General features: G+C 43.2%; 8 protein-coding genes and 1 long non-coding RNA gene across 22 annotated transcripts; 3 read left to right on the top strand and 6 right to left on the bottom strand.

Annotated features, from left to right (window-relative positions):
* Positions 1-1,440: 1,440 nt before the first annotated feature.
* NEU4 (neuraminidase 4) lies at positions 1,441-9,132 on the bottom strand. Of its 3 annotated transcripts, XM_083615172.1 has the most exons (4): positions 8,919-9,132; positions 6,058-6,284; positions 4,293-4,548; positions 1,441-2,797 (listed from the first exon to the last, which is right to left on the bottom strand). In XM_083615172.1, exons 2-4 carry the CDS (start codon positions 6,256-6,258, stop codon positions 1,746-1,748), a joined length of 1,509 nt encoding a protein of 502 aa, XP_083471298.1. In that variant the 5' UTR covers positions 6,259-6,284; positions 8,919-9,132; the 3' UTR covers positions 1,441-1,745. The 3 variants fall into 3 exon arrangements, with proteins under 3 accessions (XP_083471298.1, XP_083471299.1, XP_083471300.1); XM_083615173.1 differs by lacking the exon at positions 6,058-6,284; XM_083615174.1 differs by lacking the exon at positions 8,919-9,132 and having other exon boundaries at positions 5,973-6,069.
* A 4,019-nt stretch (positions 9,133-13,151) lies between these two features.
* GAL3ST2 (galactose-3-O-sulfotransferase 2) lies at positions 13,152-19,917 on the bottom strand. The gene is made up of 4 exons (XM_083613886.1): positions 19,496-19,917; positions 16,555-16,641; positions 14,700-14,958; positions 13,152-13,985 (listed from the first exon to the last, which is right to left on the bottom strand). Exons 1-4 carry the CDS (start codon positions 19,510-19,512, stop codon positions 13,167-13,169), a joined length of 1,182 nt encoding a protein of 393 aa, XP_083470012.1. The 5' UTR covers positions 19,513-19,917; the 3' UTR covers positions 13,152-13,166.
* Positions 19,918-22,911: 2,994 nt separating this feature from the next.
* On the bottom strand, positions 22,912-36,412 carry D2HGDH (D-2-hydroxyglutarate dehydrogenase). 6 transcript variants are annotated; one of them, XM_083613878.1, is made up of 10 exons: positions 36,318-36,412; positions 34,452-34,864; positions 33,969-34,026; positions 31,949-32,088; positions 31,145-31,338; positions 29,885-30,053; positions 28,366-28,509; positions 26,561-26,703; positions 25,471-25,636; positions 22,912-23,667 (listed from the first exon to the last, which is right to left on the bottom strand). In XM_083613878.1, the coding sequence occupies exons 2-10, from the start codon at positions 34,855-34,857 to the stop codon at positions 23,405-23,407; spliced, it is 1,683 nt and encodes a 560-aa protein (XP_083470004.1). In that variant the 5' UTR covers positions 34,858-34,864; positions 36,318-36,412; the 3' UTR covers positions 22,912-23,404. The 6 variants fall into 6 exon arrangements, with proteins under 6 accessions (XP_083470004.1, XP_083470007.1, XP_083470005.1 ...); XM_083613881.1 differs by having other exon boundaries at positions 31,145-31,321; positions 36,318-36,386; XM_083613879.1 differs by lacking the exon at positions 34,452-34,864 and having other exon boundaries at positions 36,318-36,336.
* A 1,554-nt stretch (positions 36,413-37,966) lies between these two features.
* ING5 (inhibitor of growth family member 5) lies at positions 37,967-51,811 on the bottom strand. 2 transcript variants are annotated; one of them, XM_083613968.1, is made up of 9 exons: positions 51,517-51,811; positions 49,265-49,336; positions 48,170-48,336; positions 46,906-47,017; positions 45,133-45,226; positions 43,016-43,151; positions 42,304-42,365; positions 41,233-41,916; positions 37,967-41,068 (listed from the first exon to the last, which is right to left on the bottom strand). In XM_083613968.1, the coding sequence occupies exons 1-8, from the start codon at positions 51,554-51,556 to the stop codon at positions 41,877-41,879; spliced, it is 723 nt and encodes a 240-aa protein (XP_083470094.1). In that variant the 5' UTR covers positions 51,557-51,811; the 3' UTR covers positions 37,967-41,068; positions 41,233-41,876. The 2 variants fall into 2 exon arrangements, with proteins under 2 accessions (XP_083470094.1, XP_083470095.1); XM_083613969.1 differs by having other exon boundaries at positions 51,513-51,661.
* On the top strand, positions 50,606-58,651 carry DTYMK (deoxythymidylate kinase; the record flags this gene model as incomplete). 2 transcript variants are annotated; one of them, XM_083613971.1, is made up of 6 exons in its annotated part: positions 50,606-50,766; positions 53,113-53,417; positions 55,017-55,125; positions 57,374-57,464; positions 57,737-57,934; positions 58,184-58,651. In XM_083613971.1, the coding sequence occupies 5 exons, from the start codon at positions 53,288-53,290 to the stop codon at positions 58,292-58,294; spliced, it is 639 nt and encodes a 212-aa protein (XP_083470097.1). In that variant the 3' UTR covers positions 58,295-58,651. The 2 variants fall into 2 exon arrangements, with proteins under 2 accessions (XP_083470097.1, XP_083470096.1); XM_083613970.1 differs by lacking the exons at positions 50,606-50,766; positions 53,113-53,417 and adding an exon at positions 51,636-51,849.
* A 3,059-nt stretch (positions 58,652-61,710) lies between these two features.
* On the bottom strand, positions 61,711-86,368 carry ATG4B (autophagy related 4B cysteine peptidase). Its single transcript, XM_083613885.1, has 13 exons — positions 86,214-86,368; positions 80,141-80,239; positions 79,556-79,627; positions 72,045-72,143; positions 71,369-71,470; positions 69,066-69,138; positions 68,421-68,500; positions 67,751-67,947; positions 67,390-67,468; positions 66,702-66,847; positions 66,356-66,412; positions 65,453-65,546; positions 61,711-63,526 (listed from the first exon to the last, which is right to left on the bottom strand). Exons 1-13 carry the CDS (start codon positions 86,221-86,223, stop codon positions 63,453-63,455), a joined length of 1,182 nt encoding a protein of 393 aa, XP_083470011.1. The 5' UTR covers positions 86,224-86,368; the 3' UTR covers positions 61,711-63,452.
* A 567-nt stretch (positions 86,369-86,935) lies between these two features.
* On the top strand, positions 86,936-107,685 carry THAP4 (THAP domain containing 4). Of its 5 annotated transcripts, none has more exons than XM_083613809.1 (6): positions 86,936-87,101; positions 90,722-91,875; positions 98,520-98,679; positions 101,244-101,353; positions 101,544-101,647; positions 106,463-107,685. In XM_083613809.1, exons 1-6 carry the CDS (start codon positions 87,019-87,021, stop codon positions 106,580-106,582), a joined length of 1,731 nt encoding a protein of 576 aa, XP_083469935.1. In that variant the 5' UTR covers positions 86,936-87,018; the 3' UTR covers positions 106,583-107,685. The 5 variants fall into 5 exon arrangements, 4 of the variants coding, with proteins under 4 accessions (XP_083469935.1, XP_083469937.1, XP_083469936.1 ...); XM_083613811.1 differs by having other exon boundaries at positions 86,966-87,101; positions 91,694-91,875; XM_083613810.1 differs by lacking the exon at positions 86,936-87,101 and adding an exon at positions 89,719-89,971.
* A 3,516-nt stretch (positions 107,686-111,201) lies between these two features.
* Positions 111,202-134,972, bottom strand: BOK (BCL2 family apoptosis regulator BOK). Its single transcript, XM_083613974.1, has 5 exons — positions 134,697-134,972; positions 132,689-133,061; positions 123,288-123,416; positions 114,091-114,254; positions 111,202-112,156 (listed from the first exon to the last, which is right to left on the bottom strand). The coding sequence occupies exons 2-5, from the start codon at positions 132,915-132,917 to the stop codon at positions 112,031-112,033; spliced, it is 648 nt and encodes a 215-aa protein (XP_083470100.1). The 5' UTR covers positions 132,918-133,061; positions 134,697-134,972; the 3' UTR covers positions 111,202-112,030.
* Positions 134,973-135,644: 672 nt separating this feature from the next.
* LOC310762662 lies at positions 135,645-138,901 on the top strand. Its single transcript, XR_014548119.1, has 3 exons — positions 135,645-135,715; positions 138,391-138,540; positions 138,632-138,901. It is a non-coding gene; the product is annotated as an uncharacterized lncRNA (long non-coding RNA).
* Positions 138,902-141,104: the final 2,203 nt, after the last annotated feature.

The following is a 141,104-nucleotide window of genomic DNA, read 5'->3' as shown; positions in this document are numbered from 1 at the left end:
TATTGCCTCACCTCAAGTTGGGGACGTTGTTAATTATTCTCACATAAAAAGTGGTGAAACTAACAAAGGAGTTTTCAGATGATGGCTTAATACAGTACAGTGGTACCTCAGGTTATATACGCTTCAGGTTACATGTGCTTCAGGTTACAGACTCCACTAACCCAGAAATACTACCTCGGGTTAAGAACTTTGCTTCAGGATGAGAACAGAAATTGTGCTCCAGCGGCGCGGCGGCAGCAGGAGGCCCCATTAGCTAAAGTGGTGCTTCAGATTAAGAACAGTTTCAGGTTAAGAATGGACCTCCGGAACGAATTAAGTACTTAACCCGAGGTACCACTGTAAACAGATTTTTGAGATATCACGAACTGGTAATTGGTAACAGCCCCTCCCCCAAAGGCAGAAGAAAACAACAAAGCAGAAGAAATCCACCACTAATGCCCTAATATTGGGTCAAAGGGCCTCTCCAGACATCCTTTTTATTGCACATTAATGATGATTTGTGCTCATTATGCTATCAGGCCGTCACATTTGTACCTGCAAATGCTTTGGGGTGGTCGCGCTGCTTCATTCCATTCAGTGCATATCCTGTAACTTCCTGCTGAAATCCTGTAACTTTTTATACCACAAATGTTCTGGCTTATTTTTGTTCTGCTTTGGTTATGCTATAGCCCCTCAATTCAATTTATTTATTTACGGCTATTAGCCCATAAATATAGCCCCTCCAAGGCAGCAATAACCTGGAAGCTTTGGGGAAGCATTCATTGCACAACAAACTAAAGCAGAAACACCCCCCCCGCCGCCACTAATGCACTGTTAAGAGTTTGTTGCAGAATACACCTGCAATAAAGCAGCAATCTGGAGGCGCTCTAGAGCCTGACTTGGAAACCCATCCCAGGGGAGAATTTTCTTCTAGACACAATGGTCAAGCATTGGCCAGCAGGTGGCAGGCCCAAGCTAGCCAGCTTCCTGATTGCTCAGGAAGACCTTTAAGAAAATTGACAGGTTTCACTCTCTTACTACAGGGCTAAAGTAGATGTGACATTTATGTGTCTTTGCATCTAATGTGCAGGAGTTTTTTATGCATAAAGTGCTAGTGCCAGGGAGGGGGTATACAGCTAATACCACAGTCCTGAACGAAATCTCGTTAGCTAATATCAGCATCCATTGGCACATAGGGGGTTTCCCTCTCCCTGCCCCCCCCCGCCCCGCCCCCTGCAAAAAGCCAATACAGAAGGCTGGTCTAAGTGAATAGGTCACTTTCTCTGCTTTGTGTGTTCCATTGTTTGAAAGCAAAGTAGCGGTGATAGCATAAGAACTGGAGACTGAATGGATATCTGAGATAATTCTTTTGGAAAGAATCCCATGGGCTTTTGCATTATGCTTTCCTACTTGTAGGGGTTTTGTATTATTCCTTCAACCAGAAGAAAGATATTCTAATGATTTTCAAAGAGAGCTTTATTGATAACCTCCAGCCACATTCTCAATCATATTATTAACTCCCTCTCTCTTCTCCCTCCTTCCACCTCCTTCCTCAGCTACTGGGTGCTCCTAGGGGCAAAATTCTCAAAACACAAACTCAGTTAGCAGAATACAACAGGAGGGAAAGATTAAACCTCTACTCCTTCTTGCTTGCTGCATTCTCTATGAAAATCTGCCTTTGCGCTTGATATTAGCAATATAAAAATTGACATGGTTTCTAGTGACATCTTTAGCATGACATTAAGTTTGGCCCTCTGCCATGATCTTTAAGAAATAACACAACTCTTCCCCTTTCTCTTTCTACCGCCTGACGGCTGCTTCAAACCTGGGGCAGAAGTTGTGAGAGGAATGTTCTGAAGAACTTCATGCAACGTGAACATACTGAAGGAGATTTGCTCATACGGAGACCGCACCCCGTTCTCATACAGGCAGGCAAAAGCTATGGCTGGGATCCCAGTTATTGACAAATCTGGATAAGGCAGCTCAATGTAGGCCAGATCCGAGTAGGCGCTGGGGCCTTCGTAAATAACCCAGGGCTCAGTCCAGCTGTCAGCATCCCTAGGAAAAGTGCTGAGGTAAATCCCCAGGTTGACTCGGGATCTGGAGCTCGTTGGGTGGCAATATAGCACCCATGTTGGCATTTGGAAAGAAAAGCCCAATTGCGAAATACTTCCAGCTTTAGCATTTTCTAGATCAGCATGTCCTTTACCTGATGAGATGTGACCAGAAGAGGCACCAGAAGTTCTTGTTTCCTGAGGCTGCCGGTGGCTCAGAGGCTGGCTGCAGAAAAAAGGGGTAGGTGAGGCAAGGCTAGGTGGGTGTTTCGTATCAGACCAACCCTGAGGTAGGAAGCCCACATCTTTATCAGACCAGGTGTCTCTCTGGAATTCGCAAGTGTTGTGCTGCAAATAGTAAAGTGGAGCTTGGAACCCGATGATGCTGCCATGGCAACCGTGTGGGGTCTCCACAAGCCGCTGCACCAGCTGGCCTGAGTGAAATACGGCCCCATCATCCGTGCTGAGGGCCTGCACCCGGAAGCCCAGAGGACTCCTGGCGTTGCAATAGAGCACGTTGCTGCCGTCCTCCTCATCCACCGACACCATCTGGCACTCGACGGTCTGCAGGTTTGGGATGAACTCACCAAATTGCCAGCTCTGCCCGTGGTCATCGCTGTAGAAGGTGAAAGCGTGAGGGGTGGTTTTGCAGAGCTTCCCAAAGCACTCTTTGCAGTCAATGTGGTAAGCATAGGCTGGCAATAGCAGGCGGCCTGACTTCAGTTGGATGCCGTGCCCGGGGCCTAGCGCAAAAGTGGCCCAGTCTGAAGCAAAAGGAAAAAGACAGGGTCAGGAACAATGACAACAAAGAGTCATGAATATAAACGGCTTTATACGGAGACAGACCCATTGGTCCATCTAGCTCAGGACTGCCTGTGCTGACTGACAGCAGGTCTCCAGGCTTTCAGAGAGGGAGTCTCTCCCAGTCCTACCTAGAGATGCTGGGGATTGAACCCGTGACCCTCTGCATGAAAGGTAGACGCTCTACTGCTGAGCTATGGCCCTTCCACGAAGTGGCAATGAAGTTCACATTTATTATGGCGGGAGCTTTTGTATAACAGAGTCCACTTCATCAGATGCATGAAGTGTTGTTCTCATTTGACAAGTGAGGAGGACATGTCAAGAAATAAAGTTGCAAACGGTGGGGTCAAATGACAATGATGTTCCAAATACGTAGTCTGTGACAATTCAATTAAAGCTTAATGGTATGCAAAATGAACACAAAGCGGAGAGCACACTCATCCAAACTTTGCTCTGTCAGTGAACACCTCTAGTGGGACAAGAAACCATTGTTCTGATTTAATGCCACATGGAAACAATCAAACTTCTGGATAAGTTATAGTAAATTGATAAATGTGTTACTCTTTAAGGTGCCACAAAACTCTTTGGGCATTCCCAAATTGCCACTGTTTTGGAGAGGGATTCAGTCACAAATCAACAAATTCGGGTAGCATAATTATAGTTGGTTGGGAGCTCTTGTGCAACAAACCTACTTCCCCCAAAGATCAAAGCTTTTACAATGAAAAAAGTGTCAGGCAAGTTGCTTGCTTTGATGCAACATCATCCAACCTTCCCACAAACGAATCAGAATGAATGCTCATTAAATGTATCCCTTCTCCTTTATTAACATAAAAGATTATCTCACCACTTATATATCTAGTTGATCACTGTGCTCTGCAGGTGAGAGCTTCCTATAGATACCACCTTATCAGGAGGTCTATTCCAGACAATGTAGGAATTGGGCCTCTCGTATTCTGACACCAACCCTCTAAATTTGCTCCCCATGAATAATAGACAGGCACTGTCTCTGTTGCATACCCTCCAGCACAATGCGGCCCAAATCCAGGACACAATTTTCCTGGTCCAAAATCCTGTGCAAGATTGCGGGCCCAGAAAATGTGCTGGGGGGGCAAGTTCTTGGCCCGAAATTGCACGAGACCAAGGTGCTCCAAATGGCTGCTGTATTGTCACGGTGGGAAATGGGGTGTCCTTGTTTTCTGGGTCAGTTGGTAAGTATGCTGTCATCCTTTCAGTGCCTGCTGAAGACCATATTCTCTTTCAATAGATCTTTTAAGTTGAGATCTTTCCCAGCCTGGATCTGTATTTAAATTATTTTTAAGATTCTTTAAAGATTTATTATTGTTGTTGTTTTGTTGCTTGCTGTTTGCCACTGTGGATTCCTCTGGGAGCAAGAGTGGGATATACATTTCATAATTACCGTAATTAAGTAAGTAAGTAAACTGCTCCTGTGTCTCGTACCTTCAATGGACACGCCAATAACTTGCTGGGTGAGGTCAGTCACATGGCTCCAGCTGATGCCCTGGTCAGAACTAGTCACATAGCAGAGGCGGGCAGCATTTTGGCCTGTGATGATCTGAAAGGCTTCAGGGGTTCTGCCCAGCACAGCAATGAAAAACAGGAAAACCATGCCGGTAAGCTCATCATAGATAGGGCAAGGGTTCATGGACCGATGATGTGCCAGAGTTGCTGTTTCAAGGGCTCGCATATCTTCCCACTGGCAAAGAAAAACGGTAAAAGAGTTAGGAAGCCAATTCATCCCCCCCCCCCCGGCATCTTCCCCTGAAAAAAACTAATCACTTCATTTGAAATAGGAATCCATTATTGCATAAGGTTTGCTCATCTGGTCAAGAGATTAATTCATAGCTGGTCAGTAAAAACAAGGAAAAGAGACTCCTCAAAGATAAATAAGGAATTGTGTGAAGGTGTTGATTTAGCAATCTTGTGTTTGTCTGATCATACAGAAATATTCTATTCATTGAGATAATTTATTCTCAGTTATTGTGGTGGGCTTTAATCAGGAGACCATCTTTGAGGTTGGAGGCTTCTCTCTCTGGGACCCTCCTCATTCCAAAGGAAAGATCACATTGTGTTAGGTAGTATTTGAAAGAGAAGAAAGCTTAAAAGTGCTTGACGTTAAGCCAATCAGTTACACCAGTGTTACTGGCACCAATCAATCCCTTGAGTGATTAAGAATACCCAAAAGCAGATGGGTAACATGATTACGGTTATACAGAACTGTTTATACAAAACTGTTAAGTATTCAAAGCATTTTATCGGCATTAGTTCAGTAACCCTTGCAACAACCACCCTGTAGGACATATCCATATTATCCCTGTATTACAAATGAAAAGACTGAGACCAAGAAATGGAAATGAGGTTTATCAGTGGGCAGTGCAGTGGATGGTAGAGTTCAATTTAATATCCAATTTTAATGTCTTGCTTATTGGTTTCCCTTAGACACCTGGTTGGACACTGTGAGGACAGAATGTTGGACTAGGCAGGTCTTTGGTCTGGTCTTCTTATGTTTTTGTTGCAGTAGTGAGAGCAACTTCTATCTTTAAAGGTATCCATAAACCATTAGGGCTGATTCCACATATAACTTGAACTTTGGTCCTTTCAGTATTAATCATTCAATGATAAGGAGCTGAATATGTACACTGCCTCTGTTGACAAGCATTGGGCCTGGTGGGGTGTAAAGAAAGCTTTGCCCATCATCTGTAACAGCAATTTTATGCCTAAGTTATCATCTGAAGAGCACCGTGTCAACCATCACCTGTGAACAAACTCTACTCTACTGCAGGCCACATGAAGCATAAGAAAAATGACCATTCAGTGCAGCCAAGATGAGCTGGTTGCAGCAGGATCTAAATATGGTGAGTGAAAAAACCTGTTATTTATCATTTAATTTGCTCTGGTCCATTCCTGGCAATTATGGTTGCTATATGCCTGGCTGAACAAGGTGGGAGTTTCAGAGCATCAAGAGGCACCAGTTATATTATTCCTAACAACAAAAGAAGTGACAAAGAAACAGCAACGCAGAGACTGATATAAGAAGAGTCCACTAGATCAGGCCAATGGCCCATCTAGCCCAGCATCCTCTTCTCAAAGTGGCCAACCAGATGCCTGTGGGAAACTCACAAGGATGTCACAGATAATTTCCTCTATGCCTTAAGTTTCAGTCCTGTCATACGGTGTCAGCAAAACTAGCTTCATTTTGTCTTACGTCCACAAAGTTCTTGTAGAAAGTGCCCCTTCTCAGCACCAGTAAGTTGGCATGAGCATCATCAACGCTGAGCCGCTCTTCGGCAAAAGCCAGCAGCTTTGCAACGCAAGGGATGTGGAGTAGCGCTGGCACTCGGTATGTCACTCCGCTCGTCTCCCTTTCAAACAAGACTGTCCGGGCAGGGAAATGGCGAGAGCCCATTGCACTTGCAGCAAGGAGAGAAAGCCCTAAAATACCAAAGAGAGAGCAGACTTAAAACTTAAAAACCACACAGTAGACATTCTTTGTAAGCAAAGAACCTGTGAACTCAGTGAAGGGTGTGTGTTGTCTTCAAGGACAGCAAATCAATGTGCACCCAAGTCTCCAGACGCCTAATTCCATCTCTTCCTTTAGCTGAGGACAAGGATGGGGAACTTGTGGCTCTTAACATGTTGTTGCACTACAACTCCCATAATCTCCGATAGCCAGCCATGTTGGAATGGGGATGATGGGAGTTGGAGTCCAACAACTTCTGGGAGGCTACAGGTTCCCCACCCCTGACCTTGGAGAGAGCTTGCTGCAGGCCTGTTTTAGAGCGCTACCAATAAGCTCTGTGTCAAATTCTTTTAATAAACCGTCTTTGTGGAATAGTGAGGTCTGTCTTGCGCCTTCACTGACATTTTTTCAGTGCCAGGAAAACACGTACATTTTCCCCAGACTTTGGATGAATTATGATGGTGTTGTTTGCTGTTAGTGTACTGCCAAAGCTTTCTGCTGCTGTTATGGGGGGTGTTGCTTTTTGTATTTTTTATTACTTGTATGTGTCTTCGTTCGAATATGTTCGTATTATAATGTATTTTTACTTATGTCTATTTTTTTAATATGTTATCAATTGCTCAGAGACTTTTTTGTGTAACTAGGGATGGGTGAATCTGTCAATCTACAGCAGGCATGTCCAAAGTCTGTTTCAGGGGCCTAATCCAACCCGCCAGTTGGTTTAATCTGGCCCCTGTGGCTGTTTATTTCCTGTGGTAAAATCCTAAAAAAACCTCAAGAACTTCAACCCTAAAAAAGCTCAAGAACTTTGGGGTAAAATCATAAGAAAGGTCAACAACCTCAATCCTAGAAAAAGGTCAACAACTTAGTTTGGACACCCTGATCTACAGTGTGGATGTGACTGTGATCTTCTGGTCTTGCTATGCCAGCCACCACAACATAGTTGTTGTAATCCTATGCTTTCCCATCTCCCAAAACAGAATGTTAGTAAAATCTAAAGCAGACTCACCAGCAGCCGCTCCCACCTCATCCTTGACCATTCTACCCCATCACCCACAATTCTTGATGATGCTTAGCTCCACATTAGTCATGCCTGGCAATCACTAACTGACAAGCAGTGATGGCCGGTATGCTGGGATGATGTCCCAGGATCCCAACCCACATCGCCTCCCATGCACAATACAAAAACAGGCAACTTAACCAAGAGAGTTAAATTGGCAAGAGGCATGTAGGACCCATCACTATAGATAAACACAATAGAAACAATAACACGAGAGGAATAGACACAGCACCTCTCCAGACATCCTTTTTGTTGCACCTTGATGATGATTTGTGCTCATGATGCTTTCTGGGTGGTTAGACACAATCCTGATTTTAACACTCTTTGCCCCTCCAAATGTTTTGGGATGGTCACCCTGCTTTATTTCCAGTCAGCGCATATCCCATAACTTCCTGCTGCAAAATGTTCTGGTTTATTTTTCTTCTACTGTACATTTGTTCTGCAACAGCCCCACCAGACGGCAATAATGTTTAACTAAACTAGACTAAAGCGGAATAAACCCACCAGTAATGCACTACTCTGGGACGCGGGTGGCGCTGTGGTCTAAACCTCAGAGCCTAGGGCTTGCCAATGAGAAGGTCGGCGGTTCAAATCCTCACGACGGGGTGAGCTCCTGTTGCTCGGTCCCAGCTCCTGCCAACCTCGCAGTTTGAAAGCATGTCAAGTGCAAGTAGATAAATAGGTACTGCTCCGGCGGGAAGGTAAACGGCGTTTCCGTGCGCTGCTCTGGTTCGCCAGAAGTGGCTTAGTCATGCTGGCCACATGCCCCGGAAGTTGTCTGCAGACAAACGCTGGCTCCCTAGGCCAGTAAAGCGAGATGAGCGCGCAACCCCAGAGTTGTCCGCGACTGGATTTAACGGTCAGGGGTCCCTTTATCTTTACCTAATGCACTATTGTGTCAAGGAGATGTTGCAGGATATGCCCACATTAGCAGGCAAGTCTGCAGGGGCTCATAACACAACAAAGGTGACAAGAAATTAATAAGTGAAAAACAACTTCATTTAAAAATGGTAACCAGACACATAATTATTGTAGGATCCATAAATTTCAGGAGAAAGGTTTAGGTCCCACTATAGTACCAAAGAGTCCACACAGATAGCTTTTTGAACACTGTAGACAAAACATTTGTATCGCTCTTTGTGTGATTTTTCTTTTTTTCAAAGGAGCTGAATGGAGGCCACCAAGAGCAGTATGCCAGATGGTGGTTTGGTAGGAAAGAGCAAAGTATCGGAAAAAACAGGAATGGCCCAGGTAAGCACTGGACTCTGCACTATTTTATGATTTCTCAGAGGAAGTAGGGTGAGTGTCACACGATACACTATCTGGGGAGGGGATGGTAGCAGCTGAAAGGCAGGGGGAAGACGGGAGAGGTGCCCACACTACACTGCAGAATCTCCTCTTAATCCCTTCTTGGAAGAAGAGATATTACAAGTTTAAGGAATGGAGGGAGAAAATCCTAGTCCATCTAGGCATGCCCCAAATAAGGAAGGAGACATCTAGAAACTTACGGAGACTACAGAAGAAAAACAAGCACGAAACCACAAACCTTGCCCCCTTTCTGCTTGGTAGGTTGTCTTTTGTCCCCAAAGCCACTGATAAGTTATTTATGTTGATCTGTCTTCATATGAGCCCTTTACAAATTCCGCTTTGCTGACCGATGCAATTTCAGCAGCTTCCTTCACTGCTTATGTGATGCCTTATTTCATTCGTCACGTTCTGACTCTCAAGCACCCCCGCTTCCCTCTACCTCTGACCCAGTGGGCTTGCTACTTGTTCCATGGTTGGGGGAAAAGCACTGAGCCAGCAGCCAGCAGCTTAATCAGCAAATGGAGGACAAAGACTTCATTGTCAAGAGCACAGTGAGGACACAGTCAGCAATGTCCATGTGCAGATACCTGTGACCATCACTTTCCCTTTTATTTTAATTTTTTTAACTAACTGGGAAACTCTCGCGGGGCATACCTACCTGTCTGTATATGTGGACTTCATCTGCCGCACATCTCCATAATCAGAATCATATGTCCAGTGTAATGGCAGTGAAGGGAGAATGTCATGTTCACCACTCTAATATTTATGCTGCTCGAGTAAGCCCATTGGCTTATGTGGCTTTACTCTGCTTTTATCTGTGCAAATGGAAAGAAACCAGACTAGCAGCCTTAAAGTCTGGTAAGAGCGACATTATTATCGGAATTCCACCCCTTCCTTCCTCAAAGGAAAGCCTGGGAACGGAATTCTGGGGAAACTGTCTTATCCTTTGTAACATCTGTGTAGATTACAAAGCCATACTTTGTACAGATAACAAATAACATCTACCTACCTACCTACCTACCTACCTACCTATAATTCTCTGTTTGGCTGATGGGCAGTTTCAAGACTTGCCTGCTGTTCCTTCTTTAGAGATGAAGAACTGTAAGAGAGATACGGTACTTGAACTAGACAACCCCAGAGGTCCGTAAAGTAGGATGGGTGACCTGGATAGGGTACCAGATGGCAACTGATATTTATGTTTGGAGGATGCTTCGATGAGAGGGTGTAAGCACCAGAATTTATTGACTTAGACCGTGTACACATTAATTACCATTTACTCTGACTCCAATGCAGTGCCACCAGTGTACACATTATGAGTACACAAAATGTCAGCTGCAGTCCATATGCCTCTGATAGTTTATTGATATACGGAATGCATTACTTCCTAATGAAAAGCTGCTCATGTCATTAAACTGTTCTCATCAGACAATTATCTAGAAACATTGCAGGGAGCTTGTACTCTATACTGTATTTTTCGCTCTATAAGCTCTTGCTGTTCTGGCTTCTGGGATAGCTGCACAACCTGCATTTGCTCCATAAGACGCACACACATTTCCCCTTACTTTTTAGAAGGGAAAAAGTGTGTCTTATAGAGCGAAAAATACGGTATTTCCAGGCTTCTGATAAAGGTGTTAGAACCTCAGAAACAGGAATTAGCATTATCCTCATGTCCTTCATGCTAGCAAACAATTTTTGGTCAGATGTTTTGCAGTGCCCTTCACCTTTGCCATCACCCTGACCCTCACCTTCTGCATTTTGTCAAGCTTTCCCCAGCCTTTACAAAAATTGCTTTAGGCTGCAATCCTAAACATGCTTACTAGAGAGCAAGTCTCGCTGAACACAGTGGGACTTACTTCCAAGTAAACATGCATAAGCTAGCATTGTTCAGCTAACAACTAATATATGCATTTTATGCAACTTTACCCTATTACCGGAATATTCTTGTACTTGCCTGGAAAACTGCATTGAGAAATTTGGAGAAGTGCAGATTTTGAAGGATGGCTGTGATTTGGTTCTTGCATTGTTTCAGGAAGTGTGAAGTCGGCGGGCATGCCTTTGAGTGGGAACTGATTCTAATTTATTCCTCATTCCTAACCACCATGCATTTGGGGACTTAAACTGCTGTTTTTCTTGAACTGGAGCAGTTGGTAACATAGGCTAGACTTTCTTGCATTTTGATTTCAGTCGCAAATCAATTGACATGTTGTGCGACTAGGATTCATGCTGACAGAGTTACTTCCAGTTCACTGAGCTGAGTCCAAATGTTCCCATTAAGAAAAGCGGGGAGGCGGAGACTAAACAAAGCAAGGAGAAGAAACCTGAGGACAAAGGGGGCTGTGACAACTGAAGGCCTAGAAGATGGAATGAAACCAAACAAAATGAGCTTTCAATACATTGCCGGAAATTGATTTCAGAGGACCTCATGGTTCAGAGCCATAATGGTTATCTAGTAACTCTCCAGCATAAGAGCAAAACTGACTAAAGGATGATGAAACCATGAACAAGGCTGTGGGAACTTGAACCTTCTATAAAAATAGTCATTCAGTGAGTTGTAATGTGTGTTCCCACCCCATATTTAGAAGATCACAGCATCACATTGAGTAACTGAGTAAAATGACTTGGTTCATCTATTGATATGTACTAAAAAGAAGAGTAGAAGGGACGCGGGTGGCGCTGTGGGTTAAACCACAGAGCCTAGGACTTGCCGATCAGAAGGTCGGCAGTTCGAATCCCCACGACAGGGTGAGCTCCCGTTGCTCGGTCCCTGCTCTTGCCAACCTAGAAATTTGAAAACACGTCAAAGTGCAAGTAGATAAATAGGTACCACTCCTGCGGGAAGGTAAGCGGTGTTTCTGTGCGCTGCTCTGGTTCGCCAGAAGTGGCTTAGTCATGCTGGCCACATGACCCAGAAGCTGTACGCTGGCTCCCTCAGCCAATAAAGCGAGATGAGCGCCGCAACCCCAGAGTCAGCCACGACTGGACTTAATGGTCAGGGGTCCCTTTACCTTTACCTAAAAAGAGGAGTGGCTGCAAGCTACTGGGGACCAGAGCACTGCAAAGTGATGACAACCAATTTAGATGGCTTTAAAAGAGGATTAGACCAAAGATGCCGAATTAGGCAAACACTGGAATAAAATCTCCACCACCCACATGTGATGAGTCAGAGTCTTTACCACTGAGACTTGAGACTATACAGTGGTGGCTTGAACCACTGTGACGGGGGGGTGGGGTGGGAGGGGCAGGGGAGACCAACAGTAGGTGGAGCTGGGGCAATGGCTAGCAGAACCAACCAGTTCTGGCTCCTCCCTGTGGAGTACTGCAAGGACGAATTAATACAATAGCCAGTTCCACCCCCTGGACTGGTTGCAAATAGGAATGTAGACAAGTGAGGGCATCCTGAGGTTGGTGGGCCAGTGCCCCATTTGCCCTCCAATGGGACTACTTTCCCCTATACTGGCAGCACAATTGTACATCTTTATCCTGATGACACCCAGCTCTACCTCTCCTTTAAATCAGAACCAGTGAAGGCGGTGAAGGTCCTGTGTGAGTGCCTGGAGGCAGTTGGAGGATGGATGGCGGCTAACAGATTGAGGTTGAATCCTGACAAGACAGAAGTACTATTTTGGGGGGACAGGGGGCGGGTGGGTGTGGTGGATTCCCTGGTCCTGAATGGGGCAACTGTGCCCCTGAAGGACCAGGTGCGCAGCCTGGGAGTCATTTTGGACTCACAGCTGTCCATGGAGGTGCAGGTTAATTCTGTGTCCAGGGCAGCTGTCTACCAGCTCCACCTGGTACGCAAGCTAAGACCCTACCTGCCCGCAGACTGTCTCACCAGAGTGGTGCATGCTCTAGTTATCTCCCGCTTGGACTACTGCAACGCGCTCTACATGGGGCTACCTTTGAAGGTGACCCGGAAACTGCAATTAATCCAGAATGCGGCAGCTAGACTGGTGACTGGGAGTGGCCGTTGGGACCACATAACACCGCTTCTGAGAGATCTGCATTGGCTCCCAGTACGTTTCCGAGCACAATCCAAAGTGTTGGTGCTGACCTTTAAAGCTCTAAACGGCCTCGGTGCTGTATACCTGAAGGAGCGTCTCCACCCCCATCGTTCAGCCCAGACACTGAGATCCAGCGCTGAGGGCCTTCTGGCGGTTCCCTCATTGCGAGAAGTGAGGTTACAGGGAACCAGACAGAGGGCCTTCTCTGTAGTGGTGCCCACCCTGTGGAACACCCTCCCTTCAGATGTGAAGGAAATAAGCAGCTTTCCTATCTTTAAAAGACATCTGAAGGCAGCCCTGTTCAGGGAAGTTTTTAATATTTAACGCTGTACTGTTTTTAACACTTGATTGGGAGCCGCCCAGAGTGGCTGGGGAGACTCAGCCAGATGGGCAGGGTATAAATAAATTATTATTATTATTTATTATTATTATTATTATTATTATTATTATTATTATTATTATTATTATCATAAGCAAATCTTGTTTCATCGAGTGGGGAAGTCTATGGGTTTTCTCGTCTTGTTTGGGAACTGGTGACTGTACAGATATGCTGTATGCTGGAGCTCAGGCATGATCATCTTTTGGCAGATCGTCTGGGTCTTATTGTCTAAATCCTGCTTGAGGTTATAGCCCAAGATTTTCGCAAGCCCCAGCTGCAAGGGCTTCAGTTTATTGTCTATGATTTTGCTTCCATCAACTGCTGTTTCCTCCAAGAGGCACATCTCCATCAGTTCCTTCTGTCTCTTCTGCAGAAGTGCAACCTCCTTGTACAAAGTCTTTAGGTCCATCCTCTCTTGGATCTTAATCCAGAAGGTGCTATTGAAATGTGTGTAAAGTTTCCAGTCCAGAGCACACCAATCTCTCGCCTTTTCCTTGTATTCTGGATTCAGAGTCTGAACACTGTCTAGGCTCCTGGTGTTCAGTTTGAAATAAACCACATCATCCAGGTCCCAGCATAACATATTCTTCAGAAGGATCATGGACTCATCAAAGTATTCAGCAATCAGCATCAGCTGGAAATTCTGCTCAATATCCTGTATTACAGACTGGATGTAGAAGTCGTCATATTCTGCATTGTTGTCATAGCCCAAGTCAAACCACATGAAGTTCCTGGCATAAAAGTTCCAAGGCTTTTTGCTTATATTGTAGTACGTCCAAGGAGATGCCAGAAACTCACTCAGTGTCTTGGTTTTCTGAAATGCTGGTGAATATGTTTTGTAATAAGCATAGGAGGATTCCAGCAATGAAGGAGGATCCCGCAGGATAGAAAAATAGAAAGTATCACGTGGCATTACTCTTCTTACCTTTGTAATAAAAAGCTTGTCCGACTTCGGGAAGGAGACGGGAGAGCTCTGACAGGGTCTTAGAGTCCTCCTGCCACCTTCCCAGAGCTGGGCAAGCACTCATCATGTTTTGGGAAGGAGGTAGGAGGGCTCCTTCCCAAAGAGAGCCAGTGTGTTGTAGTGGTTAAGAGCGGTAGACTTGTAATCTGGGGAACTGGGTTCGCGTCTCCGCTCCTCCACATGCAGCTGCTGGGTGACCTTGGGCCAGTCACACTTCTTTGAAGTCTTTCAGCCCCACTCACCTCACAGAGTGTTTGTTGTGGGGGAGGAAGGGAAAGGAGAATGTTAGCCGCTTTGAGACTCCTTCAGGTAGTGATAAAGCGGGATATCAAATCCAAACTCCTCTTCTTCTTCTTCTTCTTCTTCTTCTTCTTCTTCTTCTTCTTCTTCTTCTCTAGGAACCTGCCAGAGCATCGTGCCTCCTTCCCAAAGCCCGGCTTAAGCTGGCATTACATGGGCTGTGGGGAGAGCATCAAATGGCCTTGCGCAGGGCAGCATATTACCAAAGTCTGCCCCAGTATAGTTTATGTGCAATCAGATATGCTGAATGACCTTATTCCCCCTGAAATCACTGTGGAAATGCATCCTCAATGTTGCCATCACTCAGTTTTGCAGATTGTGGGGGGAGGACAACTTCACTGTAATCAGCAATAGCAGTCCTTTCTGTTTTCTTACCTCTGGCAAATTAAACCTCAAGTGGTTGCACATGATGTTGAAGTGTCGACCAATGGTTCTGAACTCCTCAACAAATGTTGCTCTGAAGTGCACAGGGTATCCCAGGTGGAAGCCCAAGTGATATGGCAGGGCCACAGTGAGGTTGTGTTTCTCTGAGAAGCGGAAGAGGACGTTGAGGACTGTGCTGCTGGCCGTTTTGTGTGTCTTGAGGAACATGACATTTGTGGTAGGTTGGCAGCGTTTGGAAACAGGCCCCAGCCTACATGAATATAAAATGAATAAAGGGGTAGAATCTTTTTAAACTCCGGATGCCACCCTTCCCACTTGATGATAATACTGTTGAACAGAAAGGTTTGGAAAAGACCCATCCTCTCTCATAGCAGAGTTAGCACAATGGTGATTGCTCCAAGCACATAAAAACATTAGATTTGCATCTGCCCGCATCCACATTTAAACATATATTCCCCATGAAAATACCTAGGCTAGAATAAATCTCAGAGACGTAGCTCTGCAAATAAGTGAAGATTTTACTCACAACAAACAAGTCTCCATCCATTGGCAGTGAAATAAAGAAGAAAAATGTTCCAAATGACTTAAAAAGAAAGAACTTGTGTTCCTTACAAAAAAAAAAAAAAACCCATGCAGTTTTTGCATTAGCAAAGAGGCATGCAGTAAAAACCTCCTTTTGGAAAGTTTCGTTCACGTGAGCTGGAAGCCATGCTTGGCTGCAGCTTTTTTTTAAACCCAGGAAGCAGAGAGAGGCAAAGGCTGCTGAGATCCTGTTTAGCCCCTCCCATGGTAACTTGAGCTCAGGGCTCAGGTTAACCATTCATACATCCAAGTGTGAGTCGGTAACTGTATATTATAACTGCCTACTGCTCATTTGTCCTTATTTGATCTCCTTTTGCCCTTTGCTGTGGAGATAATGAAAACCCTTTTAACCAGAGCTGCCTTTTGCTTATCCGATCTCAGAGAATTCTACCTCCAGCTGATGCAACTCAATAGAGTGCCATTAGAACCATCCCATGCAACTCTTAGGCTGCAACCTTGCATGCACTTTCTTGGAGCCTAGGCCCACTGAATTCTTAACTTCCAAGTAAGTGTGCAAAGGATTGCATTGTAAATTAGGTGCAGCCTTCTGTGTCAGGAGATGATATGCAGGCTGGTGCAACCTTGCGCCAGGTGTGCCAGTCCCTGCAGTGTCTCCTAACAATCTGCGGGCTGGTGCAGCCTTCTGCTAGCTGTGGGAAGGCCCAGTGGGACCCACCACAACTGCAGGTAGACCCAGCAGAGCTCAACGGAGCCCAGCAGGCTGCAGAATATTGAGGGGGCCCAACCTCTCCCTTGAAAAGTTTGGGAGAGGCTTGCCCCCCAGCCCGATGGCACTTCTGATCTATGTGTGCTTGCAACAGTCTACTGTCTAGCCAGATTCACAAGCAAAACTCTGCACTCTCTGCATACCAAGGCTCTCAATATTTTGGCTCTTTTCCTTTGCCAACTGAATAGCCAGAACACTGTCCTTGTTAGAGAATACCGTCCTTGAGAAATGAAAGTCAAGTGAACAGGAATTAATCAGAATAAATAGATGTGTTGCAGATTTCATTCGCTGGACTATTTTATCCACGACGAGAAAATACCGAATTATTTTTTTAAGGGAAGGGCCTTGTCTTCATGATAGTGTGTCTGCTTTGCATGGAGAAGAGATTTGGCCCAAAGGTCAGGTCACTATCACCATCAAAGATCACCGCTATGCCTATGAGAAATATATAGGGTTTCTGGTGGTTGGTTTTAACAGGCTGAGTTCTCTGGTAACAGTTGTCCTGTCTGGTTTAGCCATATTAGAAAATCAACTTACGTGCCAAGCTTTACATTGCGCTGAAAGAATCCTATCAAGGCTATCACTCCCAGGCAAAGAGTGAGACATGTAAAGTGTCGAAAACACCTGAAAAAGAATAGGTACATGGTCTGCATTTTCTAATACAACAGCACTGCTGTAACTCTTAAGACTCAGGGATATTATATTGGCTTTCCTCAAAAAATTCTGAAAGTTGAGCCCATTCACCTGATAACATTGGCTTTCAATACCAGCATCACCTTCAAAATGAATGTGTCATAACTTGGTTTTTTTAAAAACAAAACAGATTATCTTTCTCTTCTCCTGGAAGTGTGCATATATTGCTGATATAAAATTGTCCATTTTGCTCAGCTTTGTGATAGCAAAGAATTATTCCATGATTTTTTAAAAAAAAAATAATGTGTATCTCTGATCAGTTTACAAATTGCATTTGCTACTTTGGAAAAATACCTTGTGCAGCATGAGACCTAAGCACAATGAAGTCATTTTGCTCTACAGAGACAGAGAGAGGTCTGATTTATTTATTGCGGCCATTGGCCCATATCGAAAACAATACATCAAAATTTATCCATAAACAATACAATTTAAACGCTTCCAAATTAAAACACCCATATAAAACCAATTTTACTTCAGTTAAGTAAACACTATACACAATAAGCTCCCTCTATGTAAACTGCAATTCAAATCCATCAGATTTTGGGGGGTATGCGTCTTAGTTCTGGCACTTATTGATGGTACTTAAGTTTAGCTAGGCTGTCAGAGTCATACAGTGATCCATTTCTCCTCTTTTGAAATAAAACATTAATCAGGTATCTAGCGACTGCAAGGGATCTACTTGTATCTTCGTCATTTAATAAGTATATTATTTGGGCTTCCTGAGGTCTATCAGCAATTCTCGATAAATATGGGGCCAGAAACTTGGACCGTGAAGCCGAATATAATGGACAACAGAAGATTATATGGTATAACGATTCTATAGATCCACTTTTACAGTCACAGAGGAGTGAGATCTGTCCTTTGGAGAGTCTGTTACTCAACACGTTTGATGGGAAAACATTGAATCTAGACTTTATAAAGGCATACCTGTGCGTCACCACAGATAAGGTAGTTAAATAAGATGGAAGTTTCGTTGGTGGTGTTAAGCCAAGGTTTATCGGTGAACAGGTGCCACCACCTGTCGCAATGTTAAATTGTAAATCCATCTCCTCTAATTTGTGGGTTATAATTCTCTTGGCAGAAATTAAATCCAATTTTAATAGTTCAGATGGAGATAGTCCGAGAGAGGTCTGTATTCATTGTATCTTAAGAACAACAGGAAATAAAGCCAGAGATTAAGCAGGCTCCAAGGAGTTTACTTTCAGGATAAAACGAAACCAAAGCAGTGCCAGTTTAGAGTGTATGGCAAGGGTCAGATTTTTGAACAGTTGTAGTATTTCACCAGGTGTGGTGGGAAGACTTTTCTGTGTCTGAATTTGCATTCCTTATATTTTTCTGCTCCTTAGTGCAATCCACGTGCACAAAAAGTGTGTGTGCGTGTGCGCTTATTTAGGCTGTGTATACACACTAACCCATTTGTAGCACAAAAATGTAGTTTTTCTCAATCTGGGTTCATTCACACTTGTCATCAACATGCTGCTTTCAATCTAGATCGATTCTAATCTAGACCTTGCCGTCCACTTGCTTGCATGCTCACTACTGGATTGGTTTAACGCCAAGATGGATTAGTTAAATTTCCCCTATGCAATTATATTGTAATTGAACATAACAGTTTTTTGGTTCCAGGGCCTCTGTTAGGCCTGGGAGGAACAGTCACTGACCCTCTTCTCCAGCCACATCTGGAGGCTTTCCTTCCATCCCTCGCAGAGCTGCCCATTAAGAGTGAGCTCCACACTTCTACCAGGAGCTGAAAAGCTATAATCCAGAAAGCCACAAATGCTGAAAGTTTATTTTCCAGAGCCTCAGGCATGGTTTGTACATCCACAAACACACACACACACACACACAAAGACCCACAAAATTTCTCAAGGGACCTACTGACTTTGTCATCTATACTTAGAGTAGGTGCTCTCCCCCACAATACATTTTATACACACACACACACACACACCCCAGTTAGAAGATCGGCTAGATATTTGTGTGGCATTTATTAGCTGGGAGAGGCTACAAGTGAATCATGCTGTAAACAGGATTTGACCTGCCAGCACCATCTTTTCTACAGTTTGACGTTTTTAAAGAAGTAGAATCTGATATGGGAAGAAACAGGTCTGAATAACCCTGGACTAAGTTGCAATGGTATAATATGAAATTAGAGGGGTGGGGAAATACATAACCTACAACTGTCAATTTCTCCTAAAGTCGCATATGACATTACTGGAGTTCTGAAAAACACACAGCCCACCTAGCTTCCAAATGCTTCCTTTTAGCCAAAAGCCTAAGAAACAGCCAGGGAAACCAACCTTAAACACATATCTCCAGATTAAATTGCAGGTAGATAGACTGATGACAGATGATAGATAGATAAATAAATAAATAAATAGATGATAGACAGATGATAGATATAGATAGATGATAGATAGATAGATTAGATAGATAGATAGATGATAGATATAGATGATAGATAGATAGATAGATAGATAGATAGATAGATAGATAGATGATAGATAGATAGATAGATAGATGATAGATAGATAGATAGATAGATAGATAGATGATAGATAGATATCTGATGTAGTTAACCGAATACATTCATCAAAATTCCCTGCAAAATAAGTTATTACTACTAAGATAGCTCAGTTGGTTAGAGTGCGGTGCTCATAATACCAAGGTTGTAGGTTTGATCCCTGTAAGAGACAGCTGTGTACTCCTGCATTTTCAGGGCGCTGGACTAGATGATCCTCAAGATCCCTTCCAACTCTACGATTCTTTACTCCTTATTCCTTACCTGCAAATGCCTTTCATTGTGCTGCTGATCCTATCACAGTGACACGTGAGTTTCTTGTTAGCCAGCTGGACATGCCACTGCTTCTCTGTGGAGCCTTTTAACAATCTAGGCAGGCAAAGCAAGGGGTGTGCAGATATGATACAGAAATATGGGTGGCACAGATGGGATGCTCCTGTTTATACAAGCAAATTAAGCAGAGAGATGGAAGACGAATGGAGGTAAGTTTGCATGAGGGGATAGAGTTGCAAAAGTATTTTGTTTGCTTGTAAGAAGCCCCACCCACCCCAAGCCACCTTGTCATAAAAGCCTCATGACCTCAGGGGAGAAGCAGTTCTCGCAGAGTTTAGTTTGGCTCCTGATACTTTGATGGCTGGGATGTCAAGCTGGACACAGTGTCCCATTTTATAGCAGGCACTTCAGATTTACTGGGATGGGAAACACAGCTTCTTTGTTCTGTGACTCTGGGTGGGGAAGAGAATTGTTTCTGGAGAGTGGGGTGCGATTGGGGGAAAAGGTTAAAGACCTTTAGCCTCCATGCCAGGTTCTCAATCCACATTGGAGTCCCTGTACTGGGTATTTTTGGAAGAAAACCCTGCATTCAAGGACAACCCCTGTGATTTACATCATGCATTGCATGTGCCAGTGCTGGCTCACAGCTCTGGCTGAGGATTTGAGCCAATGAGCTCTAGATATCTCAGTGGCAGAAAACTTGCATTACATGCAGATGTCAATGGCTGTGCACACATGGTGTTTTTATTCTAGACTCAATTCCCAAAATTAAAGCTCATTGCAGATGGATTCTGCATTGCTCAGCAGTGCATCGACCATTTGACAACAGATGTAGATGGTTCTGGCAATGGGAGATGCATCCACATCTTCCCAATGACATCATGAGTAGGTGTATACGGAGATTACAGTTGCAACTTCCTTCTTCTTCTACTGGGATATGTGCAGAGAGGAAAGGGCATGAATAAGCTATGTGTTTTTCAAATACATATCAAGTATCCACACCCACCCTTGGGGACAGTAGAATCTAGAAGCAACCTACATTTAAAGCAGCATGTTGAGAATGAGCACGAACAATTCTGCATTGAGAAAGCTACATTATTTGTGCTACATATGGGTGAGTGTGCAGCAGCACCGGCACATCAATCTCTGGCCTCTCCAGGTACATCTGGGAAAGCTCTGGACAATGCCAGCTTTCTGTGTTGCTGATATGATATGGTCTCCCATAGCTTTGGAATTTTCTTTCCCTGTACAGTCATCAGTAATGATGCATTTCTTATGCAGTTACGTAGTTATTCCCGGTCTAAAAGGGACTGCAAACAGTGGCACAAAGAATATACTGTAATACAACAACATACTGCACAACACTTAAGATTCCTATGGCATTGGGAAGGATGTACTTCCATTCTCACTAGCCACTCTCATCAGCAACATTAGTTCCAAATCATTTCCTCAAAAGATGGAATTTCACACAAGCCTACCATGTGTTGATTTGAAAGCCCAGTGTGGCTTTCTCCCGAGGGTGGCAGCTGTCACAGTACCCCCAGGTGGCAGAAGTCAGGACTTGCTGCTCTGAGCATTACACATTAATCCTCCTCTCTTTACACCATGGGTAGGCAAACTAAGGCCCATGGGCCGGATGTGGCCCAATCGCCTTCTCAATCCGGCCTGCGGACAGTCCATGATTCAGCGTGTTTTTACATGAGTAGAATGTATCCTTTTATTTAAAATGCATCTCTGGGTTATTTGTGAGGCCTGCCTGGCGTTTTTACATGAGTAGAATGTGTGCTTTTATTTAAAATGCACCTCAGGGTTATTTGTGGGGCATAGGAGTTCATTCCCCCTCTCACATAGTCCGGCCCCCCACAAGGTCTGAGGGACAGTGGACCGGCCCCCTGCTGAAAAAGTTTGCTGACCCCTGCTTTACACATTAAAAGGTCACTTGCTTTTTATTTGTTTATTTACCACCCACCTTTGATGGATGCTCTGTGAATGAAACAACAAGATTATTGTGAGTAAAAGGACTACACTTAACACTTGGGAAAGTACAATAGTTTCTACAGTTTACAGAATTCATTTGTAACTATGAGTGCCAGAGGCACTTGTTAACTATAGTATGATGACCAAATGGTAACTCCTACAGTTCTGAACATGCAAACCTTTATTATTATTCCATCCCAACCAGAGTATGGAGATACGCCAAAAGCCAACCTGAGGCTTGAATGGGGAGCCGGGCCAATGACATGAGCACAACAGCTTTGCCACAGGCTGATGGAAGTCAATGTAGGGGGTTATTTGTCCTCTATGGCCATGCTGAAGTCATTATTATTATATATTAAATTTGTATGCCGGCCTACACCAGTAGATCCCAGGCGGTTCACAACATAATATTGAAATATTAAAAATATAAAATACATAATAAAATCAAGAACAAAAACAAACCAATAATCCCCCCTCCCATATTTAAAAGGGCACTGGGTGTCAATCAAGTGGTTGCATGAGAGCGTTAGAACACAAGGAGCTGCCTTATGCTAAGTCGGGACTACTAGCCCATCTAGCTCAGAACTGTCAACTCTGGCAGGCAGTGGCTCTGCTTGGCCTCAGGGCCTTTACCATCAATTGCCGTCTGATCTTTTTAACTGGAGATGCAGGTGATTGAACCCAAGACCTTCTGCATGCCAAGAGTGTGCTCTAACCACTGAACTATAGCCCCACCCACCCAAGAAACCCCACTGTCTAACAAAGATTCTTACATTCCACCAAGTATCCAATACAGTGTAACCTCCTGTTATGTACCATCCTCCTTATGAAGACGAGCTCCGCTAACATGGAAGTAGATGCTCCTGGTTGCAAACTTTGCCCTGGAGTGCAAGCAGATATCATGCGGTGGCAGCGGGAGGCCCCATTAGCAAAAGCATGCCTCGTGTTAAGAACGGACCACCAGAACGAATTATGTTCGTAACTGAGGCACCAGTGTACACGGATAGCATGTTCACCATCTAAGTATGGACATTATGCAGCTAAATTATAATGTACCATCCACACACAAATGGGAGGCAGCAGCAGGCTTCAGGCAACACCAACATTCGGTGAAGTAGATATTCTTATGGGGGGGAACCCAAACAGGCCAATGAAGGCAGGACACATGTTCAGCAGTCACAAAACAGTGACCGGCTGTTAGGTGGCATTGATGAGCGTTGTAGCCTGAAACCTCTAAAAGGCACCAAGTTGAGGAAGACAACCCTCTGGATGTTTTGGATTCCCAACTCCCATCAACCCCAGGGAAACATGGCCAATGGTCAGTAATGATGGGTGATGCAAGGGCCACAGTTTTCCAATCTCCGACTTAAGTTTTTGTAGAGTAAGAATGGGGAAGCTATAAAGAAGGGCTGCTTTGAAACGTAGAGAAATTGAGGTAATGTTTTCATTTCAGGTTTTATTTTTCCATGAAGAAAGGTAAAATGTTTCCCACACTTGGTTCAAAGCACAGAATACCCTCTTATCTTCTTCAGTGTCCTTGCAAATCCTGCAGCTGTCAATTTGTGTTTTGAATGTATGCAGTTGCAACAAGAAGGAAAGAGAAGCTATCCCATGAATTTCCTCCTGAAAATTGTTCTCTTATCCCAAGTTCCACTCCTACACATTGTATTCAGATAAAAACAAAGCCCTAAAAATGGGGAGCAACCGGAAGCTTTGAAAGAAAGAGCCTTAGAAAACAAATGTTGTCTTCTCTGCCTCTTGGATAATTCAGAGCTTGGTAGATAGATAATACTGGGAGGACAAGTCAACTCCTTTACTATCTCTTTTGTTGGGGGTGGGTTGCAGTTTCACAATTTGCTTACAGCTCCCGTGCTAGACAACCTCCATGCAAAGGTCTCCTGATCCTGTTCTTCATAGTCACCATCATGCCCCCTTAACTGGCAATGTCTTGTAAGGGTTTAGAATGCCTTTGGGGTCCAACATGGCCTTGAATTGCTGCATGAGAAGGACTGCCTCCCGGGGTTTACTGTAGTGGATATAATGCTTCTTCTTGAAGCCTAGACCGTGCTCTGCGCTGATACTCCCACGGTACTGGGAAGTCCACTCATACACAAATGGCTCAATAGCCTCCAGCAGGGAATGGCTGTAGGAATCTGCTGTGATGTTCAGGTGCAAGTTTCCATCTCCTGCCAAAGCAAAGTCCCAAATTGGTGGGTTTCAAAAGAGAAAGCAGAAAACACATTCAATTACTGGGCATGCAGTGCAGTGGCTCCCCCTAATTCCTCTCTTCATTCTAGAAAAGAGGGTCATTTTAAAATATAATGAAGATTATTCATTAATATTATTTGTCTACAAGCAAGGTAGACAATGTGGCGTTCTCTAGATGTTGCTGGAATACAATTCCCATTATCCCACTGACCATGTTGGCTAGGGCTGGTGGGAGTTGTAGTCTAACAGCATCTGGGGGGCAACACATTGGGTATTCATGGTCCAAGGGATTTCTAGAGGCCATGCTTCAGTAAGCTACCAGTGCAATAAAAAAGAATAAAACAAAAAAGAGGTAAAAACCACAGCTGAAAGCAAGATGCAGAACAAATCATAACAGATTTGTTCTGTTATCGACAGAGCAGATAAAAAATAACTCACACTAGGTGCTGGAATGCCCACGGGGAATAAAACTGTATTTCCCAGTTGTCATAATGACATCACAGTTGGCACCAACTGAACTACCCTGGGGAGGCCATTCTGTAAGTTAGGTACCATGGCTAAAAACAACAACCCCTTTCCCCTTTATCATCAGCAACCTCCTTTCAGATGGCAAGCAGATCATTTCATTTTCTTTTGGTGAAGTTATTTCATCACTCTTTATGAGTCAAGGACCTGACACCCGCCTAGAGATAAATAAGACACAGGGACACATGAATTTAAGGTTAATGGGCTAAAGAAGGCCACAACCTTATTGGTTATAGCATGTGAGTGGTATTGGCTTTAGGCATTGGATAAAACAGTCTATACATGACTCCACCCCACTCAGCGGACAGTCATCCGAAGGTTAACAACCAGCGGGAGGAGTTTGTTGATGCAAATACAACTGAAGCTTCCCCTGATGTCACCAGGGGTCGTGCCATGGCCCTAGCCACCAGCAGGGCATCGGACAGGATCCACGACCGCCGGATTCCTTTAACGGACTACCCAACAAGGGGAGGGGTAGGTGATGGCCACACCTGCCCTCCAACACACGACACATATTCCAGTGCCTAACCGCCAATACCCAAAAAGTTGTGGCGGTTTGCTATGAGGTAGGCGAAAAACCAAGAGGCTGGTTCCAATTTGCCAAATGGATAAAAATTCCTACCAGGCCCCCTGGGCAACCAGGGCAACTAACCAGAGTCCATAGCAAGGTCAGATGCATAAATATGACCTAAAGGGAGGGTGGGCGGGTGATCCGACGACAAAGGGGCGCAGAATGAGAAGATGGAGCTGCCGCGGCCGCTTGAATGCGGCTAAACCCCACCCACAAGCCAGCCCTATTGGCTGGCCTATGGGCGCAGCACGGCAGCCAGGTAAGCTGACGCAGGGGGCCGAATATGCCCCCCTGCCGATGCGGGAATCGGTTCCCGCTCACAACTCCTCCCCTCTGTTAGGAGGAGAGGCTTTTCCTTTTGGTTAAGGCTGAGAGACAGAAGCTGGCCGAAAACCATCCAGCAGCTCATAGAATCCTAGAACTGTACAGTTGGAAGGGACCCCTCTAGTACAACCCCCTAGAGCAGGTGAGAGCTGAAGCAAGGACTTCCTTATACATCACTTTGCTATAAGAACCCCAAGTCCTCTCAACAAATGAAACTGACCTATGGAAAAATGTAACTTGAAAAAAAGAGACATTGCACATACCTTCGTAAACCAAGAAAACTTCAATAATATATTTTTTTTAAAGAACCCTAAATCCAAATCAGTAAAGGCCATTTGTTTCCAAACACATTCCAGCTTACCTAGGTGGCCATAGCCCACCACATTCTTGGCACTGCCACCCAGCCGTGTCCGCATGTCCGTCACCAGATCATAGAGTTTCTCCACAGGCAGCGAAATGTCGTATTTGTAAACGGATCCGTCGCAAGTCAAGGCCTCTGTGATCCGTTCCCGCAAAGCCCACAGCGCCTGCAACGGACCCAAGCGGTGACTTGGATGGAAAACGAAATGCTTTCGTTTTCATTCCACATGGATGGCTTTACAAAAGTGACCTGCTATCTAAACACTGCTGGCTAAGTCATCTCGGATACTTAGGTGTTTATGTTAAAAGAACCAATTAATCTTCAAAGAATAATGAGTTTAGGCTAGCTTCAACAAATCACCAAAAGCTTATTTAGTGCTGGGCTGACATTATTTTGTCATTCCAATGAGCGATTCCACAGCAGCTTAAGTCTTCCTTTTGCAGTTGGACCAGCCACACACAAGTCTCAAAGGACATTTGTCCTGATTTGTTTTTCACGGAGATTAGACTGCCAATTAGCTACCAGGTTAAGTTCAAGGTGCTGGTTTTGGTTTATCAAGTCATAGAGAGCTTGGGACCTGGAGACCTGAATGATCATTTCACCTCTTATATACCCAACTGATCACTGCACTCCTGCAGGGACCATCTTATCAGGAAGTCCATTCTGAACAATATAAGAACACGGTAATCCCTCTTGCGGCAGCTACTCTTTGGAATCCCCTTTTTTAATATCAGGCAGTGCCAGTTCTACTGCCTTTTTGGTGCCTACTGAATACCTTCCTCTTTCAAGCTTTTTAAGCTGAAATCTTTCCCAGCCTGCACCTGCCTTGGAATTGTTTTAAATATGTTTGTATTATTTTGTCTCTCAATGTTTGCTTCCCCGGGCTCCTTTGAGAAGAAGGGAGGGACATAAATTTAGTAAAAGCAAAACATTAATTAATTAGACAGTGTTGACTATTTGATAAATGCCTAGCAATTTGGGATCATTGGTGTATGCCACATACACCAATAGTTGCACATCCATTGGTACGCAGTTCAGACTCAAATCAGAGCCCCAATTCAAGCACAGTTAGGGAGAAATGGGAAATTACCTTTATTTTTTTATCTTCTGAAGCCAGAGTTCCCTCTACTACCAAACCAGAGGCCATGACATGTTCCAGGAAGTGGCTCAGCTTTTCCTCATCATGGGCAGGATTGGAACCTGAAGTCTCAATCAGCACATAGAAAGGACTTTCTGGAGTTGGAAAAGCAGAATCAGAAAGGAGACTGTCACTATCAGTTGCAACAGCTAAAAACCACACTATATTCACTGGAGTGACTCCTGCTGCACCACGCAGAAGTTAAGAAAACGGTGTTTCTCTGAAATTTTGGATCTTTTAAAAGACACTTTCAGTGAATCCTGCCAACCTGCCCAAAATGGTTCAACCAAAGGACAGGAGGAAAAGGCCTTTTCCTGAAGTCACATTAGCAGCCATCTTGTTTTTTTTATCAAAAATTTGTTTCTCTAGTATTTCTAACCTAAAAGAAATCCCCAAAGAAAAATGAATCTGCGGAATGCCTCACATGACACAGTTTCCTGGCCTATATCCTGTTTTTACTAGACTAGTTGCCAAAATTCAGAAAAAGTGGAATTTGGTTTAAACATTTTGTTTCCAGATTCTCCTGCCCACACCTTCCTTAGATGGCTCTGTGAATTTGTGAAAATGATAGAGAAATTTCAACTACATATGGTGTAAAAAATGCATAGGCTGGGGTATTGGCAGGGGTGAGGGTTCTTGCTGTTTTTGATATTAATTTTTGGTATCTTTATTTTATATATTATTATGATTTATATGGAAATGGATTCAATTTGGTTGTGTACTTTTTGATGTCATTTATTGTTTCTAACTACTTTTGTTATGTTACAGTGGTACCTCAGATTAAGTACTTAATTCGTTCCGGAGGTCCGTTCTTAACCTGAAACTGTTCTTAACCTGAAGCATCACTTTAGCTAATGGGGCCTCCTGCTGCCGCCGCGCCACCAGAGCATGATTTCTGTTCTCATCCTGAAGCAAAGTTCTTAACCCGAGGTAGTATTTCTGGGTTAGCGGAGTCTGTTACTTGAAGCGTATGTAACCTGAAGCGCATGTAACCTGAGGTACCAATGTATGTATTTTAAGCCGCCTTGAGCATGGCTTCAACTATGGAAAGGTGCATACAGATAACATTATGTATGTGTGTAATGCTTGTTAACAATGTGTAAACACTGAATAAGAAGTTTAACAAAACAATAAAAATATTGATGCATGGCAACATCAGGTATAATATGTGTGCACAGGTCCGAGCACAATTCAAAGTGTTGGTGCTGACCTTTAAAGCCCTAAACGGCCTCGGTTCAGTATACCTGAAGGAGTGTCTCCACCCCATTGGCGGTTCCCTCACTGCGAGAAGCCAAGTTACAGGGAACCAGGCAGAGGGCCTTCTCAGTAGTGGCGCCTGCCCTGTGGAACGTCCTCCCACCAGATGTCAAAGAGAAGAACAACTACCAGACTTTTAGAAGACATCTGAAGGCAGCCCTCTTTAGGTAAGCTTTTAATGTTTAACAGACCACTGTATTTTAATACTCTGTTGGAAGCCGCCCAGAGTGGCTGGGGAAACCCAGCCAGATGGGCGGGGTATAAATAATAAATTCTATTCTATTCTATTTAAGACTACAAAATCCATGATGTAGCGTGAATGTGAGCAATGAATGCATTCAAGATTACAGCGGACAACTGAGTTGCAGCAAGCACAGAAAGCTCCTAGGGAACCTGTACATTTCAATTCAACCATTTGATTCTATTCCCCGCCCCCCACATCCCCAACAGAATCGGTGAAGGAATCCCTCCTGTGAATTTTGCATATGGCTAGCTGGTACCTGAAACTGGGTTGGTTAATTTGAGGTGTTGCTCAACCAGCTTCATGCACTCGTTGTCCATGAACTCATAGGCAGACAGGATTTCTCCCAGCATGCCCTTGCAGAGAGTGAAAGTTTTCAGGACCTGAGAGAAACCTGGACAACCTTTACACAAAGGAAAACATAAAACAATGAAAAGAAAGTTGCATTAAAAAAACAAAAAAACTACTAGGAGGAAACATGACATCACACCTATACACATCAATAAGCCTTCTAGAAAGGAGCCACATGTGTGCAAAACTGTGAAAGATGAAAAGGACAACTTACCGTATATACTCGAGTATAAGCCAAGCCGAATATAAGCCCAGGCACCTAATTTTAGCACAAAAAACTGCGAAAATCTTATTGACTCGAGTATAAGCTGGTTCACCACACCACAAACCTGGTGGTGGCGGGAGTGGAGAAGGAAGACAGCGGCAAAGGCCTTTCAGGCCGCTTGTCTCTCTGCCATTGCCTCTGCCGCTTGCAAGAGCAGGCATAGGAGCCGCGGTTGGGAGAAGCACAACGCAGCACCTCTCCCAACCATGGCTCCTGTGCCTGGCCTTGCAAGAGGCGGGCAGCGGGACCAGCGGCGAGAAAGGGCTCCTTTTGGGCCGCTCGTCCCTCCGCCGACGCTGCCCGCCTCACTCGAGTATAAGCCAAGGGGGCTTTTTCAGCATAAAAAATGTGCTGAAAAAGTCGGCTTATACTAAAGTATATACGGTATTTGATAAACACAGAACTCCCCCCCCCCAAAAAAAAACATTCTTCAGGCTGGAGACTTCCATGCTGCAAAACAACATTAACAGCAACTTTAGGAATGACACCCATAAAATAGCCTAAGGCTGCAATCCTAACCCCACTTACCTGAATAAGACCCATTGAATGGAATAGGAATAACTTCTGAGTAGAGCAGGTTAGGATTCGGCTATAACTTATTGACAGTTCCTTGGCTCAGTGAATTTATTAAGAAAGTATGGCGAGCCTGCTGAATCAGGCATCCTACCTAGCCGCCTAAATTTTGCTTCCAGGACCTCATGTTTACATTTCCCCATGTGATTGCTGCCAACACGCCCCACGACCACTGACTCCACCCCAGCATTGTCCACCAGACTATCTGGGCGACAGGCAATATCTGCAACCTTTGGGCCAGGCAGGCAATTCACCCTGCTGCCTGTAGGACCATCACACACCCTGATTTTGAAGCTCAGCCCAGAACTATTCCAGACATATGTGAAGAGTGATCTGCTGGTTACGTTAACTGCATTTTCTGCCCTTACCCTGCTGATTGTGCCAATTGCTTTCTCTCTTCTTATCCCAACCTTTCCTCATAAGTCAGTCATCATATTCAGTGGAAACAAAATATAAATATAACCAATTTGTCTTCGAGGGCTGTAACAGTTTCACCAAAAGCGGAGTTGTGTCCAAGTCTAGTCTTGCTAAAATACCACTAGTAGTTACAAATAACACTTCTGAAAATAGAGAGGAGAATAGCTCTTACCAAGAAATGCCAAATTCACAGCCTTGGGTTTTCGTGGGCAGAGAATGGAAACTGCCGTAATGACGCCCAAGGTCCCCTCAGACCCAATGAACAACTGCTTCAAGTCATAGCCAGTATTGTCCTTCCGCAAAGATGCCAAGCAGTTCAACAAAGAGCCATCAGCCAGCACCTGGAAGAGGACATCCTTAGATAATTCCTTGATATATTTGAGAGGGTGTGTGTTTTTGTTTTTTAAAAAGGCTACAATAAGATTAAACATAACATTTTCAATTAGATTAATTAGTTGCCATCACACAGAATATTTCAGGGGGGAACTTTTTAATAAGACAATACAGTAGCAGAGTTGGATCTGAAATGGAATGAAGAGATTACAATTCAGTAATTAACAGTATGTGCATCTGAAGTGGGAGTGAAATTACTACTACTACTAATAATAATAATAATGTATACCCCACCCATCTGACTGGGTTTCTCCAGCCACTCTGGGCAGCTCCCAAAAAATATTAAAAACACGATAAAACCTCAAACATTAAAAACTTCTCTAAACAGGGCTGCCTTTAGATGTCTTCTAAAAGTCAAATAGTTGTCCATCTGATGGGATGGCGTTCCACAGGGTGGGCGCCACTACCGAGAAGGCCCTCTGCCTGGTTCTCTGTAACCTCACTTCTCACAGTGAGGGAACCGCCAGAAAGCCTTTGGACTGGACCTCAGTGTCCAGGCTGAATGATGGGGCTGGCTAACATTTTGGGGTCCAAGAACCAAGTCACCACCTTCCCACATCTCCAGGGGACCATGTCCCAGTGGGGCTATGAAGTGGGCATGGCCACCCACAGCTAGCATACACACACCACAGCATGCGCACACATACACACCAGTGTGTGGATACACACATGATATCCACATTGGGGAAGATATGCAAGCAGGCAGACAGGTTCATGCACAGGACACAGATACAATTTCTCCCTTCGCAACAGCTCATGCAAACAATCACCTGGTGAGTGAGGAGGAGGAAATAACCTGTATCCCAATGGTGGTGTTCAGTAGGCAGAGAGGTTGAAACCTCCCCACCCAGCTCAGCGGCATGATGAGGATGAACATCTGCTGATGTCCTGGACTTCCCACCCATGTCTGTAGCGTATCAGGTCAAGGGGGCTGATGGGACACCAGCTAGGGCTTTGTGGGCCTCTAGTTCATCCCTCCAATGGTCAAGGACAAGAAGATGATAAAATATGGGAAGCAGCTTTCAAAGTTTCATGTTACCACTTCTAGTCCTAGGACTGTCCCTCGCAGAGAGCCGTAGCGCAGGAGACGCAAACCACCGGCATTTGTAGCTACGTTCCCTCCAATGTGGCAACTGCCCTTTGCTCCGAGGTCAAGCGGCATGATGAAATCCAACTGCTCCAGGTATTGGTTGAGGTTTTCTAAAATGCAGCCAGCCTGGCAAACAAGGATTCCTGAAAAATCAGTATCCAGTTACAGTCTGAGAAACGGATGCAAACTTCCTTTTTTGTTGGCGTAATTTAAACCCAAAGAGATCTACTGTCTGTCAGAGGGGGATCAGAGGCTTGGCAAGGAAGTAACATTCTCCACCCCCCAAACAGCCTCAGCATCAAGGATCTATGAGGTGGGTTTTCTTGTTTGTTTACTGGCACCATTGTCTAGTTTTCATTTAATGCCAGAATTACACTTCTTGCTGTCCAGATGTTATTTCTAGCTTGTGCTACTAGGTAATGACCTCCCAACACTTCTGAATAGAAAACCACCTCCGCCTCGCCTTTACTTGAGCTTACATCCCATTGCTATCGGCAGAGGGAGGAATCAGCTCTGCCATTCAGGGTTCAATAACCTCCCATATTGTCCGCCCTGATGGAATCTCTTAAGACAGGGTTGAGGAACCTGTTTGCCCTCCATATGTTTTTGGAGAGCCAATGGCCAGGGATGGTTGGAAGTTGCAGACCAGCAACATCTGCAGGGCCACACTCCCTACTCCGTAATTTAAGAGAATGGCAATCTTTAGAGGATGATAGTGTAGCCATTTCCCCTGCCCTGGGAAGATATACTTACCAGAAACATCGTCAAAGCTGCTGATCTGGTTCATAAGAGCTGTGGAGAGAATGATCTCATCAAAGACAGGGACGCTGCCCCCAACGAGGCCAGTGTTACCCCCCTGAGGGTTCACAGCCAAGTTCCTCTCATGGCAGTACCTGAAAGGGAACACATTTTGCCCATGGGGTCTTGTTCCTAAGGGCATATTATAATGCCTTTGAAAAGGCGATCCTAGTGAAACGAAAAAGTCTTTTTTTAAGATCAAAGTTCTAGACTGACTTAAGAGTAAACCTGGCTGCTACTACTCAATAGTTTTAAAATGCACACTAATCCCATTACTGCAGTAAGACTTCAAATAGTGGGTTCAGATCCAAAATCCTAAAGAATATGAAGGTGGCACACAAGTGTAAATTAAGTGGTACACACAAAGATAGCCGGTGTGATGTGCTTGCAGTTGTGGCGGTAGTAGTGATTGGGTGGGGGGGAGTCTGGCAAGGATCTTGCAAATGGATGCAAGCTGTCTTGCATGTGCTCTCAGTTCACGCTTTTTGCCACATGATTGTACACCTATCTACCTGCTTGTGTGAATGAGCCCTGAGATGCATGCATCCCTTTAACTCAGGGGTGGGCAACTAGCTCACCCTTAGTTTAATTTCATGGAGTTTTCACTTAAGCACCATACAGATGGCAAGGAGGGGAAAAACAAGTGGAGAGGGAGAAAAGTGCATGGGAAAAGAGACTAAGAAAAAACTCCTATAGTTTTTAGATTCACAGTACATACACGTTAGGAACCATATTCTATTTGAAATCATCTCATCTATCATCAATTAACTTATTTAGTAATAAAAACAAAAACAGAATACCATATTTATGGAGGCATTTTTTTTCAGTTTAGCTAACACACTAAAGGCTAAGATTTGCTCTTTGTTACTCTAGAGGACAAGACTAATGGGATAGGAGGAAACTGTAGGGAAGCAGATTCCCACTAACAGCTGAATAAAAACTTCCTAATAGTAAAAGCTGCCAGACAGGAGAACAGACCACCTTCGAATGTGATGGACTCTCTATATCAGTGATGGCCAAACTTGGCTCTCCAGCAGTTTTGGGACTACAACTCCCATCATCCCTGGCTAACAGGACCAGTGGTCAGGGATGATGGGAATTGTAGTCCCAAAACAGCTGGAGGGCCAAGTTTGGCCATCACTGCTCTGTATGATTCAGCTGCTGCTCACAGAGAGAAAAGGAAGGAAAGAAGGTGAGTACAGTCATACCTTGAGTTAAATGTGCTTCGGGTTGAGCGCATTCAAGTTGCGCTCCGCGGCAACCCGGAAGTAACGGAGCGTGTTACTTCCAGGTTTCGCCGCTCGCGCATGCACACTCAAAATGACGTCATGCGCATGCGCGGAAGCGGCGAAACCCGACCCGCGCACGCACAGACCCACCGTCACGTCTTGCGTTCCGTTCGGGATGTGAACGGGGTTCCGGAACGGATCCCGTTCACATCCCGAGGTATCACTGTACAGACTTCTCTTTAAAGAGTACTGACCTAACGCTTGTACTGTGTGTTCATGTACCTCTGTCTATCAGAGTGGATACAGAGAGAGACACATAAGAAAGGACTCTGAGATACCATCATATGATTCCTGAATATGACTCATAGTGATGAAAAACAAGATAATATACAGTCATACCTCATGTTACGTTTGCTTCCTGATACATTTTTTCAGGTTGCGTCCCGCGGCAACCCGGAAGTACTGGAAAGGGTTACTTCCGGGTTTCGCTGCTCGCGCATACGCGCAAAATGATGTCACACGCATGCGCAGAAGCGGCAAATTGCAACCTGTGCATGCGCAGACGCGCCGCTGCGGGTTACGTTCTATTCATGTTGCAAATGGGCCTCTGGAACGGATCCCGCTCGCAACCAGAGGTACCACTGTACATATCTTAAAACATGGGTGAGCAAGACAGAAGTAAGGCAGTCTGCTAAATACAGACATCTCTGTTTATTGAGTTCACGGAAACACAATTTTTATGTTACCTGAGAATCTCAGATACTTCTGCTGTTGTCCGTGGCTTCAACAGTATTTTACTGCAGCCTGTAATATAAACAAGATGTCAGAACATTCATTTGAAACTTGAATATAAGCTCGCCTACACTACGCTTTCCCCTACCACCCCCCCAAATAAAAAAACACCTGTGCTGGTTAATATGGCTAAAACTTCATGTGCATGTAGTAAAACGTACATTGCAGATTTATAGCCTTAAGGGGAAGGGCTGGAGCTCGGTGGCAGAGCATGTGGTCCAGGGTTCAGTCCCCAGGTGATGCTGAGAAACACTCCTGCCTCAAACTCTGGAGAACGGCTTCCAGTAAGTACAGCTCAGCTTTCCCCAACCTGATTCTTGCCAGGTGTTTTGGCTACAACTCCCATCAGCCTCAGATAGCAGAGCCATGAAATTTGTAGTCCAACCCAATTGGGCTGGTGTAGAAAATACTTAAAGCAGTTTGCCAAAATAACATACCTCTTACAGACTTCAGCCAGTCCACATTGAAGAGTTTTAATTCATCTAAATCTGTGATGACTCTGCCAGGCATAAGGTTTTCAAAGAAAGACACATCAGTGCTGGAAACATGGGCAAAAGGAAGCCTCTGCACCCCATATCGCTCACTGGTGAGCATCACTTCCTGGAGGTGAAGCTGGGTAGCATGCAGACATCTCTTGGGCAAGTGACTGATGCTCCATCGGATGGAAGGCATGATGAGCGCTTCTCTCTTCAATGGCCCTGTTCCTTCTTTCTTAAGTTTGGACCGGGGGGACCCACATGTCCACACATTCAAGGCTTTTCTCTGGCATCTGATCTGCAACCTTGGTAAGGACCAGCGGTGTCTGAACGGGAAATGCCGGACAAGGCTGCAAACAACAGCCATGTAGAACCTGAATTGCAAAAGCAAAATAAACACCCAGTTTGATCAACTTCCTCTGAAAGGCACTCGACTCAATTTATTTTATTTTCAGCTATCTCATTTCATGGGAAAAAGAGAACTCCTTCAGGAAGTGAAAGATCACGATCAAGGGCAGGATAGCTTCAGGACACAGAACTTAAGAAACAACAAGAAAGCACAACCCTCTTGTTTCTATACAACCCTTATCAGACCCAGCATCAAGCATGACCAATGGCCATGGATGCTGGGAGCAATATCTGGAGTGCCAGAGGTTGCCCTTACATGCCGGATTTGTGTACAGTGGTACCTCAGGTTACATACACTTCAGGTTACAGACTCCGCTAACCCAGAAATAGTACCTTGGGTTAAGAACTTTGTTTCAGGATGAGAACAGAAATCGTGCGGCGGTGCGGCAGCAGCAGGAGGCCCCATTAGCTAAAGTGGTGCTTCAGGTTAAGAACAGATTCAGGTTAAGAATGGACCTCCGGAATGAATTAAGTACTTAACCTGAGGTACCACTGTATAAGCTAAACAAGCTATAGCTTAGGGCCCCACTCTCTTGGGCCCCCCCCAAAAAAAAATAAAGGGGGAAAAAACTGGATGTACATTTCCAAAATATAAGATAAAAAACAAATAAAATAAAACCTACCTACAGCAACAGTGTTTTGTGTTGTGTAAGCTCCTATTTGTTATGTGCAAATGGCTTTAGATACCTATTAGGTCCATAAATTACCATATAGGATATAGTCAACACAAAAAAACAGTGAAAATTTGTTGTTGACAAAGGACAGCTGGACATATACTTTCAGTATATGTCACCTTCAGTAGCTTAGGGCTCATCAAACCTAAATCCGGCCCTGCCTGCCCTACTCAAATTCAGCCGGTAACTGAAGCAAATGCAACTGAAACAACTGCTGTTGCTTCTCTGCTTCCACTTCCCTCTCCTCCTTCTGTCGATCTCCTATATTGAACTTTTAAGATCGCAAGCATTCTGGGACAAGGAGGTATCCTCTCCTGCACTCTTTAACTGCCATGCACTTAGCTGGCATGTATTATAAGCCAGTTTATATGTATATATATATTTGTTTATTTTGCTGTAACGGATTAACATGGCTGTTTCCTTTGTGAAGTTCCATTAGGCATGTTATTACTGGCCGCGAATTATCCTGCGGTAAGAGGAGGAAGTCTCAAGTCCCTCAAAGTCACTGGGTGCAAACATAAAGCGAACGCGATGGGTGTCAGAGCAAGACGCGGTGTCAGACCTAGATCCGCCCCTTTGCCTGGAGCTGATTCTGGTGTTTAGGACCGGGAGGGAAGTGCAGACCCAGGCACCGCTAGGCTCCGGAGAGCAGGCAGCTCTCTAGAAACCGGCTGCAGCCAAAGACGTTGCCAAGCCCAGATATCACCAGCGCGCGCGTCCTTGCAGTCGCCCTTTCTGCGCTCACCTTGAACGGGGCCCACGGGAACTCACGCACTTCTCGGTAGGCAGCGCCGCTCGCTTCTCCGCTCGCTCCTCCCCCTCGTGCTCTTTTCCGGACCAAACAGAGAAGAGGGGCGCCCTGTGGGCGGAGCCAGGAGGCAGGCAAGGAGCGGGGCGGAGGGAAGGCTTGCGCTCGGCGTTTGTGCGCACGCGCGGGCGCGTCAAGTCTGTCTGCCTGCCTTTTCGCATATCTTGTCATATTAGCTCCATTTCTGAGCCCTTTTTAGTTAATAATACTTTGGCTGCATTTTAATTTGACGTTTTGTGTGGGGTCTTTTTTTTTATTGCAAGCTGCTCTGAGGCAAAAAGAGATGCAGAAAGGATTTATCTTTTATTTCACAAGTTTTATATACTGCCTGATGGTAATAAGCCCTGTTATTACCCTTTTCATATTATTCACATTACTGATTGAAAATACTTGCCTCGAACCAGATATGCACATTTCCTCCCACCAGGCTACCATTGTCAGGACCAACGCTGAGTGCTTGCACCAGGCCTAGGGAGCCTTGGGCCCAAGTGCTGAATATGGCCCACCAGACATCTCTTTCTGCCCCTCCAAACGCTTCCCAGGCTCTGCCCCCTCTGTCAAGACATCTCTCTCACCCACACCCTCCTCGAGCGCTTCTGCCTGGCTGGAATAGGTCCTTGATCTGTGCTAATAAATGCATTTCTTGTCTGCGTGTTTAGACATGCACAGCTGAAATGTAGCTTTTCAAAAATATAGAAAACAGCAGCCACTGAATTAAACTGTAGTCCACACCCTCACATACTGAACTGTACCCAAAGAGCAACTTGTCTTTCCCATGCAGAGCTGTAAGAGTTCCTATTTGCATTTGCCTTTGCCATCTAATTTGTTGGTTCTCTTATGCATATTAAGTACCAATAGGCCATGCACGTAGACAGCCAAGCCTAAAGGTAAAGGTAAAGGACCCCTGACTGTTAAGTCCAGTCGCAAACGACTCTGGGGTTGCGGCGCTCATCTCACTTTACTGGCCGAGGGAGCCATTTGTCTGCAGAGGAACAGGGAAGAGATTTAGGTTGTTATCAGCACCGTTTCCAAACTAGTGTAGAAACTTTGTACTAGGTGCTGTAATCTAGATCTGAGAATCACATCCGGCACCTTTTCACCGATAAAGAGCCAGCTTTGTACATCACTCTAGGATGAACAGTGGTAGCGTACTAAGTTTTGCAGTTTGGTTGCTGTAATTAATATACTTAAGATCAAAGCAAAGGATGCTCTTTTGTTGTTTCGTCAAGTTTCTTTCCCTTCCCTTTTGCTTAACATCCACCCTCATGAAGAGTTCTGTTAATGATTTTGTAACTTTGACTATTCTTGATAAAGGTATTGTCCAATAGTGGGTTTTGGAATTTATTTCCAACGTGGTACTTTTTCTGGTTTCAGAAGAGATCAACCAAATGACACTTCAGTGTTCTCTCAAATTTCTACATGTCACCTTAGTGGATTTAGCTGGGTTTGACAATTCACAGGATCCAAGATTTTCTTGTCCACCTTTATACATGCAAGTAACCAGTGTTTTCCACAAGACCCAATTAAACGCTAGAAGTATATGTACATACATTTTGTTGGTAGCATTTGCACAAAACTTGCAGTTGTTTGTTCTCAAAAATACTTTATTTGTAACAATATACCTATTATATCTATAACATGATCAAAAATACAGATAAACATTTTCACATTTTAATAAAAAGATTTCTAATATTCTCTTCCATTTACAAAGAAAACATAAATCTAATTCCTTTGACAAGAAAGTTTAGGCTGTGTCGTTTGATTACTTGTGAGATAAACTATGAAAAAAGGCGACAACCACAAAATATGTAGATTTATCTTTTTTTTAAAAAAAAAAAGAGGGGAAGATTATCTTCAGTTTTTTCCTGTGCTCTAAATCCTGACAAAAGTAATTATTATTAAACAGGATACATTCAAAATTCAGGAGAATACATTCTTCACAGACCAGAATGCCCAATGTTCATTGATCAGCATGGATATAAAAAACTTGAAACAACATGATCTGGCTGACAATCAGTTTGTAGTCAAGACAGCAACATATGACATCTGTAGTGTACAGTTCAACACTATACAGCACCAGAAACCATGCTGTGAAATATTGCCACTGCCACCACATCTTCACTACTGTCTGGAGCCTCAAAGGAAACAAAACATTCAATTCCTTGGGACGGAAACATGATCTTGGTTCTAGTTTATGGTAAAGTAACAGGTCCAGGTTGCTTCAATACCTACATGGCAGCACTAACCTCCTACCCCCAAACACATTTTAAGGACTTTCAAGATGTATGCCAACCTATAGCACTAGTTTTCCATTATCTAAGATACAACGTAAGTGGAAAAAAGGGGAAATAGATCTTGAAAATCATTGCTATTATGGTAGAAGCTAACATGACTTTACGGGAAGTTAAAACACAAGTCTATTATTGATAACTGAACTACTGATTTATGAGGTCTTACAAGACTTCCTACTAAAATCTAAATGCACAATGCAAAAGCTGTGACACCCCCCCCAAAAAAATCCATCTGCAATCCACTATGTGTTGTTGCCATCAGGTTCATTTCCTATTTTGTAGTCACGACTGCAAAAGCCAGGGACGTGTCAAGCATCTCGATAACCATAACAACACTGCGGGAGCCACATACAGCTTGGTGGATTCACATCTTGTGGAAGATTGCTTTGCATTAAAAGAGAAACAGTTTCCCCAACTTGGAGCATTCCAAATGTTTTGGACAGCCATGCTGGCAAAGACTAAAGGGAATTGTAGTCAAAAACATCTCAAGGGCTTCATGTTGGGAAAAGCTAATTTAGTGCACCCCAAACTTTATATGAAAATGTTGTCTCATAGGACAACCATCCCCAGCCTAGTGCTCTCCAGAGGTTGGACTACAACTTTGATAATCCCTTGCCATTGGCCACACTGGCTAAGGCAACTGTAGTTAAAAACATCTGGAGGGCACGAGGTTATGGAAGACTTAAATGTTCTTATGTCCTCATTGTCTGCATTAAGTTCCATAGTTGTGTGCATGATATTTAGGGGTTAACTCTCTGAGTGACAACTTACTCCAGTAAGTACTTAAGCCTGACAACAGCAGAACATTATGTAGAGGCAAAACATTCCGAGAGCAAATCATGACAACCAAACCTCCAAAATTATTTCACTCTTATGTGGCCAATGCAAATGTGCATGTGATCACTGAAAACTAGATGTAGCTATAGAAAGTAAAGTGATACAAATAAAGAATACTTTCACTGAATTGCCTACAAAACCATGCAAAATCAATGTCATGTGAAATAAGAACTTAGGACTTGCGTTCTTTCTTAACAAAAAACCCCAAACCATGTCCTTTCAGAAAAAAACAAATATACCTTTTCTCAATTTAAAGCTGCACTTGTTAACTCCACATTTTTGTTGTTGTGATAGTTTTCTCCTTTACCTTCCAGAAGGGAAGCGAGTTTACTGCAAAATTGCAGGTATCACGTGGTGCAAGTTGTTCAAGAAGAAAGCATAACTAATTCATCACTGAGTTATACCTGAATCCTTAACAAACTCCACACCACTGGAATGGATAACAGCCGTGTGTGCTATATTCTGGCTGCTTTTTAATCACAATATGCAAATAATCAATGTTATCTCACAATGCAAGCACAGCTGAGACAAACTAGCCATTGTACATAATATTATTTATCCATCCTTCTTGACCTGCTTTTTCCAGCCTTTAGCTGAGAAATGCAAAGCTGGAGACAGATGATCGTCTTTAACAAATATTGGTATGACAGAGTCAACATGATCCATGATGTATAATTTTTATCTCCCTATATATTGTCTTTGGTCAAACAACATTTGCATGTTTTTGATGTTACATATAAAGCCTGCAAACCCTGGCACGGATCCAGTTCCCATGAATGGAGTTCTGCCCAGGGGATGCTCACAAAGGAGGGAGAGGTGATTTTCATGGTTCTTCCTTCCCCCCCTGCAAAACCATGCCAAGAAGTTGGGTGACCCTCCTTAACAGTGTGGGAGGTGGCATGGGGAGATGTAGAGGGAATAAACGAAATCTGCCTTCCTCCGGTGTGAGCCTCCACTGGATCTCAATCCCTTCTGCAATGGCAAGAAGCCCTTTCATTCTTAGAACTGCAGAGAGCTGGAAGGGACCTCGAGGGCTTACTACTACAACCACCTGCAATGCAGAAATCCTACCCACAGCCACCCCTGGGTGGGCTCATGAAAGGAACACTCTGGATCCAAACCACCTGCATTATCAGAGAGGATAGTGATGATATTGTGTGCATCACAGCCAACGATGGCTCTATCAGCTTCCTGGGAGAAAATATTGTCCGTCTCCCAACTCAAAGCTGCTTTAAGGGGCACCCACATTCACATTTTATACTGGATGGCATCTCGATGCTTACAGAGAACAGACATCGCACACCAGATAAAAGTTCAGTATAAAATTACACCAAATTGCTTTTATGCTTTGCAGTCCTAGGAATCTTTCCTTTTAAAAAAAAAGTTTTTCTTTTTACATCTGGTTTTCCCGATCGTTCATGTCTAACATCTAATAGCTTAGCCAATGAAAAATAAGCCTTATTTTCGTTTCATGAGTGAATCAAACTATACTGATGTCTCCTAGACATTTTGTGCCTCAATTTAAGCATTCATTGCTTACCATCAGGATAGGATAGATGACTTCAGAGCAGTGGTGTAGCGTGGGTTGTCAGCACCCGGGGCAAGGCAAGTAATTTGCGCCCCCTAACCCGTGGATTTGCGCCCCCTAACCCATGGATTTGCCCTAACCCCAGATGTTGCGCCCGGTGCGGCCCGCCCCCCCTGCACCCCCCACGCTACGCCACTGCTTCAGAGGGACTCGTATGAAACGCAGAGGCAGTAGTGTACAATTCAGAAGCAACTGGAACAGGTGTGCTACTCTTGAAATTTACTTGTGGAACACACCTTACCAAAATAATACCCATTACTTTTCATCTGCCTTTGTAAGAAACAATTCTTTGCTTGCTGCAACTGAGGAACAGAGCAGCATATTCCTTCCTTGACAGTAGTTACAAGGTTCTGTAAAGATGCAGTTAAAGATTTTAAATCCTTCATAAATATTGTGCAGAGCAGAGTGACTACCCAGTTGATAACAAAACAAAACAAAACAAAAAATCATCGTTCACCTGCAAGGCCATATAGGCAATTTCACAGACTTTTAGTACGTGAGCAGAAATTCCAGTGCAGGGCTACTCTTAGTACTTCATAACATTGATTGCAGTGCCACAGAAGTGTGAAACCCAGGTCACCATCACCACAGTAAACCTCCTCCACATCCTCCTTTTCTCATTAGGATAGCTCCCTCCCCCCCATGTTAAGAAAAATGACTGGCCACTGCTAAATATCAAATCAAACAAGATAGGTAAGTGACAAAAAAAGATAGAATAAAATATTGCAACATGTACGAATATATTAAACTTTTTCTTCTTTCGGACTGTACATTCCCATTCTACTTCTTTTTCTTCTCCTGAGCACAGCGAGGACAAAACCTAAGGGTTAAAAAAAGAATCACTGTGTTCAGTTCAATGCATTACTTTGGGAATACGTCACATTTGGGGGGAAATAAAACTCAAGAATTATACATTTAACTTCCTGGTTCTAGTTCTTTACCATGTTTTGAACAGCACCTCCGATCAGCTGCAGCCAGCGTAGCCATGCTGCTGTGGCTTTTGGGAACTGTGGTCCAAAACATTTGGAAGACACAAGGTTGGCAAAGGCTGCCCCACCCCTTTATATCACCTTGCTGCCTCTTTTAGATTGTGAGCCTTCGGTCAAGGACCTTTGTGCTTTTGTTATGGTAAAGTGAAGAAAGTGTCAATGAAGAAAATTAAGTGAAGAAAACACAAGTGTAGAAAATTATTATTAATGACACGTACCATTTCCCTTTGGGTTTCGTGGTGAGGTCCACACAAGCAAAATGGAACCATTCGATTGGGCACTATATTTTGGGGAAGAATAAAAAGATGTTTTTTCTTAGAGAGCTTGATAACATTAATTTATCTTATCAGATTTAACAGAAATGGGAGCCTGGTTGGTGCCTGGCATGTCACAATCGAAGGGGCATATACTGCACATCACATAGGAAACTTCATGAGCCCTTTGTTGCTTGTGAAGTGCCCAAATTTTGCAGACACAGGATGCACTACTCACTGCAAATGGCCCGTAAAGCATGATGTAAACGATTATCATTATTACTCTTAACATTTGTATAATGCCCTTCATCCGAAGATTCCAGGGTGGGAAAACAGAAGCAAGTTAGCTTGGGGTGTAGACGTGACCTCAGGGTTGTATATGTATGAAAGGTGCACAAACAACTTCAAATATGGAGTGAAGTATCAAATCCAGTGAGTCCTAAGATCCAGATCCACCTTTTCATTTAAAATATATAAGCTACGATTTTTTGCTGCAGAAAAGTGCTTTCAAATTTGTGCTCAGAAACCAGGGGAAGTCTGGAAGCAGCTTCTATTGGTCACTTGGATGGGGTTCTTTCCCCTTGCATAGTTCTGTTCTTTCTAAAGGAAGCACCTTCACGCAGAATTTGAGGAGGGAAGCGTGTGTATGGCCACATTGGGTTATCTCAGTACTTACATCAGGATTGTCGCAGCCGATCATTTCTCCATAGGATACTTGGTGACACAAACAATACGTTGGTTCGTTGGGATCCACCGGCATATCTAGGACATCTGAAGGATGAACCGACAGGATGGTATCAGCTAATTCAGACCTGCAATGGGAGCAACGTGAACAAATATTGAGTAAATGCCAGTGATTCTTGGTAAAAAAAATAATCTCCAGTTTGAAACTAACTAGAACTAGAGACTTCCGGGTTGGCGCCATCGCCGAATGGCGGACTCCCTCCGAGCTCCGGAGGGAGCCGGCTCGGCAGGGGCTGGGTTTTACCGCACCGGCGATGCGGGGACCCTTAGAAACCACGGCCACGGGGGCCGTGGACTTGGAGACTCGGCTAGCACCGCTAGCGCCCTCCCGACTCGTGAAGGAGCCTTTTTAAAGGCTACGGATCGGGTGCCGGGGAGAAGCGTGGTGCTTTGAGTCCTCTGCCATCCCTGCCGAGCGAAGCCGCATGCCATCCGGCGGAGAGCGCTGACTTCTTCCATTGAGAATTTGGACTTTTAACAACAACCCGTGAGTAAATTGGAAATCGGGTTTAAAAGAAGAAAAATTTTTTTGGATTTGAGACGAGCGGGGGGGGATCTAAAAAGGAAGTCAGTCCCCCTCCCTATTGTAGACATTTTAAAACAAGGATTGGGAAGCCAAGGCCCAAAAAGAACGGTATCTTTGCTAAAATCAAGAATTCCATGATGGGAAAGTACAAGAATTGTGCTGGAGGAAGAATTGAAGGAGAAGGAAAATGCACCCCCCTCCCTGGGAACCGGGGCGATTGAGGAGTGAGCCTGGTGAAAAGAGCTGGTGATTTTGACAGCTGTCAAAGTAGCTGTCAAAGTCGGAATTTTAAAGAGGATTTGATTACAAGGACCTTGCTGGTCAAATTTGTTACAACTTGATATAATTTGTTAAGACCTGAATACAAAATGGCGAAAATACGGAGAACAATCGGATTTTTGGAAACAAAGTTACAACAACCCCCCTAGAGGAGCTTCGGGACATTACAAAGATGGGCGTAAGCCGGGAAAAATACAACACTTCGGAATTTCACAGAACTGGTTATCTCCTGGGAAAGCTGCAAAACTGAAACTGAATCTCGTCTACAGGGTGTTTAGACTAAAAGGAGACAACAGAATACTTTACTGAAGAAGGAAGGGACTGAACGCAAGTTTTTGTTCCTGAATAACAACAACCCATGTAGAGTTACTAAACTTCTGAATAAGAAAGTTTTAGCAGCGGAACAAGAGGAAGCTGGACTATAACCTTGAAAGAACAATGGGGGGAATTTTATAATTTGACATTTTTAAAGATTTAGGAATTAATTTTTAAAAAGTAATCCTAAAAATGGGAAATAATTCTGCAAGGAGTTGGGGGAAAAATGGGATTGATGGACTTAAGACTTCCAGGCTGGAAACATAGATTGGAGGATAAGGGAAATTAAACCGGGGAAGGGGAGGGAGAATTAGAATCCAAAGGCTTGCAACTATTTTCTGAATTGGTTTTCTTTTTTTCTAATATATCTCTTATTTTTTTTATACTTTTATTCTGTGTGCTTTTACTTTAATGGGAAAAAAGGGGGACATTGTGGAAAGAAAAGGGGGCGGGCTATGGGGAGAGATCTTTTGCTTTTTTTTTTATCAAGGGTGTTGCATAAGGTTTGTATAAATTTAAATTTGAACAATGGGGTATATAAATTGTGCTTTAAATCAGAAACAGAACTTGTGGAAACAACAATATGAAAGGGGAATACGGTAGGGGTGGGGGAAGGGGGGAGTCCCAGAAAGTGGATGTTTGAAAATAAGGTTCTGAATGTATCTTCATAATTTCTTTTCTTCTCTTTCTGTATTTTGGAAACTTCAATAAATATTATTTAAAAAAAAAAAAAAAAAAAAATGAAACTAACTAGAACTATTTGGGAGGTCGGTTAGTTTGAAGAGTACCAAGACAGCAAAAGTGGAGAAAATATAAAGCATGTGAAACTAAGCATGCGAAAAAATCTGGTTACTATGGCACATTGGCAGAAAAAAAAAATCAAATGGAAGCTGCTCTGAACAAGCTAACTGCAGACTGCAGTCACTTACCTTCGTTTTGGTTTCTTTTTTACTGGGACATCTTCTTCGGATGTTCGCCGGCCCCGACCCCGAGAGCTTTTCTTATCCTTTGGAGTTCGCCCCTCTGAAAGACAGTTATTTCTGGTTAACTACACCATAAGAAGAAAAACCACGTTTTATACTATACAGTGGTACCTCTGGTTACGAACTTAATTGATTCTGGAGGTCCGTTCTTAACCTGAAACCGTTCTTAACCTGAGGTACCACTTTAGCTAATGGGGCCTCACACTGCCGCCACGTGATTTCTGTTCTCATCCTGAGGTAAAGTTCTTAACCTGAGGTACTACTTCCGTGTTAGCGGAGTCTGTAACCCAAAGTGTTTGTAACCCAAGGTGTTTGTAACCCGAGGTACCAATGCAATTATTCTGAAGCACCATAATGATTCAAAAATGATTAATTTTTCTTTTATCTCTCATCTATTCTTCCAGACGTTATATAAATTGGAAAGTGACCCTTGTTCAGAAGCCATTTGCCAATGCAACCTCTGATGTAGCTATACACTGAAAAAATTCTACAACTTTATCCAGCACAACTTCCCCCGTTATCTGAACCTGACATTTGTAAAAATTGTAACTAACCAAAATCACTAAGATATTACCTGTTGGACAAAAATCTTATGTATCTTTTTGTATGATTGTTCAAATAACTTGGCTGTCAGCTGGGGCATTAAGATAAATAACAATGTATTCTACTCGTACACTCAAAAAGTGTCTAACAGTAAAATCCTATACAGGTTTACTTAGAAGTAAGACCCACCAAGTCAAATGAGGTTTACTCCCTTGTAAAATACATTGAAGATTGTACCTAATAAACTAATGTTTGATAAATTTGCTTCTGACAATAATTCAAATGAAAATAGCTCATATATACATACCTGCAAATCACCCTAAGCTGTTTATATGCATAATCATTAAAAAAAAATACTACTACAGTTTTACCCTGTTAACACTGTGCACCAGACTCTTATTTTAATAGAATTTTTGTTCTATATATGATCTTATAACAAATATATAATTTCAGAGGAACAAAATGCAATCCACAGGCAAACTGCTTTATCAAAAATACTTACTAAGAGAAGCTAAAGGATTAGAAAACGAGTTTGGAGAAACTTGGTATTACTTTATTTTCTGTATGAGTAAGAACTCTGGAACACTGAAGCCACTGTCAATGCACAATATCTTGTGGAAGAATTTACACAGGTTATAAAGCAAAACTGGACCAGGTGGATTTGTGGTTTGAGGTAAGAGGACTCTTCCTAATATTAACTTAATCAACATAATTTTGCCTGCTTTATGCCAAAATTATGGAAACCATATTGAAGAAAAACTATGGCTCAATTCTGTCCAACTAAATGTTTCTCCTCACTGATTTCTCCCTTTGTTCTTCATAGCAGGCATGTATGCTTTTTATACAAGACTCTCATGATGTATGAGAAACAGCTTTTACTAGGAAAGAAAGGTCTGCCTGGTGCCTTTGTTGATATCTTTCTGGCACCAGGTAATGACTTATATTCCCCACCCCCCAGGCTTTCGATAGACTCACATAAGATGTTTGCTTTGGTACTAGTGTGTGCCAAAGCTTCCTGTAGCTGTTACGGGGGTTGTTTTGTTCTGTTTTTTATGGTATAATGTATTAGTATTTATGTTTTAAAAGTAAGCCTAATAGATGATAATAATAACAAATTAAAAAAATATATAGAAGGATTTCCTCACAGTGAGATGACACTATTCATAATGTACACACTTTTTAGGTTTTGCGTTGCAGGGTTTTCAAAGTCACTGCCTTCCAACTTATCCTTCAGATCAGCTTCAAATCGTGCCAGGTCAGCATCCAGCCGTCGAATGTGCTTATCTACCTACATCAGAAAGAGAGACCACACAGCTAAAGAAAACAAAACACAGTAATATCTCTAGAAATCATCGGAATCAACTTGCTATCTTCCTTTTCTGGTATTTATCACTTCAATGCACCTCAACACACCTCTCTCATCTGACCTGTGGTTGGTGTCACTGTTAACTTTTCTGGGTGTTTGTGGGTACCACACAAATGCAAATCACAGACCATTTAGGGAGCAGTGGGAGAGAGGGAGAAGAAAAACCAGCTACCATAGGAAGGTGGTCAATACAAACCACACAGTCCCTCTGTAGTCGTGAGACTCTTCCAGACAGTTCCTATTTTCAGGTGGGATTCAATTACAGACTAGCAAATTCAGGTTGCAAAATATAGTTGATTGGGAGGTCTTGGGAAAGAAACCTGCTTCCCCCAAAGCTCAGATTTTTGGTGATTAAAGAAAGTGACATGAAAATGCACTGAGATAACACTTGCTTTGACTCAATGTCATTTAACCTCACAAACAAATCAGAACGAATGTTCATTAAGTAGCCAATATCTAAGCTCCCTGTAAACTTGTGCTGACAAATCGGGGTGAATGCTCAATGAACAGGTTGTCTGGAAATACCCATAGTCATTCACATTTGTACAGATTAAGGAAATGTGGCAGGTCCTTGACCACCCCAACCCCTTCCCACAACAGGGAGCCATGAATCCTAGCAAGTCTAGTTGTGTTGACCCTCACTATAAACCCCATAGCCTGGATTCTCAAAGCAGTGAAGATTCCTGCACTGCCTCAGAAAACAACTTTCTCTCTGTAATAGTCCAGTAAATAAGAACATGTAGCCATAGAAATAATTTTGATAAATGCACTGCTGACAAATCTACTTGCTTGCCAGCACCATAACTTTAGCCTCAGGTTTTTGCCCCATTGCTCCCAGACTGTAAAAGATTAAACAGGGGGAGGTCACAACCTTGTACACAATCCCAGTCCACATCAGGTTTCTTTTTGAAGTAGAGAATGTATGATGCAAGCCTGCCTGTTATCTTCTTTATCTCTAACTGAACCCGGGATCATGGATCCTCATGTCTGTGTCAGTCGACAGCTACTAATTACGCAGAGGGTGGATTTTTCATTTTGAAACACAAGTCCTCTGTCTACCTAATCTAACCTTACCATCTCATAGGTCTGCATAGCCAGCTGCACTTTGTCATCACTGTACTCTTTGCATCTTGCGTAAGCATTCTGAATCTTCTGCAGGATTTCCACCCGTTGCTCTGATGACAAACTCCTCACTGTTGAAATGTACTGAGCAGCAAGACTGTCGATTTCTGCTTTCTTGTCTGAAGAGCAATGGGAGACAGTATGTGCGTGAGACTGAGGTTGCAGCCCTATACTCACTTACCTGAGAAGTAAGCCTCGTTGAGCTCTATGGGGCTTAATTTTGAGTAAGACTGAGCTGTGAGGCTGCAACCCAAAGCTCATTTACTTGCGGGAAAATCCTATTGAACTCAGTGGGATTATTTGTAAGTAAATTGATTTAGGATCAAACTATATGTTTCACCATTTGAAACCTTTTCAGAAACCATGAAAGAAATGTCTCTCTGGGGGTAGCCAGGGGAGGAAAGGTACAGGGCTTCTGAACATTCAGTGGCTGTGTAAAAAAGGATTTTTAGGAGGCATAGCTTGTTATGCAAGCTACACCTGCAGACATTCCCTCAGCTACACGACTATTAAAAGTGAAGGAGTCCTGTCCTCTTTCTCATCTGACCACTTAATTGGTCCTTTGTTCCCTCATTTTAAAATACTTGGAACTAAACCAAAGCACATGTGCCAGCTGAATTCTTGAGTTGTGCTTCTAAAAGTTCAAATGAGCAGGCATGTTCTCCAACCTTAGTAAGGCACAACTGACTAAAAAGTAGCAAGACTGTGCTTGCAAGATCAATTCATACACATCTACAGTCCTTCGCAAGGCTTTGTCAAACTCAAATGTAAATACAGCATTATATAATTCTGCTCCTACAAGCTTTGCTAGAAGTGGTGCACATGAAACAATGGAATCAGTTGTTGGCCACACTATGACACACACACAAACACCCCATCTTCGTGTTGCACTGAAATAGCAAAAACTTGGGAGGATGAAGGAACTCTGCTATGGGCTACTTCTCACTTTCCCAGTGAATATATGTGACAAGTGAATCTCAGATGTGTGCAAATCTAATATGAGCTGAGCACACAAGAAGATCTGTGAACCAGAATACCTGAACACACCTTCTGTTCTCTGATCCAGCTCACGCATAAGTTGGAAGTTCCTTTGCAACTCACAAGGGAGGTTTTCAATGCCTGAAATACAAAAACAGAAATGCTGCAGTCCCCTCTCTACCATAAATTTCTTAATATAAAAGTTATGTTCACAAACCAACTACGCATAACAAAAAGCATCCATACACCTCGCCAGGTACCCTATTTTCCATAAATACCTTACCCTACCGCCTTCCTCTTTATCTGTTCTCTGTTGTATATGGCATGTTGAGGTGGGTGCTCCCACTAGCTACGGGGCAGGTACCAGAGTCCAGGAAACCTTTGGCTGGATCCCAAGAGGAATCTTCTCTACTTGAAATCTCTGAATGATCAGAGAGTCAAGGGCCTTACTGCTACCACCAACCTCACGTCACTGTGGCCATGTTCAGATATAATGTTAAACCATGGTTAAGTGCAGGAGGGATGGGGAACTAGTGGCCCTCTAGAAGTTGTTAAGACTTCGTCTCCCAGCTCCATCCAAGACAGAGCAAAGGTCTCCCTCTGCCCATCCCAAAGCAGCTCCACTAGTCTCTGCCTGTGGAGTGGCATCAGTGTCACTTCTCCACTGTGGAGTTTCCCATTTCTGCTAGTACTCAACAGAAAGCCTCAAAATAGGGCAATCCAGGAGTGGGGAAGAACTAAACTGCTCTGGGATCCACTAGAACTTGAGTAAGCCCTACTGCCATCATTTGATGGCATCTGGCCCAATTAGTATGCCAGCTCCAGGCTGGCATAGCAGGATTCTGCCTGCCCTTCCACCCTCATCAGTGTGAGCAGTGGGGCTGTGGCAGTCATGTCCTGCTGCCACCTGGCCATGGTTAGGATTGCTCTGCCCATCAAGGAAGCAAACATCTACAAGTTCAGTTTTCACGAAGAGTCCAGAAGAAGTATATTATTCTATTCTATGGTCCCACTATAAGAACATAAGAAGAGTCTGCTGGGTCAGGACAATAGCCTATCTAGCTTAGCTTTCTGTCGCCACAGTGGCCAACCAGATGCCTGTGGGGAAATTTCAAACAGTATCTGAGCACAAAAGCACTCTCCCATCCTGTAGTTTCCATCTACTAGTATTCAGAAGCGTTACTGCTTCTCTTACCATGGAGGCAAAGCATAGCTATGATGGCTGGTAGGCATTGATAAGGTTATTCACCATGAATCTGTCTAATCCTCTTTTGCAGGGGGCTTCAATGCCCACGTGCCAAATGACATCTTTTCAACAAGTAAACATGGAGACTCTTCAAATACAAGTTGTCCCATACAGGAGCAGGAAATTTCACTTGCCTGCTAAAGAGGAGACAGAAGCATTCCAAGCCCAGCTGGTGCTATAGCTAAGGAAGTGTGCCTGCTACCCCATCGACAAAAAAATATATCATTTTTTGGGCTTCTTGGGTGTCTTTGTGTTTGGAGCTTTCCACTCCAATTATGCATTTGGTGAGCATCTGCTTCCCTACTGCACAACACATTTGCACAAGGTATGTAAAGTTAACAAGCACTGAAATACATACATTTTATGAAAACTTGTGCTTCCTTTAGGTCAGCTTGTTTTGATTGTCTTTTATTCGTAACTTTAATGTGTATATTATTCTCGACATAAACGGATCAGAGGTTTTGACAATAAAACAGCATACAGATTTTAAGAATAAAATAATCATGTGTCTTTTAAGTTGAGAGGTCTGCAGCTTTGCTAACAAAGTACTGACGCACGGGGCTGAATAAATGGGAATATTAAAGCGACTATTATTAATAGTATTAGTATTATGCCCTGCTTTGGCTTCCTATGTTGAATTCAACAGCCGTCTACAAATAATGGCGCTTTCCTCGCCACCTGACTTGCTGAATTTCTACTGGTCACACGGGTGGGGAAAGAAGAGAAACCCTGACATTTATATTTATTTTTAGGTGGCAATCCTGGAGAATGCGGAACACGACGCGCCTTAAAAGCATTGGGGGGGGGGATGTTTTTGCTGCTGGTCTGACAGGCGGCGCTCATAGTAGAGCAGGAGCGGCCCCTGGTGGCCAAGGAACGCAGCTGCACCCTTAGAAGGCCGGCGCGGAGATCCCTCCTTTACGCGTCGCAATGACGCAGCAAGAAACCTCGCCCGCCGCCCCCTCCCTCGCCGGGTCTGTGTGACGCAGCCGCAATTGCCGGCGTGGCCCCCGCCCGGCTTTGGCCTGGGCCTGTTTCCCTCCCGTTCCCTCTGCCCAACGCCGCACTCACTCACTGTCCAGGTAGTGCTCCAGGTACAAGGCCGCCGCCGCCATCTCGCGCCAACCAGCCGGCCAGCCAACGCCCACCCTCCGGCCCCGCCGCGATCGGCGCTGTCACGCGGGAGCCTTCGCAATGGCCGGTCGGGGCTCTCATTGCATAGTCATGAGAGGCCGGCGCCGATTGGCCAAGCGGACGCCGCCGCCGCTGCATAGGAATGAGGGGGCGTGGCGGGGGATACGACGTCAACGTTCGTTCGCCATCGGCCGGAATGGGCCGATTCCCGGTGTCCGCGGCGCGTGGTGTTACCCCCCCCCCCCGATTTCCTCCCGTCGTAATTCCCGCGCAGGTCCGGCTACGTCTTTCCCGCGCGGTGTTCGCGTGACGCAGTTCCAGGCGTACACGTGTCTGTTTGGAAGGGAAAACGCCACTGAAGCCGACGGAGCTTCCTTCAAATAAATAGAAGTGCACGGGAGCTCGCGGGTTCGGGCTGTACAGACGTGGCAGAGCAAACGCGTGTTAGTCTCCCGGAAAACTGGCTTGTATTTTGCAGCATAAGTAGCCTTAGCGGAATAAAAAATAAAAGGGGGGCATCTTCTCAGGATTTCTGCATCCACCCAAGGACAGAAACACTGCTTTTAGCCTTTAAGCGTCTCTTCCTTGGCACCTCCTCAAGATGTCCCTTATTTACTGTACCCATAAAATCGCTCTTTTTTCAAAGGGTGTAGAGAGAAGAAAGATGTTTTATGTACCATGACGCACAGCGCAATCCTACGCGTGCTTACTCTGTAAGAAGTGGCACGGTTTTCGGTCTAGCTTATAGCCCAGGTGAGCTTTGCGGAGAATGGGTGCTTCCAGTGTGGACTAGACGCTTCTGGTTACCGTCAACGTGGAAAGATCATTCCATACGACTTTTATTTATAATAGAAAAAATATATATGGTTGCACATAATTCTGAAAGCTTTATTTAGTTCATTACATAAAAAGGAGGACTGTTTAATGCCCCCACTTATAACGGGCTGCGTGCAATATGGATGGACCTCCATTTCCCCCCGCATCATCACTTAAGATTTTTGTTTTTGTTTTAAACCCACGCTTCCAAAACTCTCCTGGCATTCTTTTATGTTTATATATTAAAAAGGTCTCAGGGCGGTTTACAGAACAAAATCAAAAAATAAAACCACGCAATATATATTCAAAATAAAAACAACCCAATAACCCCCCCTCCAAATTTTAAAAGGGCATCATGGGGCGTGGGTGGGCAAATGCGCGAAACGCTCGTCAGGATCCCACGCGTGCATGCAAAACGCGCGCGCCCTCGAATCCCCGAGGGATTTAGCTACAAAACACGGATGCCCGTAACGAGATTTCCCCCACGTTAAGGGTACAAGTTTACTGGCAAATCTGTTGCGCCGACATCAGAAAAGCGTTGTGCTCTTGAATGCGTTTGCTTTGGTATTTTACACCTTACGTTCAAACTCAACTAAGGGTTAATATCAGCGAGATGGACAAAAAAACGCCTAGAAAGAAAGCGGCTTCCAACGGACTCATCCTGTCGAGCACCGCGCAGGCGGCTTCTTTGATCGCGCAATCGACTTCTGCTTTTTTTCAGACGGTTCCGCTTTGCTGTGTTTTCCGTGATCGCGCGAGGGTTTGGTCACCATGGTTACACCAGAGCCGCTCTACATGCGCCGGAGGACTGTACTCTGTGATTGCGCCAAAAGCGCGGGAAGCTGCAGGTGTCGTTCGATCTCCTTCCCTTCGCCGCTGACTGAGAAGGGGGCGCCATGGCTGGCAGGCGAGGGGCGCTGATCGTGCTGGAGGGGGTGGACCGAGCTGGCAAAAGCACGCAGACCAGAAAGCTGGCGGAGGGCCTGCTGGCAGGGGGACACCGGGCCGAACTCCTTCGGTTTCCCGGTATGCGAGGCTTAGGGGTCGCGGCAGCTGCATGCATGCGCAGCCCCTTCGCCACACTGCCCTAGATTTACCTGTATAGGTTGTCGACAATTTCCCTGCTGTGGCAGCATGTCTGTGCCTTTAACAGACAGATGGCAGGGTGAAAGTCGAGAGCTGCACACAGCCTCTCTCGCTACGGAGATGCAGTGGCGGGAACTTTTCGTCTGTGGGATTTCTGTCTGTCCTAAGGCTGCCGATGGGGTGGGAAAGGGGGCCAAATCTAATACGTTTTGTGGCGGTGCTAGTGATGTGTAGAAAGCGTTCCTTACCAGCATTGTCATAGATTTGGGCTGAGTCATTGGCCCTCCTCATAGATAACCGCCTCGAGTTTTTCTTAATTTAATTTATCTAATATCTAATCATTTTGACATTCGAAAAAGTAAGTTTATGGTTGTTGTTGGGTGTGTGTGTGTTAAAAGCTTATTTAACTTCGGTTGTCTTTGAAACCATGGTGCAAAGTAGTGCTTATTAAAGAAAAACTTAAACTAAGTACGCTGCTATCATCTTAGATCTGCTTTCGAACTGAATTGGCATTCTGGCATGACCATGTGTGTTAGGATACCTTGTGACATGCAGAGAGAGAGAGAGACAAATAGCATTAAACCATCCTTGTAGCAAAGGTACAGTGATGGAAGATGCAGTAACACATAAAGTGGGTGTAATCCCACTTGTGGGTTGAGATCATGGTTATCTATTTTCTGCCTAGATTAGGGTTAACAGACATTCCTGGGGACAGTCCCCGGATTTGCAAATCTGTCACTGGACAAATTCCATTCCCGGAATGTCTCCAGATTTGCTAATCTGTCCCTGGGAAACGTGGTGGCAGCAGCCCGGAGCTGGCCTGGTAGCGCAGTTGGCTCTGGCTGGCTTCAGGAGCTGTCCGCTGCCACTGCCGAAGGGGAACCAGTGATATCCCGTGGTACAGATCTCCTGCCCCCTTCCCCCTTTGTTTTGACAGATCGGGGGAGGTTCGGGAATCGCAGGCGGGCAGCCGTTGCCCAGTTTTAAAAAAAACTCTGCACATTTATATTTTACAGGGTGCGAAAGAAGGGCTTTGCACCTTGCCTGGCAGAGAAACCGTGCGCCTTGCGCCCCTCCTGGGCAACAGCCGCCTGCCTGCCTGTGACTCCCGAGCCTCCCCCAATCTGTCAAAACAAAGGGGGAAGGGGGCAGGAGATTGGGGAAGGCTCGGGAGTCATGGGCGGGTGGCGTGCCATTGCCCAGTTTTTAAAAAACTGCATTTATGTTTCACATGGTGCAAAAGAAAGGCTTTACACCTTTATACAATATGCATGTGTGCTTGGCCCCAGGGTCTTTTGCCTCACTACTAACTCCCTGTTGCTACTCAGCTTAAAAAAAAAAAGTGTCCCCGGATTCATTGAAAAAAATCTGGTATCCATAGCCTAGATGCTGGGGAATGTATATTTCTGATATTGAATGCTGCTTCTTTTTAGGAAGTAGCATTTCCAATAGTGATGTATATTGGGAAGAGAATATTACAGAATTTATAGAAGCTGAATATGTTTGTCTTATTCCACTCTTGTCTACATCTTATTGCAGACAGAACTACAGAAATCGGACGGCTGATAAGTTCCTATTTGGAAAAGAAGAACAATTTGGAGGACCACACAGTGCATCTGCTATTTTCTGCTAATCGCTGGGAGCAAGTGTAAATAGAATTCTTGTGAAATACATGAGTACCTTTTTGATCCCCTAATTCAGTGCTGCTTTTCTGCTTGGGGAGAATACTGGGTGAGATCTAATGTAGTGTGGGTGGATGTCTACTCCCACAGGAAGTCTTCATATTTCTCTCCTTGGCTCCCCTACCTGCTCTTGTTATGCAAGCAAATTTCTGTTGTGCAAGCAGGTAGATGTTATTGAATGTCACCACATGAGTCAAGTGCCTTAATAATTGGAATTTAGGCATATTTCTCAAAAAATGAAAAAAATCAAACTTATTCTGTCTAGTTGGCAATTCATGCTGAAGAGAGGATAAGAGAAATGTTTGTATTTGATTAAGATTCATGCATGATGCTGGAATTACAGTTGCTTTCGGGGACTGGATGCAAAATATATTACAAAAGGCTAGGGTAATAAATACTAATCCAGAATAAAAGCAATTGTGATTCACTTACTTCCATAGATTTCCCCCCCTTCCTGATTTCTTTCCCACATTCTTGATGTAAGAATACATCTACATATTACATATCTTGACTTGTAGTTAACACATAATCTTTCATCTGTTTTCATATCTTGTTCTATTGATAACAGCGCAGTGGGCTGGTTTGCATGTAATAGTATTCCATGGTTTATGGCTTACTGTGAATGAGCAGCATTCTAATGCATGCTGTTGATTCACACTATGCATGTTTTGTTGCTTCTGGCTCTGGGCAGAATAGACTGAAAGAGAAAGTAGCATGCTCCTTATTCACGGTATTGTGATGTGCCCAGTGTTTTCTTGCATTAGTGCGCATTAGTTTCGATGGTGCATTTACATTCGCCAGCAAATACTCTTTTTTTGGTTTCATGGTTCTGAACATTGAGGTGTGCATTAGATTTGATGGTGCATTAGACTCAAGTAAATAGGGTACAGTAATTCAAAATGATATGGCATAATTTATGCAGGAGAAGAAAAATATTCAAGCAATTCTTAGCCCACTTCTGGTGACTTCTTAAATAAGACTGAGTTTGGAAGTACTTAAGAAATAGGTTACTTAGCCATTTAGCAAATTTTTATTTGTATGTAGTAAGCAAACTTAAAATGTATACCATGTTAACTTTATATGTCAGATTCCCCCCTCCCCAACAATAGTCAAAAGTTGTGGAACTCAAATACCATATATGGGGGGGGATCAATATACAGAAGCACAGTTTGGCTGCAGTCCCATACACCAGGGTTTGGGAATCTGTGGCCGTCCAGATGTTGGACTCCACCTCTCATCAGCGCCAGCCAGCATTGCCGAATGATGGGAGCTGCAACCAAGCAGCATCTGGAGGTCCACAGGTTTCCCATCTCTGCTGTGCATGTTCATCTGGGAAGAAGTCCCATTGAACACAGTTGTACTTGCTTTTGGGTAGACATGCATGTGATTGCACTCAGTGTGGTTTAAATGTTATAGTCAAATCCAAAGCTTTATAGATAAACGTCTTAGAAATTAGGTTATTGGAATACGTGTATAGACATTACAGGAATAGCATACATTTCCTTACGTTGTTTAAACTTTTGAGAAAGAAAACGAAGACACCGAAAACTGTTAGCATGCACATTTACCAAATTATTTGCAACTTTGAAATCACCCACTTTATGAAACTGCATTTTTAAAAAAATGCATTCTTATTTACAGTATACCACCCAGAGTAAAAGGTAAAGGGACCCCTGACCGTTAGGTCCAGTTGCAGATGACTCTGGGGTTGCGTCACTCATCTCGCTTTACTGGCCAAGGGAGCCGGCGTACAGCTTCCAGGTCATGTGGCCAGCATGACTAATCCGCTTCTGGCGAACCAGAGCAGCACACGGAAATACCATTTACCTTCCCGCTGGAGCAGTACCTATTTATCTACTTGCACTTCATGCTTTCGAACTGCTAGGTTGGCAGGAGCAGGGATTGAGCAACGGGAGCTCACCCCGTTGCGGGGATTCGAACCGCCAACCTTCTGATCAGCAAGCCCTAGGCTCTGTGGTTTAACCCCCAGTGCCACCCACGTCCCAGAGTACTCTTGTCTTAACGAGGGTGTATCCAGAGTCGTTTGCGACTGGACTTAATTGTCAGGGGTTCCTTTACCTTTTTTTATCCAAATGTCATAACATTTTTGCCATATAAATACAGTCCCAGAAATTTTATACCTTGCATCACTGCTTTATTCCAAATTATTATGCTTCGGTTTTTCTCTAATAGTGGTATCTTTCTACCATTCAGGCCATTGATTAAAGAGAAGTTAAACCAAGGTATCACTCTGGTAGTGGACAGATACGCGTTTTCTGGAGTGGCCTTCACAGGTGCTAAAGAGGTGGGTAAAAAACACCAATTCAGCCTCATAGAAATACAGTATTCAGGGAAAGATTTGCTGCATTGAAGTCTCAGGTTCAGTGGTTCAATCCTTGGCATCTCCAGGCAAGTTAAGGGAGAAACCCTGTCTGAAATATCAGAGAGTGGTAGCCAGTACTGAGCTAGATTAAACCAGTGGTCCAACTCAGTATAACGCAGCTTCCTGTGTTGCTGTCAAATTGCTCCTTGACTTCATTGGGCTGTTTGCTGCACCTCTCATTTCTCTCCGAACAGAACTTCTCCATGGAATGGTGTAAGCAACCTGATGTTGGGCTTCCAAAGCCAGACTTGATCCTTTTTCTTCAGTTGAGCACGTCTGAAGCAGCCAAACGAGGAGACTTTGGAAATGAACGATATGAGTACAGCTCTTTTCAGGAGAAAGTTCTGCAACGCTTCTACCATTTGATGGAAGATAAGACTTTAAACTGGAAGGTAAAAAAGGAAACTTCTGGAGGAGCACTGTGGGATTCATAAGCCAAAAAAAATCAAACAACCCTTCTAGGAGATCTGAAACATCTGTTGAAGGGGAAGAAAAACTAGTAGGATGAGAGTAAACATAGACATCAACGTAATACCTTATTAGTATATTTTGATACTTTATTTCTTCCACCAACCGTTCTTCTGTAGTTGGGTTGTACATGAGGAGTTTTTCATGTGTTTGTGGTTTTGTTTTGGATGCAGGTGATTGATGCTTCAAAGAGCATAGAAGACTTGCATAATGAAATAAAATCATTTGCAGAGGAGGTCATGCGAGAAGCTCAGTACAAACCCATAGGAGAACTGTGGAACTAGGACTGGAGTATATCATCTCCTAGGCGTCACTTCTCACCTAGCCAAAATCTGCACCGTTCACCTTCAAGCAACCCTGTATTTATATTATCAAATAGGATTTGTTAGACTTGCTCTTGATGCAGCTCTCTTCTTTCTGTTTCGGGTGGCGTTTTATAAGAGACTGGTCTGGCAGCTCTGTCGGACTGGAGTAGATGCGTGAAAGAAGCCTTAGACAAAGGTCTTTTTGTCCTACCAAGAGAGACTTAATACTTCAGCTGTATAGTAGCTGTTGTTTTCCAGAGTCATAATTTTAAAACAATTTTTCTTTTCGTAATGAGGGGGAAGAAGTTTACTAATAAATCTCAGATTTTCACCTAATTTTGTCGAGCAGAAACTTATGTTGAGTGGAGAATCTTTTTCAGCCCAAAGACCACACTGCCTCATGGGCAACCTTTTAGAAGGTCACATGCCAGTGGTACACAGTCTGAGAGGCAAGAAGTGGGTAGACAACAAAACAACTCTTCCCTTTGTATGGTAAGCTTCGTTCCAGCTATGCAAAATTCAAAGGTTCCTGTACACACATGCACCTCTCCAGTCACACAAGCAAGAGGCATTATCAGAGTTAAGGATGTAGTCCAGCCCTACAGAAGCAGTCAAGGAAGATCCATTGCTGGGTTGGTAAGTGGTATGGGCTGAGGCTAGGGGCGGGGCCTGGGCTTGTTCCAAGGGCCAGCTAGGGAATTACCTGGAGGTTCCTTATCCCTGCAATATGTACTTGATAGGATGGCTTAAATAACTTGAAACATGCCTACCCCAGTGCTGATTAAGCACCTTTCACTCTAGAACAGAGTGATTAACCTGTCACCCTCTATATGTTGTTGGACTTTAACTCCCATCAGGCTCCACCACCATGGCCAGGGATTGGAAATGGTGACAACTGTAGTTCAAGATCTGATGGGCCACAACATAGCCACCCCTGCTCTAGATCAAGATGCTTTAGGGTGACTTCATGTGATGTTTCACCCTGCCTTCCCAACAGAATAGTGCATCAACTTCCCAACCTAAATACTTGGAGCGACACACAACCCTTTGCCACGGACAGTATTTTTCGTTTCCTGCAAAAATGAGGGAAAGTGTCATATGAGAGAGTTGAGGTTATGGTACATGGTCAAAATAAGGCTAACTTAATAAGGAATCTTAACTCTAGCATGGCACAGGAACCCTCCAGAAGTTTTAGCCTACAACTCCCATCATTCTTGACCATTGACCACGCTGGCTCGGTTTAATGGTAATTGGGAGTCCAACAACATTTGAAGAGCCTTGAAAACTCAACTGGCAGTTCACTGGATGACTCTGGATTTCAGTATTATGAAAGGAGAAATGTTTGCACGCTTTTAAAACACTACAACAAACCATTTCTTTGCTAATTATATTAGCCCCATTTATGGTGTTTGTTTTTTAGTAGTATTACGGGGGCTGCTGTCCAATTACGTAGTAAAGATCCTGATTAGAGCAGTGTCTTAATGAAAGTACTGTATTTTAGTTCTCAGATTCTTGGGATATTTCTTTGACTTTTTCCTTTCTAAAGAAATATATTATTATTATTATTATTATTATTATTATTATTATTATTAACTTCTGACTTTTTTGTGTGTTCTTTGGAAGCAGTGGTTTGGATATGGGTCTCCACCATATTTTAAAGTGTAGACTGATGTAGAGAATTAGCATATTTGCAGATTCACAATATTGTTCCCACTATCACCTTCAAACCTTGTTATGGTTATAAAGCCTTTGTTCAGTTTCCTATTAGTGATGTATTTAAAGAAGCAACTTGCTTGTATATTTAGAAATGCATTCTTCAAATTTGTCCTTTACTATTAACTTATTTGCCAATTTTTGCACTTTCCTATTCTTAAAGCAGTCTTGCATTTTATATCCAGAAATCTTTTATTTACTCATGTTGGTGTTCTCTTGGAATTGTGTGTACCTTTTCTAATATAATAAATCCCTTCATGGGCTTTGGAACTTAAGCGGCAATCTATAAATACATTTCAACTATCCTTTAATCATACCACCTCCCCATTAAAAAAAAACCAAAATAAGGCAATTCCTAGGCTATTTCTCAAGTTTTTATGTTGAATTCAATATTAATTGATCATTGGTGCTATGTAATTTGACATTGCTAGACTTTATACCTAAACTAGGATATCTGGTAGGATTTTATTTAAAAATCAGGTTTTTTGTTTCCAGAAAGTTTTGACAAAGCCACAGGGCTATTATCAAAATTCTTACTACTCAGTTTGAGGGTAGTTATAGGTAACCATCAAGATCACCATCAGAGTTTGGACTGAAGAGCAGGGGAGGTTACAGTAGGATGCAATTCTAGTACTACATCATTTTATGGTCTCAAAGGTGCAATATAGACACTGAGGCTGTCTTCCATCATTATCTTCTGATCTCAGTATTCTTTTACATGTGTTAAAGGAAAACAGAAATACATAGAAAACTAAGGATACAAACACCCAGCCCTCGCAAGGCGCTGGACTTGGGGAAGCAGGCATGGGGCTCTGGCAGGGTCCTAGAGCCCTCACATTCTTCTCAAAGTTGAAAAAGCACTAACTAGGCTTTGGGAAGGTGGAGGACTCTAGGACCTTGTCTGAGCCCTTACGCTTCATCCCCAGCACCATCCTTGGCAGTGCCAGGGCTACCAAAGCCTCAAGGACAGCATGCAACCTTTAGGCCTCATGTTTGATTGCTGTGTTAGGACATAACAAGTACCTCATTTTTCTGCCTCTCCCAGAAGTTAGTCCGTAACCTTGGGATGACATTACACCCTGTATTATATAAGCAGGATCAATCTTCTTTGCTTCCTAGTGAGGTTGCCTACTTCTCAGCAATGCAGAAGGAAACCAGGAGTTTGGTCCCAGACTCAGTGACTAGAAGAGCACATGTTCAACGAGAGCAGTGAGGCATCTACCAGTGCCAGATCCTGTCCTATATTTTGCCCTTGTCACAGGATAAGTAGGGAACCGAGCATGTCCCAGGAGCACCCGTTGCATCGCACAAACTGGTGGGGAAGTGCTCTGGCTTCTACAGAGATCGAGCAAGCATTGTCAAGCAGCGTGCAAGGAGAGGCCCTGAGGGACTTGATTCTAGATGATCCTCAGGATCCCTTCCAGCTCTACAATTCTGATTCTATGAAAAATGCAGCTTTGGCCTCACAAAGCAAGCAGTACCAGAATATGGAGGAGAGAAGTGAGCAGAATGTTTCTTGCCACTCCTGGTTTGATCCTTCAGGGGAAGGGACTCTACCCTATCTTACAGAGCAGGCCAAAAATTTCATGGAACATGTTGCAAACAGCATTTGGTTATGACCCACTTTTCAATTAGTCTGACATTTCCGACTCAGCAGGGCAGAAGTACCAAAAATACAAAGGTTTCTTTTAACTTGGTTTATTCAGATACAAATTGAAAGCAGTTGATGAATGGAGCACAGCCCCACTTCCTCTGCCTCCTCTCCCTCCAAAAGTCTATGATCAAGAGGAGAGGAGAAACAGCAAGAGAAAGACAGCAAGTTATAACAATGACAAATAAGCATCATGGTTCAGACCTCTGCTTTCTGGCAGCTTTAAGGGGCAATCAGACCTACTACCTACTACCAGTAGACCAGTTACCCCTAGATGCAGTTACTTTATAGATGGCTATACTGCCATCTTTTAGGCTGATAGCGCTGCTGATAAATGCAGGAAAAAATGCTTTGTAAACATATTTGCCACCTCCAGCATCCATCAATGAAGCGACTGAATTTCAAAAAGGTGGTCAATACTTGGGGGTGGGGTGGGGAGTGGCGGATCCTCTCCAGCCATTCTCATCTCTTCTAAACAAAGGTAGCTCTAATGCTATTTGAAGAATACAACAGCCACCATTTCCAGCCTAGCTGAGAGCTGGTAAATTAACATTTCAAGGCATCCAGAATTTGCTGAGCTTTTCTTTAGAAACTAGTATACCTTACAAGTCACAACATAAAACTGAAAAGCAAGTGAACATCACCACACAAGAGAAACTTAACCTTGTGTAGTGTATAAACCGGGGAAAGAAAGAGGGGGCCAAGCCTCTGGCTTTTAATATCACAATTTTGGCATTAAAGCAAAGCATTTTAAATCCATGTAACAATCTCCGGATTTCATGATCAGAATCTAAACACAAAGAGATGGAATCAAGAGAAGGAAGCAGAGGTACTTTCAATTCAAGTGAGCTGGTGGATGTTTCTACCACCACATTTTATTAAATAGCAGCCACCATATTTTTAATATGGAATAGAAAAATACCCAACAAATACAGGTTATATTGAATGAAGCCATATCCTGGTTAACTTGTCAGTTCTTCCTTTTGGATGTGCTGTGAATGGCCTCCAAGCTGAAAGAGAGCACTTGTCCAAGCCCTCCCTACTCTCTATACTGAAAAGTTATATTTGTAATTTTCGACCCATACTTCTTACTGTATCATTTGCTATGCATGATGAGATTCCGTGATTTCTAGAATGACACCACTGGGCAGAGTATGAGAGTTTAAAACGAAGGGCCATTTTGGAACTTAAAAGCAGTAATACATCTCTCTGGAAGCACTGTATCCGAGATAAATTAAAGCATGAGTAGCAACAGTTGATGCAAATCATCTTGTGAGAGCTTCTACCCCCCAATTTACACAGAACACATTCTGCTGGGCTAAAGAGACAGCTATTGGATAGGTGTCTGTGTTTTATGCTGGTTTCCACATCAAACTACAAAAAGTGAGACAGAAGCAAATGGGATTTTAAGTTTTCCTTAATAACAGAACTTGTAAGAACCAAGCACTCGGAAGGGCTTTTACTATTCTTGCTCACCCTTTTGGCTTGCTAACATAAAAATAATCTTCAGCTCCTAGGAAACACTGCCTCCTTTTCCTGCAGGTACTCTTGCACGGAGAAAGCCTGACTAAATCTATTAAGGCCTTAAATGATGACCCGTTTCTTGATCCCACTGCAAAAAAATCCACTCAGCTCCAAGGCTGCACAGAATGCTGGGGTGGATGGGAGGCAGGGATGTCAACAAGCACCTATGAAAGCTGGTAGCCCTAGGCTCTCCATGGAGCTCCCCTCCCCCCACAACACAAATTGGCAGAGTTAGCTTCTTATTGTTCTTTAAAGAGATAAGATTTCAAAGTCTTCATCCTCTGAATCAAAGAATCTTTCCAGTCTGTCTGCATCGGAAGAATCTGAAAGGCAAAGAGAGGTATAATCATAATTAATATAGTCCTGGAATTATTTACACCGGCACATATATTTAGATCTATCAAGAAGACCAGGAACGCTACTGGACTGTTTTGGGAACCAGCACATTAAGGAAAGTTGCTTGTGCAGGTAAAAGAAAAACACTGATCAGATAACATGCAAACAGGCTCTGTTCCTGTTATACCTGGGAGAGGTCAATGAATATTGTAATTTCCCTAACTCTGAAGACTGAGAGCATACTAAAGTGCTATGATGCTACACTCTTTATCCTAAAATAGCTATGTTTGTTCCCTTGCATATTACACGTGATACATTCTATACAAAGCACAATACTTTGCTTTGAAAGTGTGAATTAGCGCCTGGACACATTAATGACATGTGAGTCTCTTCACTATATTCCCCGTATGGGTTAGATGCAAAAAACAACAACATTGCCATGGTGTCTATGATCCAAAGAGAACAAGTTCAAGTAGCTGGCAATGAGATTCACCATGTCCAGCTAATTTAACAGGTCCAGTTTGACATGAGTGGGCAATAGAAACACACAGATCATTGTACTGGCAAAAAATGTTAAACAGTACCAACAGAAACCACAGAAAATGTTAGTGTACACTAAAAAGCAGAAACTCAAGCGAAGCATGCTATAATTTTATGATAAATATTAGAAACAAATTTCAAATCACATCTGATAAGGATTTTCGCAAACCTTTGACAAAATTTAAAGTTTCACAATTTGGAGTTTCACCTCAAATTTCAGATTCTAAATCTGATATCAAAATTAAACAATATTTGGTTTTTTTACCTGCTCAAGAGGATACATAAGAGTTATTATTCTAATTTACTAAATACTGTATAAAGGTAAAGGGACCCCTGACCATTAGGTCCAGTCGTGGCCAACTCTGGGGTTGCGGCGCTCATCTCGCTTTATTGGCCGAGGGAGCTGGCGTACAGCCTCCGGGTCATGTGGCCAGCATGACTAAGCCGCTTCTGGCGAACCAGAACGGTGCACGGAAACGCCGTTTACCTTCCCGCCAGAGCGGTACCTATTTATCTACTTGCACTTTGATGTGCTTTCGAACTGCTAGGTTGGCAGGAGCAGGAACTGAGCAACAGGAGCTCACCCCGTTGCAGGGATTTGAACCGCCGACATTCTGATCGGCAAGTCCTAGGCTCTGTGGTTTAACCCACAGCGCCACCCGCGTCCCCAAATATTGTATGCTGGTTGTCAAATATTAATTGCGGCTGTAAAATTATGTAATGACAATGTTACCAAATATTCTCCGTTAAAATTTGTAAAGAGGAGTTTTGGAGAGACTGCCAATATGGTTTAGTGGTTACCTAGGACCTAGCAAACCAGGGTTTACATTTCCATTCAGTCTAGCAGCTCACAGAAAGACCTCGAGTCAGTCAACTCTAACCTACTTCACAGGATTGTTGTGAGAATAACAGCAGGGGGAGACCCACATAAGTCACCTTGAGAAACAGTGGGATATAAATTTAACAACAACAAAAGGGGGGTTTGTTACAGTTATAGAGAAAATAGTATTTAAAAGTAAACGTTTTCCCACAAGCAGGAATGGTGAAATAAGTAAAGCATTCGTTAACATTTTGCTAGAAGGGAGACCAGTATCACAAGTGTATGCATAATATTTCTGGCAAGAAATAGGTTGGTCTCCTCATCCCTTCTAATGAAAGAAAATGTGCCTAAATGGTCACTATGCTCATTTTAATAGTGATTCTATATGGGATTAAACATTCCAAAACTGCAACTGAAATGAATAATTTCAGTGGGCTTTCCAATGCCGAATGCCTCATCTAGGACATATACTTTAGGTTAAGAAGAATTAAAAGCTACCACAACAATTATGCAATTGGAGTAACCAAAAAACAGTCAAATAAGCAAGCATTACCTGGAGTAAGATTCAAAACATCAGGACTAGAGAAGTGTGAAGGCTGGTGTTCAACCAGTTCAAACATTGGTAGGGCTCCTCTGATCAGTGACAACTGTTGGAAAATAATGGAAAAGTGTACAACTAGCTGGTAATTCCTCAGTCAAGGTATTTCTAGGGTTTACCATAACTTGTTAATGCTGAGCAAGACAGTTTCACACTTTATGGATTTATTTTAAAAGCTATTGCTTATTTAATATCATTTTACAGTGAAATGCAATGCATGTTTACTTCAAAGTAAGTTTGGATGTATTCATTAGGGCTTATTCCCCATTTTGGGCTGATTATTATTAAAAGCTTGCATAGCATTGTAGCCTTAGATGCTCTTTTACAAAACACCATGACTTTAAAAAAAAATCCTGGAAGACGCAAATGATCAATAAATATATTAACAAATATATCTTTAATGGGGAACTTCACAGGAGGAGCAGCAGGCAAAAAGGTTTAAAAAGAGAAGCAGCTGAAACATTTCCCTAGTTAAGTACAACCTGAACGTTCCTCTGCCCCAGGGATGGGGAACTTGTGGCTTCCTCAATGTTGCTGGACTTCCAACTGCCATCAGCCCCAGTCAGCATGGCTAATAGGGAACAGCGTTAAGGGGAGTTGCATCCAGCAACATCTAAAAGACCACAGGTTCCTCATTCCTGACCTATCCCAGATGCTGGTCACATGGCTATTAAGGAAGGCCCTGGTCTCAAAGAAGTCAAGCTAAGATCACATGGTCAACACATCTTTGCATTAATGCTGATTCTGTTCCAGTGTATTAGTCAGTGTCCATCAAAGCTGAATTCACTTCTATAATTTTTTTAAAGTTACTTGGGCACATATTATCCTTTTTTACCAAAGGACTTGCTGTAGACAAACCTTCTTTACTTGCTGGCACCAGTCATTGAAGTCTTCCTCATTGTTGCAGAAGAAGCCCTACAAGGAAAGGCAAAGTTTGCATTGGCTTAACATTAGCAGAAAATGCCTTCAAGATCAGCAAGAATCGTGTCTCGTGTTCTGTGTAAATGAATATATCTTGGAAATGTTTTGAGAAGCAGATGCATTTTGACAGCTAAAAGGTTAGTATAGCGAGAAGATGGGAGGGAGGCAAGGCAACACCACTGTCCTTGTAGGGAGAGGAATCAGCTAGAAACTAATGGAGAGCTGAAAGACAGTTAGCAGCTGTCTCACAACGTGAAAGTTCACTGCAGGTGCACACACTCACCACTGCAATTGAAGGATCAAGCTCCGCAATGCTCATTCTGCAGGGTGGATGCTGACAGTGGAAACTCTCATCAGGGATGTGGCCGCTCTCCATGGGCTCCACTGCAGGCTGAGTAGTGTGTGGGTCAAGATAGATTAATTCTTCACCTAGACAAAAATAGACGCCATAAAAAGGAAATACAATATTAGACTTCCCATGGGAAGAGAACAGATCAAATGTACGCTGTTGCTACATTTCGGGAAGATCAGGAATGGAAAAGTCAGAGAGGTCTTAAATACTTGCAAAAGGAAACAGTGAAAAATGGCGTAAGATGGTAATGCATGAGGGACCACTCAATTCAGTGCCTTTTTTCATGGGGTACTCAATGGGCACACAGTACTGGCACCTCTTTTTTGTTATTAAACATTGTGGCACTTACTGTAACAACTTCATGGTGAGTTCTAGCATCTATTTTTCTAGGGGTGGGGGGAGGAACTGACTCTATTTCTCAACAATTAATACTTTGTCTAAACCAAAATGATACACACAGATTTGTTATTTAGCAAAGCATTCTTCTTTAATGGCCATGTGTGCCATGTGACATGGCAATGTGCATCTGATAAAGTTGCTCCCTTGGTAGGCTTATAGCTGTACTCCCAAAATTTAGCTAGGTAACCCACTGATGTACTCACTGATGACAGTTACTCACCTACATATCCAATGAAATAATGAGCACTATTAGGTTTTCCTCCAATGACTCCTAAGGACTGAGGCATCATAAAACAGTGCTGGAAAACAGGCAGGCAATGAGTCACATATCAGCTGGCATAAACTGGAAAATCTACCCAAGTAAAGAACAATCTGTGTTTAGAAACATGGAGACACATGCTGGCCTGCAGATTATTTAGGAAAAGGCAGCAGAACACTCATTTTTAGAACAAATGTTCTGCTGCAAGGGAGGACCACCGCAGTGCACAAGATGTGCAAGGAGCAAGGTAATTGACAGCACAATTTAGGCATGTCTACTCATAAACAAGTTCTGCTCTCAGGTAAGTAATTTCCCCCTCTACCTTCAGTGTTTCAATGTAGGCTTCATTGATGTCTGTGAGACCAAGGCGAAGAGGTATCAGGAGCACCAAAGGTTTCCAGGACAATAGCCTGTCCATACATTCTGCTCCATCTGGATAACCATTGGAAAGCAAGTCCGATTCTGCAGCAGGAAATGCTGAAGCCCCAGGACATGGACAGCTGAGCTTGCACAGCCTTCCTATGAAGAGATAAGTCATAAGCAGAAACACTTTCAGCAAAAGTCTCAAAGAGCTGCCAAAAAACCATCCTTTGTGTTCATAGAATCTAAGAGTCGGGGCACCAACAATAGGACATTTCCACTTTCCTCCAAGCGCAATATGAAAGCACTCGAGAAGATTTCTGCTCTTGTCCTATTTCAGGCACCCACCTCTAACATGCCCCACCTAAATTAGTCAGCGGTCTGATATTTGTAAAATTCTTTCCCCTCTTTAAAGGAAGTGCCCTTGTTCATAGTGAAGAATCAGTTTCACTTTACAATCTGAAATGATGAAAGTTAATTGTACTCATTTGTCTTTTCTGGTTGGATTCTAAAGCACATCCTCACGAGAGTCAGAAGCATTGCTGTAACATAGACACTCCACAGTTCCATTCTATTCCATATAGATCTATTTCATCAAAAAGACAACACAGCCCCACAAAGGAAACACTTACTAATTTCCTCCATCACAACAGTATTGTCCATGGCTATGTGCACTGCCAAGGAGCTCCATGTATCAAAAGTGGCAAGTTTTCTAGAAGGAAGAGAACGAGAAGAAAGTTAAGAGGCAAATGCATTAGAGAAAGGAGAATCTGCCACTACATCAAGGGTTTAGAACACTTTGGAAATCCAGATTGCTACCCGGTGGTAGTCATGTAGCAAATATGGTATCCCAAGTCTTATTTTTCATATTATTTTAGCGAGCAAATTTTTGCAGCTCTTATTTCACAGGAGATGTTTCCCGTGTGTATAAAATACAAACATCATAGTAAAAGGTCAGAGATGAGACATGATCTAGGCTGACCTTCTAATAACCAGTGAGGCAGAATATCTACATAGTGCTATCCACCTTCCCCATAGACTCTTTACTTATATGGAACCCTAACCTCAATCACCCCTTCCACTAACCCAATACAAAATGCATATTGTGCTATGGTGTAAGTCAGAACTGCATATATGTGTGTTGATTTGGATAAATGTTTTCTAATCATTCGAGCCAAGGCAAATAATTCTAATTTTTAGCACAGTAACAGTTACTAAGAGTTTTGTGTACTAAAAAATAATAATACCCAAGATAGTTCGATTCACTGAGCACTTACTTGAGTACTTGTGCAACTGTGTTTGGTCCATACCACTGGCCTATGGATTTCCCCTCTCCAACTCCCATCTGGGCTGCAACAGCAAACAAACCATAATTGGTCCATAATTTCAGTCAAGGCTCTTTCTGAAATACTATGGGTACTTAAATTAGTTAGCAGATATAGTGGTGCCTTAGGTTAAGTACTTAATTCATTCTGGAGGTCCGTACTTAACCTGGAACTGTTCTTAACCTGAAGCACCACTTTAGCTAATGGGGCCTCCTGCTGCTGCCGCGCCGCCGGAGCACAATTTCTGTTCTTAACCTAAAGCAAAGTTCTTAACCTGAAGCACTATTTCTGGGTTAGGGGAGTCTGTAACTTGAAGCTTATGTAACCTGAAGCGTATGTAACCCGGGGTACCACTGTACTTAGATTTTGCTACCTCTCTGGAGCCAAAGGACAGTGAAATAATTGCAAAATGTATCAAGCAACAATCTGCATACTCCTCAAAGAAGGCATATTAGAAGGCTTAGGAAAAGCGTTCTATTGAACGCTTTCTCTATTGAAATGATTTAGGTATTAAAAAGTGGGGGAGAAATGCTCGTACTCTGTAATGCACAAGATGTCTTCAGAAGCATCAAGGAAAGTACCAAAAATGTGCTTCCATGGGGAAAGCCATACTAATCTGACACAGTTTTTATTGTTGGAAAAACCATTCTGTTCACCAGATTTTGAGAGATTCCAAGAACCCACAGTTCTCCTTAAATCATATTGCAGCTGCTTGGCATATTTGGAGACCAGGGCTATAACATGTTTCCTGCCTTCTCCATTTATCCCTAAGAGCACATTTCTGCACCTTAGCCTTGGAAGCATTAAAACTTCTGTGTTTGCTACATATGTTTGGGTGCTGCCAATCATTGTGATGTCCACTGGGGCAACTCCTGACTTTTCATTAGTTACTCTCAAGCAGTCCTCAAAAATCTTAGAATGTGCTGCACACACAGAATCCACTGACTCTTTTTAACTGCTTGACCTTAGTCAAGCATATGAATAGGCGCTGACAGACACACTGTCTGTTTTTCTTATCCTAATTATTTTCAGGAGTCTTATTTACATGGATGAATTAGTATAGGACCACAGCATCAGCAGACTTAACTCAGTGGGATTTACTTCTCAGTAAGCATGCATAGTATCAGACTGCTCGTTTTAATTTAATTGTGATTCCTAATGAAGTTGAGAGTGCCTCGTATCAGATGGTCACTAAATATGGAGGAGGTCCATCCATCCAAAAGTGGATTCACAAGACCATTTAGGTGATATATACAGCTGTCAGAGACAGACTCACAAGGGACTTTGTCTAGTGAAAACATTCAGCAAGAGTTGTTCTCTGGCACCAGATATAAAGCATACAGTTTTTTAAAAATATACCATTGTCTTCATTTGTTTGTTTGTGAGCAGGACAATATCAGGGCAATATCAAAGGTCAAACCACAGTGGACTTTTTAAAAATTAAAAACAAATAGATTTCTAATGGCTCCCTAGTAATTTGATTGCTCAGAAGAAGCATGAAGATTTTGAATAGAAGGCTATTCAGGAAAGTCTCACTGGGTTTCACTTTGTGTGCATTTCACCCCACATTCTGTGAAGTAGATGTGCCAGGATATCTTGTTGGTATTGTTACAGATGAAAGGAAGTTGAAGGTCTATCTCACTGTACAGTAGCCTACCCTGCAGAGTAAAATCTCTTGATTAGAGCCTTCTTCTCTGGGACAAGATTTACAATAGGAAATGAAAAAAGTCTAATTGCATGGGCTCTAGTGTTGTCCACATGAGCTACAAAGGAAAAATACAGGTAACTCACTGACAAGTAAGACTTCAGGAACAGTTCTATGCACCTGGTAGAAAGTCCCACTGAGCCCAATGGTGTTTACTTCTGAGCAGATATGTATAGGATTGCACTATTATAGAAATAAGCATAATTCTGAAATGGCCCACATCTAGATCACCTAGTTCCATAAAATGTGAAATCTGAATCACCTCCATCACCATGTTTCCTCCTCCTCCTCCAAAACTCACATAACGACCTCTCTTTCTGAACAGCACAAACAACATATGTTGTTTTGTTCATTTACAGCAACAGCAACAGATGCTTTGAATATACCATTGTCCTCATTAGTTGGCATGAGTTTACTGTCTAAACACAGTCCACATTCTTAGTATATAGTTAACAGTGCAATTTATAAGTGGTTTCCCTCAAAAAACTAAAAATCAGGAACTCCTTACTGCAAGGAAGGGATAGAAACACAGCATAGGTATCCATCTTACCTATTTGGTGGATTGAGTAGTAGCTGTCTTTTTTGTCAATGAAGGCATTTAGAACATTGTAATAGTTTTCCATTTGCTTCTTCCCTTTCACCCACCTCCAATCTGAGATATAGAAGATCTAATCAATTTTCTCAACGCCACACATTATTTGTTTTCACAACATCACAAAAAATGGCAAAGAATATTGAAGACTATAATCCCGAACTATTCAACAAAACCGTTTGGCAAAGAAATGGAAAGCAAAATCAACATTTTACTTTCCAGTCTGGTCTCTGAGTAGCAAAAGACACCTCAATCTTGTTTTCACACCCTCCAGTTGAGTGTTTACTTGCATTCCTGTCATGTAGCACTAACAGCAACGATTTATTCCTACTGTGACAAATCCATGCTCAAAAAACACTTCACACTGCAAGGAGCAAGCAAGTTGACCCACCACCAAATAATTGCAGGTTAGCATGTCCCTTGTGAATTGCACTTTTACCCAACGTATTATCTATTATGAAGGAGGTGGTGCTACTAAGGATGAACTGGAATATTATATTTAGGGACAGCTTTATTGTCTAGTTCTTCACAGTTTAAATACAGTTTTTAAAAGGCCCTTTTGGTATCTGAACACACAAACATATGACATTGTCACAGTACCATATTCATTTGTTTTGGGGGGGATTTGACTTACCTCTGCCTAAGTGTCTGCAAACCAAGGCCTGAGCAAAGATCATCTGACCACACCTTAACATGCAGCCCCAGCCAGTGTCAGATGTAGGACCTGTTCCCCCTGGAACCAAAAAGAAAGAATAGAAACCAACCATAGTGGCACATGTGGCATATGTGGTGTGGGGCAATGTGATTTTCGCTGTATACCTGAGCAGACATAGGTTGCAAAGCCCAGAAACTCGGCTATGGCTGTAATCCTATTTACATTTGTTGGGGTTAAGACCCACTGAACACAGTCTGACCTATTTCTGCATTGGCATTCATAGGACTGCACTGTATCATATTGGTCTTCTCTTCAGCTCAGAAAAATAAATGCAAAAATTAGATGAAGTAAAATATATTTATGTAACACACATACACACATTTTTTTTATTGCACTGAACCTGGATTACACATAGTATTGGAAAAAGAGCTACAGATATTTTGTAGCCATTATAAGAACAACTTATAACTTGGGAGAAGGGGAATGACCCTAATTCAGTGTTAGAAACTGAGATATGAAAGCTACGAGCACCTTAAACCTAGCTTATAGGCGGAACAACGGAATGTCTAGGCACTCTTTTTTATAACAAGAAAACAAAGCTGAAAATGAATGAACGGCAGCTAAAGTATTATGCTCATTTTTTGCATGGTCTAGTTCAGGGGTCAGCAACCTTTTTCAGCTGTGAGCCGGTCCACCGTCCCTCAGACCATGTGGTGGGCCTGACTACATTTTGAAAAAAATTAATGAAGGAATTCCTATGCCCCACAAATAACCCAGAGATGTATTTTAAATAAAAGGACACATTCCACTCATGTAAAAACACGCTGATTTCCGTCCGCAGGCCGGATTGAGAAGGCAATTGGGCCGCATCCAGCCCACGGGCCTTAGGTTGCCTACCCCTGGTCTAGTCCTTCCCCTGCCCAACCCCCTGATATTCTTAAGAGAGTCTCTTCTCCAGTCTTCAGAGAGTAGCTGGAAGTAAGGGAGGCAGAAAAAGGTCCTCCGTTCCTTCCACTCTTCAGTTTTAATCTGAAATCTTAGGGGCAGTGTGATGGGATGGTGAGCTGCTTGTGCGTAAAATCCTGATCCCTCAGAGTTTGGCTAAGTTCCCAAACCTCTGTCTGTGATGGAGCTCCTTAAGCATGGCTCCATCAATCGCTCGTTGCATCGGACAGTGGGCGTTTACGGAACTTCTTCCAGCATAAAAGCTCCTTAACGGAAACGCGTCTTCTGGACTCTCGGCGTGACAGTTTCCGCCGAGGAGTGGGTGTCCCTACGGGAGGTCCTGAAACCTCTCCACTGTTCTCGCTTGAAGTATCTCTGAGCCCTCCCTCCGACTCACTTTCCCTTGGAACTCCACTTCTCCCCCTGCTGGTCCCCTCCTCCGCTGAGTGGTCTCTCTCACCCTCCATGAGCCCTTTCACCTCCTTCGTCTCAGATGACAGTTCCCTGACATCCACCTCCCCTCTAGGGCCCCCTTCACCCCCTTCCCTCCCCTCCTCTGCGGGAGGCGAGGGAGCAAAACCCCTGAAGGAACCTCCCTCATCTTCCGAAGTTTCGAACACTTCCCTCCACCTTTTGCTGTTCCCGGTTTCCAAGTACTCCTCCTCCTCGGAGTCTGTACCCCCTTCCAACTCCGATTCCCTGAATCCCTCCAGTTCCTCCTCATCGTCGGTGGCGCCAAAGTACTCCCTCCGGAACCTCGCTACTGTCTGAGGTTTCCTGGGGAACCTTTGGTGGAACGTTTCGATCAAGACCTCGTCATGGACCTCCTCTGCCTTCACCCAGGTGTTTTCCGACTCCGGTTCCCCTTCCCACGTGACCAAATACTCCACCTGATTACCCTTCCACCTGGAGTCGATGATTTCCGCCACATAGTTGCGGCTTTCCCTTTCTTCTATGGCTGGCCCCCGTGTGGACACCCCTTCACCTTCCCCCCTGTATGGTGACAGTAATGACCTGTGGAATACTGGGTGCAGTTTCATGTGGTTCGGTAACCGGAGTCTGAAAGCCACTGGGTTGACCTGTTGGATGACCTCAAATGGTCCCAATCTTTTGGGTCTCAATTTCTTGCAACTCCCCTTGAACGGCAACCCTTGGGTTGATAGCCAGACCCGACTCCCCACCCTAATTGTTTCACCTTCCCTTCTGCTCTTGTCTGCCTGCCTCTTATATTCTTCTTTGGCCCTTTCTAAGTTGTGTTGGAGTTGACGATGGATCGCTTCCATTTCTTCTACAAAAAGTTCAGCGGCCGGAACACTCCATCTCTCTCCTCCTTCCCCTGGAAACGCCCTGGGGTGGCACCCATAATTAGCCAAAAAGGGGCTCATCCCTGTGGACACATTCTCTGCATTATTGTAAGCAAATTCCGCTAGTGCCAACTTTTCGACCCAATCGTTTTCTCTGTCATTGACATAACACCTCAGGTATTGTTGAAGGATACCGTTTGCCCTCTCCGCCTGCCCATTGGTCTCAGGGTGCCTGGCAGTCGAAAAGTTGACCTCTACGTGCAACAAGCTCATAAGCTTCCTCCAGAATCTGGACGTGAACTGTTTCCCTCTGTCGGAAACCAGCCTCAAGGGGGCGCCATGCAGCCTAAAAATATGTTCTACAAACAATTTTGCTGTCTCTTCCGCCGTGACTGCATGTGAGCAAGCTACAAAGTGACCCATCTTAGTTAACTGGTCTACTACGACTAGTATGGCGGTTTTCCCCTGGGATTTGGGCAGATCAGTCATAAAATCTATCGACACCGCCTCCCACGGTCGTTCTGGTGTGGGTAACGGTTCTAATAACCCCGCTGGTGCCCGCCTTTCTCCTTTGGCTCTCTGGCATTGGTCACACCTTCTCACATACTCCCGTACATCCTCCCTCACCTTGGGCCACCAAAACTCCCTGGTCACCAACCACATGGTCTTGTGTTGCCCAAAATGCCCCGCTGTGGGATTGTCGTGCAGCTGTTTGAGTACTCTCCCCCTCAATTCCCCTTCGGGTATATATAGCGCCCCTTTGTAATACAATGCCCCGTTTCTTTCTTCAAAACCTCCGGGGTCTTCTCCCTCTCTCCTTAAACCTCTGAGCTTATCCTGGGCGTACTCATCATTTACCGTTCCCTCTACCAGTTCTCTTTGCCCCACCCAGGCCGCACCACACACCCAGTGGTCCTCTGGGATAATATGTCTCTCTTCTGGCGCTCCCTCCCCCTCCAAATATTCAGGTTTGCGAGAGAGAGCGTCCGCTCTGATGTTTTCTGGACCTGGCACATAGCAGATTTCAAAATGGAATTTGGAGAACTCCTGGGCCCATCTCACTTGGCGTTGGTTGAGCACTCGTGCCGTTCTCCAATACTCCAAATTCTTGTGGTCCGTACACACTTGCACCTTATGCTGTGCGCCAATTAGTAAGTGTCTCCATCTCCGGAACGCTTCGTGAATGGCGAGTAGTTCTCGGTCATATACCGTGTAATTCCTCTCGGATTTGTTCAGCTTACGCGAAAAGAAGGCACACGGTCTCCATTCCGACTTATTGCTCCCTGGCTGAAGCAGCACCGCCCGGTCTGAGGCATCAGTTTCCACTCTCATGGGTTTTTGTAAATCCACATGCAGGAGCTGTTCTTCCGAAGCGAATGCCTTTTTCAATTCCTCAAAAGCGTGCTCCGCCTCCACCGTCCAAACGAATTTCTTCTTGCTGCTTAGACAGTCCGTGATGGGAGCCGTTAAGTGGGCAAAGTTCTTGATGAATTTACGGTAAAAGTTCCCAAACCCTAAGAACCTTTGCACATCTTTTTTCGTTTTCGGTGTCTTCCATTCCAGCACCGCCTGTACCTTGCCTGGATCCATGGCTAATCCCTTGTCTGATAAGCGGTACCCCAGGAATTCCACCTCCTTGGCGTGGAACTGACACTTCTCCAATTTCACCCACAACTGGTTTGCTTGCAGCTGGCTCAGCACTTCCCTGACATCCTTTACATGCTGCTCCTCATTCTCTGAATATATCAGCACGTCATCGAGGAAGGCCACGCAATTCTTGTAGAGCAAAGGTCCCAGTACATGGTTCATGAGCGATTGAAAACAGGCGGAGCCTGCTTGTAATCCAAAGGGCATAACGAGATATTCGAAAGCCCCTAGGGGGGTGAACATCGTTGTCTTCCATTCATCCCCCTTCTTTATTCGTATCAGGTTGTACGCTCCTCTCAGGTCCAGTTTCGTGAATATCTTTCCCTTCCTCACCCTGGTCAAAATGTCATCAATCCTGGGCATGGGGAAAGTCACTGGTTCTGACACGGCATTTAGCCGCCGGTAGTCCACGATCAATCTCGGTTTATCCGTGTTTTTTTTGTCCACAAAAAACACTGGGCTGCCCCCCACCGCTCTGGACTCTCCGATGAAACCTCTCTTCAGGTTTTTGTCAATAAACTCCCTCAACTCCTGCATTTCCCTGTCTGACATGGCGTACAGCTTGCCCACGGGGAGCTGGGCCCCAGGGACCAGGTTAATTTGGCAGTCAAAGTCTCTATGCGGTGGTAGTTTATCTGCTTCCCTTTCGCTGAAGACCTTGCTCAGGTCAGCGTATTGTTTGGGCACCTTCCCTTTGTCCGCCACTTCCATCCCTGCTAGGGAGGCTTTTGCCCCTTCTGGCACCTTTCCCTCTTTGCAGTGTTCCAGGCAATGTGCTGACCCAAAGGAGACCACTCTCTGATGCCAGCCCACTAGCGGGTCATGCAACGCTAGCCAGCTCATTCCCAAAATGACTGGCGCCCCTCCCAGGGTGGCTACATTGAACGCTATCCTTTCAGTGTGCCTTGCCACCCTCATAACCATTGGGACGGTCTGTAGGCTAACTTCTCCCCCCAACAGCTCCCTCCCATCGATCATGGTGACCTGCAGGGGGTTGCTTAAAGGGAGTGTCTGTATCTGGTGTTCAGCTGCAAACTCCTTGCTCATAAAATTACAGGAGCTGCCTGAGTCCAACAGCGCCTTGGTCTTTAGTGGGTATCCGTTTGCCAGCTCTAGCAGCACCTCTATTACTAGAGCTGGTCTTGGAGGTTCCGGAGTGGGCACTTTTACTGCTCCTTGGCCTGTCTGCAGTGCCCTGACAGTGGCAGACAGGCGTTGGCTTTTACTGGCTCCTGGACTTCCTCCTCCTTCCCCCCAACAGCTCCCGCCATCCCTTGCCATTCCTTTCTTTGCGGGCAGACTCTGGCAAAGTGACCTGGCTGCTGGCAGAGGTAACATTTCTTGGCGCTCTTTCCCTCCTTCTTCCTCCCTTCACTGGGATTTGAAACTGCGCGCGCGCGCGCTGTTCCAACTTCCATCGGCTCTCCGGGCGGGAAACTGGGTTCTGGAATCTCTGGAATGCGGAAATCCCTCCAACGCTCTCCTTTCCCCTCCCGCTTCTCCAAGGCTCTTGCCTCCTGGCGCGCTCCAATGGTCAGCGCTGATTTGGTCAGCTGGTCCATAGACTCCGCCCTGGGCGCCCGGGAAAGTTCGTCTTTCACCGCCGAAGAAAGCCCCTCTTCAAAGAGCATTTGAATGGGTTCCGCCGATAGGTCCCACCCCAATTTATGTATCAACATTGTAAACTCAGTCCAGTACTCACGAACCGATCGGCTCCCCTGTTTGCAAGCCATCAATTGTCTGCGCACCAGCCCCTGTTCAATCTCGCTGGAAAACATCAAATCCATGGCGCGAAAAAACTTCCTCGCGTCCTTCAGCATGTCACTATTCCCTGCCATCAGGGGCCGGACCCAGTCTCTCGCCCCCCCTTCGAGATGGCCAATCACAAACGCCACTCGCGATGCCTCATCGGGAAAGTCGTTAAACTGCAGTTCGAGAGCATACTGCATCTCTGTCCTAAAGGCTTGGTAGTTCCTGGGGTCCCCCCCAAACTTCTGCACCATTCCTGGCATCTTTCTTGCTAGTGTAGCGCCTTTTGCCTTTTCTGCATCCTGCGCCCTCCTTTCTTCTAGCCTCGCCGTTTGCATTGCTAGCTGGAGTTCCAAAACTCTGTACCTTTCTTCCAGAGTTGGACCTTCTCCAGCTCCTGCTGCTCCTCCGGCTCCGGCTGGGTTGCTCATGATGCCTCTCTGCACAAGCTGCTTTCAGGGACTGTCCGATTGCTGTGATGGGATGGTGAGCTGCTTGTGCGTAAAATCCTGATCCCTCAGAGTTTGGCTAAGTTCCCAAACCTCTGTCTGTGATGGAGCTCCTTAAGCATGGCTCCATCAATCGCTCGTTGCATCGGACAGTGGGCGTTTACGGAACTTCTTCCAGCATAAAAGCTCCTTAACGGAAACGCGTCTTCTGGACTCTCGGCGTGACAGTTTCCGCCGAGGAGTGGGTGTCCCTACGGGAGGTCCTGAAACCTCTCCACTGTTCTCGCTTGAAGTATCTCTGAGCCCTCCCTCCGACTCACTTTCCCTAGTAACTCCACTTCTCCCCCTGCTGGTCCCCTCCTCCGCTGAGTGGTCTCTCTCACCCTCCATGAGCCCTTTCACCTCCTTCGTCTCAGATGACAGTTCCCTGACAGGCAGTACTGCACCCAGAGCTTAGAAACTGCTCACACTAATGAAATTCCCAGTTGCAAAATGCGCCTAGAACAATGCGAGTTTTGCACACTGCCCTAATTCAGTGGTAGAATATCTTTATATGCAGAGGGTCCCAGAATCAATCCATGGTATCTCCTGGTAGAGCTGGGAATGTCCTCTGTCTAGAACAAACTACACTGCCAATCAGTGTAGATAGACCAAAGGTCTGACTCAGTATAATGCTTTCCATGTAACCCTAACCGTATAAGAAAACATTAATTTCCACCTATACTTTTAATTATTATTTTTAACACCTTAAAATGGATGTGGGTTGTCACCTTCTTGAAAATTCTCTCCATCCTCAGCATTCTTTAGAACTATCAACTTTGGCTTCCAGCGCATTTTTTAAAAATCCAATAGCAATGTTATTGAAAGTAACATATTGCCAAATTGTTTTAACTAATATAAGCTATTTTCCTCTTTTGCAAGTCAAGTATTGATCTATTTCATGTTTCTTTTCATCTCTAATCCACCTTTCGCCCAACAAGTGATCCCAGGGTATGGGTATACAGATATGCAACAAATAAATTATTCTGGGAATAGACTTCTAAAGCACCACACACCCGCCCTCCAAAACAAGTTTCCTTTATATTTTTCAACTTCTGCATTTTTTGTGTGTTTCCTGTTTTCCAGGTGGGAGCACATTTCCTTTTTCTATGAATACCAGAAATAGAATCAAATGTCGCATCAGAACAGAGGAAGAAGTAAAGTTGCTTTCCAGAAGCTAGCAGAGCAACATGCTTCTATGCCACCCTTCAATGAGCAGAACAGAGCTTTCAGATTTTGGGAGCACAACTCAACACATAATCCCTGCTGTCATCACTGGGCTAAGGGGCAATTGGGTACTAAGAAATAACCCAACTTCATTTGAGGTGTAACATAGTGAATGAACTCTCCTACTTACCAATGGCAGGAAAGCTTTTTCTGTATGTGAACCAAAGACGAGAGGTCACGTCTAACAGGATCTCCTCTTTCTCTAAGGAAGTGAAAACACCAAATGTCATTTTTTCTGGAAGTGTGTTGACACTGTGATGATTCAGTGGTACTGTCACTGAATTAATTAACCAAACCAAGAGAAATTTTTTAAAAAGTGGTTCCTTTTAGGGAGGTTTAGGAACCTTTTAGGTTCATCAGCTCTCTGGACTACAGACTACAAAAGGTACAAGACAACTAAGCCAAGACTAATACAGTATGCATGTGGGAGAATACACATTAACTTTTCATCTTTTATTGGGAGCTCTCTCTCTCTCTTTATTTTAGCCTTTAGATTCCAGAGCCTAAGCTCATTCAGGGAAATGGGGAAGGAGGGTGGACTGCACATCTGTATTTGAATGATGACTGCTCTCTCTATGAATATTCAATGGAGGTAGTTAAGAAGTGAAAAGAGAAAGGCAAGCTGTTAAATCAAAGCCACAAACATACACCCCAAGCCTTCAAAAAGTAGAGTTAGCAACACAGCTGACTGGAGTATTTATAGCCCTTCAAATACCTGTTAATACACTATATTTTCTCCCCAGGATCCAAACAGGCTCTTTGGTTTCCGGGAAGTCTTCATACTCAAACCTGAGAGTATCGTACGTGAGCGTAGCTGTTCAAAAACAAAAATACACAAGACTGTGACTAAACTTTTGAGGCTTTTGTCCCTGCATGTGAGGATCAACATGTAGCTAAGGTTTGGAGGTTATACCTACCAAATTTTTGCAATGCAGTTTCCTTATTCAAAGAGGTATTAAAATGTTTTTTTAAAATGTGTGGTTTCAGATAAAATGAACATTTCTAAATATATTTTGGGAGAAAATAAGTTCAAAAGTCCATATTTAAATGTGCATTTTCATCAAGATTTTTTAAAAGCACCACACCAACATAGAAAAGAATGGATTGATAAATGCACGCTTATGAACTGATCTGCCCATCACCAATCTTAAAACCTCAACATTTCATTTCTTCCTTTTCCAGCATATGTAGACCCAAGACAACCCAATAGTGGGGGTGGCCTCATCACCATTATTCACACCCAAACACACAGCAAAAGAACCAGTAGCCAATTTGTTAACAACGTGACACACGTTGCTCCATGTCAAGCTGAATTTTCTGTTCACTGTCTGCCAAGATAGATACTCTGCTGGAATCCAGCCACTTACAGGATGCATCTAGATTCTGGTCTTTCATTGTATGTTCTAAAGTGGTTTTCAACCGGTGGGTCACACCAAGGCCCACCTGCGCTTCAGTTTTTTTAGAGAAAGAAGAATAAAGATAGGAGGAGCAACAGGAGATGAGGTAACAGAGCAAGAACAACTCAGAGGGAAAAAGCTGAAGGCTACAACTTTCCTTGAGTTAGATGAGAAGAATATTATGCAATTTTCAAAATTTACACACTTCGCTCCTCATAACCCTTCAGGGATTTGGGCTGCGAGGAAGACTCCCTCATCCCCAGAAGTGCTATTTCACTCCCAATTTACAGATTAGGAACCTGTCTTACATTTCACTTTTATTGGGAGCAAAAGAGACACTCCAACACTTATTCCACGCTACACTGGCAGAGGGCCTTCTTAGCAATGGTGTCCTGGTTGTGGAACACTCTTCTCTTGAAGCTTGGCTGGTGTTTACTTTGCCTGTTTTGTGGTACCAGTTGAAGACAGAACTCTTCCTCTAGTCTAAGCAGTGGTTCCCAAATGTTTTCGCGATTCCCACTTGGTTCTAAAAACTCCTCTCCAGTGTCCCTTACCTTATCCCATAAAAAGCATTACTCAGAATAGCAGTTTGCACGACCCACTAAAGAAGATACTCGCACAATAAAATTCTAAACAGTAACAACTGCACATTTATTCAAAATCCAATTCAAAATATATAGTTTAATTAAGTCGGCAAAATTGATGACCCTGATCCAAAGATACCAGCTTTTCAAAGGCTGATAGTCATTTACACCTGCAGTGCCCCTGCCTCTTGTGCTCCCCCCAGATAATCCCACTGGCTCCTGGGTGGGTACCATCTACCAGAGGTACCCCCTTGCACTTAAGATTGAGGGGGCCCAGTTCACATTGCAAGTGTGTGACATCATGCACACGTTGCATTGACAGGACAAGGCAGAGCCCAGTGCGGCATGGCTTCCTCTCTCATGCTCAGGAGGAACCAGCCACGCTCGGCTCCTCACTCGGCCTCCTCTACCCCCTCAGCATTGAGGGGGCCCGGGCCCCTGCCAGCTGTTTTTGAGGGAGTTGAAAACACTTCCAACCCCTAGGAGTTGGCATGCCTGCCACCCACTTTGAGAACCACTTGTCTAAGCCACCTGAGTATATTGGGGTTTACATGAGAGATGGACCTGTTTAAATGCTTTTCAACTGTATTTTATTGACATATTGTATTTTATATTGTTGCAGCCTAGCCTGGGATCAAATGTGATGAGGGGCAAGAAATAAATCTGATAAACAAATGTAACCTTTCCCCAATTTACTCATATCTGCAACACTAAAAGTAACATGATGAACAAGTAGCAGGAGGCTGAAATCTATAAAAAGAGAAAATTCTATGCCTCTGTAGCAACACCAAAGGAACCATACAACCCATTTCTAGGAATCTGAATCAACATGAACAAATCAAGGTTCTGAAGCAAATATGCACCTCAATGTCACATCTTTCTCTCCTTGACCTTCTTCATTTTGTGTAGTCAAAAAATCAATAGATCTCCAGATCATACATTCAGTTCAAATTTCACATGCTCTGCAGCCTCACCTTAGAGGGCATCATGCCCCACTACTAGCTTATTATATTCTGTTCCCAGACAGTCAGGATGCCCATCAAGTCACATATCAATAATTCCTCTGCATTAAGATGTTTCAATATCAAGATTGATATATATTATAAACCACATGATACTATGGTCAAGTTAGTATGACGATAAGCAGCAGAAAGATGGTCCCAGCATACACAGGCACATGGTTTAGCTTGTTGTGCCAGCCGCAGTATCTTTCATCTGTTGACTTTTATGGGGCTGCTCTGGAACAAATAACTTCTGGCAACCTTACCAAGTGTGCAGTACAAGGAAAAACTCTTGTCAATTAACTGTGGCAAGAAATCAGAAAAGCAATCAAAAGGACTCAACTATACATAGAAAGCTAAAAGATCATCCAGGAGATCTCTAGGAGATGGCAACCTGCTGCTGCTGATTATATATATTTTATCCCCTCCCCCCAAAAAATTAGAATATTTGGGTGGGAAATAAATTAAATATAATTATTTGATTTATTTTGCAACGAACACATTGACATCCATAAAAGGGAGGGTAAAAATCCCCCCTCCTCTCACCAGAAGCCACGTACTGTAAGTATTATTATTTCTATTCTATTGTATGATCTTCATTCATGTTTGTTTGCTATCTATTTTTGTTATTCCTTCAACTGGCACCTCATATATTATATCACCATACTTTCTTTCATCCAAAGGAGATAGGACTCTCACAAACATCGTTTTAACAAAGTGGAAGCAGTCAGGAAGTCCAGATTTGTAGTGATACAGTCAACATTGTTTTCTCTATTCTGGACGTATGATGTTATTATTATTGGAAGTTTTTAATGTTTGATGTTTTAACGTATTTTTATTTTTCTGTTGGGTACTGCCCAGAGTGGCTGGGGAAACCCAGTCAGGTGGGTGGCATACAAATAATAAAATCAGTAGTAGTACTAGTAGATAGTCACAAACCGGCAAAGAAAGCACCCAGTTTATTTACCCCCATCAATATTTGTTTTCACAAAAGTGACTCAAAGTGACTTAAAACAAAGAGATGCCATCTTATCAGGAAGGGTGTTCCACACAGTGCCAGAACTGGACATTTAATATGGCGGCACCTACCCTTTGGAAATCCCTCCCATTATATATCAGACAGGCAGAGTCTCCATTGTCAGTATCTGAATTTATTTGAAATTGTTCCATATATGCAATTGTTTTAACTGTTTTTATTGTGTTGTGAAATCGCTTCAATAAGTTTCATAGGAAGCAAATCCAAAAATAAATAAATAACACAGGCCAATTATCACCATTATAGGCTATTCATGCACAGTTATTTTTACTGGTCAAAGCAGAAGAGGTTTACGTCGCCTATCCGGACACAGCCATCATTTTTACAGACAAATGATTCTATATTACATGTCAAAGGAAGGACAAAAAATGAAATATAACGAGGAACTGCCATTACACTCTGGGAAATGGTACATCATTCTCACAGCTGTCTGTGAACCTAGGCAACATGAAAAAACTCAAAACCACTTGTTCTATCTGCTTTGCAACTTCCACAGCTAGAATGGCCAGGCTTTATAAAGAATGGCCATTGTTAAGACTCTTAGTAATGAGAAAATCCTATTCATGTCTCAGTGATTATAGTCAAAGATCAGAACAAAATAAACTGTTAGTGTTTCTGGAATGCCAAGCTACAATAAAGAAAGCCACCTCAATTACTGAGTCGTCACTTCACTAGCTCAAGAGCAACTTCTTGGGCAACTGATCCTTAGCAACCGATGTTAAAATAAAGTGTTTATCATAGTGCCAGTTTCAAGAAAGTAAGCAAATTATTGGTTAGTGTTAAGGCACTGGAGATAAGCCCCAACTATTAAAAATGTCAAAATATGACTGGGATGAAATTGGGAAAAATCTTTAAAAAAATTACCACCACCAAACCCACAAAGAAAAAGGCCCCAGGGTGCCCTTTTGCATGACTTCAGCATGTGACCAACCAACAGAAAACAAAAGAGCAAAACAGTATATAACAACAACAACAACAACAACAACATTCCACAGGTGGCCAGTAGGTGCAGTGGCTAGAGAGCTGGATATGGGAAACCCAATAACAGCCAAAGTAGTCATGACATTATTACCACCATCAACCCTTTTATGGCTGTTTGCATGTTTAAAAAATAGCTTGCACACAATACACACCCAGCTGGACTGAACCACGGCATGGAGCAAAGGGTGACTTTATGAATTTGCCACACTATAGTCCTGAAACAGCTCTCAAACACCAGGTATTTGTAAAAATCGAAAAACCACAAACACAGACACACTAGGACAAACTGTGTTAATAGTTTGGTCTTTAGCTGTAAAGCTCACTCTGTAGTACTGGACAGATTACTATTTTTCAGTCTAGCCCATTTCACAGGGCTTCTGGGAGACTAAAATACCACTCTGAACTCCTGAGAGAACAGGCAGAATACAAATGCAATTTTTAAATATGTGGCTGACATCAAATACACAGCAAGTAAAAGCCAACAATTTGATCTGAACTAGGAATCTTCTTCCACAAGGCAAGTGATCACAGACACAATTCTGAGTTGCCCTCAAGCATTCTGGCTGAAGGAAACAGGTTACCTGCAATCAAATTACTCTAATACTGTATTGCAACTAATTCTAATTATTTTCACTTCATATGGCTTGATCAAAATTCCAAAAGATAGGGCTGCCATGGAGCTATGGTGTGGTGAAATAAAGAGCATATATTTTTGGAGGGTATTTGTATAGTTTTAGGAGCCATACATTTCATACCATGATGGATTCAGAACAACTGATTACTACATGACAGTTCATCAGTAGGGGTATGCCAGTAGGGGGGGAAAGAGAATACTGTGCATTTCTGTCAGACATGAATGATTGGTTATCTGGGAGGCACCTAGGGGCTTTCAACAAAGTTCAGTAGGGCACAGATTTAAGAATGTGTGTGTACTTGCTTAAGTTATCTTATTTAGTGGGGGAAACCTAAGAACTTCAGTCCTTGACTATCACATGTTTTTCCACCTACTGGGGAAGTTCAAGGAGGGGATGAAGAATAAGAGAGTTACTTGATTCGCTATCTTATTCTTTACTATCCTCACGGTTTTTCCATCTTAGTTGTAGCACTTTGACATAGTATTATAACCAGCTGTCATGCAGCCGCACTGTCCCACAATGCCCCAAGGAGAATCCACTGCAGCAACATGTCGAGGAGCAAAAAAACAAAAACACACTTTCAGCTTACAAGGCCTCACACGCAAACTTCACCAACTCCCACTAATTCCCAAGTTCTTGTCAACTTCATAAAACTTTTAACCCTGGCATACTTCACTAGGTCACAGCACCCACCGGTGATGAAGCGTCAGCACTGTGGACTGAAAACACCATTCTATGCTAATGCTAGGAAGACAAAAAACAGGCTGGCTTGGGCAGGGAATGCATAAATAGCATACAATGCCATAGCAAGCTGTGTGTCTATTACAGAAACGAGACCGGGAAGCGAAGTACCACGTTTGCCTGACTCCTTTTAACAACTTTACCCAATGACCTCTTCTATAAAGGAAGTGTGTCCCCCTCTCTTTTTTGAGACACGACCTCTTGTGCCCCCGACACAGAGCGCCCCCCTTCCATCTCCCCACTCTTTGAACGACCCTCTCCCTAGCCCATCCCGCAACACCAGCTTCTCCTGATAAACAGACCGATCCTCCACCCTTTCACAGCCCTGAGCCACAGACACAAAGAAACGCCCCCCCCGCCGGCCCCCGAATAGCCTCCCCATTCCAGTAACCCAGACATTTCCCTTCTCTCACCCGCGTCCATTCTGCCCCCGCTCAAGATTCAGGGGCGACCACGGCTGTCTCCTTACAGAAACAGACCACCACAACGGCGCACTCTAACCTACTCGCCTCGACTGTCCGACTCTCGCCCAATCGCGTAGCTCTTCGCAGCCCATCTGAGTGGCGGATAGGTTCGTTGAAGAGGTCAACAAGCTCTTCTGCACCGCATCGCTTCCTCCTGATGCTAGGGAGGCGCCATCTTGCTGTACGGAGAGGGTGACTCTGCCAAACGGGCTCCTTTAGGTCCAACTTCGCACCTTTCTGAAGTGGGGGGCGCTTTGATTTCTTCAGGATGTGCTCCCGAGCTCTCCGAATAGTACAACCACCACAGGATAGGAAAAGCTCAGACCGTGGAGGCCGCCATATTTGTGTACGGAACCTTAACGCCCCGCCCCCTTACCCCCCCACCTGCAACATTGCAGTGTCTAGGAGTTCACGTCACACTTCCATTCTAACCATATTAAAGCCCCACAAAAGTCCGGCCTTCTTTCTGTGTACCGACAGTGAGGTAAAAAGCCGTTGCTGTTGTTGTTTTTTTAAAAAGGCAAGTGTGCTGTAGATGCAGGTACGCTCTGACCAAACGCCGCCTGAGGACCGCCCCTGTGAAACGGCTGCTCCTTCCGTACGGAAGTGGCCGTTCAGGGTGCGGCGAGGCGGCTGAGGTGACTCGACAGGCTGCGCCATCTTGTTGTACGGACGCGGAGCGGGGGGGCGGGAGGAGGAGGAGGAGGTGGTGGAGGTGGGGGGAGAGGCAGGGCCGCCCGCGCGGCCTCCCGAGATGGTGATCTGCTGCGCGGCGCTGAATTGCTCCAACCGGCAGGGCAAAGCTCCCCGGGGTCGAGCGGCCGTCTCCTTCCACAGGTAACCAGGGGGAGGGCAGGAACAGGTCGCACCTGGTGCTGGGAGGGCGACTCGAGCACAGCCCTGCCCATCTCCTTCTCCGTGACATACGTCGGGCAGGCGGGCGAGGAGCCTCCTGCTTTTCCTCCTCCGTCGCCTGCAGCACCCTGACTGGCTGATGCCCCACGAAACAAGACGGGGTGCCCCGCTCGCATACCTGGCTGCTTGCATCCGCTCCCCCCCCCCCTTATTACCTCGCCTCCACCCGCTCCCAGGCAGATCGAGGGACAAAAGAGAATCCCTTATCCATGTTCTTTCCGCCAATACAACTCCGGCCGCCTAACCTAATTTTGAGAGAGGTGTGTCAGGGTTGTGCCCCCACCCCCCGGGAAGGTTGAGCGAGGCACTCTGCACATGCTTCCTTATGGCGACGATGATGACCCATTGCCCCGTCCGTCCCTCACTTTCCCACGTTTTATAGCAGAAGCGCAACCTTTGAAAACAGGTTCCAGGGCGGGTACGTCCTGAACTCTAAAAGTAAGCCCCACTTTTAAGGTGTGGAGCACAGGTGTGAGTGCACAGCCTTCCTGTTTGTAAGTTTGCCTGTCTCGTCCTGTCATAGTTCTGGGAATAAGGTGTATGCACCCACTGGAGAAAGCAACTTGCCCATCAGGTGTGCAGCAAACATCTTGGCAGATGGCAACAATTAGAAATGCCTGATTTTTTGCTTTTCTGGTAGCGTGCAAGAAGAGCATTCCCTAGCGTTAAGAAATATGCCACACCCATGCATATAGAAATGACAAATAGCTAAGTTGCAAAGATATGCAGAGTTTACTATAAATAACTTGAGAAAACAATATATATTTATAATTTGAGAAAAGAAGCAAATTTCATCCAGCCCAGCATTTTGTTTCCAGCAGCAACCAAGAATTCACAATCAGGGCAAAAGGTAGATTCTCAGCAAAGGGGTGTTGTCTCTGATCTAGAGAAGGGCTGTGGAATCTGTGGTCCTCCACATGATGTTGGACTCCTGAGTCTTGTCAATTGAATCCAACATGACCAATGGTCAGGGATGATGGGAGTCATACTCCATATTTTGCCCACATATTGGTTTTTTTCTTTTTGTATTAGACTATATGCAGATTTAGATTACATAAACTGTTCTGTCATTGAGAGTAGCAAAGTTCATTACATTGTTTCTTAAAGTGGGACTGATGACCAACAGCTATTGCTTTTGTCAAAGCACAGGCTTACTTCAGATATCATAAAAAAATTCCTTCCGGTAGCACTTTAGAGACCAACTAAGTTTGTTATTGGTATGAGCTTTCGTGTGCATGCACACTTCTTCAGATATCATAGTACATCAAACCATGGTTTGCTCTAACTATAGGTCAGAGCAGGCATAGGCAAACTCGGCCCTCCAGATGTTTTGGGACTACAACTCCCATCATCCCAGCTAACAGGACCAGTGGTCAGGGATGATGGAAATTGTAGCCTCAAAACATCTGGCGGTCTGAGTTTGCCTATGCATGGGTTAGAGCCCAAATCATGTTTTGAGCTTCCAATGTACAAGCAAACCATGGTTTAAAGCTGTTTGCTTTCATTTCCCCTTTGCTTTGCACTCCAGAAATGAAGCAAAGACCATGACTATAATTTGTCATTTCAGACATGACATAATGTAGTTTGCAAGTGCAGATACACTTCAAACCATTACTTGTGATTTTGGTTTGCTGACTGATTGCAAATCATGACATATCAAATCAGTCAGCATGCTAAACCAGAATAGTTAGATCATATACACTTAACATAGTGAGACTTAGTCATTGGTAAACCTGCAGAGGATTGCACTCCTTACCCATGATTTGGTATGACATCTAAATTGAGCAAAATAAATACTTTATAATACCTACTTGGTCTGCACTGAGGCAGCAGCTTCTGTTGTAACAGAAGTAACTAATACTAAAGTGGACATAGATGAAAAAGGGAAAGTTGTCATCCAACAATGGCATTTTGCACTATGGGTGAACAGAACTTGGATAAGGATATCCCAGTAGATATAATTTGCAGTAGATCAGCAACAATGCTGATGTTATTTATTATTACACTTATATCTTAGTTTTCCTTGAATGAGTTAAATATAGCATATTTTTGAGTTGAACATATTACTTCTTTATTGTTAAAGTATGTCCTGCTCCCCTGCCTGGCTTCAGTTGGAGGATCTTGGAGATCTATTAAAAACACACACATAAAGTAGATCATGCAAGCCGCCCCCACAATAGGTGATCATTTTGGCCTGTGGCACCACAGGTTTCCTGTTAGCTCCCAGAATGCATTTTGTCTGCTCATGATAGACATGAGAAACTGGCATAGTCTCCATCCAACTTTTCAGTGTCAGGTGTATTGAATCAGAAGGCTTGACACCTGAAAACCCATTTTTTCTGCCTTTGTGTTGAAGTGGTAATTTCAGACTGTTTTATACCTTTCCTGATATTCTCTCTCTACAGTTTGGAAGAGTCTGTTTCACAAAGCAGGTTAATGGGTTAGATTGCCTCTCTCATCATGGATAACTCACCGATATAGTGGAGCCAGACGGAGTTCTTCCATTCACACTATTTGCTCTTTTAAATTTACAGTGCTGATCAGGATCTATAGTGCCGTCAACAACACTTGACGTACCTTCAGATGCACTTCTGCCTGAACCAAGACACAGGCAAACAGATAAATGCACACACATTATTTGGTGTGGCTTACAATTTCTCTTCCCCAGAGTGAACAGTGGTAACCCCAGCAGTGTCTCCCCATCCTCTCCTCTTATTTGTCTGCATCTCACACTGCACTGGGAAGGAAGGTAGAAGGATATTTATGTGCCATCTTAGTTGGCAGTTCTTGAGGTCAGTGATCTCAGACTAAGCTGGAAGACTGCATAACTCCATATTAGGTCAGGGTCCATATTAGGACATATATTTCTGACTGGTACAAATACATTGTGATATGGTTAGCTGCTAAGCTCCCAAATCTAGACTTAAGGTATAGCAGGGATAACCTAACTAGGGTACCATCTAAAGTTCAGCAATAGATTACCAGTGATGGTGGTGCCCTTACTATAGTACTTTCCCTGTAGAAGACCCATCCGTCCAGCTGCTCTTATCATTCAGCCTGACCTAATGCAAAGTTAGGTGAGTCTGAGCCCCTTGGAAAGAAATAGGCTTAACCATATCCAACCCTGCATAGGAGTTGCAGCTTTAGCATAGCACTTGGCAGCTCATTTAAATCTGCTGGTTGGATTGTAAGAATTGTTTGCAAGTGGCTAAATGATTAAAATATTTTAACTGTCATTAATGTTACTGAATTGTATGTATTTCTGTTTGAAGAACCGTTTTCAGTTAGTCCAGAGTTACTGCATTTAAAAAAATGAACGAATAGGTTCAAAGCTGAAAGAGTCTTAACATACATGACAAATTTTGATTTGTAGAAAATGTAATTACTGCTGCATAGTTCTGCGCCCTGCAATGTAATCTTAACAGACTGTCTTTTTATAAAATTCAGGTTGCTCTTAAACGTAACTCAATGTATAAGCTACTTTGAAAAGCTCTAGGCAAAAAGCATACACAGTAATGCTTTTCCTTTACACTGTTTTGAAGGTTTCCCTTAAAGGATTCAAAGAGACTGATCCAGTGGTTAAAAGCAGTTCAGCGGGACAACTGGATTCCCACCAAGTATTCCTTTCTTTGCAGCGAGCACTTTACTAAAGACAGTTTTTCAAAACGGCACGAAGACCAGCACCGGCTGCTCAAGCCCACAGCTGTGCCAACCATCTTCCATATTTCAGAGAAAAGAGGGGAGAGCAGGGATTATGTCAAAAGGAGGAGGAAAATAGCAAGTCAGACTCTAGAAGGAGATGGCGATCAACCAAAGGAAGGAAGCGGTGAGGTAGTTGAGGGAATCTTATCATCTGACCAAAACTTGATAGTTCACGGGACTCAAGAAATAGAGCAAGTGACTCTTCAAGCTGAAATCAGGTCAATGTCAGAGCAGGGAGAAAATTTCCAGGACCAACTTGAAGGCTCCCTCAGGAGGATGTTAGCAGATAACCTAGTCACAAAAGTGACTCAAAATAAGCCAGGAAAACTGACTCTGGAGGATTGTTCTGAAGCAGTTATCCATTCTGGGAATTTGAAAATGGACAAAAGTGGTATATCGGAGGATGACTTCACCCCTCCTGTGTCTGGCGCATGCAAATTTATTGGCTCCCTTCACTCTTACAGCTTTTTCTCCAAGCACACTAGAGAGAGGTCATCTTTTCCAAAAGAGCAACTAGAAAGGAAAAGGTTAAGGAGAAGTGTGGATCCAAGCTGTAGTAGCAACACTCTGGAGCAGGATACTAGTTTAACAGAATCCTCCTCTACTTCCTCTCTCACTGCTATCCCTCAGAAACCTTCCCAGAATATGTCTGCTTCTCCTGCAGATCTGACCCCTAAGCCAGCAACAGAAGCTGTTGTAGGTCAGAAGGGAGAAACGGATGCCAACCCCATGTCCATCAATGAGGTCATCATGTCTGCTTCAGGAGCCTGCAAGCTCATTGATTCCCTGCATTCGTATTGCTTCTCCTCTAGGCAGAGCAAAAGTCAAGTGTGCTGCTTGAGAGAACAGGTAGAGAAGAAGAATGGAGAGCTAAAGCAGTTGAGACAAAAGATCAGTCGCTCCGACAGCCAAGTTAGAAAGCTGAAGGAAAAACTAGATGAACTGAAGAGGATCAATTTCCCATGCCTGAGCAACCTGCTGTCCCAGGACTGTGGTCAGTATCTTCTGCACTCTTAGCCAGGGCGAAATTGATATAAAAATATGAAGCCATTTAGTTAAATATAATGGGTGGGATTCAATGTTGCGTTATAATGAACAATCACACACTGCATGCATTGCAGCTTGCCAGATGGAATCATTGCCCCTCTTCTTCCCCTTCAGTGTTGGTCTGTGGTTTCTCCCAACTGCCCCTCGAGCCAATTTCAGGGGGCACACAGTGAGAGGAGAGGGCAGGACGTCCCATTACACTAGCGGAAGTCCGTGTTAGGTGAATTCTGCCCATTTCCTTAAAAATACCTTATTATTGGTGATATAGCTTCCAGTTTTTGAAAATGAAACTGCTTGCAAACTTGTATACTTTGTTGTTGAAACTAGGATCGTCAGGTGCAAAAGAGGCCAAGCAACCCGCACATTAAATTGTCATGTAAAAAAGAGAATTTTAGCAGCAGGTGTGGCTTGTTATGCAAGCCACATCTGCTGAGATTTCCTCTTTTATACAACTAGGAAAGCTGCAGGCGTCCTACCCTCTTTTGCACTTGGCCGCCCTAACCGAAACATTCACACGTACATTCCCCACCCTTACGCCATGCACCAGTGCTCTGAAATTTGAGGAGAGGAGGAATATTGCCCTTAGAATTGCATTTTTGGGGTTTCGATTGTTTGCATTACTGCCTATGGGTGAGACATTAATATGCCAGTTTTAAAGCTTGTTTGAAAGTTGCTTGGGAATCCGGTTTATCCATCATATACCTCTCATTTATGAATATCATGATTTCTCAGCATGCTTTCCCTCTGAATGTGTAGCTTTCTTATACCCAAACACAGTTCAATTACCATTTGACATGCAGTTGGTACACTGTAAAAGGTAAAGTAAAGGTAAAGGGACCCCTGACCATTAGGTCCAGTTGTTACTGACTCTGGGGTTGCGGCACTCATCTCGCTTTATTGGCCAAGGAAGCCGGCATACAGCTTCTGGGTCATGTGGCCAGCATGACTAAGCTGCTTCTGGCGAACCAGAGCAGCGCACGGAAACTCCGTTTACCTTCCCGCCGGAGCAATACCTATTTATCTACTTCCACTTTGACGTGCTTTCGAACTGCTAGGTTGGCAGGAGCAGGGACCAAGCAATGGGAACTCCCACTGTCGCAGGGATTCGAGCCACCGACCTTCTGATTGGCAAGTCCTAGGCTCTGTGGTTGGTTATACCCAAAATAAGATGCATTATTTTAAAAAAAATGCCACTCAAGCCATAGGCTTGCAAGACAAATGCAGGCCTCCTGGCATTTGTAGCCATCCCATGGAGCTCCCCCCAGGCCACACTCATCACTAGCCCTGCATCCTCTGCATGCTTTTGCCTGGCTGGAATGTATCCTTCTCTGAATGAAGAACCATGTGTATGTGTGTGTACAAAACCTCTGACTTTTGCATGGCAGGAATGTAGCTTACTGTACAAAGTGACTTACAGTGTTTTCAGGAAAAAACCAAAGACATACATACATTAAACCCAGCATTAAAAAGACCGCCCGCGGAAAAAGCCCATATATAGTTAAAAGCCAAGTGAATGTTTTTGCCTGGCAACAAAAGGTAAGAGTCACATCTGTTGCCTTTGGCTTACCTGCTACTGACATATGACCTTGGAAGATTTCCTGTGAGATAATATGGTCCTTGAGCGCACCTACCTTAGGCCATTTCTTGTGTTCAGGAAGCAGACAGTGGAATGACAGTGCAGATTCAGTAATGCTGATGTGGCCAAGACCTGGCAAGTCAGGTGTTCCAGTGGAGTGTGTTTGTATGTGTGCACCAAAATCCTCAGAGCCCCGGAGGGGAAGGGGCCAAACTTCCTTCCTACTCCTCACATCAGGGTTGTCTAGGTATACTAGCCAAATTTTGCCTGAAATTTACTTGGAACATCTCCCCATTGGAGAAGAAGATCTGTAAGCTGAGGTAGGATAAAACACTCTAGCCACTGAGGACTGTGGAAGGTTTTGCCACACTTTCTCCTTTCCTTGCTGCTAAAGAGGTCAGTGGAAGTCATTTGCCTATAAGGGAATAAGGGAGAGGTGACATGTGCATACCTCTCATGGCTGGATTGTGATGAAGACGTTCAGAATTCATATACAAAACCTATTTACTACCAGAGGGTTTGAGACCAGGGGTGTGTAACCTGTAGCTGTCCAGCTGTGGCCATCCCACCAACCCCAGGCAGCATGGCCAGTGATGGGAGAAGTAGTCCAGCAACATCTGGAGGGCTACAGGTTAGCCTCCCTTGCTTTAGGTTGTTGTGCTGATTTAGGCCAGTGTTGCTCAAACTTGGGTCCCCACCTGTTGGACTACAACTCCCATCAACTCTATCTGGCAGGACCTTGCTGGCAGTGATCAGGCTATTCCCCTGACTGTAATTTGTTTTAACAGTTTTAAATTTTAAATTGTTGTAACTTGCCCTGGGACCTGCTGGTGAAGGGCAGGTAATAACCTTAGTAACAACAACAACAACTTCTGGTTGATGTTTTGAACAGTTGTTAACTGTTTTGTGTGTGCTCTGTAGAGAAACAAGGAATATGTTTCTGTGTGGACACTGTTACTTACAGATTACTTAGTCTCGTAAGAATGAAAGAAACGAAGGACAAAGTTGTAGGCTCCATATGTAACTTTGCCTGACAAAATTTGTATGAATTACTGATGCAATTTTGCTAATCTGCAATATCATACCCCTCAACTGTCTCGATTTAAGCGGGACATCCCATTTTGGGGGGCTGTGCTCTTGCACAAGTCACGTGACTCCCTGGCCTCGAAAGACGTGTGTCCCGGTTTTCCTCTGGGACATGTTAGAGGGTATGCAATATTATTGCTGAGACGCATATTATTTGCAAATGAGTATATGTGAAGCCTTCCCCCTGCTTTATGTTTTCCCCTTTGCATTGCAGCAAAGGCTCCAAGTAGAATTTTGCTAATCAGCTATACAGGTGGCAACCATTTTAGGCACCTCCAATCAGTGCACAATTACTGACATGCAGGTCCTTTTGTACCTGGAAGAGACAAGAAGGGGGACAGGGTGAAGCATAATGGGCGGGGACACACTTACGCACACTCCACCAATGTGTGCGGGGGCTGGGAACGGAACCCCTGCACGAAATGATCGCCATCTGTACTAACTGATAAAACTCGAATGTAAATACATATATGTTTGCTTTTAAATTCCTTTATGTAGCTTATCCTCTGTCTATGAAAAGGCAATAGTAGCCAGAAAGGAATTATGAGTCACAACATATGCCATACTTGTAGATTTCTTCTCTCCATAGCTTGCTTAAGCTAAACTACAAGTCCCAGAATACACTGGGGTAACCTCTGTGTAGAGTCCCAAGGTTGTTTCCTGTCTTGTCTTACTAGATTGCATCACAGTGTTCCTGGAGAATAGGGAATGATAAGCGATCTAGAGTGAACAAGCTAAAAATAATCTTTCACGATATGGCCAGCATTGAAACAGACACAGGTACAGTCTAAAATGCTTAACACTTAAGACATTCTGAAAACGGAGATTTGGATTCCATTTGAGCTCTTCTTAAGTTTCGTGCCTATTTAAATTATCCTGCAGGCCATTGTTCTCAGCCTTTGTGTGCAAAAATCTGTTGTCTCAACAGAGCGCACTGCACCTGCACTCTGCAACTTTACTTGGAGCTGCTATATGGTCCATGGGATTGTATTCAGAATGAGACCTCAGAATTATGCACTCGCTCCCTTGATCCAAATAGCTCAGTTAGTGGAGCATGACGCTCTTAATCTCAGGGTTGTGGGTTCGAACCTCACCTTGGGCAAAAGATTCCTGCGTTGCAGAGGGTTGGACTCGATGGCCATTGTGGTCCCTTCCAGCTATACAATTCTGTGATTCTATTATCTCTTCATCATGGGTAAAAGTTTACAAGTAAAACAGGGAAGAGCCCACAACCTTCCTGTTCAGTTAACTTCTGTTTATGGTGAGAGGGGAACTTGGTTAACAAACACTCTTGGCCACCCTCAGGGGTGTACAATGAAAGTACAATAAAATAATATATGCATTATTTAGCAAGTTTTATATATGGCTTAATAAAAAAAAAACCTTTACAGAGTTTACTTTAAATAGTTTTAAAATAGTAATTAAGAATAGGAATCAAAGCAGACCATGCAGCGGTAGAATCAAATATATCTTATTAGAATCAACTTATTGGTTGTATTTAAGGAGATTTTCCAAGGCCATATGTGTGCTTTGGAGTTGCACAATATGACATTTAATATGTACTGTATGAAAGGTTGAGAATGAGGAAGGAGATGTACTTTAAAACACCCTGGGATTCTCTATGTGTTTAAAAGAAAAAAAGGTAGCTGATTATGAATCAGATAAGATTTTTGACCAGCTAGTCATCTAACATTTTGCACGAATTTTCAGTTCACATTCTTTTTTCATTAGAGTAAAAATAAACATAGATATACTTACCGGTCCGGGCTGGATGATAAGTTGAATAACTTTGAGTTGAATTTCAACTTTGAGTCAGCATTCTCTGGTATCTCTGACCAACAACCTCTTAGTACAAATCTAACAGAAAGGTTGTCATCTTTTTTGCAGTCCACTATTCCTTTTCAAATTGCATGTGTTTCAATGGAATTTGTCGTGAAGATACAACTGCAAAGGATTCAGTGCCTTTGGAACTTTACAAGTGTATTTAGATGAGCTCTTAATGTAGTGAATCTGGAAGGTCCAGCAGTGACCTCTCAATTATTCTTTGTTCTCATTTAGTGATACCATTCCAGGTAACAAAAGTGACAAAAGTAACAAAAAAAAAGGAGCAGATACTGTAATACGGATCCATGTTACACCCTTTCAGGGAAGGCTGCTTTGAATTGCTGTATTATTACTTGAGCCACTAGATGGTAGCAAAAACCACATTTTCAGCTTTGCAAGCTTACCTGTTTTCATCCTCTTATAAATTAATGGAATCTAGTCTACAAAAGTTAAGTCATAATAAATTCTTAGTCTTCAAGTTGCCACAAGTCTCTTTGTTATAAACTGCATATGTTCTTCAAGGAAGAGAGGTCAGACTTTTGCATGACCTTATACTACTGTAATTGCATGGAAATTGTGCTTTGTCATAAATATTGCCATCATATTATGCTTAAGGAGATGGAAGGAAAAGAGTTTTCATTGAAATCTGCCCAGATAAAGAGAGCTTTTCAAAATAGCTCATCACACTTCTCACTGCTCTATGTAGAATAAAGTTAGCTTTGAAATATCCTTTTATGCCCATTTGATTGTATTTTTTAAAAACTGAAAAAGAATAGACTTGCCTAACACAAACATAACATTAGTACATAAACTGAAATAATAAATAGAGCACCTAAATATATACTCACAAGTTATGATTTCTTCACAACAAAAAGAATTCTTATTTACTCTGCTTTCAACAATTGGAAAGCACTCCATATAAAATAAAATTCTACCTAAAGATATAGATATTGTCCCTGATGCAAATAAGTGTTTCGTCCCTGCCTGCCCCTGCAGTACTATACCACTTGCATGGAGTGCTTGCCATCTTGCATGGAGCAGTCAAATTTTTAAAAGGACAAGTCAGTCTGTAGAATTCTGTGTGTTCATTTTTAAAGAAAGTGTGCTTTGGGTGCTTGTAGACAAGGGTACTATACTGAAGAGTTACAACGGTAATTTAATCATAAAAAAACATCAATTTTACCATACCAGTATCGTATTATTATTTGAGCTATCATCAAAGAACAAGAAAATCAGATACTGCTGGACGTTAGCAGACATTTGAGAACACTGAGGTCAGGTGTTCATGCAAAGCATAGTTATGTCAATCTTGTGTACCGTCAATCACTCATTCATCTGGCTTGAGCCTTGAATGGGACCATTCCTGTTAGGAAGCAGGGAAGACTACAATGCTTTGTTCTGGTTCCTACTTGTGTTTCCCAACTTACAGGTTATAGCTTTGTTATGACATTGCTTTCTCTGTCTAAAATAATGCTTGCCATTGATACAGTTATTTGTATATAGCTAGTTGCTCTTTGTGTACACATATATAGCTATTTGAATGTGTGGCAGCACATTCAGTATTAATATGAAGGGGAATTGGGTGTGTACAGCTTTGCCCAGCTCTGGTTTTCCAGCTGAAATTTTTCCATGCCTGAAAATTTATGATAGCGTCATTTAGGAAAATGACATACTTGTATTATTGTTTCTTCTTCTTCTTCTCTTCAGGACTGTGAACATTCCAGCAGTTTTTCTTTGATGTAATTATGCCCTTCCCCAGCATTGCTGCTTTGATTGCAGATCTTTTCTGTAACATATAGTTTGACCCTGAGGGGGGTAAGAAATGGTCAAGGAGCCTATATGCACATAGCTAGTCAAAAATTTATTTCGAGCCAGGTTTGTAAAATATGAAATTTGTTTGTTTTGAACTTTCGACCCACCTGAACTCTCGTGCGGCCAGAGCTGGATAAAAACAGATAAAATGAAAGAGGATGGTACAACACGCAACATGGCTACTGGGAACTGTCTCACCAATGCAAAGTAGTTGGCCAACATTGACGTGGTAAGAGCTAATTGCCCAAAGTCTTGGTGCAGTTTGCTTATCCTCAGTCTCTCTCTTCTCACAGAAACCCCGCAGTTGAACCCTGTGGTTGAGCCTCTCTCCTGGATGCTGGGCACCTGGCTGTCAGACCCCCCAGGAGATGGTACCTTCCCTGCAATGAAGCCCTTCCAATACCTCGAAGAAGTGTGCATCTCTCACGTGGGGCAACCCATGCTGAATTTTTCGTAAGTTTCCTTATTTTTGAGGGGGGTTTTCCGCAACAGGGACACCTTAAAATAATCTGTGTTGTTTATCAAATGAGACTGTTAGTGAGGTACAAGCTAAGAATCAATTTAAATAAAATCAGTGCGTAGAATAGAAATCAAATTCTTCCTAGAAATAGACATCCTGTTTTTCAGAAGCTGCTAAGCAGCTATTAACCTATCGCCACATAGATTTTTACATCTAGTTGTCATCCTTAGTGATGCAGTCAGTTTTCTTAAAGACCTCAAACATAAATGAAAGGACAGAAGTAACTGTGCAGGCAATATAACATCTCCACATCCCTACTAGTAATTCTAGTGCAAGATTGAGTTCCCAGGCACTTTAAGAAAGTAAATAGGCAGCAAAACCTTTAAAAGCCCCTTATGATCTTGCTTTCCCCCTGCTTCCCATTCCCTCCCAGTGCTCCCATGCTGTGTATGCCAGGGAAAGGTAAGAGCAGGGCAGATGGCAGAAGAGGCAGAGATAGCTGCAGGGTCAAGGTAGCTATGCAGCTGTTTGTGGGTTCACCAAGGAATTGGGTGTCTAGGGATCATAGACTTTGTAAAGAAGACCCCAAAATTTACTAATCAGCAACATTTATATTGCCCTGCTAAGAGGAGTTTTTTCTCAAACTTTGGCCTTCTACCAAGTAGACTGGAGATGACCCTCCTCCACCAGCCTGGTTATTCACCTGCATGGAATTCCTTTTATGCATGGCTGCCAGGTGATTTGTTGAATACAAGTCTGTCACATTAGGTGGGGGAAAGCAGCAGTGGCTGTATGATGGATTTGGGAACAATAGATAGTAGTAGTAGCAATAATAATAATAATAATAGTTTATTATTTATACCCCGCCCATCTGGCTGGGCTTCCCAGCCACTCTGGGCGGCTTCCAAGAAAATATTAAAATACTGTAATACATCAAACATTAAAAGCTTCCCTAAACAGGGGCTAAACAGATTGAAGGGGCATCAATGGCATAGGAATGTGTTGTGGGAGAACAGTGGTCATATGGGATGTTGTGATATAGTAGTTCTGGACACTTTCTTTTAGTTGGCTTAAGTGCTTAATGGGGTCCTTCCTGGTAGCCTGGGAATGGAATGTTTTTTCCAGAGCCAAGCAAGAGTGGGTGTGATCAAATGTATGATTTATTATCCTCCAGGCATTACAAAGATTTTTTCAATATATTTTTGAAATTTTTCCAGCTCTCTTGACTCAAAAAAAGATGCATTTCTATATAAGCACAAATGGAAAGTTGGAAATCTAACATGTTTTGGTTTTGAGAAAAACAGTTTTTCTTAGAATTTTGAGCGGTCTTTTGTGTTCTTAAAATGGAAAGTGAAATTTGAGAGTTGAAAGGATATTCCCTTTATGCTGTTGTAAAGATAAACAAACACCTCCTCAATGATTGCAATTATGCATGATACTATTTTCCCAAAGCCATGGCTCCCCCCCCCCAGGAGGTACTCAAGGGTACACAGTACCAGCACCTCTTTTTGTTGTTTTTGAAAACTGTGGCACTTACTGTAACAACTTTGTGGTGAATACTGGCACCTATTTTTCGGGGGGGGGGAGCACTTGTTAAAGCTGCTAGTTTTTATATCCTCTAAAAAGTGGTCGGTTCAGTATGCTTTGGAATTTAATGCACTATGCCACATGCCTGTTCTAGTTGCATAACTCTTTCTGCTGAATTGCCCAGCTGAAATACGGATTTTCACTAATTGGGAAGATTTGAACCCCTATAACGTTGCTTTAAAGAAAGAGTTGTGTTTTAAAATATTACTTGCCAGCTGATTCTGTAAATGGCAAAATTGCCTTGCTCCTTGGGGACTATTTAGGCCAAAAGTGAGCATCCATTCTTTCTCTGCATGACCTCTGCAGCAATGCAGTGTAGGAAATGATCCAGAAACATCATAAATATGGGAGAGGTAATAGGGCGGTTATGGAAGAAAGCATTCTTTGCTGCCGACATGGCATTTGGACCTGATGTATAAAATCAGCACTTTTTTTACTAGCACAGTTCTGTAGTTTTTAAAAGAACTGTTCAGGAGTTCTATGTGCAAGGAAACTTGTATTACTGCAGCGTTTTATGTCGAGGAAGAAGAACACTGTCATACTACTCCTGCGGTGACAGGTACACCTCAATATTCCTTATTAGGAGTTGCTGGAGTTGCCAAGTAAAATGAAAAATATACTCTGACAAGTATCTAATGGGACAGGCAAAAATGCACTGCATAGTTAAAAGAATATACAAATTTCCAAGAGAGGAAAAAAGATATCCAAGAAACTATCTTCAGCCATATGTGAGTGAACATAAGTTAGAAATGCCCTTACCTTCAGTGGGTCTACTCTGAATAGGACTTGCATTGAATATGATCCTATACTTCTTAAATGGGACTTCAGGTTTACTGTTTGTTGAGGACAAGTATGGGAGCACTATTTTCATTTCATACAGATGATGCTGAAAAAGCTGGATGAGTTCTAGTTTCTGTGGAGGATGTATTTACAGAGGCATGGTAATGTTAGTATCCTCCTATCCTAATAGATTCAACGCCTTCCATCCAGACACCAGGAAACCGATGCACCGAGAATGTGGATTTATCCGTATCAAACCTGACACTAACAAGGTGGCCTTCATCAGTGCTCAGAATACAGGTACTAGCCTAATTACATAGCAGGTTTTCTCCTCTTTCTCCTTTAAAACCAGCTTCCCTTAAAGCAGTCAGAAAGTGGCTTGATGCCGTACTTTCAACAAATCTCTCTTGCCTGCTTATAAGCCAAGTGTTGTCTTGTATTCCAGCTCTATGAACTGTGTCAATATTAATAATTTCTCTTCTTGATCCAGGTTTGGTAGAGGTGGAGGAAGGAGAAGTTAATGGGCAGGAGCTTTCTATAGCTTCCCACTCTGTAGCAAGGATCTCATTTGCCAAGAAACCCCATGTAGAGCAAGTGAGTATATTTAAGTGTGGTCCAGCTGAACTGGTATGACAAATCCGTACTCGGCATTCTGTTGCCTGCCTGAAGAGTTATATGAGGGCATGTACACAAGGTGAAATGCGCAGCTCGAAAGAGACCACTAAAGAGCGGAAGAGAGCAACTAACATCTGTAGCTATGAACTTCAGTGGTTAAGGATTTGAACCCTTAGTCAGCCGGCAAACAGATGCAAACAACTACCGAAATTTGGGGGATAAAACAGATAGGGTTCAGTTCCTGCAGAAGGGAGATGCTGAAGTGACTACAAGAAAGCTTTTGTGTATTCTGGCAGTGGCAGCTATTTAGATGCTGAAGGTGGGAAGAGCATCAAGACTAGAACCCAATTTCCTATAGCTCCACAGACTTGAGCTCCACATCTCAGGAAATGGCCGAAGGCAGACTCATGATGGGGCCTTTGAACTCACTAGTACAGTAGAACCACTTAGACCACAAGAGGTCCCAGATATGGCCAAGGATTATGATCTCACACAGGAAAAGGGTGGAGAGGGAGATGTGCCTGCAATTATATAGCTAATCAGAAAGAGTGGTGCAGGGCCTCACTGGATAAGTGTCTGACTCATTCATGCCCCAAGAAGCCTTTAACTTTGACATTCTCTTCAGCCCTACCTAGTTTTTGTAACTAATTTCCAATATCTGTCGATTTTTGTACCCAGCAGACCTTTCTATCAATCCGTCTCCCCACAGATTGGCAGCAGCACTGCTTGGTTGATAGTTACACTAGCAGAAACTGCTCATACTCTGAGTTGCAAAACTCTGACCAAAATGTGTACCCCTGACTTGATAGGATATTTTAGTGAATATTCTCCCTCCTGCCCACAACCTCTGTGGCACATGCCAAGACTGTGGTTACCTAATTTTTGGGACCCTCATTTACCCCTCACAAGACTCGGGTAAATGAGGGTCAAAATGGTTGGTTGGGGTTTCAGAAGCAGGAACAAATTTTCAGTATTTTGTACCAGACATTCCCAGTCTTTCAACAGTCCTGACTTTTCCTTCCTCTTGAATTGAATAGTAGGTTTCTCTCTGGCTGGCCTGATACTATACAGAAGAGACAAAAATTGTCCTCAGGTGTCCTTTGGCTATTTTAATATGGATGTCTGCCCTGGGAAGGCCCCTGGTTTGTAGAGAGACAGAAATGTCCTGTCCCTGGGCTGTTTACCCTGCTGAGCCTTAATTATGACTTGGATGAAAGGAGGCGCATTTATCTTGGTGCTTGCCACCACTTTCTCTGCTCTGTTAGAAGGCAACACAAGAAAACACCATGCTGATGGAGTGCTTGTTGGCTCCGCAGGCTGTGACTGTTCATGGATGTTGTAAAAAACCAAAAAAAATGTTGCTAGACCCCACACTTCCTTACCTAATCTCAAGGATTTCATCTGTTCAAGAATTTCTCATACTTCTAGCCAACAGGTCTCTTCTCTTCGTAGGACTGTCCCTCCTTCCCACCTCCCTCCCTCCCTTTTCTTTTCTTTTTTCTTTGTATACATGTTTTCCTCTTCATGTTGTTCACATGATTTCATGTAAGGCATATTGCTCTTTTAATAATAATTTTTATTATTTGGTAGCACTGCACAAGGTCTTAAGAGTATTATTCCTCATCAGGCAGCCTTGACTCTTGCAGTTGAAGAACTTAGCAGAGCAAACACATTCCCTTGGGGGAGAAAAAAGACAAAGTCAAGTAGACAGTCTGCTTGTATAAAATTTAAAGTAGCTCTGTTCATCCTCATATTTCATGCTACTGTGAGATCTGTGCCAATTAAAAAAAAAATGCATTAAGCACTTGGTAGAAGAGGTAAAACAAGAACAGCAGTAGAGGACCTGAAAAAAATATTGGGGTCAGATAAATGACAGAGAAATTAAAGGTCCTGTCTATTTTGTGGAAGGGTGGCTGCTGAGAGAGGGCTACTGTCAAGCTTCCCTCTAATAGGGAACTTGGGTAGTGAGCGCCAACAGAAATGGGACCGCTGAGAAACAAGAGGGAGGCACTGGCACATTCAGTGGAACGCCAAGATTTACGGAACTACACAACTATGTATTAAAACAAACATGTTCAGTGGCCATGGAAGCTAAGTATCAGTTGAAAGAAAAAAGTGGGGAAGTGATGGGTGTAGATGAAAGGCTCCCTGGAGCAAACTGACTGGGTTGAACCCTGAACAAGAGGAGTCCTATTAGGAAATGATAATACATTGGAACATTCTGTTGCAGATCCTAATTGTTTCTACTGAGGATGAACTCAGGTGACTGAGTGTCAATCAGTTTGGAAGCTAAATGGGGCCACTCAAAAGTCAGGGATTCATTTCTAGATAACAGCAAGCCCCCAGATATGCAAAATTATGTAATGTTATGAATTATAAAGAAAGAGGATTTTATTAAAATAAAAAAGTAATGGTGAGGCCCCAGGGTGGGGGTACCTAGTGCCTTCTAGATATTATTGTATTACAGCTCTTAGCATCCCTATAAAAGAGTTTTTAACCGTTTAGTTAATGTAAAATTTTGGTGGTCAGTTAAAAATATAATGATCCCACGTTTCACAGATGCTCTGAAATGAGCCTACGCACACTGGACCCTTACATTTTTCATTTTTCTTGACTGTTGCCTAACAACAAAACCACATCCCACAAAGATACTCAGAATATCTATTTATGACCTTTTGTAAACTGCTTGTTTACAGACACTCACCCTCTTACATCCCTGTTGCTTATAGCTGCCCAATACATAATGTTAAAAGAGCTTGAATAATTTTGGACCGTGGAACTAATTTAATTTATTGGTACATTTAACCTACATTGTTATGTAAGTACTCTGCAGCAAAGCAATGCTAACAGTATTCCAGTATACTTCTGTTTATATTCTAGTGACTTGTCTGAGGGTGGGTGCTTCAAAAACGCAACATACCACTTAGTTCATTGTAGAGATGTCAAGGTCTGCCACTGTTAAAAACATTTGATAAAAATAGCTCCTGAATTTCCAGTCAAAGCATTGTAGAATTTAGAGTTGGGAAAGGCACAGGCTGCAATTTGAATGTAACTGGATGCATTACAAGAACAAGCCTGGCCTCTCCTCCCTTGGCTTATATGCTATTTCCTCCCCCTCTCCTCTAGCACTAACATAAGGAGATGAGAAACTTCCACTTCCATTTTAGATTAACCACAAGTAACCTTGTTTGAACACTAAACTATGTTTGACGTTTGCTGTGGTTGGTGAAAGCAAGTCAACTTCATAATCTCCCGTTTGAGTGTGCTCAAGCCCACCTGTAATGCAAAACACACACACACAAGGTTCACCTGCAAAGCATGTTATCTGAAAAGCATGGTAATTATCAGTATGTATTAAAGGTTTAATGTACTAAATATTAAGGCCCTGATAAATCAAGAACATGAAAAAGCAAGACCACTCACTCTTCATATTAATTCAGTTCCAACACTGGAACAGTAACACCAGAGATTTGTTTATTCAGGTTTTATCCTGTTCCATCCATTCCCTTAAGGATTTCTGCAGCTGTAGGGCAACTTACAGTTGCCGTTGAGTTCCTTTTGGAGGGAGGGGGGAAGCAAACTCCCAGAAGCTATAGGTCTTCCAGCCAGTTCCTGGGGTCAAGCTTTCTATTGCTGGCGAGAGCAGCAGGAGACACATCCCAGTTCACCCATGTCTCCTTTTCCTTGTCTCAGATTATCTTGCCTGTAACGTTTGGGATACATTTCCTGCGTGATTATGTAAAAATTACCAATATTCAGCGGTTTGTTTTAAAAGGGGGAAAGTATTTTATTCTGTAGACCTCTTCAAATAAAGACAGGAAATTGATTTTACTGGTGCGGTTTGTGTTTGCATTTCCTCACAATATATGGTTCCAAATAACAAGTGTATTAGAGAGCTTTAATGGAGCTGAAGTTTTTCTGTTTCAATAGCTGCATATTGGTGGGGTGTGGGTGTTTTTGCTGCAGTTGTACTTAACAAAATAACTTCTGGCAGGGTTTCTTTGGCAGGGATCCCGCAGTCCCGGATATCTCCACTCTTCTTTAAAAACCATGTTAACTATGGCAAAAAAGGGTAAAGGGCACCAACTTAGCATACACAAAACCTTGGATTGTGTGCAGAAATCTTTTACTGAAATAAGTGGAGGGGCGTTTTTGGCCTCTGCCAAAATGTGCTCTGACTACAGTGCCTTGCTTTACACTTATGGGCTGTTTGGTGCAAGACCCCCAGTATTCCATAGCTATCAAATTCTAAATTATTCTCTCCCCTCTCCCCTTTATTTAATATGTTTAATCCGATTCTCCATCACGGTTTTCTTCAATTTCAGCATTGTAATTCCTTGCCTTCGTATTCTCATACTTGGTTTAACCCTAGCTTGGCAAATTAGAAGCAGAAGACGCTTTCAAATGAGGCACACTGCTGAGTAAAGCAATCGCAAATGATTAGCAGTGGGTTTTGTTTTCCTTCACTATTTTGCCTTGTGTGTTTCTCTCCATGGTTGTTGAAAGGTTGAGTGATCTCAGAGCAGGATCCTGGTACAAAATATAAGCAAAAATCTTGAACAAAATAGTTCACCTTTTTCCTGATTTATGGGGTATATTATCTGTTCCTCTTGAATAATACTTGGGTGGTGGGGATATAAGAATTTTGCAGGGATGAGCCATTTTGCTTCCCAGTCCTGAGGACACAGATTTGGTTCAAGTCATTGGACAGTGGTTTGCTTTGCTGCTGTTTTTCTTCTTGAATTATAAACAGGGTCAAATAATAAGCCATGTGTTTTCTATTTCCCTCCTTAGATTACTAGAAAATTCAGGCTCAATTCTGATGGGAAACTAGAACAGACTGTCTCCATGGCAACCACTACGCAGCCAATGACTCAGCACCTTCACATTACCTACAAGAAAGTGACTCCTTAAAACAAAGAGGAGGTTGTTTCACCACAGAGGAATCGAGGCCAAGAAAACGGAAGCAGCTTGGAAGCAGTGACTCTGTATCTTTGTGATCCAGTTCCTACCTGACAGCAGAAACTATAGTTGCTGAAGGAAGTTATTCTAAGGTTTCTGTATTGGTAGACTTAAAAAACCAAAAGCCAATAAAAAAAGCCTTTATTTTTAAAGGTGTAGCTTGGAATGGTATTATGTTGAATTAGAAATGACTCCATGTTGTCATTTGTTAAAGAAGCATTGATAGTTTTTCCTTATGAAGCATGGAGGTGACGGGAGACTTCTGTCTTCAGTTTCTTTTTGCAATCTTTATGGTTTGCAAACAAGGTGGTTTATACAAAGGAAGAGGTCATGGATTCCTCTCATTAAATGCAGGCCATGGCTAGAACCGATAAATACCTATAAGAAGTTAAGCAATCCTGAGAGAGACTATGTTTTGCTTTTGTTTCTTAAACTCATTTCTCAAGTCATGATGAGAGCCCAGATCTTTTTCAGGTTTCTTATATAACCCATGTTCTGTTGAATAGGGTAAAACAAGAACTCCTTCCTTCATGGCTTCATGTAATAACTTGATCTTAACCAAAAGGTATGGGATAGAGATAAAAACAATTGCACTATCTTCCATTACAGCTTTGTGGTTGTTCCAGGCTGGAAGCTCATTGCACTACTCAGTCATTGCTTTGAGTGTGAGCTGTGTTGATTTTTCATATTCTCAGGAAATAACTCTGCTATGTTCAGTAAATTATTCTACTATGGTCTGTCCACCATGTAGTCCTGAGGAAGGAGCTTTGTCGTTCAAGAGAGCCATGGAGATGCAGCCACTCTAGAGAGAACCATTGGAGCTGTGTGAGTGGATTTGCAAGGGAAACGAGACCAAGAGGGCACTAATCCACTGCCGCCCTGTCTGTGGCAGTTGGTTCAGTTTGCCCAGTGGTAGGACAGTGGGAGAAACTGGGGAAATTACAATTTTATGGCAATGTGTGGATCTTGATGGAGGCTTTGTGACTGCACATTAAAAGCCTTGTCTATTAAACATAGGTATGTTTAATAAATAGCATTGGAAATGTTAAAACAAATGGCCAAGTTTCTGCTAGCTTTTTTCTGCCTTTCCATTAAAAAGCGCCCATGGGAGGTTTACAACAATAGAATCCACAATAAAAAAACCCCAGCCCACATAACATAATAAGCAATGTCACAACAGAGTTGTATAAAATTATACAAGTCTAATAACATCCAGCTTCCTGGACTTTATCCTCTATTGCCCTCTGAAACTGGGTTTTATTTCCATTTTCTTCCTCCTAGCAAAAGCTTTATTTTAGAAAAAGGATGTCACTCACCACAACCTCACTGATTTGTCTGATAACTGCTGTGGGAGAGAGATGTTTGTGGTCTTACACACTACTGAGTATTTCACAATCTCATCTCAGGGTCACTCCCTTCCTCTTTCAACCCTCCCCACCCCCACCCCCCATACCATGTTATATATGTAAAAAAGAAGGAAGAGTTAGATGAAGAGGGGGAAACTGACATGGAATTGATGAAGGAACAGTAGTGTAAATATTCAAAACTAGTTTGTTCCCAGTGTTATATTATTTTTAGTTATTGATTCCATAAGCTAAGCACAATGCTCCCCAAATATCTGCTGATCATTATTCCAGCTCCATTTATTAACTACACACCAACAGTTTTAAATTAAGCATTTGATCCTTAGGGTGACTTTTTAAAATGGGATTTTTCAGGCTCTGAATTCTAATAGATTACAGGGTTTTGTCAGGGCGTTTACTTTGCCCACTCTATATTAGTTTATTTCTTATCATCTCACCATTTAAAGTGTTCTGCTATCTAATCTGCACTAGGCTTTACATAAACATGATAGTTTAGCAGATAAGAGTTAAGTCAATCACATGCCCCTTGTCCCCTTATGATAGCCTTCCTATAACTCTCAAGAGCCCGTGTGGTGAGAAGCCTTATCTGTAAGCAAAGTCCTACACTGAACTGAAATGTCAGGATAGAGGTTGAGTTGCACTGCAGCAGGTCACACAGTGTCTGTGTGATTTCCTTAGACACAACTCGCCCTTTATGAATCAAGGCTGGCCAGAGTGAAATGACCACTTTAGGCAGCATATGATGAACAGGATAACCTCTCAGGCTTCTCTCCTGAACCCTGCAGTCATTCCTCTCTGTTGGGAGGACAGACATCCTTTCCAGAACTTTCTAATCTGCTTCCTTCATGTGGAGAACACAGTCCCATTGCCAGTGCTGAAGTGAAGCATACACACTCTACTTTTAAAGCACATTCTTTCAAATAACTCTGGACGCTGGGCACTATTAATGGGAATTGTGACTCTGTGAGGGGTAAACTGCAGTGCTCATAATTCTTTGAGGGAAATTGCTTTAAAGGGATTGTGCGTACACAGCCTGAAATTCAACTGCCTGTCCAGTCAGCTTCTGTACGTAGAAGGGGAGGGTGCCAGTTTGTTCTTTGCCTCAGGGAGCAAAATGTTTTGGGCAGGCCCAGCAATGCATGCCAGCATAACTGGCCAACTGCCACGGGGAAAAACATTTTGGTGTTGCTTAATCCAGTTAATCTTTCATGGCCATCAGCAGGAATAATCATACATTCCAATCACTTTATGCTCACTTAACAATTCTGGTACAATTATGAGCAGGCACGGTATAGATTGAAAATGTGAGTGCTTATTAAGTATTTAGAAGTTCAAAATATTGTTACACTCCAGTCTCCAAGCAGTGTGAGATTCCAGGGGTACCAGGTACACTTGCCAGGGTCTGTGTTTCCTTGGAACATAAAGATACGGCAGAAACCGTGGTGTCTATATGATGCATGGTTTGTTTACACATATATACTGTACAACCTGAACCTACATGGAGAGTGCAGAGCATTCACATCCCAAGAGGGCCCTGATCCTTCCATTGCTGCAGCCTCAGATTCCAAGATTGTATCAGACCCTCTCCGCAGCCTAAAACAGACTGCCCGTCTTGTGCTCTGACTTCCCCCTCCCCAGCTTGCAAAACTGGCACTCCCCCCCCCCCCGTTTGCTTAGCTCATCACCCAGAGTAATTCTGCCCTTCCCTCCTGAAACTCCGGCCTCTCACCTCAGGGAGGGGCTCTCTCCATTTTTTGTCTGGCCCAGAAAGTATCTGTTAATGACCTTCTTAATGGGTTAATAGTTTGACCATGATTAGCTGTGTTCCTCCAGTGACCCACCCTCTATGCCGGGCAGAATCCAGCAGAGTTTAATCAAGCTTTGATTAATTCTAACTTTGACTAAATCCAGGAATTATGGGGAGGATTAGCACCCAGGAGTTTAGGGGATCCTTGCCCTCTCCAAACTTATAACAATAATGTGAGTATGATCTGTTATGCAAGCACAGCAGCCATTTGCAAATAGATCCCCATAGGACTTGGCAGAGCCCCTCCCTCCCAGTAACTGAGCACCTAGTGGGCAAGGTCTTTACAAAGTATGGGAGGTCTGAGAGTGTGCTTCTCATATCTACCTCCACCCCTCTCTCATGTGGCAGGGGGTGAGCTGGGACAAGCCCTACAGCCGGTGACTTACACACACAGCAGCAGGGGAGAGGAGATGCAGCTTGGTATGTTGTCGTGTGAACTTTCTCCCTGAGAATTTATGAGGGCAACAGCATGAGCCAGAAGAGAGGATTAGTAGCATACCTCAATCTTACCCTTTTCAGGTATGTAAAGAATGAAAAGACTGAACGAGATGCATCTCCGTGAGCCGGTTTGAATTATAAGCAGAAAAAGCGGAAGATCTGTAATTCTTTTCCTGCTCCTGCAAGAGGTGACATGGAACTCCTACAACACATCCATGGTAAGATGTCACAGGGAGGTCATGGCCCTCGTGGAAGGGAAATGTCAGAGTCCCCATGCTGTGGATTAGGGCTGAATCATGTCCCTGCCACTCCTACTTCTGCTTTTCCCATTTCTAGAAGCACATGCAACAGCTTTATGTGCACAAGGGAGTGTGGGTAGGGGGTGGATCTGTTAAGTCAGTTCTCCTTTCCAGAGTTCCTTTTGGACTGCAAAGCCAGCTTCCCCACCCAGACTTCAGAACTGATGTGACGCTGCTTTGCCAAAGCTGTGTAGTACACATTATACTTTTAAAGCACGTTCGAAGCACAATCTTTCCCGCAAACCCTGGGCGCTAGGGTTGCTGGAAATTGTACCTATTTGAGGGGTTAAAATGCAGTGCCCAGGATTCTTGGAGTTAAAGAATGGCCATTGAATGGGCATAAAAGATATATTTTCCCTCCTAAAAAGTAAGGGGAAATGTGGAGCGAATGCAGGCTGCACAGCTATCCCAGAAGCCAGAACAGCAAGAGGGATTGCTGCTTTCACTGCGCAGCGATCCCTCTTGCTGTTCTGGCTTCTGAGATTCAGAATATTTTTTTTCTTGTTTTCCTCCTCCAAAAACTAGGTGCATCTTGTGGTCTGATGCGTCTTATAGAGCGAAAAATGCGGTATATGAATACTGACCATGCAACAAAATATTCATTTGGCATTAATTTTGCCACAACAGTAACAATAGTTGCATACTGTACATGATAAACACACAGCAGTTGATACAATTTATTGATGTCTCGTTTTGCTCCCCTCATAAGATACAACATGCTCATGGGATTGCCTGCATTCCACATTAACTTCATATTTGGGACAGAAAGGGTGGTGAGAAAACTCAAAAAGTTGCTGCAGTTAAATGTCTCTGAATTTTTCTTCCTCTTAAATGGAGGGTGGAAAATCTGTGGCCCTGCCCTAATTTTTTTTAGGCAATGTTTTTATTTATTTTTGGTCTTCTCTCATGTAAGCAAATTTTAACATGCAGCAGGTAGTTATATTATCCATGCTGAAAATCCCTCTCAGGCAGAGGGTGACAGAACTCTGGTGACTTAAGACAACTGCACATTTCGGGTGATTACAGAAAACATCCATCTTACAACAATATTAGCCAGGGGTTTAGGGAAGATGGGAAGAAATCTACTGACTGACTAAAAAACAAAGCAGCCGTTATCATTTTGCAAATGAAGTGGACAGTTTGCTTCTTAATAGCAACTCCAAGTAGGATTTCTTAAGTGTGTATGCATCATGTGACACAATTTGAATGGAAGGAAAAGAATAAATAACTGAATGGCAAGTCCAATAGCCTCCCAACCTTATGTACATGATTCCAGCCACTTAGAAAGCACAAAGGGCACTTGGCTGTAAGAAGTGATCAGGAGAAATGTTCCCCATTGTTGAGGAAAGTCTTTGCACTGAGGCAGCTGGAAAAGCCAGACAAGTGGAATGTACATTTGCCCAGCCCCTCTCTTCATCGTCTCATTTCTTCCCCTTCTCTGTGCCAGCTGTGTCCGTGAGAAGGAGACATGGTTTCAATAGGCAATTGGATGTCATCTTTCCGGTAAAAGCACGAAGAAGATGGCCTTCAGGAAGTGGCCAAAACTACAAATAGCAGCCACAAGCCAATGGGAGCGAAGGCTGGGATCAGTATTCACCACACATTTTGTTATGTCGGTCTAGTGGGAGAGAAAAAGAAAAAGAACTCAGAAATGTGCTGTCATCAATACAATGTTTCGCACTCACACAATCTGTGTTCTCACATGGTTCTCCAAATATTTCTAGCAGATGGCTTGGGAAGATTTCCCACCTTTCTCTGCAGGTCACCAGCCCTAAAATATTTCCCTAGAGCTTTACAACCACCAATATTACCACCACCACTCTGTTTCCCAATTATACTGAGACCCAAATGGCTGTGCATTTTATCCATTTAACGCTGACAAAATGAATCATATTATTTTTTTCAGAAGTTCTCAGTATCATCCTTTTCCACCCTACTTTCTAAAATAAAACGTTTCCTGTAAAGATTATACAGTAAGCATCGTCACTGCCTGTTTTCAGCTTTGTTCTTTCATTTACTTGATCTGAATAACATACCCACAGCAAGGGACACTTAACACTCAACATTACGGTTTTTTAGCCTGGATGTGGTATGAACCATAATGTGTGATGTGAAGGCCATGGGCACATATCAAGCAAATGGCCAGGAGACCATCTCCCCCCTCCCCCAGCGTCCTTAGCAGCAGATGTGTCTGTCTCTCATAGCACATGCAGCAGCAGTCCTAAACAATTCTGTGCTCATGCGCCTCAAAGGGATGAAAACTGGATTCATAGCAAAGGTATTGGCAGGTCAGGAGCAAATAAGGTTAGTGGAATTGTGCAGGGAGCTTGATGGCAAATATAGTCAAGGTTGCTGCAGGTCAGTGGGAAAGCTTTGGGAGCATAGAGCTAGTATAATCAGGATCACTGCAGGGCAAAGGTGGATTGGCAAAGCTATAGCTAAGGGAGTAAAGTAAAGCATCAGCTCTGCTGAGAGATATCAACTCTCTCAAGTTCCTCCCTCCATCAAATGTCCCTGGTAGCAGCCATTACATAAGGCTACAGCCTAGGGAGAAAAAAGAAGCAGGCCCACATCGCTAATTCAACCAGCAATTTGTGGCTCCTCCTCTCCTTGATCTGCTACCATTCCAGTTAGTCATTGTAATGAACAGCCAATGCCTATTTGCTTTTTGTCCCTTCTCTCTACCCCTCCACCCACACATCTTTTTTTCCTTTTGTGCTATGTCTTTTAGATTGTAAAAATGAGGGAAAGGGCTTATTATTGATCTTGCTGCTCCAGGAGGACAGGGTATAAATGCTTCAGATAAATAAACATAGCTCCATAAATGGGAATTCTATCCAGTATTTAGCTGCATTCTTCTTCTTCTTTGGTGATCACTCATAGTCGAGTAAGATTGTCTTCCACGGTTTTAAAAATGAGTCCATAAGTGACTGTGGAGGCCAATTCTGGATCCACATGTCCTTCCACAGTGGGGACATTGGTTTCCGGGTGGGAATTGATCACGGTGTGGATTTGCTACGTGTGCCTTCCTCTTAGCAAGTTTCTCCCTTGCATCCTGAGTTTGTGTATCTTCAAAGCCCATGACACCTTTGGTAAAGGCTGTTCTCCAACTGGAGCGCTTGCAGGCCAGTGTTTCCCAGTTGACAGTGTTTATACCACATTTTTTAAGATTTGCCTTGAGACAGTCTTTAAACCTCTTTTGTTGGCCACCAGCATTACGCTTTCTATTTTTAAGTTCGGAATAGAGTAGTTGCTTTGGAAGACGATCATCAGGCATCCGCACAACATGACCAGTCCAATGAAGTTGATGTTGAAGAATCATTGCTTCAACATTGGTAATCTTTGCTTCTTCCAGTACACAGACATTAGTTCGCCTGTCTTCCCAAGTGATGTGTAAAACTTTTCGGAGACACTGTTGATGGAATCTTTTGAGGAGTTGGAGATGGCGTTTATAAGGCATTATACCTACCGGTAGCTCATGAGACCATTCTGTTTTTATTCATGACAGTAATGTGTCCGTAACTTGCACATTCGCTCTTTGGAAAAGCTTACCCAGCCTCCTCTCCTCTTCATCCACGTCACCAAAGTCTTGCGTACAAATTCTCCCAGGCAATCCACAATGGTATGGACCATGGCTGGCTGGGCGTGTCTTACACAGTCCACAGCAAGGCCTGCTGCCACAGCATAGAGAGACACTACTTTACCCCACGTTATGCCTGCAGGAAGAAGGGGAGGGGAGAAGAATTTCAGCATATGATTGTTACAAAACCGGTGGGAGAAAGGGCCTGACCCCAGCCCCAAACTCTAGTCACTATGCCATTAAACCAGATGCTCTACTATGTACTAATCTCTGGCCTCCCAAGCCTTCCAATGCTACATGCCTGGATGGCCTCAATTTTGAGAATGGATAGCATCATCTGGCACCCTGAAGTGGTTGGTTGATAAGAGACAACATCTGAGGTAATTAATGATTGTAGTGGTTGTGTGGAATGAATGGTGAATGATATTGGGCCAGTAGCTGTATGAATAATGTTCATTATGCTCATAATGTTCCCTGACTTTTTTATATTGATAATCGTGTTTATGTATATGGATGCTATTTTTGTATTTGTTTGGTTTTTGTGTAACCACTTGACATGGTTTTTATTGAGATTATATTACATTTAGGTCATTTTTATCGATTGCAAACTGCTTCAAGATCTTTAGATAGCGAGAAGGTTATAAATGAAAATTATAAATAAATAAAGATGGACAGCATCAGCCTGCCTTGACTCATCCATCTGGCAAGGATTGATGTGCAACCCAGCGCAGGCTGCCTGCCTGGCTGGCTTCTCCTCCTAAATTCAAGAGCATCCAGGAGCACAAACCCTTACCTAGGACATTTCCTATCCTCTCTGTGAAGTGCTGTGAGACAGAGCTAGCTTGGCCATACATACAAGCAAACAAAAAAGGCACCTTGGACACAAGTCCACATTCTTAACTCTTTTAGGCATGGTAAACCTCCCATACAAGGAGAGTGTACAATAGAGGCATTTAAAATGTCATGAGGTTCTTGACCACACACTCTGATCAAAGCAATGTCATCAGCCCTGTTCTGATTACGGTGATAAGATCCTTGAGCCGAATTAACTTGGTGTTCTCACAAAACCCAGTTGTTTTCTTTTTTACCAAAAAAGAGAAAGAGATCTAGGGAGGTAAACACCCCAGATGTTGTATGATGCATGAATACTGCATAGTCAATGTCTAGTCTGGTAGAAAAACACACAGAAATTCAAGATATTATCAGTTTTTCTCATTATCTACTGCCTACACTCAGCAATGGTGAATGAGGTGCAGTATGTAGCAAGAGAGTGGAATGCTGATCAGCCAGTTAATCTGGCCTGCAGCAGAGCTTCCCGTCCAGAAATGTGACCAGCTAGACAGAAGTGCCCTCAGGGGGCAAGTCCAACCATTTGTACTAGAGCTAGTATGAAGTGCCCTCCTCTCTCATCCCTGATCATTGGCCATGCAGGTTGGAGCTGATGGGAGTTGCAGTTCCAAACATCTGGAGGGCACCAGTTTGGAGAAGGCTGATCTACACAAAAAGAAGAGCGTCAACTGCTGCTGTCAAGAAACCAAACAAAGATAGCTACGCAGGTTGGTGTTCCCAATGTGTTTCCAAAATATATCTTTAATCCATGAAATATTTATACTCGTTTTTGAAGGCTGCTCAAAAGAACGAGCTCACAAAAGCAGAAGGCTTCTTTTGAGCAGCCTCAAGGCAGCTGTGTTTGTTTTCAAATGGAGAATAGCTCATTTTAGCCTGTTAAATATAAGCAGCACCCATTCCTTTTACAGAGTGTGCACCTGTTCTTTATTTTAGATAAATAAATAAAAAAGGTTTACAGACTGGTTTTCAGCAGAGCCTCCATAACAGCTTTCAATTTTTAAAAAATACAATAAAATTATTTAACCAAACATTATGATCCAATAAATATGTACTTGGAGTAAGCTTCACTTAAATCTGTGGGACTTGCTTCTAATTAAATGGACTGAGGACTGGGGCTCAAGACTACTGCTATGCTTTCACAACAAGAGAAGACAAAAGAGAGGTCTCTGATGACATGGTCCTTACAAACTCTGTCTCCTGTAAGCAGAATCCAAGAAGGCCATGTGAATCTGGTCACTTTGCTTTAAAATGTAGACTAAATGAAATCCTCAAGCATTGCCACCAACAAGTTATTGTGACAAAAACTTTAAGGGACTAGAGCAGAGGTTCCCAAATTGTGGTCCACAGACCATCAATGGTCTGTGAGCATAGAAGTCAACTCATAGTGGCTAAGGTCCCTTCGGCCCCTCCAATAAAATGTTTGAGGGGGCTGCCCCCTCTAAGTTGATGGTCATTGCCATTCAAATGGTGTGTGCACCGTGTCTTGTGATCAATTATGCAGGACATAGCTTACCTGGGCTCCCTAATATTTTATTCAAGTTGGCACCCCTGTCTGTGAGCTTCATTCTGTTGCTCCGTGGCAAGTCTGTGGATTTGTGGTTGAAGACAAGAGATGGCACATCCATCGCATTAAATATTCCTGTTCATTTTAATTGTGTTTTTGTTGATTCTTTTATTTCTTATATTGTATTTCATTGTGTTTCAATTTGAATTCTATGGAAAATTATAAAACACAGTGCATAACAAACACTACAATAGGCAGAAAAATCATTAAGTGGTCCACCAAGACCTTCACCAATTTTCAAGTGGTTCATGGAGGGGAACAAAACAGTTTGGGGACCAGTGGGCTATAGTCCACTTGATCAGCTACTCCTGATGAAACAAACTCTAGTCCATGGCAGCTTATGCCATAATAGATGTGCTAAGTCTTTAAGGAGCCACAGCCCCATTGTTTCTGATAGCTAATGCAGACAAGACAATTTCCCATTCTGTTTATGCCTACTACAGTGGTACCTCGGGTTACATACACTTCAGGTTACATACGCTTCAGGTTACAGACTCTGCTAACCCAGAAATAGTGCTTCAGATTAAGAACTTTGCTTCAGAACATGAGAACAGAAATCGTGATGAGAACAGAAATCGTGTTGTGGTGGCGCGGCAGCAGCAGGAGGCCCCATTAGCTAAAGTGCTGCCTCAGGTTAAGAACAGTTTCAGGTTAAGTACGGACCTCCGGAACGAATTAAGTACTTAACCTGAGGTACCACTGTATTATGAACATCTTTCCTCAATTTTACAACACTCTGCAGTACAAGGGCAGTGTCTGACCAGCATTTGGGAGCTCACAGATGTGACATAGACAGCTTGCCTGTTCCTTTGAACACCTCCCGCTCTTGCCTGCCCACAAACAGCAAGAGGCACCAATCCGCATCCAATTCAAAAAGATTGCCACCAATTCAGAATCCAGTTGGGCAAGAGACAACTGTTATTTCCAAAGACACTTAAGAATACCACCACTTATTTATATTTACGTATGTGTTATCCTAATAAAAGCAAGCGAGGAATAAACCAGAGGGGAGAAACCAGCAGGAGGGAGGGCTGTCCACATCGCAGAGCGGAATTTAAAAACAAATATCTGTTTCAAAGCTGTCAAGCAATGCCAAGAAAAGTTGTCTCTTCTTCTGCTTTAGAAGATGCCAGATGGAAGCCAGCTGTGAAGCCAAGATATGTAAATATACTGCACAGCACAGAAGGGGGAACAAATGTAAATAATCTGGAGGGAGCCCACCTGCCCTGTCCTGCATTGGCCTCCCAGGTACTGGAAAACAGCCAGGAAGCCATGTGAGGGTAAGTATCTGGTCTGTCTCCAAGCTCAGAAAGCCACATTTCCCTTAGCTAAACAAGTAAGTCTACCAACTTCATTATCAAAGTACACAGCTCTCCATTCAGACCCCCAAACTTTTCATGAGTTGTATTTAGAGATGGGTGAATCTGCCAATTTCGGTGACTCTCAGATTATTTTTCTCAAAGTTAAATTTAGTTCTCCACAGTTCCACATCACTTTGCAATTCTCTCCCCCCCGCCCCACAAATGTCTGGCTCCTGTGTTACAGATTTTTGAGGAATGTGAGTTTCGAAGGCTGCCATGTTGTTTCAGAAAGTTCAAATTAGATTGATTCGCCATTAAATATGAACTGAATCTAATTTCTCTCTTGGATTACAAAAAGGGGGGTGCTTGTGGGTGTATAGGAAAGGGAACAAACATTATACAGACAAAGCATGCATACTTCGACCATGGCGTCTTGCTATTCATTGCAGACAGTGCCTGAATTAAGGACTAGAGCTTGCTAAATCCAGCATTAGTATTACCTGGCATGGTTGGGGGGCATGTGTGGTTTGCTGCAAAAGAGGGGATGTACCACCCAAAAGAAAAAGACATATTTGAATTTATTATGTTCAGATTCAAATTTAGGGAAAATACTTTAATTTAAAGAAAAAGGCATCTCACTATAGAGAGGCAGGCCATGACCAGGATGGGGGAGAAATTTGATATCATTCACATCTAAAGAGAACCTACCTAATTTGCATTTTCCGAAGCTAAAAACAAATCAAAACATAACCATCCTTTGAAATTCACACTTCTCTGAATTTCGCATTGCTGTCCAGCCAAATATTGTGCACAAAAATATGTATACTAGGGGAAAGCATGCATTAAAATGTTTAAATTAGTGAAACTAACATACAAAAAGCATTATATTAAGGGAAATCACTTTGCTAAAATATGTATATTTGGCAAAATTGCAAAAAAAAATGTATATAAGAAGAAATTTGAATTAAAATTCTGACAAAGTTTCATAAAGACTTTTTAAAAAAATCACAAATTGATGTGGAGATTTGAATTTAAGATTGAGGAAATGAGAAATTGAGACAAACCAAAATTAACAGATATGCCCTTGCCTAGTGCGCCTGGTGCCTATTCACTCTGTCTTCCAGGAGCTAACTGTTAATGGACAATTTCAAGCCGCCTCCTCCCTTTTTAGGATTATTTATCTTTAAATTGGACTTGCTCAGCCCTTCAACCAAAGGGCAGCTTCAAACAGAACTGTTCTCTAAAAGCCCTTCCAGTAAAGGACCCAAGTAGGAAACATGGTCACCTTAGGCCCAGTTTTCACCTGACAACTGGATGGAGAGAAGCAGCCTCCTTCACAAGTGATGACTGAGGCAGTTCATGGCACAACCTTGGACCATGACAGGCAGCTTCTATTTCTGTCTTGCCCAAGGGCACAATACACAGCTGTCTAAAAGCACCCACTTAAAAGCCTTTTCCTCTGGGCTAAGTTAGGCCAACTGCTTTGAAGAAGTTTGCTTTATTGTGTTGAGAGTCCTTTCAAACAGCGAAAGCTCTCATTCAGCAGCAGCATGAACAACATGGCCAGTTTTAAGACTGACCAGACTAAACAAAAACCTTACCCAAAGTTTTGTGGACTCCAACGCAAGCAGCTCCCACAGACATTCATTGGATGTTTGAAATCAAGCCCAATATTTGAGATTTATAGCACAAACACAGGAAGAGGGCTGTCGCCACTCTTGACCTTGTAGTCAAAATCATCAGTGTGTTTTTGAAGTCATAGCTCCATGTATTTAACATGTATTGAAAGAGGCAGAAAAAGAAAAGGAAGATCAGTTTTCTTCTTTTAAACAACACCCATATATCTGGGGTGGCTGAAAACATGTTAAAAGCATTTGTTGTTGCTAGTTGGAGAGCTGAATAGGGACACTCTCTTGCTCATAGTTTCTACGTCCTCGCCCAAAGCAATGATTGTGCCGGTTGGATTCAGAGGCATAGGAAATAATTATCTGGATTCAGACTAAGCGTAATGGATGTAACGTTTTATTTTCTAGTTCCTTCCTTGCATAGCACCACAAGCTAACTCATATTTTTTCAAGAATCACCATCTAAAAGACTTGCAGCTAAACTGCAAGGCACTAATGCTTTAATCAAATCTAGCAGATTAGCTGTACAATCGTACCTTTGGAAGTCTTCTGATTGGCTGCAGGAAGCTCCTGTAGCCAATCAGAAGCCCCATCAGATGTTCGGCTTCCAGATCGTTTATGGGGGGTGGGGTGGGAGAGAACTGTTGATGTTATTGATACTATTGTTGTATCTTTAGTTTTAGATCTTATGATTTACATGGAAATTGTTTCCATTTGGTTATGTACTTTTTGATGTGTTTTATTTATTGTTTATGATTTCTGTTATGTTTGTAATTATGTAAATCTTGTCATGTTGTGAGCTGCCTTGAGCACAGTTTCAACTATGGAAAGACGGCGTACAAATAAAATGATGGTGGTGATGATGACTGTACTGTGATAGAGCACAGCAGGTGCAGTTGAAAGGAAGTTATGTGGACAACAGAGCAGAAATCAGCTAAAGGACCATAAACTCATCCTATGTGAAGTGGACAAAGGTATATTTGTCAATCCTCAACCCTTTAAACACCAGAATGAGCAATCAAGAAACTTCTTCACATGCCCAAAAAGAAAGGACACGTATGTAAAATACACTTTGTATCTGACACAACATGCATGTGTTTTGTATCCAGTTTTGAACCAGAGTAAAAACCTCTCCCATCTGAAAAGTCAAAAATCTTAGTCAATTTTATGCCCCCTGCAAGATGAAACCTACAGTTATATCTGTTAGAATTCCTGATCCATGATTGCAGTCATGGGATTGTTGTCTGTCACATGACGGTGTATGTTTTGACTCCACAGAGTGGGATGTGATGGAGACAGGATGTTTGTGTTACTGTGTTCCGTGAAGTGGAACTATTGCTTTTTTTTCTATTTGCTGTCTGATGATAGAGAGAAAGGGAGCCATGTTGCAGTGCTCTGTGTGTGTTTATATGTAAGTAAAGTAGATTAGCCAAAATGCTGAGTTGCTGAGGTCTGTCACGCGAAATGCGCAAACTCTGCAGATCCCTAAGTGTGCCGGTGTCGGTTGGCATCTGTCACTGTGATGTTCGGGCTGAAGAAAGCTTTTGAAGCTCCCAAACGATTGACCAGGAGAGAGAGAACATCCCAGTCGGGCATGTGTTTCTGCCAGGTTCCTACTCGAGTGTAGGCCAAGCTCCTGACACTATCAACTTAGCTAGGAGCAAGCCCAGCTGAACACAGTGGGATTTACTTCTGAATAAATATGCAAAGGGTTGCACTGTAATTTTACCCATACAACCATTTTCTGGAAGAAAAGCAGTTTTTATTTTATTTGCAGTGTGAGTGTGTGTGTGTGTGTGTGTGTGTGTGCCAGTGCCCGCGCGTGCTAAATCAAACATCTCATTAGTGCAGAATTTTAACATTAAAGTCCAATTTCTGAAAGCGCTCACTACAGCTGCTTTCTATCCTTAATTGCTGGATCTGGCATTGATTTTTCTTCTCCTTCGAAGAGTGGAATGTCTGGGTGAGGCACGACTGAAGCTCTTTATTTTGCTACTTTTAAGATTTAAGTTTAACTGTTGCTTGCATTTTACCAGCAAAGCCTCCACCATCTCCTCAGAAAAATGACATTGATTTGATTCCATCTAGGAGCTCTTAAAGGCCTAGATGGGTCGCGTTTGATTCACAGCTAGGGTTGCCCAATGCAAAAGAGTTCTGAGCTTCTCAGTCTTTAATAATATATAGAAGAAAGCACCTCTTCTGTCACTTGCTGAAATTCCCTCTGCAACACAGCTCTTAAGAGTGCAACAATCCTGTCCTCATTTACCCCTGGTCACCCTACTAACTACAAATGAGGTGGGATATACTAGTCATTTCTGGGAGTCAGTGTGTTTTGTACCAGAGAATGGAAAATAAGCCTGAATCAGAGTGTTTGTTTTGAATGACTACTGCATCTTTCATTTCTGCTCAGAACACATTCAGCGGATGGCTCTGAATTGCCCAGCAGGTGGGAAGAGATTCCTGGAACATAGTCTGTCAACTATTGGAGGTGGGATAGCCACAGGAAATAACAGGGTTGGAGCAGATTTCTACTTCCTTACTTCAGAGCTGTCCATGTATCCACTAACAAGGAATTGCTTATGTGCACTACACCCCACAATATGCATTGGGCTACCCACGATATACTTCAATATGCAACTGGCCCCTTCAAGATGCAGCAGTGTTCTCTCCACAAGCGTTGCTTTCATACAATGTGTTTGGACACACGATGCTTCCCTCCCCAAATAAGCTTTAAGCAACTCCTAACCCATTGCCCCCACACGCAGAGTGAGGCAGTGCTGGATCAATGCTTTCTTTTTAACAAAAGTCACTCTCAAGCGAGACTCTCCCTTCAAATAATTGGAAATATGAATCGACAGCTGGAAATACTAATAAGAACATGAGAGAAGCTGTGCTGGATCAGGCCAAAGGAGGCTCATCTAGTCCAGCACCCTGTTCTCACAGTGACCAACCAGGCATGATTAAGCGATATATAAATTCCATAAATAAAATAAATATATACCTAAATAAAATGGGAATCTGCATGCCAAAATAAGCTTAGGGCAACCCCAAATTAGTAGCTGTTATAAGCTACTTTATTTTTTAAAAATCTAAGTTAATGCACAATATAAAAGCAATAAACAATATAATTAAAACTGTAAAACAATAGAATAAAAGCATAAACAAACAAAAACAGGAATTCAAACAAACAAAAAACAGGGTTCGATCTTATGGATAAAAGTGACATCTCTTTAGAGAAAAGTAAAGAAACGGTGCTACCACTACTGATAATAGTAAGCCCTAGCTAAGAGAAACTGTCAGAGAATTATTCCTCTCGCAAGACAAATATGGTAAAATTATGTCCATGTCATCCCAATTCCTCTGCTCACTTAGAGGGTAGAGAATTTTGGAAAGTCATTTGTGCACAGTTGTACCCCAGACTGAAGCAGTAACTTGGCAGCCATTAATGTGTCCAATCCCAAGAGTCAAAAAGAGGAAGAAACTAGAAAAAAAGAAAGGTATTTTTTATGTAAGAAAGTCAGTCACTGCTGGGAGTGTAGTGAGAGTGAGCTCAAAAGCAAGGGATTCCCCTGCTGGGAGGAGAGAACTGGGGAGTGGCTACAGCATCTCCTCACCTGGTGAGATATAGGAGGAAAGAGTAAACAAACATGGCTTTGTGTTAAATCATTAGTGCAGCATCCACTGCCAAACCACTTACAGCCAGCATCCTCTGCCAAGTGGGCCCCACCCAACAGGCTCACCCAAAACATGCCTGTGCTTACACACCTAGCTTTGTTTCATTTCTCATCCCTCTCATTCCCTCACCCACACGGCGGATTGCAGGACAGCACCTGAAGTAAAGATCTGAGTTGCCACTGCCAGGAAGGCATCTGTTACCACGGTTTCCGAGTGCAGCGAGATGTTTAGCTGCCGTGCCACGTTCCGGTACAGGTTGGGCCTGATGTACTCCAGCTCATCGCCTGAAAAAAGAACACACACAATTCAAACAAAAACAAGGACTTGTTTTAAACATCTGTAGCCCACATTTCAATTAATATTCCCAAGGTGGGAACCTGTGGCACCCGAGACAAGCGTGAGGGAACCTGTGGCACCAGGGGGAGGATATCCCAAAGCTAGACTGCAGATGTTGTTGGACTCCAACTCCCATAAGCCCCAGCCAGCATAGCCAATAGTCAGGGATGATGAGAGACATCTGGAGCGCCACAGGTTCCCCAAGCCCTGACTTCAAATAAACACAACAGTAAAGGTAAAGGGATCCCTGACCATTAGGTCCAGTCGTGACCGACTCTGGGGTTGCAGCGCTCATCTCGCTTTATTGGCCAAGGGAGCCGGCGTACAGCATGACTAACCCGCTTCTGGCGAACCAGAGCAGCGCACAGAAACGCCGTTTACCTTCCCACCGGAGCGGTACCTATTTATCTACTTGCACTTTGACGTGCTTTCGAACTGCTAGGTTGGCAGGAGCAGGGACCGAGCAACGGGAGCTCACCCCGTCGCGGGGATTCGAACCACCGACTTTCTGATCGGCAAATCCTAGGCTCTGTGGTTTAACTCACAGCACCACCCGCGTCCCATAAACACAATACAAGTGTCTAAAAACACAACTAACCAGTAGAATCCTGACAGGAGCTAATAGCTGAAAACACACAAATACTATTAATTAAGCACCACATGGTTAACCACATGGATTCCTGGCACTGGGGATGGTGTTCAGCATGCACTACGGAAATGGCTCGCTCTCGGATTTCCACTGGCCAGATTTTTAATGGCCGCACAGTAACAGGCCAACAGGGATATCAATGAACAGGGAGGTCTTTATGCAGTGCTATTTTTCTAGAAAAAGAGGTGCAGGAACTCACCATAAACACCTCCCTCATTCTCTTAGAATGGCAATGGCACCCACCGGAGAGGTGCCGGAACTGGGGGAGGGGGAGCCCTGTTCCTATGGAGGCAAGTTTTCAGTACCTGGATCCTAATTCGAAACATTACGTGCCAAAACAAGCATTGTAGATTGTGCACAGAAACAGATAGAGAGCAATATTTCTCATAAGTCACATTAGTTGCTGTTTCGAAAAATAATGGTGCAGCAGAATAAAAGAAATGGGCTTTTTGTGCTGGGTTGTTGAGTTGCTAAACTTTATGCATATATATTTTTTAGATCCTCCTGTCAAGCATTCTGAAAATCCTTTCTGGACTGAAGATAGCAAATGCTTTAAATGAATCAATAAATTGAGTCATTCTCTGATCACATTTGGTTTCAGGATCTTCAGAGTGTCTTTAAAGATAATAATAAATAATAATAAAAAACCTTTATTGTCACTACACCATCTGTGTGCATGGTATTCTTGTATTATCTCAGAGAGGGTTAGAGAAAAGGTTCTGTTCCCCCAGCCCCTGGAAAAATGTGGCCTAGGCAATATGTTGCCCCTACTAGGCAATATGTGGATGCCATGAGCCAGGAGTCAGCTTCGCCTGCTGAACAGCAGCCTGAAGGGGAAGAAGGCAGAGTGACTCCACCTGCAGCTGATCAGCCTGCAAGGACACAGAGGAGAAGGCACTGATGAGAACCAGCTGGCTTCAACCTTCTTAAGCAGAGTGCCTATTCAACTCAGTACATAACACAGAGCTTCCAGCAGCAGTCAGGTGCTGATAACAATGCCTGTAGTTCTTGGCCCTACCTTCCTGCTTCCTGTTCGTCTTGACCCTTGACCACCATGATCATTGGATTTCCTGACTCCTGAACCATCCTACTACGCAGATTGCTGCTTGCCCAACTCTAGGACTGGACCTGACCTTGGAAGCTGACTCTGCCTCCAGGCAAGTGCAGCTCAGAGACTCTTCTGGTTGGCTAGCCTCCCATTCCACTGAGCTCTGCACATTGCTGCTCAGCAATGAGACACCGACAGTATCTCATAGCTTCCATGGGACAACCCTTTTTCAACTCCTTGTCAGTCGTCTATCAAAGAAGGTATTTTATGGGCTGGGACATGACAGAAGTAGTACAAGGCCTGCCTGAAGCTGTGAAACATAAATAAGGCAGATTAAATATGTCACCAGTTATTTCCCACAAATAATAACATGAGATATTTAGACTTGGAATAGTCTTCCCTTGCCCCCAAGATCCTTCACCAGCTTGCTGAATCTAAGCGATCTCAAAACCAGCAAGCATCAAGTGTGCCAAGCATTTTTCTTGTTTCTGTATCCTTTTCCCAGAAGTGTGCGAGGACGTCAAACAGGAAAAGTCACACCCATTATAAAACACAAGAGATTGGAAAGTGGCCAGAGAGAATAGTCAGGTGTAAGTGTCAAGACACATGAACTTAACAGAATCCTCCAGAAGTTTTGCAAATCCTGGGAACAGCTGTATCTCAGTGGCAGAGGGTCTTCGTTGCATGCAGAAGGTCTCACGTTCAATCTCCAACAGCTCCTGGTAGGGCTGTGAAACCCTGAGAGCTGCTGCCAAGCAGTGTAGACAACACTGAGCCCTATAGACCAATAGTCGTGTCTAATTATTCTCTTGTTACACAGCCTCATGCTTACCCCTCCTTTACTTGGGCTTTCAAAATGCAAACAGGGATAGAAATAATAAACGTAGTCCCAAATGTGTTTGTGCTAGACCAGTGCACACTCCTGGTTATAGTTCTAGGGCTTTTCTGCAAAGCAGTTTTACTAGGCAAATGGGGGACGGACGGACACATATTTGTTTCTCTTTGATTGTATACTTTCTATGCACATTTCCTCTAGACTGTGCTTCAGCTACAGGATACGCCAGTTAACTGATTTGATTAACACCGTATGCCCTTTTAAAATGTGGGGTTTTTTGGGGGTGGTGATTATTGGGTTGTTGTTTTTATTTTGACTATATATTTTGTGGTTTTATATTTTGATTTTGCTCTGTGAACTACCCTGAGACCTCTGGGTATAAGACAGTATATTAATAATGATAATGATAATGATAATAATAATACTGCATCTTCCCCTGACACCATCTGTTTGTATCATGAAGGGAAGCTGCGCTTGTGGATGCTTTGTGGAATGTGCCTGTGCAATAGCATCTACTGGATATTGTGCCAGATATTGCACAAATATTAGCAAGCAGTTGGAGGACGTCTCTTAACTAATCTTACACACAGGAGCATGGTCCAGGCCTTGGTCCAGTCACCATCTCTATCAGCCTAATCTACCTTGCCAGGTGACTGTGAGGCTAAAATAATGACAAGGTTGTCATGATGTAGACATTAGTACTGTGTAGATGGAACTGCATTCATTCAGGGATAGGGTGAATCTGGGGTGTGTGTGGGTGTGTGTGTGTGTGTGTGTGTGTGTGTAGAGGATGAGCCTCAGCTCCTTTGCATTAGCTTCTCAGCTAATTACTTCTGACCAAATAAGGATGACTAGCTAGCCATCTTTATTTGCTCAGAAGCCAATTTGTGCCTGGGCCCCATGACTCATATGTAGGGCCGTAGCTAGCGGGTGGTGAGGTGGGCCCCTGCCAGGGGCACAGACGGGGGGGGCACAAAATCTGCTAAAATTTTGTCCATAAATAAAAATATTGATTATTGCCTCCTAAGAAAAGGTTTTAAATAGAGGGTGAATTGAATGGGGGGGTGGGGTTGGAGAAGTGGTGGAAAGAGCTTATTTGTCCATGGCTAGGAGGCGCAAGCTGAACGGTTCTGCCAGGGGCACAAGATCACCTAGCTACGGCTCTCCTCATATGTAACTAGCCACAGCACTGCATTCATTTAGTCTCATTAAGGACAGTAAAAAGCGTTGATTATTTGCCATTCATGCAACCATCTGGCACTCTCAATTAAGTCAGCATTTAAACAGATTTTTTTTTAAAAGCCAAGTTTTTGGAGAAACCTGCAAGGAAAACATTTGACCCTCTGAAGGGCTGGATTGTTCCATGTTATCTGACAAAAACAGAAAGGAAACGTGGTTTATATATGCACAAGCCTGATAAGAGGGAACATTACCCAGTGGTGAGGGAGGGGAGCTCTCTGCACTAGGAATGGGGGATTCCTTCTGAGATATGGCAAAGAAGGGAGGAAGCTGAGGACAGCTGCTTCCCAGCAGAGAAGCACATTGCATGTGAAGGAAGAATAGGGCATAGTGTAAATTAGTAAAGGTTTGCTCTACATTAGCAATGCTGCAAATTGGTTGGAGTACAGGCTCCTGTGGTTCCCCCCCTGTATGAGCACACAAGCAGCTACACCGTGGCATAATGCTCACATGATCACTGGCCTTTGAAAAATATGTATTACTTGTATGGCTGAGATTTCAAACACATTAATGTGTCTAACAGTTAACATGACTCCCCCTTTTCTGGAGTCTTCTCCCCATTAGTCTACAAAGCGAGAGGGCAGGTCAATAACATGGTGCAAGAACAGAGAAAGAGAGAGAGAGCAGGGGGGAGTGGTTCAATCCATCTTTAGCTCTGCCCCCACTTCTGATATGTGGCCCTCAACAGATTACCTAGGAAAGAGTGTGGCCCTTGGCAGAAAAAAAGTTGCCCACTCCTCCTCAAGGACATAGATGAATGATAAAATAGATTGCAAAGCGCTCCAAAAGCATCTCTTCAAACTGTGTAAGTGGCCAGTGAAATGGAAAGTGCTGCTGAGTGCAAGTGTAAATTGGCATACATTGAGCCAAAATAATAATCCTGATTTCACATATATACACTGATGGGGCCTGGACTTGTAGTGACCACCCAGTAAAGAGATCTTGAGGTCATAGTGGTTAGATAAGTGAAAACGTCAAGTCAGTATGTGGTCTAAGTATGGGTATATCTGCCAATTATGGTTTCTCTCAGGTTATCAACTTTCCAATCTGAAGCTCAGCTCTCCATATTTCCACATCAATTTGTGAAGTGGAAAAAAAAAACCTATTGAAAATTCACCAGCATTTTAGTGCAAATTCTCCTGATATAGACATCTGTATGTAATTTTGCCAGATAGACACATTTTTGCAATGCATTTCCCCCTGAAATAAATTCATTTTTATGGACACTTTACCCCAGTATTTGCATTTCTGTGCACATTACTTTGCAGGAGAACTGCACTGCAGAATTCGGAGAAGTGCAAATTTTGAAGAACGATGACATTTCAATTTTCGTATTGTTTCAGAAAGTGCAAATTAGGTGGGTTTGCCTTTCAGTGCAAACGGACTTGGAATTCTCCCCCATCCCTGTGTGGTACTTGCAAAGAGAAAGGCAAGCTCCATGTCGGAGTTCTCTAGGCAAGGGATTGACAAATGAAACTGCCCATACTGCAATACCTTTATACAAATCTATGTGTGACCAAAGAGCTCAGACTCAATGTCCTTTTAAGTATGCCCCGGAAATCTCTCAACTTGCCTGGGAAAGTATGCAAAACAAAAGCTTTTGTTGTCGTGTACGCTTGCTGACATCTGCCTGTACTGTAATAATCCACAGTGAGGGACTCTTGCCAGCTATGACTGTTAGTGTAACAGCTCTGGAAAACGCAGGTGCCTTCCCTTCTGCCTGAGAGTTACACTGAGAGGGGGCAATTGCCCATATGTCCTGCTTATAGGTTTTGCAAGACACATTTTTGGTTGTCCACTGTAGGAAACAAGAGTGCTGGACTAGATAAGACTTTTGATCTGCTCCACCAGGGCTCTTCTTCTCTTTCAGGTGTGAGGAACCTTTGGCCCTCCAGATGTTTCTGAACTACACCTCCCATCATCCTTGGCCATGCCTGTGGAAGCTGATAGGAGTTGTAGTTCAGAAACAGTTGGAGGGCCAAAGGTTCCCACAACTGCCATACAGCATGTTAGAAACTGCTGTGCGATTACTGTGTAATGAAAGACCAGTGTCTATAAATTATGTTAACAGGTAAACATGGACATTCTTATACATAAGCTATGGGAAAGAATAGCATGCTCACCTCAAGATCTGTTGAGCTTTTCCCTTCCAAAAGAATAGCCAATACTGTAACATTTATAAGGAGGTTCACTGGGAAGATAGGCGTACGCCTAATCTATCACAGTTATATTATGTCTCTTTGCCTATGCTTCAGCACTGGACTGGTTCCAAGTAATTGCCCTTCTGCTCACTGAGAATTAAGACATCCATTCAAAAATTTGATAGGAACTCCAGACACACAAGGTGTTCCCCAGCCGCTCTCACCAAAGCTGGAACGAGTCAGACTTGTTGCACCACTTGGCACAGGCTACAAAAGCTTAGGGCCACCATATTTCGTACACATTGTTGAGAAAGAGCATGAATGCAGCATGGCTTCCGTAACCATATAAGGCTGTTTACAGCAGAAGGAAAAGAAAGGCTCAGTGGGGGGGCAGGGGGAGGTGGTGTTTCCCTCAAGCCTTCTATGAATGTTTTGATTTCAAGCCACATTGCTTAGATGGAATGCCAAGTTATTGTACCCATAAGCCAAATCCTACTCAAAACGTTAGCAGCCAGGACAATTGCCAAAGATTCGCACCACAGCACTTGCACTGGCTTTCTGAAACACTCACTGCCACCCGCGTATCTAAAGGATGCAAGTCCCACACTCTGGCCTCAGTCTTGGAGGGAAATTGAATGGGTAAATACACACACACACAAAAGTGTAGGAAGAGCAACAGGGAGAGAATAAAGAGCAAAGGCAGTTGATGGAGAGAACAGCAAGAAGGCAAAGGAATGGCCCAAACAAAAAGGAATACAAGCCCCACTGGAGATGAACAGTTCTGAAAAGAACTAAAAACTGATGGGATCACCTCTACAAGGAAGTCTACATTATGCTCCAAGGTCTCAGCCTGAAGGGAAGACTTTGAAAGCAAAGAATGAGAGGTGGATTAAAACCAGCTGTACAAAAGTCCAGAAACAGACATTTAAAAGGACAGCTGTTAAGACTGGTGTTCCCACTGCATTTTGATGGTATCAATATCAGTGATGTGTATAACCTCTTCATAAATATGCCAAAGCTGCATACTCAAATAACCTCGAGCAAACATAAATGTTTAATTTGTCCTTTTTAGGGAAGGCTTTGATGCCTTCTCTCTCTCATTCTTGTAGATGGAGGAGACACTGGGATATGTAGAGGACTGAGGGCACAAGGAGAAGGGGACAACAGAAGACGAGATGGTTGGACAGTGTTCTCGAAGCTATGAACATGAGTTTGACCAAGCTGCGGGAGGCAGTGGAAGACAGGAGTGCCTGGCGTGCTCTGGTCCATGGGGTCATGAAGAGTCGGACATGACTAAACGACTAAACAAAAACAAAAGCATTTGGCTTATGGAGGCTCCTTGTGACAACATTTCGGAACCTTGTTCTCAAAGGTGTCATCTTTTTAAAAAACATTTGACAAATAAAGAAGCCCACTTTTTCTAAGAAACACTTTGTGCAGGACAGAACCCCCAGCATCAAACTATTCCTCTCCAGAGTATCAAGATACCAAAACATTGCAAAGGTAGGCCATTCGGGTCTTTCAGTTATATAACTAAATACCATAAGTGCACAGTATGCTGCTATTTATTGCTGTAAAAAATCTGAACAAGCAAAAATGCCAGAACAAATTCCCATCTTCGTACAACTCTCCTTAGCCAAGAAATTGGCTCTTCAAGTACTGACTTGGCAAGTGTCAACAGCGATACCAGAGCCAAACAACAGAGAGAAAAGAGATGTATAACTAGTACTATCAGAGGCAGATTTAGGGTGGCACAACCGGTTACCCAGAACAGGGCACTGAGCTGAGGGGGCGCCTTCTTGCCTCTTTCCCAGAGTCTTCCCACCTCCTTCCCCATGCCTTAGCCAGCTTTGGGAAGGAGACGGGAGGGCTGTGGGGTATGCATCTCAAATTTTGGCCTTGCATAGGATGCTGTTACTGAGGTCTGTCCCTGGTACTATAATCCCACATAATGTTTTCACAGTATAAAGCCAAATGACAGCTGATTGCTTGGAGTGCTTTGGAAAAGTGGGATGCAACTATTCTGACCGCAGAAGATTCTTGCAACTGAGTAGAAATCTTATTTCAGCATCCCTTATGCTCACCATCTGTCATAATCGAGGGCAACTGAAAGCACAAGTTTACTATTCACAAATGAAGATGCAACACTAATCTATTATGGGCAGGTTGCTAAGCAAATGCCTGAAGGGATTCTAGCCTCAAAAAGTCTTATCTTATAGGCAGCAATTATTTTTCAGGGTATGATAGTGGCATCATTGCTTGTGATGTGCACATGTATTTCCTTTGTCCCTGGTTAAAAAATTTTGAGCACAGCAAAATGTTCAAACAGAATGATACTATCTTGAGTCAGATTCTATAGAGTAGTACAACTGGAGCATGGGTAGCCAACATGATAACACCCCGAGTTGCGGACTAAAACACCCATTGACTATATAAGTTGAGGCTGATGGGAGTTATAGTCCACAACATCTGGAGGGCATATAGCTATACCTCTGAACTAGACTAATGAAATGTTATTGTACTTGAGAACAACAGAGGGCGCAGCAGGTTGAACTCTATCTGCTCCCATCCTTCCTTCCTCAAATGGACACACATGTCAAGTTCCAAAGAGTAGGCTGATTGTTACTCCCACTCTTCCCCTTGTTCCAAGGGGGCGTATTTTTGTTTTTTAATTATCTGCAGAGCTATTTGATTGTTTGTTGGGGCTTTCTTTCTTTATTTCTAAAAAGTTTATATTTAAATGTGCCCTGAGAAAGGGTAGTGATGACTGCATGATTGACACAAAGACCAGCCAATCAGCTCTGTGCACAGCCCTCGTCTATGAACAGAGGAAGTGGCTTTATAAATGCACACTGGATGGCCAATCAGTGATGCAAACAAGGAAAACAAATTTCGCCTATGCTCAATTCTAGGAAGATGGAATATATGTTTCTGATGCTGATGATGTTTTAAATTTGTATCCCACAATGTCTAAACTGCAACGGGTTCACTTCCCCAGTAGGCTCACAGTTAAAACTATGTCTGTTCACATACTGTCATCAATTTTTTTCCAAGCACTCATGGGCAATGAGGAGGTCCAGAAGTCTGGGCTGAGCATACCACACACTTCTGATTCTACAGGCATGAGCAGTTTTAGAAGAATATGACCAAACACCATTCACCTGGATGCCCTAGCAGAAATTAGCAAGATTGCGGGGGATTTGTTTGCCGAGCCTTTCACTCAACAGCATCTTCCCCCTGATCCAGGCAGAAATCCCAGGAATCCAACCTGCCACCCTCACAGAGGCACTGACAGTTTCAGCACTTACCTAATCTTAGAAGTATGTTGGACACTTCTGCTAACTTGCCACCAGGAACAGGTGTGCTTTGCTCAGGCTTGTTCCAGCCAATTCCAGCCCGAATCAGCCTGGAGTGAATGAAGTCTCTGCAGAGCACTTTGGCCTGCGATACAAGCTCCTTGTCTGTAGGAGTCCGATCAAACACTTCCATGACTTCTGCAGCAAAGACAGAAGAGCGGCGCAGAACCTCCATCTTCATCACCTAGCCCCAAGCAGGCAGGGTGGAGCAGTCATGAGGAATGAGCTGGTAGTAGGATGCCTCCAGGGAAATCTACAGCTGGCCAGTGGTTCACTATGATCCTGATTCACCGCAGCTCTTGCCACGAATGCTCTTTGGGGCTGCCTGGTTGATAAAGAACATTGAAAAATCCTTGAACTTAAAAAAAGTGCACAAAAGGAATATCCAGGCATCCAAATCTCATTGCGATGTTGTATTTTAATACTTAACACTATTTATGCTGGTAACGGAATCACATCACAACCTTATGCATTTTTTACTCAAAGGAAGTTCCCCTGTGTTCAACGGGGCCTACGCAAACATTGGTGCTTTAGTGATTCTTGCAAAAATAAAAGCAAAAGTAAACACCCCAGAACACAAATCACATCTTGTAGGCTGCAGGACATCTACAAGAGCAAGGGGGGATGCTGGCAGAATTTTTACAAATCTAATGCTATTTCTTACAGACCCACTAGCCCCCTTTAAGAATTAGCACAGCAGACGTTAAATTTGGTGAGAATCTCGAAGTAATGTTCAAAGACAGATACTCCCATCTTGTATTGTTGTTTTTTGTGACAGAGAACAATAAAGTAACTACCGAAGAATACAAAATCCCAGTGGCAGTAGAATCAGCAAAAAATGTGCACACCAAATCACATCATCCACTCAACCAAAATATGGCTGGCTGAGAAATAAGGATCTCAACAAGCTGTCTCCCTTGGCTTCTTCACAGAACAAGAACTGTCACCCCAGACATTTTCCTCTGGGCATGTATGAGACAGACAGACAGACAGACACACAGAAACCTTGAAAGGGTTTTTGTTTGGTGCGATAGGCACACCAAATTCTTGATCTTAAGTAAGAAGACATTATTATTGCATCAATGTTGTCTAACAGATGTTATTAATTTAAAAATCACAGAGCTGCAAATAAACCTCTCCAGTTGCGTCTGGTAACTAACTCCCAGACCCGAGCCTTGATTTAGCACATTCCTAACAAAACAACTCATAGACAAGATCTGAAATTCTGGCTTGACAGTTTGGTTAAAAAAGGGGGAAAGAGATTATGTTTTGCATTTTTCCTCTATAAACCTTAATAGAATTTATTTACAAAATGAAATTCCGGCCTCACACAGAGAACATCAATGGAAAGACCAGCAGCAGTCAGAGCACACACCCCATGTGCACAAAGATTCAATTCCTGGTGGAAAGACCACTGCCTGGGACCCTGTAAATAACTGGACCAAGATTGGCCAATGGCCTGACAGCAGAGGCAGCCTGAAACCCTGACAAGAGGACCAAGAGGTTCCACAGAGGTTTCCGGCAGGACATAAAACAAGTTGGGATTTACCTAAATGTCTCTAGCAGCAAGCTGTGCCATTTGCACCATCTTTTTCCAGCCTATTTCATACTGAGATTTCTTTTTGGTCCCCTAACAGGATGAGCAGAACAGCCCTAAGCATTCATTGAATGACAAGAGCAAAGCACCCCACCCACTCCACACCCAGAGAGACACAAGGGCCTAAAATGAGGGTCAGAAATAGCATTGGGGTATCAAACAACTGCTTGAACCTGATTTTGGCGGGAAATACAGGATAACCAACAATGCAACTTTTTGCTCAGAAGTTAGAAACCTAGCAAGGTACACACATCAGCAACAGGAGTCCTGGGATGGGATGGCCTATTCTAAATAGGGCATGAGGAAAGGAAACAGCAAATAAATCCAAACCATCAAGCTTTTCAGCTTTATAAAGCCATTTACCTTTCCAGAGCATTTCCACCCACAATTATATGCAGTTTGGCTTCATATGTTTTTGTATTTTCCTTGGGAAGAACTTGCCCCCTTCTCCAGGGCCTGGGCTGCACAGAGACTATAAGGATGCTGAGCTGCTGAAGCCACGCTGCATTTGCTTCTTCCAAAAGACCTGGAGCCACGGTCCCGCTCTTCTTGCAGCCTCCTTTGCCGCTGTCAGCTCTGGCTCTGCTCTTTTTCAAAGGGAGGGGAAAGCCAGCTTCTAGCAGTAGCCTTGTAAGGAAGGTGGATTAACTAGCGGGAGGAGTTGAATCTGGTTAGAAAGAATCTGCCCGCCCCTTTCTCCTCGTTCTTAAGGAGGCACCAGGGAACTGTGCCGGGCAAGGCTGAGTGTGGCTCTTGGCTTTGCGACACCAACGATCTTGTTCTCACGATCAGTAAAGTGTTGTTGAAAGGGGCGTCTAGGCCTGAGGGAGAGGGTTGCGAGCCTCTCTGTTCCTCATCTTTTAAAATGAGGAAACAGCAGCCCACCTCAAAGGGCTGCTGGCAGCCTTTTGGTTACCTAAGGTCAGTGATTTTTCTTCTTTTTTGAAAAATATATGTTTAGGGATACTCTTATTTCCCTACTCATATTGAAATACTGCCCTTCAATGAGGCCAAACTTAGGTTCACAAAATGTTTAGGGGTATGCGTACCTCTGCGTTCTCCCACAAAAAAAAGCACTGCCTACGGTAATGTAACCTAAGATAACTGGTGGACCACTGCCTATTCCCACAACTCCCCCTGAACCTATTGCCAGAGCCACTAACTCAAATACAGTGGTACGTCTGGATGAAAACAGGATCCGTTCCAGAGCCCTGTTCGCATCCTGAAGCGAACGCAACCTGCGTCTGCACATGCGCGGGTCGCGATTCGCCGCTTCCGCACATGCGCATGCGGCGAAACCCAGAAGTAACGCACTCCGTTACTTCTGGGTTGCCGTGGAGCGCAACCCAAAAATGCTCAACCCAAAGCTACTTCAACCCAAGGTATGACTGTACCCCAATGGGTTTTTGCTGCTCATCTCCCCATGCCTGAGAAAAGTGTGCATTTTGAAGGATGGCTCTGTTGTGGTTCACATCCTCTTTCAGAGAGTGTGAATTCGGCAAGTTTGTTTTTAAATGCAAACTGAATGCAATTTCTCCTCCATTCCTATTTCCTATCAATCGTTTATTCACCCCATGCTTTTCAGTGTATTTCCCCATCACCTTCCAAACCACAAAAAGTCTAAGTGTGCTTGTTGCAATAGGGTGACAGAGCACGTTATTCCACTTGAATTGTGCAAAGCTAAATTTCCGTTGTGTGCTTGAATTCTTCCCACAAAATATACAAGCTGGAGGCACCCGTGTGAAATCGTATGTTCGTTTAATGACAAGAGGCAGTGCACTGCTGCTTTAAGAAAACCCAACAACAATCTGATTTAATTGAGCACTCCAGTGGAAGGTAAACTGAACCTTCAAATAACTGGAAAATAAAATTACACCTAACCAAAGGTTCTTCAAACAGTGCTGGCATTGTTGCAATTGTTGCATTTCACCACTTAAAAATAATAACCACCAGATGAGCACCCTAACATTGTACAGTGTTACAGTGCATAGCAGTGGCGTAGCGTGGGGGGTGCAGGGGGGGCGGGCCGCACTGGGCGCAACATCTGGGGTTAGGGCAAATCCATGGGTTAGGGGGCACAAATCCACGGGTTAGGGGGTGCAAATTACTTGCCTTGCCCCGGGTGCTGACAACCCACGCTACACCACTGGTGCATAGCCTCCAGATATTTTTTTAAAAACATACATTTCAAAATGAGGAGAACATGTAGGGGGCGGAGAAGTGGGTCATTGTCAGTTATTACATTGCAAGATATACCTGACGATTGCTTGTGGTTATGGCACAGCCACAATCCACACAGTAAACAGCAACACAAATAGTGTGCTCTCTGGCGAAAATACCGCATTCTCTGAATTTTGCAATGCACTTCTCCTGCCAAGTAATGTGTACAAAAATTCACATACTAGGGTAAAGTGTGCATATAAATGCATATATTAGTGAAAATAACATAAATGCATTGTGTCAGGGGAAATTGCTTACAAAAATGTGTATACCGGTAGTATTCAAAACTGCATTAAGATGTATTTATTAGGATAAATTTGCACTAAAATGCTGATATGTTTTCATGAGGATTATTTTTACTGGTTTGCAAACTGCTGCAGAAATGTGAACTGGTGAACTGGATTTAGGATAATAATAATAATAATAATAATAATAATAATAATAATAATAATATAATAATAATAATAATAATAATAATAAATTAATAATAAATAAAAACAACAACTTTTATTTGTATTCCGCCCTCCCCGGCCGAAACCAGGCTCAGGGCAGCTAACATCAAATATATAACATTAATATAAAATCAAACAATAATTACCTCCTAAAAACAAGTCAAGATCAAATTCAAATCTAATTAGATGGCTTTCCGCAGGGTTAGGGTTGAGGGTGAGAAATTGAGGGAACTGAGAGTTATTCCTCTTCATTACATATGAATTCAAGCTCTGTCACATGTATCAGATACTATACGTGCTAGTCCTAGCCTCTGCCTGCCAACCCCACCAAGGGTTAATCAAACATGTCAAGGGAAGACAGGCTACATTCTCATTTCAAGGAGGCCAGTCACTGGTTGTCCTCTATGTCAAAAATTTGGGGGCTTCTTATACATGGATAGTGCCAAGGGTGGATTTTCTTAAATCGGAGTCCCCCAAAATAGGGGGTATCTTATACATGGGGGGCATCTTATAGACAGAAAAATACGGTAAATGTTGACCATGCAATTCTAAGAATGCCTCAGTGAGGTACATGGTGTGGGCTTCTCCAGTGATAGCTTCTTTTTGGTCCGAAGTTGTTATTCACATCAATTTTGTAATGGCGAAATATCAATATTTTCAGATGTTCATGTACTTTTAATTTATATTCATGTAGTATCGGGATAGATTTGAATTTCGTAAGCCCTTATGGTTGCTAAGAGACTTTTACTTTTGAGCCTGGAAAGATAAATACCCACCATCTATTACACAACATTCTGAGGATCTCATGGCACTGGCCACAATAGAACATATTTCATATTGATGTCAATTTTTTGTGGATACCTTGCTGGATATTTGGAGGGCTTATTTTAGCTTCTATGTTTAACTAAAATGTAAGCACTGCTGGTTATTGTATTCAGAATGTGAACTGATCGTGGCTTATTTTTTTCTTCATTAAATTTGCAAATAAATAATAATAATAGGAAAAAAGAAAGGATTCTCAAATAGAAAGCTGCATTCCTGCATTCACCCCTCTCTTATTTCTTCTTCCTTCCTTCCTTCCTTCCCAGCAGACTGTGGTATAAGCATCTCTCTTGCCAGAGATCTGAACCATCATCTTGCAGCAGGCCTTTGATATTAAGCCAAGGGCCACATTAAATTGAACTGAGGGCCACATGCAATGCTAGGCTCACGTATTGCCCACTCCTGATGTAAATAAAGAGAACCCTCACACAGAGACGCTGCCCTTTTGTTTATAATATCTTTTTAGAAGGATTGTTCACCATGACTGCTGAACACAGTGCCTCTGGCTGATCCTGTTGTATAACATAGTTCAACTACTCCCCATATTTCTTGTTGGAATTCAGGTCCTGAGGGGGAAACTTGGCCACCCACATGGCACTTGCCCTCATAACCGTGCACAAAGCCCCCAGGATTCCTAAGAATGTGACTAGATCAGATGAATCAGCTTCTTCTTGGCTTCTCTCGCTACCTTTTAAAGGCACAGGAGCGCCCTGGTGAGTTAATAACACAAATGAATGGAAATAACATGGAAAAAGAATAGCAAAGAAGGATTTTAATACATCTCCCCCCCCCCCTTTTGCTTAGGACTTGAGGAATTCTTTTGGAAGTTACGATTTTTCTCAGTTAAGTTATTCCAGCATCCCTCAACCTGGTTCTCTTTTGCTGGCTGGTCACAAAAAATCTGGAGGATTCCATGTTGGGAAAGGCAGACATATCTTTTCTCATTTCATATTCATAGACACATCGACATTTTGAAAATTGCATCTTGTTTTAATGTTGGAAGAGCTGGCCTGGGGGGAAAACACAAGAAGAAGAAGAAGAAGAAGAAGAAGAAGAAGAAGAAGAAGAAGAAGAAGAAGAAGAAGAAGAAGAAGAGAAGAAGAAGACAACATAGCTAAACATAGCTAAACAGGACCTCCTGTATGTGAGAGCCCTTTATATTATTTCTCAACTTTCTGATATGTCATATAAGGCTGATGGAATATATGGGATTACTTTTTGCCTTTCCTTTCCAGGAAAGGATGATATGTTGGTAGAGGAAACAAACAATTATTATTTTGTATGGAGGGTTGTTGGTTTTTTTGTAGCTACGTATCTTAAAATACAACATGTAATGTTCTCTGTCACAACAGAGGCTCACATCAGTGGTGAACCTTAGCATTTCAAATTTCAGTGGCGCCCTGTGCAATGCCCAAATCCACCCTCCCTCCTGCCTCTCACCTTCGGTTGGACTTCATAGCTGTGGCACTTGCTGCTGTGCCCCAGAAGCTCTGCTCCCAGTATGTCCAAACCAGTCATACCCCTACATGTGCCTTTATCCACCGCTTGTGAGGAAGGCATGTTTGAAGTTGGCAAACCCCTTCATGAGCCTGTTGTTATAGTAGATAGTGCTTCTGACATAGATGTGCACACACGAGATCACACATGCGTGCTCCTTGCTTTCCCCGTTGATCCCTTTTGCAGCTTGCAAAACACTACAACTATCCCTGTTTACCAAGGCAGGGACAACCCTCATTATTGTTACCTGTCCCTTGGGAGAAGAAATGGTGCCTATTTTGTCCGTATTTTGCCTTTGGAAGGAAATTATTTGTTTATTATTTCTACCCTACCTGTCAGTCCTCAAAAGGGTCGTGAGGTGGCTTACATTTCAAAACGATGCAATGCTACATTATATTTGTGATGCATTAAAATACGGTAGTAATAATAATAAATAATAATAATAATAATAATAATAATAATAATTTATTTATACACCAAATATATAAAATACGTTAAACTACATTAAAAACACAAAATCAAATGATTAGTTTAAAATACAATTCGAATCACATTTAAAATCAAAATAAAATTAAGTGGGAAGCCACAAATCATAATCATAGGGGTAAGGAATTAAAATTTCACCAGGCCCGGCCACTCATGCTGGTCCTTGAGGCCTGGGACCTCCAAAGTATTATTGTTTGTGGACCGTAAGGTCCTCCACGGGGCGTACCAGGAGAGGAAGTCCCGTAAGTACAAGGGTCCAAGGCTGTATATGCAATAAACATAGAAAATAAATGTTGTGGAAGCCATCCATGCAGTCTGTGGAGTATTTCAGGTTTCAGGCTCCTCCTTTGGGGTATCTAAGACTGCAATCCTGCACACACTTACCTGGCATTAAGACCCACTGAAATCGACAGGACTTACTTTCGGATTGCAGTGTGAAGGATTATGGTGTAGAAGTTAAATTTCTGAATATGGAGATGATTCCATCTTGATTCTAGCATGCACCACATGTAAATGCTTGTCCATGGACACAAAATACCAGTCTGCTGCTTTCCTTCTACTAACAATCCATAGCTGCTTATTCAGACAGTAAATGTTGCTCAACAGGTTGGAGTTGCAGCTGTTTTTTAATAGATAGTAAGTGTGGAAAGGTCCTGTTTGTATGTAGGTATTCATACATATTTATTATTACCTTCATATTCTACCTTTCCTCCAAGGAGTTCAAGGTGGCATACGTGGTTCCCTCCCTCTCCTTTTTATCTTCACAACAGCCCTATAAGGTGGGTCAGGCTGAGAGACAGTGACTAGCCTAATACAGTTGCTGTTTATTCCCAGCAACTGGTATTCAGAGGTATACAATATTGTAAACTGCCTTGTGATCCTTGGGTGAAATAATAGTAATGATAAAAATACTGCTTCTGACAATGAAGGTAGAAGAACATAGCCACCACTGTAACATTTAGTTAAAATTTAATTATTTACAATTTTATATCCCACTTTTTAACCTGTAAACAGGTTCACATGGCAGCTTAAATAAATTTAAAAATGCACAATAAAACAAATATCAAAACTTTTTTTTAAAAAAAGAGCAGTCAAAATACAGCAATCTACAGCAACAATAACCCAGCAACCATTTTATGTCAGATAGTACTGTCCAATACTCCAATACTTTGGCCACCTCATGAGAAGAGAAGACTCCCTGGAAAAGACCCTGATGTTGGGAAAGATGGAGGGCACAAGGAGAAGGGGACAACAGAGGACGAGATGGTTGGACAGTGTTCTCAAAGCTATGAAC

This window comes from Podarcis filfolensis (genome assembly GCF_964270895.1).
Source record: "Podarcis filfolensis genome assembly, chromosome: 5".
Taxonomy (NCBI): domain Eukaryota; kingdom Metazoa; phylum Chordata; class Lepidosauria; order Squamata; family Lacertidae; genus Podarcis; species Podarcis filfolensis.
The sequence above is the reverse complement of the archived record's forward strand: the minus strand, read 5'-3'. Positions and strand labels throughout refer to the sequence as shown.

What these genes read in the sequence shown, in the direction of transcription:
- NEU4 (XM_083615172.1), bottom strand. Translation starts at nt 6,258, where the DNA reads ATGGGCTCTCGCCATTTCCCTGCCCGGACAGTCTTGTTTGAAAGGGAG. An exon ending in TCTACAAGAACTTTGTGGAC is followed by an intron (nt 4,549 to 6,057) that starts GTAAGACAAAAT and finishes TTTCTTTGCCAG; the next exon opens with TGGGAAGATATGCGAGCCCT. An exon ending in TATTGGCGTGTCCATTGAAG is followed by an intron (nt 2,798 to 4,292) that starts GTACGAGACACA and finishes CTTTTGCTTCAG; the next exon opens with ACTGGGCCACTTTTGCGCTA.
- GAL3ST2 (XM_083613886.1), bottom strand. An exon ending in CGCAATGTAAAGCTTGGCAC is followed by an intron (nt 14,959 to 16,554) that starts GTAAGTTGATTT and finishes ATATTCATGTAG; the next exon opens with GCTGGGGCCTGTTTCCAAAC. An exon ending in TGAGGTTTAATTTGCCAGAG is followed by an intron (nt 13,986 to 14,699) that starts GTAAGAAAACAG and finishes TTTATTACAAAG; the next exon opens with GTAAGAAGAGTAATGCCACG.
- D2HGDH (XM_083613878.1), bottom strand. Translation starts at nt 34,857, where the DNA reads ATGGCTGTTGTTTGCAGCCTTGTCCGGCATTTCCCGTTCAGACACCGC. An exon ending in CTGGCTGAAGTCTGTAAGAG is followed by an intron (nt 34,027 to 34,451) that starts GTATGTTATTTT and finishes TTTATATTACAG; the next exon opens with GCTGCAGTAAAATACTGTTG. An exon ending in GGTGGGCTATGGCCACCTAG is followed by an intron (nt 23,668 to 25,470) that starts GTAAGCTGGAAT and finishes TTGCTTTGGCAG; the next exon opens with GAGATGGAAACTTGCACCTG.
- ING5 (XM_083613968.1), bottom strand. Translation starts at nt 51,556, where the DNA reads ATGGCGGCGGCGGCCTTGTACCTGGAGCACTACCTGGACA. An exon ending in GCTGGATCAGAGAACAGAAG is followed by an intron (nt 48,337 to 49,264) that starts GTGTGTTCAGGT and finishes ATTGCTCTTCAG; the next exon opens with ACAAGAAAGCAGAAATCGAC. An exon ending in ACGAAACCCAAAGGGAAATG is followed by an intron (nt 41,917 to 42,303) that starts GTACGTGTCATT and finishes TTTAACCCTTAG; the next exon opens with GTTTTGTCCTCGCTGTGCTC.
- ATG4B (XM_083613885.1), bottom strand. An exon ending in CCTACATTGAAACACTGAAG is followed by an intron (nt 67,469 to 67,750) that starts GTAGAGGGGGAA and finishes CCTGTTTTCCAG; the next exon opens with CACTGTTTTATGATGCCTCA. An exon ending in GGTGCCAGCAAGTAAAGAAG is followed by an intron (nt 65,547 to 66,355) that starts GTTTGTCTACAG and finishes ATTTTCCAACAG; the next exon opens with TTGTCACTGATCAGAGGAGC.
- THAP4 (XM_083613809.1), top strand. Translation starts at nt 87,019, where the DNA reads ATGGTGATCTGCTGCGCGGCGCTGAATTGCTCCAACCGGCAGGGCAAA. An exon ending in CCTGCTGTCCCAGGACTGTG is followed by an intron (nt 91,876 to 98,519) that starts GTCAGTATCTTC and finishes CTCTTCTCACAG; the next exon opens with AAACCCCGCAGTTGAACCCT. An exon ending in CATCAGTGCTCAGAATACAG is followed by an intron (nt 101,354 to 101,543) that starts GTACTAGCCTAA and finishes TTCTTGATCCAG; the next exon opens with GTTTGGTAGAGGTGGAGGAA.
- BOK (XM_083613974.1), bottom strand. Translation starts at nt 132,917, where the DNA reads ATGAAGATGGAGGTTCTGCGCCGCTCTTCTGTCTTTGCTGCAGAAGTC. An exon ending in AACTCAGATCTTTACTTCAG is followed by an intron (nt 114,255 to 123,287) that starts GTGCTGTCCTGC and finishes TTCTTCCTGCAG; the next exon opens with GCATAACGTGGGGTAAAGTA. An exon ending in TGAAGAGGAGAGGAGGCTGG is followed by an intron (nt 112,157 to 114,090) that starts GTAAGCTTTTCC and finishes CTCTCCCACTAG; the next exon opens with ACCGACATAACAAAATGTGT.